General features: G+C 38.6%; 7 protein-coding genes and 1 pseudogene across 7 annotated transcripts; 2 read left to right on the top strand and 6 right to left on the bottom strand.

Annotated features, from left to right (window-relative positions):
• Positions 1-40,624: 40,624 nt before the first annotated feature.
• Positions 40,625-44,271, bottom strand: LOC117305642. The gene is made up of 3 exons (XM_033790519.1): positions 43,645-44,271; positions 41,758-42,316; positions 40,625-40,797 (listed from the first exon to the last, which is right to left on the bottom strand). Exons 1-3 carry the CDS (start codon positions 44,266-44,268, stop codon positions 40,625-40,627), a joined length of 1,356 nt encoding a protein of 451 aa, XP_033646410.1. The 5' UTR covers positions 44,269-44,271.
• Positions 44,272-46,412: 2,141 nt separating this feature from the next.
• On the bottom strand, positions 46,413-50,651 carry LOC117305608. The gene is made up of 3 exons (XM_033790484.1): positions 50,542-50,651; positions 48,403-49,489; positions 46,413-48,066 (listed from the first exon to the last, which is right to left on the bottom strand). Exons 1-3 carry the CDS (start codon positions 50,568-50,570, stop codon positions 47,962-47,964), a joined length of 1,221 nt encoding a protein of 406 aa, XP_033646375.1. The 5' UTR covers positions 50,571-50,651; the 3' UTR covers positions 46,413-47,961.
• An 8,113-nt stretch (positions 50,652-58,764) lies between these two features.
• LOC117305609 lies at positions 58,765-64,402 on the bottom strand. Its single transcript, XM_033790486.1, has 5 exons — positions 64,126-64,402; positions 62,010-63,034; positions 61,596-61,659; positions 60,835-60,997; positions 58,765-59,621 (listed from the first exon to the last, which is right to left on the bottom strand). The coding sequence occupies exons 1-5, from the start codon at positions 64,391-64,393 to the stop codon at positions 59,504-59,506; spliced, it is 1,638 nt and encodes a 545-aa protein (XP_033646377.1). The 5' UTR covers positions 64,394-64,402; the 3' UTR covers positions 58,765-59,503.
• A 7,671-nt stretch (positions 64,403-72,073) lies between these two features.
• On the bottom strand, positions 72,074-80,412 carry LOC117305607. Its single transcript, XM_033790483.1, has 3 exons — positions 80,303-80,412; positions 78,162-79,248; positions 72,074-77,825 (listed from the first exon to the last, which is right to left on the bottom strand). Exons 1-3 carry the CDS (start codon positions 80,329-80,331, stop codon positions 77,721-77,723), a joined length of 1,221 nt encoding a protein of 406 aa, XP_033646374.1. The 5' UTR covers positions 80,332-80,412; the 3' UTR covers positions 72,074-77,720.
• A 2,814-nt stretch (positions 80,413-83,226) lies between these two features.
• Positions 83,227-85,528, bottom strand: LOC117305641 (annotated as a pseudogene).
• A 2,868-nt stretch (positions 85,529-88,396) lies between these two features.
• LOC117305639 lies at positions 88,397-91,628 on the top strand. The gene has a single exon (XM_033790518.1). The coding sequence runs from the start codon at positions 88,701-88,703 to the stop codon at positions 91,626-91,628; it is 2,928 nt and encodes a 975-aa protein (XP_033646409.1). The 5' UTR covers positions 88,397-88,700.
• A 28-nt stretch (positions 91,629-91,656) lies between these two features.
• Positions 91,657-93,891, top strand: LOC117305638. Its single transcript, XM_033790517.1, has one exon. The coding sequence runs from the start codon at positions 91,657-91,659 to the stop codon at positions 93,889-93,891; it is 2,235 nt and encodes a 744-aa protein (XP_033646408.1).
• A 38,773-nt stretch (positions 93,892-132,664) lies between these two features.
• Positions 132,665-139,363, bottom strand: LOC117305637 (EGF-like repeat and discoidin I-like domain-containing protein 3). The gene is made up of 8 exons (XM_033790516.1): positions 139,347-139,363; positions 138,582-138,720; positions 137,189-137,523; positions 136,422-136,560; positions 135,535-135,734; positions 135,157-135,295; positions 134,392-134,625; positions 132,665-132,675 (listed from the first exon to the last, which is right to left on the bottom strand). Exons 2-8 carry the CDS (start codon positions 138,676-138,678, stop codon positions 132,665-132,667), a joined length of 1,155 nt encoding a protein of 384 aa, XP_033646407.1. The 5' UTR covers positions 138,679-138,720; positions 139,347-139,363.
• Positions 139,364-144,179: the final 4,816 nt, after the last annotated feature.

Here is a 144,179-nt window from a genome sequence, read left to right as displayed (position 1 = left end):
TGTTTAATACAGGTCTTACAGATACAGGTGTATATTTCAAAACAGAAGGGTTGCAAATTAATTAATTGAGAGTTGCATTATTGCACACTCAGTATTTTACCTAATTGGATAGATTTTGGTGGACACACACTGCATGTATTTATCATACTAATGATTTCTTTTATTTTCTCTTTTACTTGTTAATTGTTTACTGTTAACTTTGTATGCCATTCTAATGCCTCCGTCGCTGGTCGGTTGCTTTTCCGACTTCCAATTACAGTTACCAAATTAAAGAGTCAATCCGAACCCACTGATGTTTCGAGGTTTCAAATTATTTTAGGCCTCGTTCGTAACCCCCTCCACAAAAGGGTCCGTAGCCCTCCTGTCATAGTTCTTCCTCTGGCACCTCAAATTCGCCCCTAGGCGACCCTGCGCCCTATCATGAGCCTTTTGGATCCGGCTCTGTAACTCTTCTGCATAATCAGTCTTTACTTCATCTGGTTCAATACCCGGATGTTGCACTGTTAAGTCCACGGGGAGTGTCACCTCCCGACCCAGCATCATCATATTGGGGGATTCCCCGATGCTCTCCTGTGCCCGACATCTGTATGCACTTGTCGCAAATGGGAGATACCTGTCCCAATCACGCTGATTCTTGTGGGAGTCAATCATCATTGACACTATGTTAATGAGAGTTTTATTAAATCTCTCTATAAGACCGTCCGACTTAGGATTGTAAGCCGTTGTTCTTGTCTAATCCCCAGTACATGACACATTTCCTGAAAAACCTCTGATTCGAAGTTGGACCCTTGGTCTGAATGGAGCTCGCTTGGTACCCCGTACCGACATACAAACTTGCCAACAAACTTGGCGGCAACTGTCTCGACCCTTGCGTCCAGCAGTGCATATGCCTCCATCCACCGTGTGGAGTAGTCTCCTACCACCAAAATCCACTGGTTCCCATCCTCTGATCTGGGAAGGGGACCAACTAAATCCATTGCTACTCTATCCATTGTACCTCTTATATTGTACTGCTGTAATGGTGCAACCCGCCTCTTCGGAGGGGATTTTCTCTTTGCACATTGGTTACACTGGCGAAGACATGCTCTTACATCAGCCGCCATTCCCGACCAATAGTACCTCTGCCTTACACAAGAAAGGGTCTTCTTCAATCCAAGATGTCCTCCAAGCTTGCCACCATGCAACTCACTAATGAACTCACGCCTATACCTTTCAGGCACTACTAGTCTCCATCGGATGGAACGCCCATCATCCGTTTCCCATCTTTGGTGCAACACACCATCTCTTATTTCCAATTGGTCCCAATAGAGTTCTTTCGTTTAGACGGTTCATTGTACGTGTTAAACCGTTCTACGAGTACCATCCAATCAGAAGACACTTGACGAAACAAGGCCTGCCTTATGTCATTCATCCAATCGTGTGTGAGCACATCGACTACGTCATTGTAATTTCTGCCCAATAATGAATATTTTATGCATTCATTATTCGCGCTTATTTAAATACAGCTTGTGAGAACATACCACTGTAAGCATTCAGTGTAAAGACTCTTTAAAGCACAAAAGAATTCTTTCCCGGGAAATTCAAGGGTCGTTTATTGAGCACATTGCTGCGTTAGTTGGTCTGGTCTGTAGCTCCAATATTCAGTTTCATTGCACACCTGATCATTATTACTGCAGTGAGTGTCTGTTCGCCTCCAACATGAATCCAGTTGTGGTTTTTATGTTCATCGACCTTTGCTACAAGATTTTGTCAGCAATACCACCGACACCACCGTATTTTGCCGACGACGAAATGTCCCTGCTGTGGAATTCATTTGGCAGCATTTTCCGACTTTTCCTTTGCACATTTTTGGTTTTTGGTTTGCCTTTGCCCGTACCGAGATTGTACAATCTTCTTTGCCCTGATTTCCAAGACCAAGATGAAGTAGACCCTCGAGATTTGTTTGCTGACTTGGAGAGAGATCCCCCGAGATTTTTCCGGATGTCGGGAGAGACACCACAGTCCATTATGCAGATCATTGCTGATTTGGAGCCGATGCTCGTCAACCAAGGGTGTGGAAGGCAACATCGACACTCTCCGAGGAACAGGGTTTTGATGGCTATGATTTGGTTGCGCCAGTATCCTACATATGACGTTTTGTCCAGTTTATTTAACATTTCTCAAGCAGCCATTACAAGGGACCTTTATGTTATTATCCCGTTAATTTGGTATTACTTTAATTCTAAAGTTTCCTGGCCTACAACTGAACACTGGTTACAGCTCAGAGGTCGGTGGCCGATGTTTTATGGCGCAGTTGGTGCAATAGACGGAACACTACATGAAATACAGCGACCACTAACGGAAAATCAGCATGAATTCTACAGCGGATATTCCCGATACCATTGCATGAGTACCCAGGTAAATACTAATGATTTTTATAACCTCATTTAAATCCAATTATCATAACCTTTGCTCTAGTCAGAAAATGGCAAACCATAGTGTTATAAACAAATATATTCCGAGCTGTATCAACTAAACAATGGAACCTGGAAAACTGGGCCCAACAACATAAATTGTACCATCTAAAGTGAAAGTATCATTCAGAAGTCTTTGTTCATTTTCCATAAAAAATTGACATCATATTTAAAAAATGATACAAAGGCCTAAATATAAATTTAATATTTTTCGGTTTATAGGCCTAATCTGGGAAAAATATCGCGGATTTTCGCAGGACTGTTTGCTGCAAGAATTTGAGATTTTCAGGGGTTTTTCTGAATATAAACAACTTTTGAACATGATCAGTGATTGTACGATATATTTCACACAGTACATTAATTGTAAACTTGTCATTTCGGTCTCTGTGTCTAATGTGGTAATGTTCTTTGTTTTCTCCTTTTGGATTGTAATCGACAACAATCGTAACATACGGTATGTCCAGAGTGGCTTCCTGGGACGCATGAATGATGCAAGTCAGTACACTTTGATGCCAAGAATAGGACCAGGGCTCGATCTGCCTTTCCCTGAGGAGGCGTCTCTACTTGGAGACAATGGATATGCCAACAGATATCCCATCATGACCAAATTCCGCAGAGATCAGATCCGGCAAGTTGCTGATATAGATGACCAGACAGCCATGCATATATTCAATGAGGAATACGCTCGATGTCGAATCCATGTAGAACATGCCATTTCCTACTTCAAGACATACAGAGCTGTGAAGGAACTGTATCGACATCCCAGATGGATGATGCCCATTGTTGCTGAGTTATGTGCATTCCTGGCCCAAAGACACATTCGTCTTTCTGAAGAAATTCATTAATAAAACCATTCCTCAATCAAACCCTATAATGCCTCTGATCTGTTGTTTATTCTTTCGTATTGTGTTATATGTCAGTTTAAAAACAAAGTTTAAAACTATAATCGATAATAATTAAATAAACCCAAATAGAGCCAGCAACAAATTGTTTGTGAAATAAGTATGCAAATGATATACCTACTCAGTACTCACCCGCCATATGTCAAAAAATAATTTGCATTTGACGTCAACATAATGTTTAACAGTGGTGTAACCGGCGGGGGCGGGGGCACCCGCTCAGACCCTTGCCCCCTCTTTCCCCAACCCGCCAAGTGAGCTCCAACACAAATGAATGCATGTAGTTCGATTAATAAAATAGTCCCCCCACACACCCACACACACGCGCGCACTACGTATTTGCCCCCGCTGTCCCCGTATGAAAATGTCTGGTTACGCCTCTGTCTAAACTAAGACAACAGCCACAAAACTATACTTTAAAAAGGTTGAGCTCGAAACTACAAAGGTTACACATTTCCGGGTGATTTTGTCACGTTCGCATCTTCTTAATTTTAATTTTAAAGCATTTTGTTAAATTTGACATAACAAATTGCAAACGACATGTTGACAATCTGTTAAACATGTACAGGAACATGAGACGGTTTATACGGTCTAGTGCATTGTCATTACTAATGAGGCGAACCGTCAGTGCCTTTTGTATTTGTACATGGAACGGCTCGGACGGATTAGGACTTTGTTACTATTAACTAAATGAACCGTCAGTGCTTTATGTCATTGTACATAGGACGGCTTGGACGGATTAGCGCTTTGTTAGGCCGAACAAAATAATAGTTGTGTTTCCGGTTACCCGACCGTCCCTAGAAAATCTAGCCGACCCTACATCTTTTTATTCGTAAAAACGATATAAAATAAAATCTTATGGTGCCGACACTAAACCTCATTTTTGTGCACATCGTCCTGGATTTCTTCTTCGTTTTTTCCTTTATTTTTTTACTCATTCAAACATGAATGTCGGACACTTCGAACCTTTTCCATTTCGTACCTTGGTCACTTCGATCGTACCACCACGTAATTTCGTGAGCTAGCTCCTACAAAAGTACAAGTCGTTCCAATTCCGTCGGCAAATTCAGTTGTTGTGTTACATGTTCTATCAGTGTGCTTAACTTGCGCAAATTGAAGATATACCTACGCAAATTAAAACATTTACGTGCGCGAATGTGCACAATTTTCAACTTGCGTGATTACTATTTTGCGCGGTTCTGTGACGTGTTTGGGCTCGTCGAAAAAGGAGCGTAGGGGTGTTTCAAAAATTTATAATGCCAATTAATAAGCTAAATCTGCAAATAAAGTTGTAATTTGCAGATGAAGTTGACAATATATTTTCTGAAAGGTTTTTTTTGTGTGCGTATTTTCAATTAATTTAGGCTCCATTAATAATGAGGAAAGTGTTTTGGAAAATGTTTGACTTGACGTCACCTCCAAGTCCAATGACAGGAAACATGAGTGTGTTTTGAAAGCTCACTTGCTATTGGTTGTGAATTTTTTTTGCACACTTACTGGCCAATCGGGATAACGCACATATTATTGTGGGTCAACACAAGCTTGGTGCCCTGCTTCTGGCTGCAAACACGTGTGATACCACGACGCTTTCGATCGTGACTCGACTGACTGCTCGAGGCCGTGTGTTTCCTCGCAGTATAGTTTGCAAGGCCGTTTGCAACATGGCGGCACCGGGGACAGGGGGAGTGTTCGCGTTGATAGATGCTCCCACAAGTTGACCACTACAAACATGATGCGATCGTTACCACTTGAATAAACAATAAACTCTGCATTTACATTAGGACACCCGGACACAGAAGACAAAATACAGGCCTTCGCAAGTACATCAACTACCAACTTTACAAACAAATTTGATGTAGACTTGCTACTTACATTCAGTGACATGAAAGACATGGCAATTAAAGCCATCAAATTTCATTGTCTGACTTCGGCTGAACCACAGACCGCTTCCCCTGTCCCCAACAAGTCAGCTTTTGATGTTTTGATGTCTTCATCTGCACGGAGAAGTTTCCCTGCTGCTAAAACATCAAGGTAAGGCCCTACGTCCTACGACTATTTTCTGTCATGTCTGCTGTTTGTTGATGATAATGGCTCTATCTACGTTAACGTTTACTGTTCTGGGTTAATTTTCACGGCGGAAAGAAAATCCTTCTTTCAATCCTCCATGCTTCAATGAACTTCATGGTTTTAACGTTTGTGATCGTTTGTGAACCCTAACCCTAACCCTAACCCTAACCCCCCCCCCCCCGTCTTTACTTTTCATGTTTAATGTTGTAACTTTGAGCACTCCTGTTTGTCATTCTGATTTTTGATATCACAGTAACACCCACTTTTTTGGCAGAAAGGTATTGTTGGTGAAGTTTAAAATATTAATAATATTAAGGGTGCAGTTTGGGTCATAATTTGGGGGAGGGTCATGATCGATATTAAATAACACATACACAAAATCAATGCGAAAAACATTTCTATAAACCACGATTATTTATTCTGCTTTACAGTTCTGGAATGAAGGATGGCTTGAATAACAAAGACGTGCTATTCAACAAGCTCCTTGACATGTTTGTTTCAAGGAACTTGGATTTCCCAAGTGCTGTGGCTGACACTGACGGAACATATATTATCCAGGTATTATTGTATGGCTTGCATACAGAAAAGTTTAATTGTGTTTTACATGTTTTATGCATAATTTAAACCTATACAAAAACATCATCTTTGCTGGCGTGTAACAATGTTTAATTTGACCGTTTCACCAAAACATGCACAAATGTTTGTATTAAACTGTGTAGTTAACTTTTCAATTGTTGCAAATATTTATTTATTTGTTTGTTTGGTTTAAAACACAACACTGATCGACAGAAGACACTGAAATGGTCAGTTTACAAAGTCACATTTATATAACGATAAAATATAGATATTAAAATTCATGAGTAAAATACAAGAAAATATGATTTAAAAGATAAACATCCATCAAAAGAGATCAGCCAAAACTGCACAAATGGGCAGGTAAGGGGGGAGGGGAAAGGTTAGGAAGGGGAGGGGGAGGAGGTCGGGGAGGGAAAAGGGCGGAGCATGGAAGGTGGGGGTTTAATGTTTCAAAAGTACTGTTTTTTGTGGTGATAGTTCTGATCGGATTCTACATTGGTTCTTTTGTTGTTTTAAAAGGTAACTAAAATGCCACCCACAACAAATCCTTTCAACAGTGAATTTTTAATTGCTTTTTACACAGGTCATGTGTAATGCTCTGTGGTATATATTACAAACCAGCATAGTGTGATAAATAATGCATCTGTGAGAAAGAAGGGCGTAAAACCCATACCACCTACCTTTGACGAAGCATACTCAAACTGCAATGATTTTCGCAAGAAAAAACATCAAAATAGCCAATTGTCTCAAAGCACTCTGAGATCACACGGAGAATCCCTATACAGTCTACTCCTGAAGCCTGTGAGTAGCAGCTCAGCTGCTTGGTCCGAAGCTGGGAATGAAATAAAGGAACTTGCGGACTGTCTCGTTGCTTATGCTGACCATCTGATAAATCAAGCGACTACTCAAATCCACAACCAAAGCCAGATCCATCCAGTTCGCACAATTAACGAACATGCAACAACGGAGCATCGTCACAAATTTGCTTTCGGAGTCAGGATGGTTATTATTATTTGAGTCGCGACTACTGTTTTTCTCTACTCCGTTATAATCGTGTCCACACATCGACTACAAAATTTGTCCCGACTACCTGTTTGGTGAACCAGTTGTGTTGCTTACTACTATTCGCAACATAATTAATATTGCCCTTGCGGCATAGCGGCACAAATCTTGAGAATCTGTACTTTATCTCGACAAGTGTCATAGTTAGGTTTGAAGTGCGACTAGTCGAGTAGTAAATTTCACTAGTCACACCCATTCGCAACATATTTAAAAATTTGTCCCGACTACCTGTTTGGTGAACCAGTTGTGTTGCTTATATTCGCAACATAATTTATATTGCCCTTGCGGCATAGCGGCACAAATCTTGAGAATCCGTACTTTATCTCGACAAGTGTCGTGGTTAGGTTTGAGGTGCGACTAGTCGAGTAGTAAAATTCACTAGTCACCCATTCGCAACATAATTACTATTGCCTTTGCGGCACATAGCGGCACAAATCTTGAGAATCTGTATTTTATCTCGACAAGTGTCGTAGTTAGGTTTGAGGTTCGACTAGTCGAGTCATGATGGGAACTTGCTTAATGAAAAAGATTCAGTGCTCTGCAGAAGCATTGAATTCTGCGCTTACGTCAAGCGAAATAGACTGCTTATGGCAGGGATTTCTTTTGTTTGTGTGCTTCCAAGTTCGCACATTATTTTCCAAGCTTGCACATCACAGTAAAGCGCAAAATGGTGATCGTAAGCGCAGACTTTGGTGGTCATGAGAACCATGTAATTTTGCCCTGTAAGTAGGTTTGGTAAGGCCTACACTTCAAACATGTAAAGTCAAAAAAGATTGTTAGTACATGAGGGGAAATCTTGTGAAACTGGTCCAATTTGACTCTGCTTCACTGTGTACGCAAAGAATTGACACATCAGAAGCGCGGATATTATCGCTTACTTAAAGCATATTTCACAGCTTAGCAGGGATATTTTTGCTTGTGCGCGGGGAAACTTATCACATGTAATCTTTGCTTTGAACTAATTGTACAGATATTCCAGCGCCTGCACAGTAAGCGGAGAATGGTGGTATAATAAATGGGCAGAGTTTGGTTGAAGCAGACAGAGCCATAAAACTGGGCCGTGTTCTATAGGGGAAATTATAGCTTGACATTTTGTGACAGTTTTGGTCTCTGCGATGTACACAAACAAATACAGAGTCAGATACAGACGTTACGGTGCAGAAATCGTGCAATTGAAATGTCTCATAAGAGCGCTCCCTATCGGCAGGAGTAGGAAAATAAAGGAGTATCCTACAAATTAATTATGTGTTTTTAAACACGTAAAATAATATCAAATGGAAGCTTTAGGATGTTTAGCTTAATTCCTATCATAAAACATATTAAAATTATTTATTAATTAACCACCAGTGACCCTCATATGCATATTAATTAGGAAATCTTTGCAGCATCGTATCTCAAGAACTTCACGGCCGACTTTTCAACTGTTTGTTTTTAAAGACTCCTTGGGGGTTGGAGATTAATTTGAAAAAACTGTGACCTCAAGTTGACCTCTACTTCCTCGTCAACCGGAAGTGTCACCATATCTCAAGAACTATACAGCAGATTTTCAAAATATTTTCAGTTATAAACTCCTTAGGCATAAAATATTAACTTAAAAAAAACGTGACCTCAAGTTGACCCCTACTTCCTGGTCAACCGGAAGTGGGACCATATCTCAAGAACTATACAACAGATTCAAGATTAGTTTGAAACAACTTTGACCCCATGTTGACCTTTACTTCCGGGTCAACCGGAAGTGAACCCATATCTAAAAAAGTACAAAGCTAATGTTCAAACTTCAGTTGTAGACTCTTAGGCAATAAATATTAGCTTTGGAAAAGTGTGACCCCAAGTTGACCTCTACTTCTGGGTCAACCGGAAGTCGGACTATATATCAAGATCTACACAACCGATTTTATAGACTCCTTGGCATTGCAGACTAATCTTTGGTAGCTGTGGGCCCATGTTGACCTTTACTTACGGGTCAACCGGGAAGTAAAACCTTATAACAAGAGCTACACAACTTTTTTGAATCCTTTTTTTCAGTTATATATTCCTTGGGCAATGAAGCACATCATCCAAGCAAAACAACAAGGAACAGCTTCGTGTTTGTTCACAAACACTTAATGTCTAGTTTATTTTATTTTATTTTAATTAATTTTTTTTCCAGGTGGGGATGTGAGCACGAAAAACTCGCTAGAAGCAAGTGTGTAGCTCAGCTAAGCTCACACCACAAAGATCTGGTTGTGGAAGACTGCGGATTTATCGTCAATCCCAATCTTCCACACCTTGGAGCCACCCCTGATGGCATCCTCACATGTGAGTGTTGCAAACCCAGGCTGATTGAAGTGAAGTGCCCTTACTGCTACCGTGAAGGGCTTCCAAATGAGGACAAGGATACAAACAATCTTTGTGTAAAGAAGGTCGATGGGCTATGGCAATTAAAAAAAGAACACCCATATTATTATCAGGTGCAGGCCCAGTTGAATGAATGTAATGTAAATGTCTGTGTTTTTGTTCTTTGGACTAATGAGCTGATTTGGGGAATAAAACAATGCTAGCCTAAAAGTTGCCCCCAGGATTTTAAAGAGCCAAAGTTAGAAGTTTTAAAACTGACTTATAACTTTGACTTACAACCAGGCAACATTACAACAGACATGCACAAATTGCAGTCACACTCAGTCGAAAATGAAACTCATGATTGTTTCACCTGTTCCAGATGAGTGAGTTAAAACATCGAGAAACCTTGAATGTCCACAACTCCTTCTTGCAATGATATATCGATTAAACATTTTGCCACTGACAGGTACATTCATGACAATTGATGGTTCCAGTTGAATAAACTAAATCAAAAAAAAAAAAAAATGTCCATAACTCCTTATTGCAACGATACACAGCTTGAAACTTCTATCAAATTTTGTCACTGACATGCAGATTCATGTACAAAATAAAACTCATTAGTTTGACACCTGTTCCAGTCAAACGAGCTAAAACAATAAAAAAAACTTGAGTGGCTATATTTCCTTATTGCAATGATATATCGACTTGAAACTCTTATCAATTTTTTCGTTGACATACAGATTCATATACAAGAATAAATAATAAAAGTATTAAACTATTTCCAGTTGAATGTTTTAAAACAATAAAAGCCTTTTCCAAAACTCCTTATTGCAATGATATATGGATTTTGAAACTTATTTCAAATTTTGCCAATGAGAGGCACATTCATATAAAAGAGTAAAACTTATAAGTTTGACAATTGATAGTTCCAGTTGAGTGAGCTAAATCAATGAAAACCCTGAGTAGCCATGACTCCTTTTTGCAATGAATAATCAACTTAGAACTTGTATCAAATATTGCCACTGAAATTTAGATTCATATCAAAAGAATATAACTAATGATTATAACAAAGGTTCCAATTGAATGAGCTAAAACTACAAAATTATCAAAAGGTTTTAGAATATGGAGGGTTCCAAAAGTGCAAATCTTATAATTTGTTAACTATTAACTTATGTTTTTATCTGTGTAAAATATCTGGCAAATCGACCCCTCTCTGCCCCCTTAAACAACAAGTCCCCTTATACCCATGCCTATTTGTTTCTCTTCCCAGTCAGCTCTCACCTTAAGTAAAAAAAAAAATATAATGTTTTATTTATCTAATTTCTTTTAAATCTCGGCCACAATTTGTGTGAATAGAATTAAATGAAATTTCCCATTTTGCTTTAACAGTTCTTGAGCTGCGTACAGCTGCGTAAGGCAAGTTTTTTTATGAGATAAACTGGCAGTTGATCAAAAGCATTTATAAGCAAGCTCTATTGAGCATACACATCGTAATTGTTTGAAACTTGAAAATATTTGTATGATAAAGTGATTGACTCAATGCATTGGTGTCATCCAGTTGTGAGTTTTGGGTAACCAAAATTTGTTCTTTCTTTCGTAGATGATGACACAGTGTATGTAACGGTGGAATGCCATGGACCCACTGGTACTACTACAAACTGTAAGTTATAGGGAAAAAAAAACAAAGGAATTGTAACGAAACCCCACTGCACAATCCTATCAATGCAACCTACACCTATAACGGGTGGGGTCCAGGGGCGAAGGCCCCGGTGGGGGTACAGGGGGCAAAGCCCCTGTAAGCCCTGAGCTTTTGGCATTTTGGGGTGAAAATTCAAGCCTCCCTAATGCCTATAAACAGAGAAATAGACACACTTTTCAAGCACTTATAATCCAATCCGATCTTTCATTTTACAGGAAATATTTATGAAACATCAACAGGCTCAAACAAAACTTAACCTCAATAGATCTACCAGGCCGAGTGTTAAACAAAAAAACCCAAAACACGGATGTGAAGTTCGCAATTGTCTTTCTACCCTCCTTTGTCCGACCTATACACTTTTCCATTACGTCATCTATCTATCTGTACATTGGTCCAATCTTTCCCCTCCCCATTCCTTTGCCTGACCTATAAACTTTTTCTGAACCCTTTGTCCGACCTATAAACTTTTTCTGAATCCTTTGTTTGATCGATAATCCTTTTCTGAATCCTTTGTTTGATCGATAATCCTTTTCTGAATCCTTTGTTTGACCTATAAACCTTTTCTGACTTCTATTGTTTGACCTATCAACTTTTTCAGAATCCTTTGTTCTCAAACACCTCGAGAGAAATATCCTTTGTTCTCCAAGAGTTAATCCCCTTTAATCCTATTGTTTGACCGCAAGAGACTACTAATTCTACTGTTATGTGAAATAAATTTGTTTTTTAGTGGTTGAATGTATAATACTTTTAACATTTTGCACTTTTATCTTATTTCCTACAGAAAAACCACATGCGAAGTCACGTACAAAATGGACCAAAGAAAGTACGAGGGTAGTGATGACCGAATTTCAAAAATATGTGGAAGGGACTGGTTTGCCACGTAAGTATAGTTATTTTAAAACGTTTTCCAGTTGTTGGTTAAACAAACTCATTTACTCATTTTAAAATAGAACACAATTATTTGTCTGTGTGGCAGCACTATGTTGAGATTCAGCCATCCATTTGAGCACTGTATACATTTTCGTGTACCTCTAAGATCTGGCCATCATGGATTGGGGGTAAAGAAAATAAATGTATTATGGTGGCCCTGAAGGGACATTCCCAGTCGTGAATATTTTCGCGACGTTGTGAATTTATTCACGACTAGTCGCGAATATTTTCGCGACGTCATGAATTTATTCACGACTAGTCGTGAATATTTTCCCGACGTCGTGAATAATTATGCGACTAGTCGTGAAAATATTCACGACTATTCGTGAATAATCGTGACTTGTCGCGAATATTTCTTTAGTAGCTTGAGTGGTGTGAGTGTGTAACCAAATCGGCGATAGAGGGTGGTGACAGGCTGGATCCATCATCTAGAGTATCTTTGACTTAATAATGACTGAATAATGCAGCGTGTGAGCGAGAGAGCATGATACATGTGATATATAACGTTAATGCATGTTCAACTAGCGCGCGGACCCTGTCACCGCCCTCTATCGCCGGTTTGGTAGTTACACACTCACACCACTCAAGCTACTAAAGAAATATTCGCGACAAGTCACGAATATCACGACTAGTCGCGAATATTTTCACGACTAGTCGCATAATTTATTTACGACGTCGGGAAAATATTCGCGACTAGTCGTGAATAAATTCACGACGTCGCGAAAATATTTGCTACTAGTCGTGAGTAAATTCTTGACGTCGCGAAAATATTCACGACTGGGTATGCCCTTCAGGGCCACCATAATATATAACTTACTTTTTAATAGTGCACTGTACCAATGGAGATTTTTTAACTGGACCTGATTGTGATTTCTTAATTTCATGTTTGTTTTTAAGATGTGTATTCAGGGGTTTTGGCCATTTGTTGGGTTGAAACATTGAATGACGTCGCTTTTTTATGTATGTACTAAACCAATGGCTCTAAAAAAAGTGTAAATAATTAAATACAACTCTTCAAAATAAGTTCAAATTTAGTTGCCTACTGCAGACACTACGTGGCCGAGGTATTTTTTTTACGCTATTGTTTTTGTCAAGATTTTCTTTACTGAATCGCTATACGGTTTTTGTCAAGATTTTCTCTAGAGGATGGCCCTATAGCTGAAATGCCTATTATTTTTATCAAGATTTTTACTATTTTTTCTTATTATGAATTTTTCCGGCCTTTTCCCATTTGTTTTGTGTAGGGATTTTTGTTATTAGATAGTCTTACACCTAACAATGTCCTATCAATACAAGTTATGTACCATATCAAAGCTTAGGTCATGAAGTTATCATAAAACATAAAGACCTGAACATAATTAATTAATTGACTTAGTTATCATGGTTTATTAATTGACATTAATCTTGAGACCACCATATCTCAAAAAATATACTTCCGATCATCAAACTTTTTTCAATTATATACTTGTTGAGTACTCTAGAAGTATTTGTTGGGTTGAAACATTGAATGACGTCGCTTTTTTATGTATGTACAAAACCAATGGCTCTAAAAAAAGTGTAAATAATTAAATACAACTCTTCAAAATAAGTTCAAATTTAGTTGCCTACTGCAGACACTATGTGGCCGAGGTATTTAACTTTCTCTTGAAGGAGATTGCACTTGGAAGTTTTTAGCTTAAGACTGTGCTGTTTCAAACAAGTGAAGACTTGACGTTGAATATACTCCTCAAATGTGGAAGAAAATACAATGATGTCGTCTAAGTATGAAAGGCAGGTAAAGAAATTGAGGTCCCTTAAACAGGTTGATATCAGTCTTTGAATGTTGCTTGGACGTTTTGTAAGCCAAATGGCAGCCAAATCCAAACTTTCACTGTCAAACATGCAACAGTAATTTCAAGAATCAGACATGTTTCAGTAACCATAAAACTAGAAAGATAAAAGGTAAAACTGTATGGCAAACTTACTACGTATGCAGTCATTGCGATCAATTCGTAAATAAAAATATGGCGTTTAAATATGGGGTGCATGATTGCAGTAAGAGGTATTGTAATTTATGTAAATACATGGTATCCTTCAATCACGAATGTTTCATGAAAGTGGTAAAAAAAGATTCTAAGGTAGAAAAGAATCTTGATGTAGAATGTAATGATAAAGAACCAATAGATGTTCAAGTGCTCGACGAAACACCACAATCGAAGAAATCTAAAGAAGATGGTGTAAAGTATATCTTTTTCGATTTTGAATGTATTCAAGAGGGGGGCATTCACGAACCTAATTTATGCGTTGTTCAGATGGTCTGTGAACTATGTTGTGACAGAGAAAGTGAAGACAATTGCACTCGTTGTATCAAACAAAAAGAGTTTCGGGGAGAGAAATGTAGTGAAGAGTTCTGTGATTGGTTGTTTACATCTCCGGAAACAGAAGACAGTATTATCATGGCCCATAACATGAAAGCGTATGATGGATTTTTCGTTCTGAATTATTTATACAAACATGCTGTAATTCCCGAGATGATTTATACAGGAGCAAAGATCATGAGCATTAATCTACCTGGGATAAACAGAAAAGTAATAGATTCAATCAATTTCTTATCTATGGCTCTCTCAAAACTACCAGCCACGTTTGGCCTAAATGAACTGAAAAAGGGGTTTTTCCCCCACTTTTTCAATACAAAAGCAAATCAGTCATACCATGGAGATCTTCCAGAAACCTCTATATTACGACCCCGATAGTATGAGTCCAGAAAGAAGGACAGAGTTTTACTCATGGTACGAGAAAGAAAAGACGTTGGGCAAAACATTTAACCTCCAAGACGAATTGTTGGCTTACTGCGTGAGCGATGTAGACATCTTACGTCGCTGTTGTGTTCAATTCAGATACTTGTTTCAGAAGGTAACCTCTACGGGTCTCTCTGACAAAGGAGTAGACCCATTTCAGAACTGTATCACGATTGCCTCAGCCTGTAATCTGGTATTCAGACGGAATTTCCTAACCCCTAAAACCATTGCAGTGCTACCGCCTAACGGCTACAACTGTACTGATAAACAATCGGCTGCGGCTTTACGATGGTTGAAGTATGTGGATTATACAGAAGGTATTCATATTCAACATGCGCAAAATAGCGGGGAAAAAAGAATTGGAAAGTACAAAGTCGATGGGTTTAGTGAAAAGGAAAACACATTGTATGAGTTTCATGGATGTTTTTATCACGGTTGCCCACGCTGTTATCCCAACCGGGGCATTATCAATCCAATCAATAATACACCCATGATTGAGCTTTACGCTCGAACCATTCGGAAGGAGATGTTCCTGAAATCCACCGCTGTTTGCAATGCGTAAAAAGACGACATACAGTTTTACGCATGCGCGAGATTTTAGGCGAGGTCAACCGAAATGAATATGTATGAAGGGTGACCTCTAGTGTATGTTTACGTTGATAAAGCAATCTAAAAAGGCAAAATTGCCGATGAATATTCATAGTTTAGCCCACAATATTGACCAATTACGATTGTGGAAAGTCTCTAGTTTATCATAGTATGTCAAAAATCGTCTGCTGGCTTTTGCGTCGCTGGAAATTTGATGCAAAGTTAGCACAGTGTAACCAATGACGCGAAGCCAAATCTTGATTTTGGGCTGAATTTACAGCTGTATTTATGAGTGAAAGTAAGTTTTTCAATGTTTTTCAAAACGATATTTATTTTATTAAGATAACACTCTACCAATAAATCGTATTTTTAAAGGAGCAAACCCCGCCAATAGTTTTTAAACAGGGGTATTTCCAAGCAGGTTTTTGACGTTTTTCCACGGAATTCCGCGATATAAACAAGAATTGTGTGCGGGGTTGGCCCGGTTTACGCGCTGCATTGAACAGGGGGATTGTCCAACTCGTAAGTCAGTCATGTCGTCAGTCGGTGTAAAAGAGGGGAGGTCTAAATCAACACAGGTTATTAAAAATATGATGCTGTATATTTGTTTTATTATTATACTTTGCTGTTTAATTTCTTGGAACATTTTTAGAACTGACTAACGTCGGATGAACACACACATAGCGAATAGAGCATGATTTTTTTTCATTTATTTATTTATTTATTTATTTATTTTAATGGGGGGGGGGTTTAATTTACAATAATTCGTTTTCAAGTGTGTTTACACATTACATCATATGGGAGTTGGTCTAAGAATATTTTGAGCTGTACAGTAACAAATAATTTATAACACATGATATTATAGAGCAAACATTTTACAACAAGGTAATTCCAAAAAACTTACATTCTATGTTAATTGCCAAACATACCATTAGGAATATTTTATTTGTTTTAATATGAATTATAAATACCTAGTTAATGGGGGGGGGGGGGTAATTTACAACAATTCGTTTTCAAGTGTGTTTACACATTACATCATATGGGAATTGGTCTAAGACTATTTTGAGCTGTACAGTAACAAATAATTTATAACACTCATGATATTATAGAGCAAACATTTTACAACAAGGTAATTCCAAAAACTTGAATTCTATGTTAATTGCCAAACATACCATTAGGAATATTTTATTTGTTTTAATATGAATTATAGGTAGTAGTAGGCCTATTATTTATACTGAAACATGTATTCAAGCCCATCGATAATCTCTTATGTTCAGGTAGGATCCATAATGGAACGTCATGAGAGTAATCTTAGCAAGTTGTGTAGAATTTGTAAGAATAAGGCTCAAAAAAAGAAGCATAGAGCCAAAACCCTCAAAAGATGCATTGACTACCAAATCAAAATCAAGGAGAAATATGGCATTGATATTTCACTGGATGAAAAGCACCGTCACCCTCAGTACTTGTGCCATCTCTGTTACTCCAACTTATATCTGCCCAAGACTCACGCCCTCCAAAATGATTGGCCAGCCCACACAGAAGGTGAAACATGTCTGGTGTGCATGAAGGTGGAGAACAACAAAGGTGGACGACCACCAGAAGCCAAAGCAAAATATGATCGCTTAAACAACCTAGATCAACTCGAAGCAACTGCCAAAGCTGAAGTTGAAGACCTGTTCCAACAACTCATTGGTAGAACAACAGAGTTTTCAAGGGAAGGTTTCTCATCTCAAGATGTTAACTTTTGTTGTAAGAGCTTTCCGCCAAAAATGCACATCCTGGAGGAACATGTTCTGCCATTCATCAAACTCAACAAGCATGGTCTGGGACTTTTGAGAGAGCAGGGTGGCGAATCCATGCACGCAGTGTTCAACAACAGTACTAAGCGCTTTCATGGGGCTCGAAACACCAAAGAAACCAACCCTGATCTCTACAAATTGATGTGTGTAATGCAAGACCACCTTCTCACTGTCCACCCATCGATTTCAAGCAAGTGTCCCCAACCAAGAAGCCGGAAGAGGAAGTGCTGCACAGCTACTCAATCCCCACCCTAGAAATAAAATAGCAATAGGTGCGTAGATCAGTTTCAAAGAATTTTTGAGCAAGTATTTTTTCTTTTTTTAGTTCATTTTTTTTTTAGTCCTACGAATTGTGCAATCAGTATTTTAAACTAAAAAATAAAAATACATCAATTGAAACACGCAGTTGTTTATAACTCTACAGGACACTACGCGTATAAATCCGCAATGACAGTTTTTGTAAAATGGTTTACTAGGGAACAAATAGGCATATAAAACTCAGCATCATTTTATTCATAAATGATTATTGAAAGGGGCTCCCCAATTTTTTTATTTAATATTATTATTTTTATTTTTTTACTTTTTAAAATGGCTGACAGACTAAGTCTCCCCCCCCCCCATCATTAAAATAACAACTATGACTAGGCCTATAGTATTTAGAATAGAAGGACATCGTCAATAATCACCATTTACATTGATAAATAGTCATGTATAAATTATATAATTAAGAAACGTGTATGTCAGAGTATCACATTGCGACGCATCCCGGCCAGCGCGCCAGCATGGTGTGAGCAATGTCACAATGTGAAGTATCAATTACTCCGTTTTGCACATGTTTTGATCGAACATGACTGAGATTTGATAAGGGTTTGCTGACTCACCTTTCGCACCAGTCTCTTCCTTATGAGTCACTCTTCACATGAGGATTTCATTAAATCGTGGATTAACTTCACTACTTCGTTAATTTCGAGCAGAAAATCCAGTAAAAACTCCGTTTCAGTGTTTATACAATGCCAAAAACGTCGGCTTGCACCACGCTCTTTGGGTTAACGTATCTCGTGACACGAGACAGTGTGTCCGTTGGCATGTATTTTAAACGACAGTTCTCATCGTGACCTTTGACATTATGTAGAGAAAAATATTGTTTATTATTCATGAACCTCGCTACGTCGCACTTTGCATATACAACCATTGCCAAAAAAGTTAAATACGCAATGTAAACAACGTTACAGCTGACAACAGCGGGCGCCCTTCAAAGAACGGATTTGCGCGCGTGCGTACAACCGTTTGTCGCCCCACAAACAGCAGTGAATCATACATGAATTATAACTATGTTGAGATGTGGGAATGTCGATTTAATAATATTTGGAATAACCTTCCGTGCACTATGAGAGAGAAGATAAATCAAACTATGCCCAAACCTGTCATTAACTTAAATCCAAGAGATGCATTTTACGGCGGGAGGACAAACGCAACATGTTTGTTTTATGAAGTGGCAGAGGGTGAACAGATACACTATGTAGACTTTTGTTCCCTATACCCCTACACGAACAAATACTATTCATATCCAGTTGGACATCCAAAAGTTTGATTGGTTGTTGCCAAGCAAGTGCGACGTTCAAAATCACTAGTTGGCCCCGCTATAGATTATGGATATATTCGGTCAGTCTTTTGGTAAGTTTTTGTCGTTTTTTCTGCCAAATATTTTCATGATGTTGTTTTAAGGGTTCCAGATGACGTTGTCATACAATAAAGATCAACTCCATGTGTTTAGAATGTCTGTCATGATTTTGGAAAGTGGAAAAAAAGGACGAATTTGATCACGAGTCTGGCAAAAACTGGTCAAAACTGCTAGTTACACCGATAATATCAGTCTTGTGTCGTAACCCTCCGGTCTCCGACCGTCGGGAGGATGGAGGGTTACGATTATCGCAACTAATAAAGTTGGAGCAACAACTTGAACAACAACAACAGTTCCAACTTCAACACCCTCTTGTTTCTGAGCAAGACAGTTTCACCCTAGAGTTTGTAAATGTCGACCTTAGTGAACTTTCTCTTGAAGATAAGGTGAGTACATACATATTTGCATTATAACAAAGGGTTGCTAACTAATGAAATTAAAGCCAACTGAAAGAGACATTATACAATCACATACTGGAAAATTATCAAACATATAATACCGTATAGGCAAAAGTGTTTTAGAAAAAATGGAAGTTAGTATGTAACATCAAATACCAGAAATATTCTGAATTTTTCATTTAGGTGCATAATTCATTTCCCCCTTCGGATTTGATTTAATAAGCTTATGTTTCTTTTTACAAAACGAATTTAAAAGGGAGAATAGTAAAGTCTTTAAACATTGTTTTGAATGACCATTATTCTAATTCATGGCCATTAAAACGACATAAGTTTAATTTTAATATTTCATCAGCAAACACAGACAGAACTTACTTACTGTTGATGATTTAAAGAGTTTGGAGAGAGAACATCAGGAGTACAGAGATAAATATGGCCGGTCAACAAGAACAACCCCTACCCCTTCCCATTAATAATGAGATTTTAGAGCGATTAAAGTCTTCCTCTATGTTTGATGTTGCTAAAGAATTGGCAGAGACTTTTTCGTATAAAAGACATAAAGGAAATTAAGAGGAGACTTAAGGAAAAAGAACAGAAATTAAACAAGAGTAAAGGTAGAGAGGACGGACTGAAGGTATTGGAGAGTTTTTATCTGGACAGATTTGAATGTCCCCCCAAAATGTCTTCAGCATCACATTTAAGAAAAGTTACTGTAAAAGGAGAGCTAAGAAGGTTGCATGAAGATTTGCCGACAAGTACAGGGATTCGGATGACAATAGATGAGGAGATGAAACTGCGAGATGATTTGATCAAAGAACTGGAAACAAAGGTAAAGAAACTGGAGAAACTGGAATTGGATTTCAGGGCAAGATGCTTGGAAAAGCAAACACAAATATACCGACTGAGAGAAAGAGAACAATATTATAGGTCAAAGTGTAAAATGCTGGAGGAGAGATCCGTCGATGTTGACGTTGATGTACCTGAAATGAACAGTAGAGCTAAAGTGGAAAGTACAGCTGAAGTGGAACAGTCACAAAAAGAAATTGTTGAGTTGGAGTATAGAAATGATGTTCTAGAAGAACAAATTCAAACAAGCCATATTGTATACTTATTCAGTGAAGAAAACCAGGAGTATACTCCAGAGACACAAACGTGTGTACATAAAGTATTATCCTCCAATGTTGCGACTCACAAAGTGGGAGGGGTCATCACATATATTCTGCAGTTGGCAGGAAAGGTGCCAAATAGATTACCGAGCAACAGTCCGCAACATGAACATCCAAAGACTGATTGTTGCACAACAGCAAATATCTGACGAGTTGCCTCACCAGCTTAATACAACTATCGAAACAGATGAGACATCAAAGTTTGGCCATAAGTATGGAGCTTATGCAATTAGAGACAACACAGGAAGACCATATGTTGTTGGGTTGAGGGACTTGGTAACCAAATCTAGCAAAGATACCCTAGATGTTTTTAAGCAAATACTGTGGGACATTGACAAGATTTATTACTTGCCAACAAACAACCTTCCATCCAGGATCTGCTTTTTAACTTACGCAACACCATGTCCGACAGAGCTACGACCGAAACCAAGTTTAACGAACTTCTCAAACTGTACAGAACAGAAATATTACCCACAGTTGTGCAAGACTGGAAACATCTGACAGAAGATTTGAAAATTCAGCTGACAAGAATGAATAATTTTGTCTTTGGCCTCCATGGATTGGTTCATATGGCTGAGGCTGTCGAAAAAACAGCTAAAGATATGGAGTCTTTACATTTTGGATCTGCAGCAGAGGTGCCTATCAAGGATCCACGGTTCCGTGAAGCATCAGAATCTGCAATAAGCAGGACCATACGAACAACATGTAAGGTCTTTGCATACGGGGGAGATGCAAAGACAAGTTGTCATGGAAGATTCATAATTGAAGTTGGTGAGCTGCAAAAAGAAAATGGCTACAGGTCCCTTCCACTCACTCCATTTCATGGCAACCGGTTTAACATTTTATCCATAATGCAGCTGCAATATACTGGCTGCAACCACACATTCATGGTGAGATTTCTTGAGAAGGATGGTGGGGCTCCCTGCATGACTTGAGTCAGCCCTTTTTTGTAGCAGGCTGTAAGGCATTGGGCCTCATTTGTAAACTTGTCACCACACCACTGTGGAATTTAATTGAAAACAAACAAATCAACATAATTGACATGAACCAGCGGTATCAGCAATTGGTAACATTCTTTAAGGATGTGAACAATGATCTGGATGGTTTCCTGAAGGGAGAATTAGTACCATTCCCGGATGTTAAAATTAAGAATGATGTCTTGTTCCAGGCCTTAACAAAGGAATCTAAAGAGGATGCAGACTAGCATTGTTATTCTTGGTGGCATGTTACCAGCTTTAGCCATGTTGACCCAGAAGCTGTACGCAGACCAACTCCCTGGAGGTCGCTACCAAGCAGCAAAAGTAACTGAAGACATGAGAAAAGAAACGCAGGGAACTGCAAAACATAATAAATACTGTGAGACAATATTTGCTTATTTCGACCAGCTTTTGCGCACAAGACCACACATATCTACCATTACTGCAGAAGCAAGCCTCATGTTTACCTATAATAAAACCTCGGAGTGGTTAGAGGCAAAAAGTGAAGATGAAGATAGGAGAATTCTGAAAACATCAAGTAGAGAAGTTGAAAGAGTCAAGAGAGACTTCAAGCAACGCAAGGAGAGAATAATAGAAAAGAAGGCAGAGCAGCTACGGTTGAAGTATCAGCAGAAGGAAGAGGCCAAGCAGAGGAAGTTAAAAGCGAAGATCGATCAAGCTAATGAAATAATCTTTCGGGGACTTTTGCAAACTGTACCACAAGTGGAGGCTGCAGTGGAGGGATTGAAACGAGAAGAGAAGTTGAATCTTCTGAAAGCACAGCTTAAATTCTGTGGTGATATAAGGGTAGCTTCGAAGGAGATGGAAAAGATCGAGAACTACCAGGACCTGGCCAGGGAACTTCGTAAGATTTGGCAGGTAAATGTAAAAGTAGTCCCTGTGGTGGTTGGAGCACTTGGCACCATTCCCAAAGCACTGGGGAAACATCTAGATGAAATAGGGACAAATGTGAGGGTAGATCTGTTACAAAAGGCAGCGCTTTTGGGAACAGCGAGGATCCTTAGAAAGACCCTTGAGATCTAAGGCTACGGGACGTAGCCCTACTCGAGGAGTTACCAGCACAAAGGAAAATGTGATCTTTCTTTTGCATGCTGTGATAAAATGAAATAATAATAATAATATATTCTTCCCCAACATACTTTAAACCTGTTGTACAAAACTCTGATTCTCCCTCACTTTGATTATTGTGATGCTGTTTGGGCCAACTCGGCCAATTTTTTTCTTTCAAAACTTGATACAATCCTAAACAGTGCTGGTAAAGCTATACTTTTCCTCCACCGGAGGATTTCCACACACACTTTTGTTTTTACTCTTGGCTGGGAGTCTTTAGATGCCAGGAGAAATTCACTTAAACATTTTAGTATATAAAAGTCTTACTTCTACACTGCCTCCTCAACTTTGTAATGTTTTTAATTATGCCGCCACTGCCCACTCATACAGCACCAGATCTGGCTCACAAGGTACTTTAGTTCCCCAACTACTTAAAACCGACTCAGGTAAACGTAAAATTTCTACTCGTGGCGTCAACTCATTCAACCAACTCCCCGTTACACTGAAAAATTCCTTGCCATGCACTGTAGCACTGTAATCATTTTCTATATTGTATTTTGCTTGTATTGTATTGGCTGTTGGCTGTTTTTCTATTATGAATATTAGTTAACATTTTTATAAACATATTTTTATATTAAAACATTATTAAATTTTAATGAGTATGTAGTTGCTGGGCACCTCTGAGAAAGTGTTTCACTGAGAGGTTTTTCCAGGGTAAAGCAGAAACTAACAAATAAATAGAATGCTATTCCCTCACATACTCTAACAAAACAAGGATTGTTCTCTACTTACAGATCGTTCCAGAGCAACACACGGTTGAAATAATAACTGTGGAAGACACAACCGACAGCAGTATCTATTTCATGTGCCAGTCGGATAACAAACTGTCCACACTGCACATGACTAAGTCACTGGCCAATGACTTGTGGAAATCGACCGAAACAACAGACATACTGAGTACTCTAGAGGAGCAGTCAGTATACACATTTGTTGTGCAGGCAGGCAAGATTCTTCGCCTTGGTGCTCAACAACCCTGAACCAACCACTACTGAGAAAGCTGGACCCTCCACTGCCCCATCCAAACTTACTAAGAGATTGTCCAAATCATAGATTGTATAGATCACTGTTTTAAATGTTATTTACAGTTCATTTTGTTATTTTTCCTAAACGAAATACAAAGTTAAATCTGTTGTGTTGCTAATTAACCAACTTAAATGTTAAACGATGTGATTAAATGAAGTTAAAACATAAGCCCTGTTAAAATACTTGCAAAATTATCTTACAAAATTGGAAGTTCTCTAGAGTTGAGTGCCCTTTTTTAAGGTTTAAAAACAAATGAAAGCAAATGCAACCCATACTTAAAAGCCATAAGTGCTCGAACTGTAAAAAAAAATCCAACGATAAAGCTCACGAGCTAAGTCTGACAGATCACGGGGTGCCATTACTAGAGGAGTAAGCTGCACCATCATGGCCAGCAAAAATGCTCATATTCGCCCCTTCCTGCTCAAGAAGAACAAAAACAGTAGTTAGAATCGACTTAATTACAGATGTGAAAAACCCGCCCAAAACACCTTTTTATTAAACCAAAATCCCACATTGTTCTGTTTGTAGAAACCAAAAGTACTCACATGCAAATATCTTGCCAAAACAAAAATTTATTTGTATAAAAATAACCTGGATGCAAGTGTTTCTTGTAATGATGACATTAAATCATTACACAACTAAGCGCATATTTAATACCCCTTGTACTTTTGAAGCTCCATTGGCTTCTTGTGAAAGATGTATAAAAAGTGTGTGTTGGGTAAAACAAATCATGTTTAAAATGAAATAGCCCCAGACTATTTCACTGAAGTACTGCAGAGTACTTGTTCAAATTCATTTAAAGAACATACAGATGGATGTGTTATACAGAAAAAAAGCATAGTAACATCAGGGGTGCGTTCCGCTTACGCGAGCGTTTGCGCCAACGTTTTCTGAGAGTGGTTTACGCTAACAGCCGGGACCGGAACGCGCTTTTCAAAAATTGTACGCACGTTCGCTACTTGTAAAAAAAAATGGCGACCGACGGGGTTACTTTGCTAAGTATACCTAAAGTTTTTCGAAGAATTTATGGTAGTTGACCATGATTATATTCCTGATCTGTGTGCTGATATATTTGGGAAACTCGCGCAAGTTGAAAGCGAGGATTGTTGGTCTGTTTGTGAGTCGTGCGGGAGAAAATGCGTAGCAGGGTGCAACAATGTACGGATCACTCGTTTTGTGAGCAAAGTGATTCCTCTGTGGACGGACAAAGTGTTTAAACAGCATTTCCGAATGGAAAGATCAACTTTCAAAGTAAGAATTAGTTATGTTTTCTATAGGCTGATAAAATAATTATGTTTCTAAATCATTGACAAGCATTGGTCCAACCTCGGGAGTGGTAACAATTTTGAAAATAAATCTCAAATTCAAAGGTTACAATTGCAATATACATGTAATAATGACATTAATTAGTAACTTCAAAAGCACTATCAATAAACCTGTTTATGTTGGTCCCTTCCAAACAAAATTATATAGGCTCCCATCCGTGTGAACTGATGACATTTTATATGGCAATTACACATTTTAAACACTTTTATTCGAGAAGCGCCCCTTAGCAACTACGATTGATTTGAAGTAACGATCAATTTGAGACCTTTGTGAAATCGGCCCCAGAGTCAGAGTTCGTTATTGAGGTTAAACTAACGGTTCTTTTCAGAAAACAAGAACAAAAGAAAGAAAAGAAATTTAGATAGATTACTAACACCAACGGCGAAGCAAACCGTATGCCCTACAAACTGGACAGTCAGTAACCTTAGCATAGAAATGCTTGCATTCTGATTAAATCAAAAGGTGCATTCATCAGCCGAGGCAACTGACATCAATTGAATTCATATTCGAAACGGACATCCAGCGCCAAGTTGCAGAGTTATTTTTCAAATGTGAAATACATACAAGCAACATTAAAGCTCAACTTAACCTATAGACCCTATTGCTTTTTGTTTCCATCTCAGATTTCCCCTCAAGGACAAAAAGAGGATGTGCATTTTGGTTGCACAGAGTAACCAGGTAACCAGCATCGCTCGCCAGTATCTTCGAGTCAGGGCATATGACTTCGGAGAAACAAATACAGAGAAGCTTCAAGGCCAGAAAGTACGAAGCGTTTATTCTAAGTTGGTTTTGTTTAAAGGGCAATAAAACTGCAAAGGATATAACTGGTTTCAGACGATTGGTGATAGTTTTTACAAAATATTATTAGGGCGCCAGTTGTTTAAATCATGACGGGTCCTCAACTTCTTTTAAGTTTGACCAGAGCGGACCTCATAGAATTGCGTAAAACCCCTTCAGCGAAGCGAAACAGTCATTGTACTATTCCAAGACGTCGTTACAAAGAATATACCAAAATATTTGGTAAAATTCTACCGTGGGGCCGTTTTCACATAGACTTTTGTTTTCGTTCATTTAAAAGAGAGCATGTTTGATCTCTTCTTCGGGGATTTTTTTATCCGAATCTTCAAGGATACTTTCAGGCATTGCTTAAGCTTCAATGTTCGACACAATTTCATCTAAATGGGCTTTGGATAAATTCTCTGAATTGTACAGGTTACTTTGGAACTCAGTATATAGCATCATCGATCATTTTATTCAATCATTTAGTTATTTATTTATTTATTTAATTATGTTTTCATTCTTTAATTTTGTTTATCTTTATTTATTTTTTTAACTGTTCTTTTTTTATCAATATTTTGTTTTTATTTATTGTTAACTATTATTGTTTAAATTGTTTAAGGGGTGCCGTTCTTTATTGAGAACTTCATAATACATGGGGCGTCTTTCGATAATGATGAGCTCGTTGAAGCGGTTCTAACCTATCTTGTTTCAGCTGTCATGTCTTATGTTCGTCTGTTCTTTTGTTTGCGTGTCTGTCTGTCTGTTTGTGCTTTTTGTGCTTGTCTGTCTGTCTTTTTTTTGGGTACAAGTTTCTACTATCAAAACAGTCACATACTCTTATCTAATCATTACATTTATCCTGCTTAGGTCTTCATTGCTTTACTCCATAGCTTCAGCTTGTCGACTCTTTCACAGAAGTATGGAAATAAAATTTGTGTCTGAATGGAACTGAATTAATTGAATTAAAAAACTTTACTGGTTAATTGGTTAGTTTGAACTGCATTGTAGCTAGTCACGAAAATGTTAGGTCATTGTTAAGACTATCGCTTAATATGTACCCTACTTGTTAGTAACAGGAAATTGGCATTGTCAATTATTTTTATTCTGCGCGTTGCCATCAGCACGTGACATTTTACCGCGTCCATGGCGAATCAAAACTGTTTCTACACAGGCAACGGCGCGTATGTACGCGCGGCCGATCTAGTTATTTTAATTCTATATCTATGGGAGCCGAGGACACGCCACGTGCGTCCTGTTTATATCGCGCGCGCGTATTGCTTTGAAATACATGGAAGTTGCTTCGACAAAAGTTGCATCCATGTTGCCTGTGATGAATTGCTAGCAACGCGATTGCCTAAAATCGCCTCGTGTGACAAGGGCTTTAAATTATCAAGGCCACACGATCCCCCCAACTTCGTCAAAACAACTTCCCCCAAGCATATCAAGCAAGAAGCAAGCAGTATTTAATTCACAAGAGGTAGAGTTAAGACAAGCCAGAGTTACTGAGTTTCCAGTTGGAAACCTTACATTTGTAGGACACCATTTTTCCCATGAGACACAAGCCGTCAGAGCAACCATCAGGTAGTAATGTCATGTTGCCAGCAGGGGGCGTCACATGGCAGCGAAGTTCCTGCTTTGGAAAAGACAAGTAAGCCACACTTTGTGGGGAAGACTCAAAATTACTGCCATCATATAATTATTCCAAGAGAACGATGAGTTAGCGGAGCATCATGTGATAACATTTACATAATTAAAAATATTTTTCAATGAATATTGTTGTTGGGCTCAAACTCCAATTCTCGCGCAAATTAAAGCCTCCTCAGAGCGTGCAAACTTGATGGTATAAAAGTGGCCCTGGATGGTTCAAGCCTGCGCAAAGTTCCATGCAAATTTCAAGCCTTGTGCAAACTTGGTGCTATTCAAAAACATTTTTTAACCGTTTTTGCTGAACGCCCATTAAGTGTCGATCCACGTATCAAAAGTAATTAAAAAAGTTGTTTTGGGGTTTTTTTGCGAATTTAAAGGGGTCTTTATTACTTAAAAACCAAAACTGAAGTCCAAATGGCACATTAAGCTGCACCCTATGGGACATTTATTGCCTTGCAGTTCATGTCGTCCTTGACGAAATGAAGCGCAAGCTTCAAACGCATGCGCAAAATCACCGTACAAAAGTTTCACCTCCAAAAGCTTGAACTTTGCTTGGCCCATCTTTTTAAGATCGGGCGCTCAAGCTTCAAGCGGCTAGTTTGCGCCCGACATCAACAAAACTGAGTGAAAATAAAAAAGCAATATTATTATTTTATGTAAACAGCCAAAGAAATCATGGAACCCATGCATGGATACACTATTTGTTTACAAAGAAACATGTCAAACCTTTGAAAGTGTCGAATGAACAACAGAAAAGTTTTGAGTTTAGGAACCTGTTGCAGATCTTTGGTAATTTAATTGTCTTTAGTTAAGAACTGTTTTAAGTTAGTCATCAATGACATATTGTAAAAAACATTATACATCTGACGATGTCGAAGCCAAACTGCTACATCAATGGCAATCGGACTATCCTATAGTATTGTTCATAAAAGTGTGGGGAAATGTGTGCCCATGCTCATGATGGTTGTTGTGGCTGTGTTAACAACTACTACAACACCACTCCTGTCTGAGCTGACATTTGACATTATAAATTGGTTGTTTTATATAGATATTAAAACTTAATTTATTTGTACTTGCCACTGTCAGGACGGTATAATGTACTAAAATTCAGAAACATGGATACAAACTACTTAAAATATGTAAACGGGGAACACGTGTATGTAGGCTTGCACTCATTACGTCTCTGTGTTTTCTTGTTGTGTGAGCAGCCATTTTTTTTCTTTTGTTTTTTGCGTATTAATCCCTACCACTGTACCAGTTTCTTTGGATTTCGAGCCACTAAGCGGCCAGTTTGTTCAGTTTATTTTTTTTTTTAGGAAATAAAGTGCCCTTCTCAGTCTCCTACTTTCACTCGAGAGTCAGACAAGTGTCTCCAGTGTCAGACTCGTGAAGCCATCCGTTTACCATGTACAGGGCCCAATTTCATAGCTTTGCTTAACGGTAAGCAAATTGTTGTGCTTACTATAGCAGAAAAATTTGCTTAAGCGTAAACATATTTCACCAGCGGTTGCTACCTGAAGCACGTAAACAAACTGCGCGCGCAAAATTTTAGATCGTCTGGTTAAGCGCAAATTTGACAATAAAATGGCGGGCGAAATAAATCAGAAAGTAGCGCAGGCCGGGGCAAAACCTAAATCGTCGCCCTTCTCCGCCGAAATGCACCTTGTGCTAGACATCTTATATTGAGGGCCCCCTGAAAGGATCCAACTTGACGTCCCGACACAAACAATCAGCTGGGAACGAGTGAGGGTGTGTGTGAATGCGTAAGTATCACATACATAAAGAACCTATTTTTGTCTGTGGTGAGTATTGCCAATGGGTGGCGCAATTGCATAAACATAACGAACGAAAGTATTACATAAAAAGATTCAAGGTTCCGGTGTTATGTCTTAAAGATTTGGTTTTTGTTCAAGTTCTAGGCCAACATACGATGTTTTAACAGTCTGAATTGGGTTGGTAGTTTATTTGTTCGTTGGTGATGATTTCTGGCGGCATAAACCGTGATATGATGCTGGCAATCATGACCATCATAGTCATCACGGACGTATAAACCTTAGTTGCTGTGCTCGTCCATTCAATGCCGTCAACATTTACTGCGTCAACTAGCTGTCCCCACTTACAGGCCAAGGCTAGCTGTAAGGCAGTCATTCTGACTGAAATTTTTGCTTAAGCCAAAAATACGGTAGTTAAGGCTCCTTTTTCCTTGCTTATCCCGTTAAGCAACAAGTTTTGCTTAAGCAAGGCTATGAAATTAAAATTTGCTTAAGCGCGCCCGTTAAGCAAAAATTCGGCCGTTAAACAGAGCTATGAAATTGGGCCCAGTGACCAAGGTCATGGCTCTGTTTACCGCCAAATTCTGCGCTTACGATCGCGATTCCCCGCTTACGTGCAAGCGCCGAATTTCTACTGCTGTACAGTTTGTTTCAGCTGTGAAAGGTGCAGGGTGATAAGTTAAGACAGCAGGTGATGTAGAGCAGCGTAACAGCGATTTGAACCTTGAACAGGTATTCTCCTCGGCCAATGCAATTAAAGGTTTTGCCGTTTCCCATTTCAAGTCACTGAATAACACAGAGGATGCGACATCCCATAACAAACCAAGTAAACAAAAATACAGTTTGGGGTTTGGTTCGCAGTGTACTGGCAACAGTCTGATTGTTGGAGAAAGATGATAGAACTTCTCGTTATGCTAGGGAGTTTTTTCACCAGACAGCTCAAGAAGATTATTCCTTTGGGGTCACTACTGACATTGACAGCTCAAGAAGATTATTCCTCTAGGGTCACTACTGACATTGACACCGAGTCATCTACATTTGTTCTCTGCAAAGAGGAACCGCCAATGCTTGTCTTTTCAAGATGTGCGTCTACCAAAAGGGATAGATTTTAAAGAGAAGCCTAAAAAGATCGCAAAAGCACAGTCACAATCAAAGGGGATTGCACTTCCCCAAAATCTGCAACAAAGACCAAAAACAATACACATACCCACACAAACCAACAAACATCCCGTACACGACTGGGCAAACCAAAAAAAAACGCAGCCACACAAACCGACAAACTTCCAATACCGCAGCTCAGCCATCATCATTGCTACCAATGAAGAGGGGCATTTCAAATAATAGTGTATCGTGTTGGTAGATAGCTACTATCCAAGCTAAAAAGGCCATTAATATATCAAGCAAAGTTAACCAACTCCAAATATCAAGGCAGCAACGTTTTTCTTTACCGAAATTTAGTGAAACTGTTCCATACTTTAGAATAAGATACATCAACACCGATACCCTTCGACATCGTGCAACCACTTATTAAGGAACGTTCCGTGAAAATGAACATCAACTGTAAAGAGCAGCAGGACAAAGCAGAGTTTTATTCACAGCTGATGGTGCCATTTCTGAGTGAGTCATGTCTCACCACCAAGCTAGAAATTAGTAAGAGTTTGAAGTGCCCCAACTGTAATCAAACTTTTGTTGTTGAAGATTCCACAAGTGGCGTATTACCTGTTGCTGTCAGACAAACATGTCTTGAAGAACGCTTACAACATTACAGAAAAATCAACAGCAATGTTGACTGCAACACCCTTTGTAATTCAAAATGCACAAAAACTGCCATATATGTCAAATAGTGAATTGTCCTTCACTTTTAGGTGTATATTTGCTAATAACAACACACATAACACCAAATGTCTCAATTAATTTATCAAAATTTTGCGTCAACAACACACCTGCAGTATATAACTTACGGTCGGTTAGTGTCCACTAGGGCAATTCGATGCAAAGTGGCCACTACAAAACACATACCATTGATTCACTGGACTCAACTATCATAGAGTTCAACGACGCCTCCGTTCAACAATAAAGTGGTTTGACTTTAAACAACAAAGTGTCTGCGACTGGCTATATATTTTTTTTTTTACGAAAAACAAGATATAAAGATACCTTTGACTGACATCGGTCCAAATAGCAACGAACATCATTTCAAAGTTAATACAGATGAAAAGAAATTTGTTCACATTCTTTGGGCTTTCTGTGATGAAAACAACTTGTACACAGCGTTGCTTTGCGGGCAAAACGAACGAAGGATTTCCAGTCATTTCATCAACTGGCACTCCCCTAAACTACCTGTTCTGAAAAGATTGAAATATATCAACAGAAACTACCACTGTGGTTGGTTAAGTGATTTCCTTAAAAAAGAATATTGTTATGTAGTCTTTTGAGAAGAAGAAGCAACTGTTGTTCTTGTTTCAAAATAAATGTAAAAGAAATTAAACAATAACAATTTTGAACTTTTTAAAATTGAAGCGCAAATACCACAGAATGGATGATATTGTGACATTAATTCCCATATTCGGGTTGTACCAGGTGTATCAGACCACTCGGTTATCTTGCCATATACATTTACCTCAACAAACAACAAACTGTGAGAACATCAGTCGTGACGGACATTAAAGGCAGTGGACACTATTGGTAATTACTCAAAATAATTATTAGCATAAAACCTTTCTTGGTGACGAGTAATGGGTAAACAAAAAAATCCTGTAAATACTGTGCAGTCATCTTGTTTTTTGAGGAGACGAAGTTACCAATATCTTCTTTGGGGGCAACTTACCCTTGACCAGTTCTGGATCACTCAACATCTCACTGCGTCAAATGGTGCCGCACTTACCTACTAATAAGTAAGGTAAAATCATACTACTGCAGTAGAAAGTTTATTTAGTTGATTTTGAGAAACATTACTTCAACAAGTTCTTGTGTATTTTTTTTTTGTGTGTGAGAAAATCAAACTTTGAGGGGTCAATTATCACTTTTGTATTTGCCTTTGCTGTTGTTTTGTTTTTATTGAAGACACTTGCATGACATTCACCAAGTCCATGCCAACACACCTCTGAACTTTCGTGTCCTTGAGAGACAGTTTTATGAATGGGAGTATGGGTTTGCAATAAAGGGCACTCTACTCTAGAATAGATTCAACTTATCCTGAACTGGTCAAACTGGTGACGATACTTTTTTCAAAGCCTATTCAAAAGAACTAATCTTGTTTTGTCAGTGAATACTTGGTGAGTTTTATGTCATGTTTAGGTAAACTTGTTTTGTTTAAGATATCAAAGAGATTGCAATAAAAAACAATGTGAATTCAAAAAGTGATCCAGAACAGGACAAACGACTGTAATAAACAACAGCATATTTGTAATGTCATAGTATTTACCACGACTGTATTCTGCAGTTTTGGTACATTTTCAACGTTGTGACAAAATCTTTTCAATGAGTGTTTACTTGTCCTTGGTACAGGAACATTCACGTCAATCAAGTAACGCTTATAAGCGCCGCATTGCTTAGCTGTCATTATGTTGGAGGATTGTAAAATAGAAATCAATTACAGTTTATGATGCCCACAACGGCAATTAGCCAAGTAAAATCAAAACAAATCCTTGAAAAATAATACTAATAATTAGTTCATTTATTATAAAAGCGCAAGTTTCATAAAAAATATGAAATATCCAGATCCAGAAATCTCTAGGCCTACAGATGCGCATTACAATAGTAAAAACAAATACAGATATGTTAATTTTAATATTAAATTCTATGATAACCACTCTGCAGTTTTATAGGTTTTGGCTGCAAATGAGCAGCCAATTTAATTTTTATGCATTCGAACTGTTTTGCCTCTCCAGTTGAATGAATGAGCCTGGAGTAATGAATGGATGTTAACTGTTTGTTGTAGGTTTTCTCTCCTTGAGACGTGTGTGTCACGAAAAAGAATGACGATACGCTAATGAACAGAGCTAAAGGAATTTGACTCGAACGCATGAAAACTAAATTGGCTGCTCATTTGCCGAAATTGACCGAGAAAACCTATAATTATTATAAGTAAGCCTACATGTACAAGTAGATCCGGCAGAATTCGAATAGTCATACAACTGCCCTTGGTTTGTTTCAGTAGGCTATAACACTGTTATGTTTTGTTTTTAGAAGTTAAATCTTAAACAAAAATAAATACATTAAGATACAAACAAACTTATCAAGTGACCACTTAACTTTAGATGTCTCTACCGAACAGCTAATGATGCAGTAAAACAAAAACAATGCAGCACATTTGCGCATCATGGATAAGTGGTCGTCACACGGTGCGTATCATTGTTCTGACCAATCAAAAGAAGACACAACGAAACGCACCTCGCCAAATTACGCGTTTGCATCAGATTGTACGGGATATGCGCGTTTAGAATGCGTTGTGCGCGCACACAATGGAGTAATTTGAAATTTGAAGGTGCACGTGCCATGAGCGTTGTACGTACGTACCTTCACACCCTCGGGCCAGTACACCTGCTGCAGCTATAATGGATAGGTGTAAGTTTGTACTGGTAGAATTCGTTTCGGAATCGCCACCATGCATCGAAATTGCGGAGACAGCTTGGCTGGACAACATTGGAGACAGCAACTGTGACAACTGGGTTGGGGCAGAGCCGATTTGAAACTGGCGAAGCCGCATATCTAAAACGAACTCTACAACAACGGGAAGCAGGCATGTGCAAGACTGTGCAGCTCACGTTTTGTGCTTTAGTGTTAAGCTGAGCTGAATAGGACTAGCCCGGGTTGGACTCCCAAACGGAGGAGACTAACATTGGCTAGATCTATAATTTATAGCCATAAATTTAATTTGTCAGTCCATGTATGTGTGGTGGGGAGTTCATGAGACAAGAAATCAAATTGGCAGTAAATTGATAGTGAATTTCGTTTGCAATTAACTACGTCACTATTAACAACAAAACTTAACTAATTATCGTATATGCATAGGTCTATACTTATTTGCAATGCAGAATTTAAACAAAATAATGAAACAAAAACAGCAAACCCACCATTTCATACTTCATGTGATGCCAAGCAAATTTTGATGACGCAACATCGGTTCGCACTGCGTTTCAAATTTTTGCAGGAAGCATTCGTAAGAAGTATGAACCAGGCTCCACAAAAATTCTCACCAAAATTCTCAACAAAAATTCTCAACAAAATAAACGGCAAGTTACTAGTCTGTCTGAGATGATGATCGTTATTTTAAAAGCCAAATATTTCTTGAAAAGCGCTGGAACAAAACTTTACACCTCTCTTAAGTTTTATGGCTAGGTATTTATTTAACTTCTTCATGGTCTTGTTGATAACGTGAAAGAGATTGCAATAAAAACAGTGAATTCATAAAGTGATCTGGAACTGGTCAAACGGAGTATTTTTAATATGGACATCCTTAGCCCTAGTCAGTCGCCAGAGTTTCCATTGATCGTCCAAACTTACTCAATAATTCCAGAGTGCCTATACATAGTCCTACCCAAACTAAAGTCTACCACAAGTTCTTCACTAACGCTCCCATGACCGTCAATTCTTGTGGACTTAAAGTTGTGTTAAAAATTTTATGTTTGAATTGTGTCAGGCAATAAGACGCTCTTAGCTAAGAAACGGGATGCTTTCATTCTGACTGACTGACAGACTCCCACCGTCAACAAATCCCCACTGGGCAAAGGAAGCCACAACAAATTGCCAATCAGAAAGTACATTTCTGAGACGGACTCACAAGACTCGGAGGTAGGTATACATAGTATGTATATATATTTGCAAACAACAAGGTTTTTTTCTTCTGATGGTGGTGTTGGGGTGGTTTTTGGTGTTTTATTTCTTGCTTTTATTTGTTTACAGTTGTTGGAAGACGTCGTTCACAGAAAATAAAGTAGACACAACTGAATTTCCTTGATGGTAAATAGGAGAAATAGAATGCTCGGATATTAAAATTTACGGTTAACTTTTCTTGCAGGACAGCTACGAGCCGGTGCCAAAAAAAAAGTGTCCGATTATTTTAGAACCACAAACAAAGAGAGATACGTCGGTAGTTTACTAGGGCTGATTTGTTTTGTTTGTAAGACAAACCTCATTGATTTATAAAGCCGTGGTAGTAGATGCCGATTGTCTTTTTTTGTTGAAATATGTTTTAACAATATATATGCCCTTTGTAAGGGCAATATTGCCATTCTTTCAAAAGAAAAGGTCAGAGCAAGAAATGTGTCAGTGGGTTATTTTCTTTTAGTTAATATCAAAATTAATTGACGATTAATTTAACAATATGGTGCTAACGAGAAAGGTGGACAGACTCACTGACGCTTTGTCTTGTTTGGAAATTATGTTGTATTTGGTTTTGTTGTTTGTTTAGCTTGTTTGTATGTTTGTGTGTACGTGTTTGTTTGTTTGTTTAATTGTATGTTGTTTGTTTATTTGTTTGTTAGCCTGTTTGAATTTGTTCAACGCCCCTTTTCCAGTGAAATATACAATAGCTAGGCCTCTTAGATCAATAATACGAGACCAAGTACTTCCGATGACAAGAGTTGATTTAATCTGAATTAATGTCATTACATCTACAGATTTGCCATCGCTACTTAAAACGATGAGAGATCTTCCGAAAGAAGAAGGAAGCAGTCGCGGTAGAGTCACACAGGCCACCAGTAGAGGAACCGTATACATGTAATATCAAACATAAAGACTCGGCCGCGGCCAGTGCATCAGATGAGGTATGATGTTTCGGTTAATCCCTTCCTTAATTGATTTGCATGTCTAATACGTACAATAAAGATGTTGACTTAAACATGTTATTATTATTATTATTATTTCTTGTGCTTTATTGTTGTCCCCCTTTATCTCTATATGTTGTTTATTTTCAGATCTCATGTACGTTGTTTGGTGAACTAAAGGTACCGAAGAGTGTGAATTTTGCTTTAAAACATCATGGCATTTGCGTGAAATGAAGTATTGCCTTCCAGGTCTCGAGTTGGTGAATTTTTGATCACGTCAACAAGTTACGCGAGAACTCTACGATTTAATGGGGATCAGCCTGATTCACACTCATTCTGCAGACGGGCATGTTTATTTGTAGAATTCGGTTGGTAAGTCTCATGATTGAGAACGTCAACTGAAATTTCATCGACACAAACAAATAGGGCTATTGGTGCCAGTGTAAGCCACTTATGCCACGCTTACTCCATAGAACTGTCCGGACTAAAAAAAAAAAAAAAATCATCAAGGCAATAAAGGGCATATCAAAAAGCACCGACAAAAAATAAACAAGCGAGTATAGACGTCAACGAAAGGGAGCAATTTGCCGTAATCGGCTGGTTACGTCACATCAGGACAGAACACAATTAGGTACATGCTTTTCTATTTCATCTGGAGGACACCTGTCTTAACTTCAACCTTCAAAGGCATCCCTCTCCAAGCTCTGCTTTCAGGGTTTTGCCCCATATCACTTCCTCTTTAAGTTATGAAATATTGTTAAAACTGAAATGAAATCGAAGCCTTTCTGTAGGCAGTATCGATCTAGTCCATGGCAAGTTTTAATTTTGTTTCAGATAGTTGTACAAAGGGGAAGGTTATTAAGATACAAACCTCTAGTGAAACCCGTGTATAAACACGATTTTAACAAATCCTTGCAGCTCTCACAAATTGATATACAATTTTGTTTTTATATAAAGTAACCTATGGAAAAAAACTGTCCGTAGCTAAACTCGCGTACGACATGTGCCAATAATTCCCAGACAAAACTTTTCTGAATGACAATAAACTTTATATTTTGAGTCTGCGTACTCGTATCGTTGAGCATTCAACAAATGTCACGTGCAAGAAGAACACGAACAAAAAAAATCTGCACGGTGTTACAATGTAATACACTGAGCATGGGCGTACAATGTAATACACGGAGGTCAACCAATATTTTCTATACACATGTACTGGAGATGGAGGGTGATTTGCGCAGGTCTTTCCCTGTCGATGCTGTGTGAACGACCCTTATGAAAAAGGGTTGTTTAGTTTTTACGCTAACATAAACTGATTGGATTATATATGAGTAAAGCATTATTTTACTCATGTTATATGCATATTTTATTGGTCAGGTTTTTGGTGTTGAATAAAACGCATATAAAAATAAACACATCAACTAAAATTCCAAGTCTCCCCTCAGCAGTTCGTCATAACATTGTTTAGTAAAACGTTTTACCATTTATGCACCTAATTAAGACATAGTTAATTGAAATGTTTCCTATTTGTTTGAAAATGAAAGTTGTCCATGGATTCATGTCTGATTAAGCTCAAATTTAAGAAAAAATCTGCAGTTCAGTAATGCTTGTATCCACTACGCCTCCCTCATGGTGTTGATCAGTCTGGTGGTGACACGCTGCTGTTAAAATTTGAATTAAAGTACCGATTAAAAACAACTAGACGCTGTGCAATAAATTTAGCGCGATAGAAATGCCTTGGCGCGATAGACTGTTGCGCCGCCTAACGCCTGGGTTTTATCGCGCCAGACAACAAAATGCGTAAACAGCCGTAGGCAATTAGTCGCGCGTAGGCGGTACTCTTTCGCGACAATCTCCACGCGAAAAATGCTGGACCATTCTCCTTGCATGGTTGCGTGAATGCTTGAAATGTGATTCATTGTTGTTCCCAGCTGAAAGCAACCACAGTTTACAGCCTATTACATCTTTATTTGGAAGGAAAAAGCCGGTTTGATTTGAAGAACTATTTACTGAAAAGAAGTTTGAAACTCTAGCGGCATCACAAAGGAATTGTTGCTTATTATAGACAGCCCATTCAAAATGAACCAATGCACGAAAGTTCTATACAGTCACTTTTGTAAACCTACCGCCTAAAACTACCGGTTCTATAAACCTACCGCCTAAAACTAACCCAATAGGCAACGACTACGTCTTTAGTTGGAAGGAGACAGCCGGTTTTTACTGGACGAGCTAGTTTCAGAAACAAGTATAAAAAGCTAGCGGCATCACATAGGAAGTGTAGGTGTCCTCTTTTGCCACTGTCCCCAGTGAATTAAATTCCCATCAAAGGGAAAGTCGGATCCCAAAAAGACCACACTTGTTAAGCAAAGCTTCTTATTGTAAATGTTGTACCAGTGGCATCTCAAAGGAACTGTTGAACAATGGAGCTGTCACTCATCTTATTGAAGGGTGTGCATTTTTTTGGTGGGATAAATTTATAGGGGGGGGGGGGGTTGGCCCTGTGAGTTTTTTCAATTATGTGATATAAAAAGGAAACATAAACTTGCTTTGACATAGTTCTTCAAAAGTAGGATGTCGTCTTGCAAGTTACAGAAATAATTTATGATTACAAAGTCGACAGCCTGAGAGAAGGATATTGCCTCCTTGATACGTTTTATCTCCTTGCAGTCAGTCCGCACTGCACACAATATCCGTTTCTTTTATCTGCAGCGTATGCACGAGTTTCGGGAGCTTGACCTCTCCATGAATATTTAATGAGCGTGGTGTAGTCTCAGGAATTTCATCAATTTCATGTGATCAAAGTAATTTTCTGTCAATATATTTACAGATTTATAAAGATGAATAACCGACCTTTAATCCAGTTGTACAAATTAATGATTTTGCTGGCAATTATTAGTACTAAAATGGACTCGAAAATTGTGTTTCAAAACGAAACAGTTTGCTTCGTAAAACATGGTGGTAACTATTAATTGTCAATGCTACCACAACGTATATTTGGGCTTACCGAATAGATAATGTTATATTCTATCCAAACGCTGAGCTTTTTACATTTGATTTCATTTAGCTGAGTCAGGGCGCTCGTTTTGCCAACACTTCTCATAATTTAACGTTAACGTCTCTTGGTGAATACGCCGCCATGTTTGCTTATGGATTTTCTGATCGCTGATTGGTCAACCGCGAAACGTCACACTCATCCAGTGTACGTACCCGGATGTACATGTAAACAAAGTTCGTGACCACTGTTAGCTATAGTGTTCCCGATTGTTTGGGGTTTGTCTTTTTGGGGAAGGGTGGGGGGGGGGGGGGGGGGGTTGGGTATTTTTGGCGGGTCTTTGGGGAAGGAATGGTGCCTAAGCACATTTTGTATGGACGATTTTAGGGTACTTGTAGAACTAAGGATATAATTTAAAAGGGGTTGATGGTCTGAGTATTATTAATTTAACAAAAGGTTAAATTTTGAAGGACAGAAGAATTTTTTTTAAATTTTGGTCAGGAATGACTTGGTACAAGGTTGAAGCCCTTTTGTTTGAGTCTTTATAAAACTTTATGCTCGATACACAAAAACTCTAGTGAGCAGAATAAGATTTGTTTCGTATCAACTGTTCCTTTATTTTAAGTCACATACACTGCACAAACATGTAACACTATATAATTATCAAAGTTAAGGCACAGTTCAAAAAAAGTTCAGATGTAATAAAAAATATAAATATAAAAGATCTTTGGTAAGTGGTAACTGGTAGGTTGGCAATGTTTAAATGGTCTTGTTACAAAAATGTATTTACATATTTGGTACGTGTAACAGAGCTAGTTCACCTGTTGACATTAATAAAAAATAGCTACCAAAAACAAGTTTTAGTAAACTTTATACCCGCATACTTTTATAAGACAAACTGTTCAATGGCAAGCTAGCTTAACTTAATTTTAAACATGAAAGTAAACAATCACAAATATAATACATGACATCATTGCAAGGTATCTTTGGTAAGTTCTTACCCGTAGGTTGGCAATGTTTAAATGAACCTTTTATGACAAAGTTTATTGCTAAATGAGAAGTTAATAATATTCAGCTGCTCCACTTAAAATTAATAAAATGTACCAACTTCAACATTGTCGGTAGTAACAACTGTACCTCAAAACTTGTTCAACTAATAAAAAAATTATATACCCATTGCAAGTTAATTTAAAATGACACTTTGTATAATGTTTCAAGGTATCAAATTATATAAAATAAGGTTAACACAAAAAATAAACTGTATGGCAAGTTCTTCCCATTACATTGGCAATGTTTACAGTTTCTTTGGCAAAATAAATAGTTGAGAAATGTAATGTAAGTGTTGCACTAAAGATGCATCAACTAAGTTTCAGGGGCTTCCATATTTCTTACTTTTAAATGTTAAGCACCACTTTTCTAAACACTTAAACACATGTTCATATAAGATTCATATAAAAATCATATTACACGATAACTCGTAATTTACAATGATGGAGCTGCTTGTTATCCATACATTTACAATATCTGGCATCCCATCTTGGGATATAACCAAATTATCTAAAACATTTTTAGCACAAACACAACACCTTAACCTTATATCTATTTTGGGCCACACTCATCATAAAACACATATTAAGACAATATACATAAACGATTATACAAGATGTAAGTTTTTGGCACAACAGTTTGGGCAATACACAATGAATATATCTAGATAAAACATACCTTTTTGTCATCACTGAAAGCAACTATGAAAGTATGAAGAAGACAACCAACTGTACACAATTAACTGCTGTAAATACTAAAACTCCTCCCCTGACAAACTATCATCTGAAAATGGGTTGTCAACAACTTGCACTTCTTGACCCTTTCTTGATATAGTAAGAACCTCATCTTCATCTAATTCATGATCATCACCAATTAAGCTGATGGATGAACTCACCGATTCATCATCAGAAAATGTTTGCTCACCATCTTGAACAGAGACAATTGGCGTACTTTGCACAGGAAGGTTTTCACAATTTCTACATGTGCAACCTGGGCCACATGCTTCATTAATTTTTTTGCACTTACATTGGCGACTTGAACATTTGTTCTTAGCACATGAACAACCTCTGGTTAAGTGAAGTACATTTTTACGTATTCTCTCCATATTTGATGTAGAATCCCATTTAATTGTTACCTCTCCAGAATCAAGAATGTGCTCCCATCCATATAAGTTTAAGTCAGGGTAATTAAAAATTGGTTGGAGTGATTTACCCCAAACATGGCTCACCCAACATGACCTCAGCCAGTGAAAAGACAGTGCAGTGTCGGAAGGAAGAAGAGTGTCTTCATAAACACCTTGCCAAGAAGCTTTACGGATAATGGAAAGAAACTTTGAATGATGATCTACAATGGAAGATGACTGAATGCTATCAAATAGTTCTACAGGATTACTAGCATGTTGATTCAAAGATGCACGGTTGGCTTGGAAGTAAACACAACCAACCAATCGATAAAACGAAAGAAGCCCTCGATCATGGTTAAATTGTACATCATCAAAACACAACTGGCCATCAGTTTGAGTAGAACTACTTCCTGAAATAAATTCTGCAAACTGAAGAAACACTTTCAGGAATGTTGTCTTTCCAAGTCTTGCAAAGTAAGATACAAAATCACAGCCAGTGCAAATATATAGCATTTGCATTATTTTGTGAACATCGCAACCATGCTTCACTAGTGGGGCCAGATCTGAATCTCTGCTTAATGCAGTTCTCAGTATGTTTAGGTTTAGATATTTGTCATCAGTTCCAGATGCCTTGTACTGAATTGTTATTATTTTACCCTCAAAAGATAACGGCAAACCTATCATGCCTACATCCCTGTCTACAGAGTAAACATGAACATATGAGCATGATGTATCATTAACATGTAACCATATTTGGGTATCACTTTTTTCATGATTATGAATGATACTGTGTGATGATATGCCAGCCAAGGTAACACATTTGCCTGTCCATTCTGTTCTTTCGGGGGCATTGGACAGAAAACCTCCAGAAGTGACAAACTTTTGATCTGTTGTTTGAAAAGATGCTGAAACAATGTCTATTAACTTATTAGACAGATATTGGCATAACTTTCGTTTATTTGTTCGCACTTTGAGAAATTTTGACCAATTTTGAGGCAGAGGTGTTTGATCAGTTATTGAATCAAACACTTCAATATCGTCATCTTGGCCAGCATCTCGTCGTTCTCTCTCAAAGCCCTTTGGAGAGATTCCTTGCGAGCAAACCTGGTCAAAGAGAATTCGTACTTCCTTATACTTTTTTTTGAAAAAGGGTGTTACCCATCTTGACACAATGAGCGAAGCATATTCTGCAAAACATCTAAAACCAGGCAGTGGATTAATGTATATGATGTTCATTCCTTCTGCAATTAGACAGGTCCCAGGTGGGAAAGTGTGGTTCTCTGTGATAGGTGAAAATGATTGTGAATATCTCTTGCCAAAGAGGTTATCAGGCATGAGAATCTTCCGGTTTAAACCGGAATTCCGGTTTTTTTCCTTTCAAAATTGTGGTCTCCGAGTTCGATGTGAATTTGCTATAAAATTCGGGGGGAGGGGGGGTAGGTTTTTGGGGGTATACATTTGGATTTCTCTAATCCCTCTTCTCTAGTCAGACAATGTAAGTTTACCTTTGTAATTGTTATTATCGCGGATCCCCACACGTCGTTCATGATATACCGGCACCTAAACAATAAATTGCCGTCCAGCAGCTGGCCCAATTTACGGCTTGTTGTCTTCCTGGCATCGCGCATGCATGCAGCAGCAGCGACAGATGTATACACTTGCCTCATTCCTTGCTTCGTTTATAGTGGTACGGTTCAGTAATGTTTGCGTGTAATGCGCTTGCTGGTGCAGCAAAGATAACACGTGTGGAGACTTTTGAAAGTCGTCTGAAAAAACAATGCACGTGTTTGCACCATGTGTACTGTGTACTGTGTACTGTGTACGTGCAGGTTTGCACACGAACCAATGAGCGGCGCGGCACGAATCTGAGATCGCCGGCAGGCCATGGTAAACTGGTACCTGTTATTGCCTCACAACCAGCGAAAGATATATTGGGAACTAGCGAACACACTGTACGTCCGGACGACGTGCTTTCTTCATTGGTTCTATTTCTATGTTGGGGTCTAATCTCAACCTCGTTCCAGTTATACCCTATGCTGAATAACAACCTCTTTCACAAAAACACATCGCTCTCGCCAAATATATAGGCCTATATATATTTTAAAATGTGCGTCGCCGACGGATCGTTAAAATCACAAACATTTAATTGCAAAAGAATTTCTTTTACACAACCGAATTTCAAATCAAGAACCTATAAAAATGGTTTTTGGTGAGAAAAAAAAAGCATTTTCAAGGGCAGAAATAAGGGATAAGATCGTCAAAAAAAAAAAAAAAAATTATTACTATTATTTTTTCCCCCTTTCTTTTTCCGGAATTGTAACAAAATCGCAGGCGAACCCAAAATTGTTAGAGCTTTACATTCCTTATTTTCCTTAAACCTATTATAAAAAAAAAAAAAGGAAAAATCACACAAAAGTAGCTCACTTCTACCTGGAAAAATAGGTGTCAGAAATGCATCAGAGACCACCACAGAGCTTCTAAAGTACCCAGAGCTCCAAGGGCCCTGAAGCGGGCCCTGGACCCCGGCCATAAGGGACTTCGCGCTGCGCGCTCGTATTGTGTGCTTCGCACACAAAAATGATGGAATATTTACATTTCCAATCAACTGAAATTTTTCCTGTTTTTGTATCATCACCCATTCTCATGCCTTGGTTATACATAATATACTTAGCCCCTTTGCTCGGCAAGCCTGAAGGAGTACATAGTGCTCGAGGAGTTTCAATAAATTGGAAAAGCTGATGAATAGGCTGGTTGTGCTGTTCAGAAAATGAGATTGTTCTTTTGTAACAAAGAGTAATCATTTTTTTTTCCTTTTCTAAGTAATTTATCGTTCTCTTCGTTACTTTGTCTTTGGCAAATGTTTTCAGCCTATGCTTTCTAATGACAGGTTTGGCAGTGCTGGTTTCATTCAAAATATTAAATCGCACGTAAGTGTCGTAAGATGAGTTTCCAACCTCTCTGTATGATAGTAGAGCTTTCTGTTGAACTGCAGAGGCAGGTGTGTGTTCAAAAGGGTGGTAAAGAGTATGTGCTTGATCTTCACTGAACATAGAACAACTGGAAACCTTTGAAAAATATGCCTTAACATTTTGTAATTCAGACATTATGACAGATGGAGCAAAATCTCTCTGAAGAGGTTTAAAAATAGAATCAGACAATTGACTTTGAAAGTTGTCAAGGAGTTGAGCCTGAAACTCCAAGGTTCCGGAAATTTTTTCCATGTTTGTTGGTAAGCTTCTAGACAGTGCCATTTTACAGTCTTTGTTAATCAGCATTTCATGAGCTTCATTTATCCCAACAGATGAAAAGTTAAATCCACGTATACTAGAAACAAACGCCCCGTTTCTGAAATGGTCTAATATGTAGGTTGGTAAGCCATGCATTTGACTCAGGTGAATTGGAATCATTTTAGAGTAGTTCTGCCTATCAAAGGCATGGAATAAAGGACCCATTTCTTTTAGGGCACCTAGACGCAAATTCCAATTACCCGTTCGCATGGCTATCCACAACTGAATATAGCAGAAACAATCTTCTTTCAGAAACCTATTCCAAAATTTGAAAGTTTCATACTTCTCAGCCATTTTGATACAAAATTCATTGAATTCATCAAGCAAAGTTGGTAGACACCCATGAAGTGGCATATGTACCTTAGACACAAACTCCTCAATATCAAAATAATCACAGAAATCACCTTGAATATGCACTTGCTCCACAACGTTTGTGACAATTTTATGGAAAGCTTCATTAGAGATGGAACTTTCATCTTTTCCATCTCTACAATCCAGAAAACACTTGAATTGATGAACATAAATTGCCTCATAAACTTGTAATAGAAACCTATGTGTTCTTTTGAAATTACTGCAAGTTTTCAAATTGTTCAAGGTACTATTTTTGTGGGTTAACTTGGCGATGTCCTTTAAGCCGGCATCCCAAAACACTTTCATTACAACTTCTTGAAAGTTCTTCAATACATGCCAATCACCTAAATAGGGTATAACCCAGTCCAATACTTCACCATATTCTTTCTTTACATCCAACAATATCTTAACTGTTGCACCATCACCTGCAATAACGAGGTGGTTAATGGATTTTGAAATTTTGAAAAGGTCATACAGAAGACCAATGACCGATTTTACAGTTTGAGCACAGTCAGCTTTCTCATTGAGTACATAAATGTAAGAAAACTTTGATTTTTCACATCGGGCCTTTGAATGCAGTAACATGTTACACTTCAGTCCAGGGACAGTATGTTTTGTTACATCAACAACAGAAACGTATCTTTCTGAAATGTGCATAAACATGTCATAGTGAAGTTGCTTCTGCTGAAGCTTTTCTTCGCCAGATGGAAAAAAAGTACTCACTGACAACTGTTGACGAATGAAAGTTTTGAAAAATGGGGTAGCAAAATGTCCTTTTTCAGGAACGTTGAGATTTGATGGGCTAAGTTTTCTTCTTACTGAGGGTTTTTGGGTGCGTCCATGATCAATGATGGTGTAAAATAACGTTCAGATGAACTACTCGTTTCCTCACCATCAGCAGAAGCCTGAGGATGCAATTGCCTGTCATCACATGTCCTCTGGATAGCTTCTTGTGGACTACCCGAAACAAAATCTAGTAAATTTGGTTTTATCAAACCTCCAAAACCTTTTACTCCATCATGCCATTTATTGAATGTTGTGTCATTTGTATCAAGTAGAAGTTGGCAGTTTGGTCGACAACTACCATGATACATTAAATCAAAATGACTTGTAATAGCATTTGATCCGGGACGGTACAGTAAACAGATGTGATACATGGACATTGGCTTAGTGGGATATCTTGCAACTAGTGTCAGACCGTGGACAGTTTTCTGATAAACACATATATCTGTACGTAATACACATGCTAGAGAACACATCTCCAAATGACCAGCATAGGTGCCAGAGTTTCTGCCATCAGCAACTTTTTCAGAAAATGAAGAATAAAATTGATCATTTGAAGATTCCAAAAGCACCTGTTTAATTCCCTCTGGAAGTTCTTCTAAAAGTTCGAGATGTTGTTCTAAATGTTGACAAACAGAATATCTGAAGTAATCTGCAAATTGCTGCTCTAAATGGAACATAGTTTGATCAACAGGTATACCAACCTCATTCCGTTTACAAAGTAGTATATTGGAATTGCTGTAAGATGCAATGCATCTGTACAGGCAACGCCCATCTCCATATACTTGTACAGTTTGAAAGTCAGAGGTTATTGGAGAAGATTTTGTCCAATAATGTCAATCAGTTCTCCAGTGGGGGAGAGTTTTTCTGTCAAGGGTTTTGGCTGTTGTGCCATGACCGATGTTCCATGCCAACTTCTTCCTAAACCCTGTGATGTGACTGCAGCACTGCTAGCAAGAACATCAATATTATCAACACTTACTGTGGTAAAAGTATTGGATTCTAGTGTAGAAAGTAAACCCGACTGTTGGCGAAGCTGTTTTATGGTTTCTAAGAATCTATCTAAAGTGTCTTCAGAAGTGCAGAAGCCAGACTGATTCAACAATTTAATTAGTTTTGATGAATGTGAAAGTCGTTTCACACAATTTGCAATGACAATATGAAATGGATAGTTGTTGGATTCATTGTAAGTGAACTGCATAACCATAATGAGAATTATTCTTCTGTTGCGTCGCTGTCTTCCATGTGGTTTTGAGTAGCTTGGGAAAACAAGCTTGCCATTTCCAAACAATGATCCACATTCACTGAAATATTTTAACTCATCGTTGTTTGCAGTCAACAAAGAAACAGTATTCCACACTTCTGGGTCAATCATGTCGAACAGGGAATCAAAGTTAAAAGAGCCAGTTTCCATTAGATTTTGTGTGTAGTGTTTAGTGATCTCTCCAGATTGGTGCTTGAGTTTTCTATTTATATGAGGCAGGAAATAAAGAGCCATCTTATTGATATCTCTTTCAGAATTTAATGTGGGTTTAAAATCTTCAGAGAACATCTCATCCCCACTTCTTTTAGAATGATACCGTAATTTGGCACATGACAAATGCAAGGCCTTTCTGAAATTAAGGTCCTTGTAAAGTAATAAAGTGCTGTATTTACGTGTAGACATCTTGTGCACTTCTATCAAGTCCCCAAATATCTCAAAAATTCCAGACAACAACCATCTAGAACTTCGCTTACATGATTCAAGACAACTTGCCTCACCACATTTGAGTTTTAGTAAAGATACAAATAAATCGTACATGTCTGCAAGAAGAAACGCCTCATGACTGTTGCATAGCTTACAAATTTCCTTACAGGTCATGCAAAGTGCTGTTCTTGTGTGTGACATTTCTTTATGACTCTCTAAACTTAACTCAACATCCTCCAAACGTGTAACAGGTACTACTTTCCTTTTAGCCACAGAATAGCAAGTAAAGCAAAGAGAACTGAAAGTAGTAATTGTTACCTCGTCAATTGAAATATTTAGTTGCAGATATGCATTGTTAATATCCAGATTTGTACATGCATACCTTCTACAATTAACCAGAATGACACCACAAACCACACACTTTGCATTTGACTGAATGTTGTATATGAAAGATTTGTGTAAACTGCACAAAGAAACACAGCTTGGTATAAATAAACAGTCAATGGTTGGAAAACAGGATTGAAAAGTTTCCAAAGAAATAGAGCTATCTGCCACTGAAACTGTTGAACACATGTCATATTTGTTAAGGTAACAAAGAGGTCTTTGCTTAGATCTTGTTTTTTCTGGCGTATAGACTGGATTGTTACTTTTTTTTGTAAATTTGTGCCTGCATGCATTACAAATGCAACCATCCTCACTCAAATGTGGCAAGTAAGTTCTAAAATATTGTTTAACCTTTGAGTTGCTCAAGATGCTAAGATGGGTCCATTTTGTACTGGATCTTGAGCAAATTTGGCACGGACCACACTCAACTTTCTGACAAGGGGGTCGAGCTCGTTTTGAACCCCCTTGAGATTGCTTCACCCCTGCAATGACATATTGTTACCTCCTTGGCTTCCTGTTTTGTTGTTGTCCATTTGCCCATCATTCCTCCAGGAAAACTTGACTGAAGCCTCCCAAGGTACCTGTGTAAAATGAATACGTGTATACACACTTAAATAACAAAACATCACACGAACAAACAATGCAAATTAATGCTATAGTGCAGAAAGACTAAAACAAAAAATATAAATGAACAGAAAAATAGATGAAATATTTGCAACAAAACAATCTTAAATCTTCTTGGCCAGGTGCTTCAAATTTGTTTGTTAAAACCTTTTCATTTCCAGGAAAGGAAAACATCTCAGTGCAGAAAAAAAACTGTATCCATTGAAAATGCAACGTAATAAGGTTCTAAATTGTCAGACCTTACATGGCCAATTGAAAACCTTAATGATTGCTATAAAAATTTATAAACTAACCTTCCATTTTCGCCGCCTCCGTCTTTTCACGATTTGCTTTTTTCTTTTGCGTCGCCTCTTCCCTTGCTTGCGTGATGCAACATAAGGTGTCTCTGCCTTCGGAAGGCGCACTTGTTGGTGTGAAGCACCTCGAGAATGGTGAAAATTGCTGTTGACCTCCTCATACCGTATTGTGGCCATAGCCACATAAGGTTTGATGAAGTACATCACTGGTTTGGTACTAGACAAACTCCTCCCAAGCTGCAAAAAACCTTCTCTGTCCTCGATGACTTGTCTTGACTTCCTCTGTTTTCTTGACATTTTGGGAGGCTTGGTTGTGACAGAAGGAGGAGGCTTAGTGGTGTCCGATGTCTTTGAGGTTGTACTGGAACTTGTGGGAGGCTTTGGGATGTCAATGCACCGCTTGGTCTTTGGGCATTTCGCTGAGATTTTCTTCCTCGGTGTTCGGACCAGTTTCTTCAGCTCATGTGGACAATGGGGTTGGGGTGTACCACGAGGGTCTATGGGTTTTGACATTTTCTCTAATTGCTTCTGTATAAGCCGGCTGAAGAGGTAATTTCCGTCCCAGTTAAGATGAAGTCCATCTTTAGCAAGATGGCATTCATGGAACATGTCACTGAAATCTAAAAACTTGCAATGTGAAAAATTGTGACAAATATTGGCCAGCTTAATATTGTGCATTACCCGAGATAGATTAAGTCGGCTATCATCTGAACGGGGTAAAATACCACTTACCACTATCTCAGTAAGGGGGAAGTTTTCCCTTACAGTGGTAAGTAGTCTCCTGTAGGCTTGGATGTTGCTGTGAAGGAAGCCCTGTTCAAGGTTATTTGTTCCGACATGCAAAAATATAACGTCAGCAGTATGCAACTGATGGGCGTTATTAATAACATACTGACGAAGAATTTGCACAGTTGCCCCTCGACGAGTGTGCACGTCTGGGCTCAACAGGCAACTGTCAAAGTTCTCCCGCAAGTATTTAGTAAGGGAGTCACCCAATATCAGAGCACTAATCTTTCGAGGTGGTCCAAACACAGGCTGTTGGGATGGTAGCTGTGGGTCTGGCCATTTCAGAGGTCGGCCTAACCTGTAATAATCAAACAAATAAAAATAAAAATTGTCAACAAAAGTACATTTTGAAAAAAAAAGGAGTAGTGAAAAAGGTAGAACAAATTTAATCTAGTTTAACCCAACCAGCAATCAATCCATACATTTTAAAAATAGAACCAACTACTCAATCCCCTAACAGCCTCCTCGATTGTCATTACATAGCGAGGCCGAGGCTGAGACCAAGGCCGTCCGAAGTCGCCCTCAAACTGATGGAGGGATCGTGATTAAATTGCAACTAAATTAATGTTCAAGTTGGACTAATCTCATGTAGTAGGGCTAAATAAAATAGGTTCCATAATAAACATGACATGCCGTGTAATTGCACACAATGAAATTTTAATTGAGTTAATTGAGCTTTGACTCAGGGCCTAAAAAAAATTATTATAAATTAATAATAAATATTGAAACCAATGTATTGTCCTTACTCCTTGACCTTGTCATGCTTGTGTAGGCCTAATTAACAGTTAACAAATGGAGAATCCAAATATCCACCACAAACCAATTAAAACATTTTTTTTTTATTAAATACTATTTATAATTAAAGACCTACATAGTACATGTACTTGTAGGCCCTAAAAAATAATAATAATAATAGGCTAGCTCAGTTGGACAGTAGCTGGGCGCTATAAACAAAAATACATTAAATTAATTAGTTCAGAACAGTCATCAGTACTCTCAAAACACGAAGCAGCCGACAACAACAGCCATGCGTGTGAAAACGTGCACGGTAAAATCGGTCACAAAACAAGAAATCTCGCGAAAAGCAAAAGTGCATTACGATCCTACATTGCCTTCGCCACACGTCAAATAATATACCAAACGATAGCTTACACTTTAATCTTTCGATGTCTAGTGGTTTTATTTTCTCTTTTTATTTAGCTGGGTCAGGGCGCTGCAAACCAAAAACTACCCCAAGTCAATCCTGACACTATACAAAATGTTCAGTGGTAAAAAAAAGGGCTATAAAGTCATAGAAACTTAACAAATTTGGTATCATTTGACTCGGAAAAATATTCTACGTGTACTTACCACGCCATCTTGTGTGCCACCTGAAGCATGTGAGCATCGTGCCGTGTGCAAAAAGGGTCGTCGAACTCTCGCAGTTTATCGCGCAAATCGCGCAGTCGCTTCTGCACGTTGGCTGTGCAGATAAAACTCGGGATTTGACCTCATTAACGCACGCACTGCGGACTGATTGCTTGCTCTGATGCTGCAAAACGTTTACGTAAGATAACATGAGATCAATTGTGTCCTGATAAAAAACTCCTTGAAGTTGAATGTCATTTTCCAGATGCTGTTCAAATTAAATTCTTGTTTAGTAACATTGGACTCCAAGGTAGTCAAACTTTTATAACATCAAAATAATTTGAGTTTAAGTAGGATTTTAAACTTGTGCATGGTGGAAAAACGATATAGAAAGGTTTGCGGTAACACCATGTCTAATGAGTTGGGGTGGTTCTGAAAAGAAACGTTGGTTTTCAACTTTGAATTAAATTTAAAGTACAACAAAATCATTAAACAAATGCCAATAAAAAAAATGATGAAAAGTAATTAAACTCGGGAAAAAAACCATTGTTTTAGGGAGGCAGGCAAAAATGTTCAACCACGTGATTTCGGGGATTCAACAATAAGGTAAATAACAACCCGTACACACGTATAGAAATAGGTGGAGTAAAACCTTGGCTGTCAAATTGTTTGCCGCACATTGAAAAGAAAGCCAGTTGACGGTCGGTTACTTACTACTCCTTAAAGTGACCGTGCTCATGCACCATCCTCTGACCATGGCAACACTGTTGGTAAGAAACTTTCCAACGCATATGGGACTTGCCGCGGGAATTATTTCAGCAAGCAAGCGCGTAACCCCAAATGACAGAATTCAGAACCACATAATCAATCAATTACGTCGTTTATCTTTACGGAATGTGCAGATTTATTTGAAGGCTTAACAATCAAGAAATTCCAACTGCAGCGGCATCACATAGGAATCAGTTTTCTTTGAAGACTAAGCTTTTTTAAGACGTTCTTCGAGGATTAATTTTGAGAAAAATTGAAAAGTTAATGGAGAACAACTTCCTAAAAGGCCCTAATTCAAATATCAAAATAATCCCAATTCCCATAGGTCTTAGTATTTAAACGACAAATTATTGAAACGAAAGTTCTATTTAAGTTATGTTATTTGAATACAACACCGAATCAGTGTTCGAAACGCTCAGACTGGTGTAGACTATTAAACTCTCAACTCTTATTATTTGTGGAACAAATTCAATTGCCATGATTAAAGATTAAATTTCAATTAAATAATTAATTTAATTTTCGAACGAGTTTCATTGAAAGTTTCCTGGTTAATCAATAAAAACAATTCTGAAAAATACTTATGTTCGAATGATCATTGTTTTAGAGCTTACGGATACGAAGGAGCATGGAAAAAACCTCGGATTGTTTAATAATTATTTATGCTACACGAAAAACAGTTTTGGGTAAGAGTTGAAGCTGCCAAGAAGAAGAAAAAAAAACACCATCAAATTTGTTCAAGTCTGCAATATTCTTGAAAAATTATGGTAGAATGATCATTTAAAACACAAAGGTAATTTTAACAATACAACCGCATGCGTCACATCAACGGAATCACTAAGGTTATTAGTTTAACAATATCTGAGTTCCACCAAAAACTAAGCTGTCAAATTGTTTTCGATACGCACATACTTGAACAAAACATATGCATTGAAACGAAAGTCAGTCGGTCAGAGACTATTGCAGAATGGCCGTGCTCTTGTAGGCACCGTCCTCTGACCATGGCAACACTGTTGCTAGGCGGCGTAAGAACCTATTCAAAGCTTTTGGGCCTTGCCGCGGCAATTATTTCATAAAGAAAGCGGTAGGACCCAAATGACAGAAGTCCGATCAACAGAGTCAACCAATTACGTCTTTATTTTGACGGAATCGGCAGATTTGTTTGAAGGCTAACAATAAAGAAATTCCGAACTCCAGCTGCATCACAAAGGAATCGTGTTTCTCTGAACATGGGGCTTGTTACCCACCCCCAGGTTTGAACGCGGTGAACATAAAAAAAAAAGTCAATCACTGGGGGAAAATATAGAGGGGACTTTTTTATGACGTACCAACCAGTCTTTGGGGATTAATTTGGAGTGAACCTGACAAGTTAATGGAGAATTATTTCCTGAAAGGCCCTAATTCAATTATCAAAATAATCTCAATTCCTATATAGCTCTTAGCATTTTGGAGAAAAATTATTGAAACGAAAGTTCGATTTAAGTTATGTCAGTTGAAGACACTACCGAAACAATGTTCGAAACGCTCAGACTGGTGTACACTTTTAATCTCTAAACTCTTTTTACTGTTTGTGGAATAAATTATTGTCTCTGCTTTTTTCAATGGCCCTGATTAAAGAAGATATTTTAATGAAAGGGTTAACTTGTTTCTCAATCGAGTTTCATTGAAGGTTCCCTGGTTCATAAATTACTCAAAATAATCCCAATTCAAAAATAGCTCGTAGCATTTAAAATAAACATTATTGAAAGGGAAGTTTGATTTAAGTTATGTCAATTGAAGACAATGAAACAGTGTTCCCAACGCTCAGACTGGCTTAATCTCTCAACCAACTCTCTGGCATAAAACCGCTCTGCTTTTTTCAATGGCCCTGATTAAACATGACATTTTAATTAAATAATTTATTTAACTTTCGAACGAGTTTCATTGGAGGTTTCCTGGAAGTTATCAATAAAAACAATTCGGAGGAACGTCCCCTGTTTGGCGGAAAAATACTAATGTTTGAATTCTTTTTGTTGATCATATGGATAAGGAGGAGCAGGGGAAAAAAGGTTATAGGAAACACTTTGTCTTTATAGGAAATAAGTGAATTGCATTTTTATTGGTCTAAAAGCTTGGTCATCCACTCAAAATGCAATTTTTCAACGACAAATTTACTAATTTTTTGAAAAATAGTACCTAAACTCAAATTTTTCTGTTCAAAAATCTCAAGGTGCCTAAGTTTCGTCAATTATCAGGCATAATAACCAGCTTTGTGGATAGAGTAGGTAAAACGGGTGTAAAAGTTTTACTGTTCAAAATCTCACCGTCAATATTATGTTTGCAGAAAATGTAATTTGCACAGACTAAAAAGGGACAACATAACTTTTACATATATTTTTCTAAAGACTGAAGTTTTTTTAGTTAAAAAAGAGAAAGTGTACAGCTTTAAGGCACGAGGCATTCACAACATGTTGAATAACAAACAAACCCAGATATTTCCTCGGATTATTTTATAATTGTTTATACTGTATCGACAATAACTTTTGGGTTTAAAAGTTGAAACTGCCAAGAGGGGCAAAAACACAATCACAAATTGCAAGCCAGCGCTATTCTTGAAAAGTTATGGTAGATTGATCATACAATACAAAGGTTTTTGTAACAATACAATCGCATGCGTCACAGCAAAATGTTAGCGGCAACTCGCTCCGATCCGTAGCAGCACTGTTGCTGGAATCGGTTAATACAAAAATACCAAACATACGTGTGCAGGGTAAAAACCGTTAGCTGCCAAATTGTTTTCGAGCCGCACATTTGAACAAAATAGTAATGCATTGAAAAAAACAGTCGGTCAGAGACTCTTGCAGAGTGGCCGTGCTCTTGTAGGCACCTTCCTCTGACCATGGCAACACTGTTGCTAGGCGGCGTAAGAACCTTTACAAAGCTTAATGACCTTGCCACGGCAATTATTTCATAGAGAAAGCGGTGTAGGCCCCAAAATGATAGAAGTCCGATCCACAGCATCAACAAACTACGTCTTTATCTTGACGGAATCGGCAATTTATGAAAGTAAATCCAATGGAGGAGACAAATAAATTTAACAATAAATTATGTATATTCTTTATCCCTGATGCCAATTTTAACATCTATTAAATAAACTATGTATTATAACTTATCACATGCACACAAGTGCGAGTGATATATGGAAAAATAAAGCGCTTCTGCATCCCATATCCAACGAGGCGGAAGGATATGGGATGCAGACTCACCATTTTTTGTTGTATGTTAAAAGAATGTATCTTCCAGTCTCACGTTCAATGCGCAAAGTTTAAAATTTCAAAACGTTATTTTGTGACGAACAGCATGCATGCGCATGAAGTTTAGAACACAATTAACGCGTAATGAAAGATAAATACGAATAGATTTAGATTTTAAATATCAAGCATTCAGGCTTATTTGTTAAATTCAAAGGGACACATTGCCAACTTGTGGAGTCACAATCCAAGGCACTGTGTCCCTTTAAAGATTACCAAGAACCAAGTAGATTTTTTTTTTGACCCAATTTGTTTGAGTTTTTTTTTTTGTCTAGTAAAATGCAAAAGGATGTGGTACACAAGAGTGATATTGTCAAGAGGTGAGGAAGTTAACTTACATTTATATATTTAATAATTATTCAGCATGTACAAAGTTATACCAGAACTGGTAATTTCTTTGTACTTGCCAAAATAATTTTCATACAACTGAGACTATTTAAGTACTATTATCATCCAAAACCATGTTATTTTAAAGGTTCTCGACACAATTGGCAATTACTGAAAATAATCTTTAGGGCAAATTTTTACTTGGTAATGAGCAATGGAGAGCTGTTTGAAGTATAACACATTGTCAGAAACGGTTACCTTTGAAGTAACATAGTTTTTAAGAAAGAATTTATGTTTCACTATAAAACAATTCACTAATAAACAATCGACATGGTGGAATTGGCTAGTGTCCTTGTACCTACAAAAAAAAAACCCTGATAATTTGAATTTAATTTGCGTTAAGTTGTTTACGAACAAGTTCGCGGCCAGCAGCGTCAATGCGTTTGCAGCAAACTTTCCACTCGTCATTCTTGAGCAGATCCGGTGTTTGGACTATCTTAAAATAGTCCAACCGGATCTGCTCAAGCCTGACGAGGTCGAGCTGGCCACGAACCTGCCAAAAAATGGATTTTTTTTTATTTTTTATTATTGGTATACGTGTCGACGGGGATTCATGGGTTGCCCAACCGTCAGTGTATTGCTATCGTCGAGCGTCGAAGAAATTAATCAACTCAGTTTACTCCATAGTCACTCTTATATACCAATTTCTTTATATAAGCCCTTAGGGCTACCTCAAATTGAGGCATTGGCGTATGCCACCATGGTTTGCACCAACGGCGACCCCTAAGAATTTATATTCCTGTACACTTGATCTAGGATTAGATACGTATGTATCTGTGTCCATAATTATGTGTGTGTATTTGATCAAATGTTGGAAACCCATCTAACCAACCTACTTCTACTAATGGATCTGGTCTCCATCTTAATCCTAATGATCCCCATGGTTGAGATGCTGGCCCTCTTGGTGCTATTTTACCATTTAACATAGGACAACGTCTTTGTGTGTTGTGTACTTGTGATGCATTAATCCATCTTTCTAATTGTGCTAAGCTTGTGTTATCTTGGTTTTTGCTACATGCTTTTGTTCTTTGGTATGCTTGTATTCCAATGTTTGTTGCGGTTTTTTCTGTTAGTCTTTCTAGTCTGTCTTTAAATGTTACGTCATGTGCCGTCAAGAATCTGTTTTTTCTTAGTAAATTATTCATTTGGAATCTTGTGCGTTTTGTATTCTGTAGAGTTCTATCTGCTGCAACTTCTCCTGCTGTTGTTCCCTCTACTTGAGTCACATATGGATATCTGTCTGCTGCTAATGCTGCTACATCCATCATTAGTAATGAGCAGTCTGCAGCCATTGCACCTGTTACTCTTGGTGCTATTTGTGGTGGTCGTCTTACAAAGTTGTCTAGAAACATTTTATATTCTATAATGAAGTCTGTCGTTATGTTATATTGTTCTGGATGTCTTGGTTTACATTGTGTTCTTATTAAAATCAATGGTAACGGTTTATGTGAGAACGTTGGTGACTGTGTTGCATCAAATTGTGTATAACCATGTCTTTCTCTAAAGTTTAACAATGCTTCATCTATTGATACATAATAATGGTCGTGTTCTTGTTTTGTTGTGAATACTTGATGTTCTTGACGTGTTTTATTCGACGCCGTTGGATTTGCTGCATTTCTATAATTAAATGGTTTAGATCTGTCATCTACTTGTGTTAGTCTTTCTCTTGCACAGTGATCGAAGTTTACGGATGAACCATTTTTCCAGTAATTTCCTGATTGTCCTTGTAATCCGAAACAGCTTAGTGGGTCTGTTTTGTCTGCTTGTAGTACAGTTTCCATTCTTAGGTATGATTCACTTGCTATTGGAATTGCTGATACTCCGTGGTTTGCTATTGTGTTGTCTACTCCAAGTGTTGTCTACTCCAATTGTTGCATTTGTGTATTGATATTTTGCATTGTCAATATCTCTACAGTTATCTCCTCCGAATATGATCTTCTGTCCGATTGAAACTGTGTGTTCCCAAGTTTCCCCACTTGCTTTTCTTTCAAATGATCCATAATCTCTGTAATTTAGTTCGTCTCCTACACCCATGAATTGAACGCTGTCTGTTTGTTCCAGTCCATCATGATCTATATTGTCTCTCATTAGTTGTTCCATTTCTGGTGTTACTGGGAAACGTATTGTTGATATTGTTGGTAACGTCTTAACGTCGTCTTCTAATGGATAATGTACAGTGTATCCTCTATTTGGTGATATTGTCATTGGTTTTATTTTAAATGCCCCACTTTGGTCTATAAATAGCTCTATTCTTGTGTCTGTACTTGTTGCTATTTCTAATGTATTTACATCTCTACCTGGTTTATGAATATATTGTCTTAAATTTTTTTTTTTTACCCCTTTTAATTCACAGCAATCATATAATGTTGCCATACACATGGATCCATATATTGTTGAAATTGATCAATTCCTATAATATGCCAACCTCCGTCATAATAATATTGTGGAATTGATGACGGTTTTGCTGTACCAGATTCTGTTCCAGGATCTATTCTACGTAAACCGGGAAGTTTATTTTCATCAATAGAATGACTAAATTCTTTCTTAAATACTTGGGGTCCACAATTAACTTTTAGCTGCTGTGGTCTATTTTTAAAACTTTCTTGATAACTGTCTGGAAAATTGAAATTTCCTAATGCACCCCCTCCTCCCCCTCCTGCATCCGCCCCACCGGAGCTTCTTGGTTCTCTACACTGTAAAAAAAAAAATCGTATTTTTACAGGAAATTCCTGGCAGTCGGGACGCCAGTACCATCCTGTAAAAAAACGGTGGCATGGAAATTACGGGACTCACTGTTATTAAACAAGTTTAATACATTGTCATTCAACGTTGTATTCCTTTAAAATAACGGTATTTACCCTGTCAATTTGCGACCAAGTCCCGTTTTACAAGTGCCCAAAACTGTTATCTCACATTATGTATATTGTAATTTAACGGTTTGTTCCTTTAAAGTAACGGTATTTACCCTGTCAATTTGCAACCAAGTCCCGTTTTACAAGTGCCCAAAACTGTTATCTCACATTATGTATATTGTAATTTAACGGTTTGTTCCTTTAAAGTAACGGTATTTACCCTGTCAATTTGCAACCAAGTCCCGTTTTACAAGTGCCCAAAACTGTTATCTCACATTATGTATATTGTAATTTAACGGTTTGTTCCTTTAAAGTAACGGTATTTACCCTGTCAATTTGCAACCAAGTCCCGTTTTACAAGTGCCCAAAACTGTTATCTCACATTATGTATATTGTAATTTAAGTTTGTTCCTTTATAATAACGTTAATATTCCAGTAAATAATCAGGATTTACCGTCATTTTGGAACCGATTCCCGTTTTATAACAGACAAAAACTGTTATCTCACGGGGACAGTTCGTTATAACACGTCAGTGATTGTAATTCAACAGACAACAGTTGTTTCTCACAGTCCCTGTATGGTTTATTTATGCCACAACAATGTAATTTAACAGGATGATTTTGTTTCAATAAAACTTAGGATATAAAACCTTGATTTTAATTTTAATGTGATTGTAATATCACAAAACCGGGTGGCTGAGAGGAAGCTGTTTTATGAAAACATTTAAGTACTGACATAACATGGAAAGTTTTTTTTAAAGCTTAACTTTGTGATATTATTGATCTCTTTGTGCATTATTTTGAAAAGCAATGTTTTATGTAAAAGTTTTAACTATATAATTGCTTTACTTTAAACCGGCTTAACTAACCAAACTATGACTTTTCATAATACCACAAATAAAGAAACTTTTTTTTTTAAACACTTGGAAAACTTGTTTTGTGGAGGTAATTTATCAAGAAAAGAACTCTAAGAAATATACTTTTCATGAAAATTCACCATAATATAGCACTAACACAAACTTATAAAGGTTCAACATATTACCACCAAAAGTCTTCAAAAGCTTTCGATTTTCATCTTGACCATCTAATCAGGGTCTAACATCATTGAATAGTAATTTACAAAACAAACATTTGCAAATCCTGTAACAAATTTGTTTACTGGCAGATTAATTTTGAAAGGTTCAACATGAGTAAGTCTCAAGAATATATAAGGGAAAAGGACGTTGAACTTACTTCCTTTGTTCAACTTCCTTTTTCCTTCTGTATTCTTGAGATTTACTTTCCTCATTGTTTCAATCTTGTAACTTTCTTTCGATTAGAAATTGCTGTGTTTAAAACCTGATTTTATTCTTCAGAGCATAATTCCACCTTTTTGGCAATGTCAATAACAAACACCTCATTTACACAGAAGTGCAAGAACAGGAAAAAGGTTTTCTATACCGCAGTTAATCAGTGCAAAATGTCAGTCGGTTCCCAACCGGATAATCCCTCGAGAACAGACAATTTGCTTTCAAAATTATGGATTATTCCAGTTTTCGTTCCAACAATGTGCACCATTCATAATTTCTTTTTAGCGATTTTTGAATATTTATCATTAAGTGTTAGCCCCTAATCCACGGCATCTTGATTTGTGGCATCTTGATTTGTGGCGTGTCTCTATCATTGTAGGAGTTTACACATTCCACTCAAAGGACTTCAGTGCATTAGTGAGCTTCAAGAGACCTGCATGTACCGCTGTCTTCTTCTGTCCTCCCTTAGTTCCTTCCTGTGGATTGATTCCCACCAAGCATCTTTAAAGGAAACAAGAATGAGTTATTGCTCAGACAACATTTATTTTGTTTTAGCCATAATGACCTTTACATTTGACCTAGGTGGTCCAAAAGCAATAGGCTTCTGGGGGATCCCTAGACTAATCCACAAACCAAGTTTGGAGTTGATATGCCATGTCCTCTTGGAGTTATTGCTCAGAAAACATTTCTTTTGTTTTAACCATAATGACCTTAATATTTAAATAAGGGGGGCCAAAAACAATAGGCTTCTTTTTGTGCATGTTCATATGTTGGGTTTGTCTCCAGAACAAGCATTATTGGTTTTACTCGTTTGTCAAAAACTATAGCACTTCTGGCAAAAATATTTCAAGGGATTTTTTCTAAAATAACCATCTTCATACCATGTGTAAATCTGTGAACCTTAAGATTTTTCAATCTTACCAATCATTTGGTTGTGCAGCTATTCCTAAGCATTGGCCTCAATCCCTATGAGTTTCATTAAATTTCAGTCACACATCACTGCACAGTTGTCAATTAATTTGGAATGTGTGACCAAGTTCCTTGCAACATAAATGTCAGTGTTGTGTTGAGCATAAAACTGAAGTCTTGCCATGATAGCCAGGCAAATGATTCCAATCCCAACTGCAACCCTATTCACAACATGAGGGCTTTTACACAGCTTAACACAGTATTGAAATTGAATAAGGCAAGGAACTTGGTCAGTGTTCAAAAATGTTTACTCAATGGATAATTGTGCAGTGATGTTTGACTGAATTTAAATGTAACACATAGGGGTTGGGGCCAAGGCTTAGGAGTAGCTGCACAACCAAATATTTTCTAAATTGACCTCATGGGTTTTGTGGTTATTTCCAAAACAGTCAGTCGGAACAATTTGGGGAACATACTGTAATTTGAAGTATTCTAATGCACTGTAGTCAGGTGCTCGGCCTTCTTACTTGACCACTAAAAAATTAGCGTTTAAAATGTGCACTTGGAAGATATCCCTTTGGGTAACTATAGGGGTGCGACCGATGTCCCCCAGTCCCTATCTTCCCCGAATCCCTTTGTTCAACCCTAACTGAAACCCTTACCATTACCCTAATCCTAACCGTAACTGTTTTTTTTTTTTTTTTTTTTTTTTTTTGGGGGGGGGGGAACACAGGGTTTGGGAACATAGGGACATTGGGTGTACCCCAACTACAGTACTGTATTTGTTTACTTTTGTTTTACCAACCTTTGAATAAACTCCATTACTCCCGCTGAGGTAGCCGGATACTGTAGGTTGAAGATGTAGTAACTGCCGAAAAGCATGCAGAGTGCGGTAATGGGGTTGTCCACATCAGCGACTGTCAGCTGTCCAATAGCAAGTGACCATTTGTTGGCCTCTAGTAGCTTCCCTGAAAATCAAAATGCAATTTTTATCTTGGGGATGGGGTGGAGTATGATAAGATTTGAAGGTAGCATGGTGGAGATAGCAATAATTCTAAAGATTTACGGTAGCACCATGTGACAAATCTCTTTGGGAGGGAACTCCAGGGAACTGGAGGGAATTAAACTTGATGTTCCAGACAGTATGCTCTGCTCGTCATCAGGAGACTGTGGGGGGTATGCTTAGTGAATTTATTTGAATGAATGGACTTAGTGAATTTATTTGAATGAATGGACTTAGTGAATTTATTTGAATGAATGGACTTAGTGAATTTATTTGAATGAATGGACTGAATATTGTTGTAGCACCAGGTAGTTTAACAAGTAAATTTACATGTACTGAAGCCATCCAATGTCACCAAGGATGTTTAAATTTGAATAGATAAATATAGCCCCTTTACTTTCTGGGGATGGTAACATAAGTGTGCTGTGATAAACAAATGAAGCAGTGGCGGATCCAGGAGCCCTAGTTACCTTTCCCATTTTTGCGGGAGCCAAGAACTATTCCAAAGGGATATATTTTTTTACTCACCCTGTATACTTGGATAATCAAATACATGTACTTACCATTGACAAGCAGACAGGGATTTCCGGGTAGGTCCTCTTTGTTGAAAACAGGTTTCTCAAGTTCCTGTAAAGCAAATATTTGATCAACATTTACTAAAACAACTGGATTTGGTAAAAAAAAAAAATTAAAAAAAGTCTGAACAAATGAAGGACAAAATTAAGGGGTCAACGATTGAGGATGTTTACACATATGACACAATGGGTGATCAAAGATTACAAACATGAATGTGTGTTAACTCCTCCTCTTTTACATGAATGCCTTGGATAGACTCACAGTGCGAAGTACAAACTGTTAAGTGCTGATTTTTCTGTCCACATACATAAATGCAGACACGCAGTCAAAACTTTCAGGAGAAGGTTTTTAAAAAAAAACATTATGAGGAAAGTATATAGATATATTTCTAAGTTGCTTACCTCCGTAGAAAGGATGTGGCATCCCCTGTCCTCACCAAAGTAGGCACACAAAACAGTGATTAAGCCAATCACTTGTGGTGACTTGTTGCCCACTACATCAACAGCTGCCTCTAGTTGCTGGAGTGTATCCTGGAGTTGTTTGTTTCGCAGACATGAAGAGTGCTGCTTAAGGAAGCGCAGAATCTTGGGAATTTTGTCCTTGAAGCTTTCTTGCACCTTGTGCATGATGTCAGTACCAACTAGCTCCTTGAAGTGCATTAGCATAAACTTCTCATCAAAGAGATATGGCCAGTCCTCAATTACATCAAGAAGAGCACAGTTGGCTTTGTTCAGCATTGCTCTCTGTGTTGCATATGTTGTTGACATCTTTTCCATGATTTGGGTCTTATCCGTGTGAGGCTCAGATGCGTGGAGAGCCTTCAGCTCGTCTTTAAGCAATACTTGACTTGCCACTGTTTCTCCCTTTGGAAGTGATATAGGCTGCCAATTTATGCAACCATAGGAATCCCGCTTTTTCTTTGCCGGGCCACTAGATATTTCATCCCCAGAAGAGAATCTTCCCCGTTTCATTGAAGGACGACTTATGTTGTCGACTCTGTTAACCAACTGTGAGAGCAGGCTGTCATAACCAGATCCAACTTTCTCCCCACCAAGTTCATCAATGAAAGAATCCGGAAACCTCTGAACAATTTCGGAACTTAATGCGCGCAGCACCTTTGTGCGGGGAAGTGATGTAGATGGTTTATCCAGATCATCTACAATGATGCGTATCATCTCTTTGCGAAGACTTGGCGCTGGTCTTCTCTTTGCCTCTAATGCTGCCATCAGCAGTCTGGGCATCTTCTGCCATGGAACACGGGTGCTACCTGTTTCAGCAGATGACCTTGATGGGAATGGGTTTCCCACAGCAATTTCCACACTGGATTGGCTACTCTCATCAGTTGCTGATGATGATGAACTTCTTGAGGATGATGAATCATCAAGTTCGAGTGTTGCTTTGACGGGACGATTTTGGGAGCCACTTTCTAGGAAATGCCAAAAGGGCAAAAGTAAAACAATCTTTTTCAGTTTTGAAACAAATAACAGGAAAAAGACAGTGGAGCAAAAAAGGACTCAAATACCGCCACTAGCTGCACGACAAATGGAGTACCTTAGCCAATTGTTTTAATTGTTTCGTGAACGTGAGTGAAAAATGGCATAATGTAGTGCATCTGTGCCCCACATATTCGGCCAAGTGGTATAGTGGGACACAGATGCACTACGCTTTTGGTGTTCCACAAGTGTGAACGGGATAACAAATTTATCTTCAAGCAAACTTATTTGACATGCAATAAAGTCGTAACTAGCAAGTTTTACATATGAACCTTTCAGCGGTTTACTGCATGTAGCTGGAATGTTGCTTGCAGCTTTGAATAGCGCAGGACACAGGGTGCAATATGGACCATGCAATACAGTATATCACTGTTGTTGCCATTGATTGAACAATCAGAATTGAGGATACAAGTTTGCTTGACGATAAATACTCATGTCTTATCTTTAATGTTATTACTTTTTTTAAAACAGTCCAGGTGACAATCTTATTTTGGTTTAAAATTAATTTTTTCAATTTTGTTTAAAAATGATAGCAATATGCTCTCTCGTGCCTTACTTCAAAGATTGTCATTTTAATAATATAGAACTGAAACCCCCAAAAACTAAAAAAAAGAAAGAAAGAAAACAAAAAAAACTATCCCCCTTCCCCCATGTATTAAAAGAGACAGGTATATTGCCCAATGTTAAATGGACCCATACATGTACACATTGTAAAAACACTAGTTGCACATTTGTTTTTTATTGTCTTTCATTCAAAAATACAACTGTGCAGTGATGCGTGACTGAAATTAAATAAGACTCATAGGGGTTGAGGCCAAGCCTTAGGATCTGACCTCATTCTTATTTATATTTAAAACAGTTAGATGGACACTTCCTGGGACGTACTGTATATGGCCAAAACAATTTAGTGTAACAGAATATGAATGGAAGTATTTAAAATGAGAGTAGATATTTGTTACAAAGTGCTAAGCCATTGACATGCTCTTGGGTTAAAAAACCATGTAAGTATTTACAGTGAACTTACCAACAGGGGGCCTACAATTCAAATGGTCTAGCAGCCTTCTTGCTTCAATCGGTGTGAGGGTCTGAGAAATATCCCTCTCATTAATGTAGACTAGGTCATTTACAGACTCGACACCCATTTTCTGAAGATACTCAAGGAATGATGCAAGACGACGGCGCTTGATGTTTGGCAATATGTCTCTTATCTTTTCTTCTACATCATGCAGATCGAGCTCTGACTCACTGGAACTGCTTTCCAGTTGCCGACTGTCCATGTTGAATCCTGACATTTAATAAGAAATTTGCTAACTTTATTTGCATGTGTCCCATGCGTCACCCATTGAAGGCCTTTACAGGAAGTGTTGTGCTACTGATCAAATTATCAATCTACTTTCACGATTCGTACAGTTACTTATTAAACTGAGCACATGGTTTATTCTTTAGTGTAATCATTTTACAACCGCCAACTTTATAAGAAGCCAAGGGACAATAGTCTACGAGATCACAATATGACACGCAAACAACGCTGGAGTCACCACTTTGTCTTTCATCATGGATTTTGTACAGACCCAACTTACACAGAAATGTAGACTGACATGGTCTAACAAGGAAATAAACTTTCCTGTGTGACTGTGATACAATAACAAGTAGTAAACAAGAAAATGTCCAGTTACCAGCGGCATCTTTCAACAAGACATACATGCCTTTTTTATAAGATGTGCCAAACACTGATGCTTCATCTGAAACTTCACAGTTTTGCATATGTAAATCCATGGCTTGTACAGCTTTCTGGATATTGTCTGCATACATATTTGAGTCAAATGCTGTTCCACACTTAACCTTTACATCATCAGGGAAAATATTCCCGTGAAAAGAATATGCATGCATTAATTGATGCCTCTCTGACAGCATTGCAGTGACATTCTTAAAATTCTGACTGATGCGTGCACACTTTTTGAAGAAAGCATGTTTGCTTTCGAAACGCAAGGTCCATACTCTGATCAGTGGGCCAAACATCAGTATGAGCCATGGGTAGTGGCAGAGAAAGTGGTGTTTAGGTCTAAGTTTTTTCTGGGGAAACAAGTCCTTCCTTTGCTCGAGATACTCATCAACAAGGACCTTGAGATAGGCTACTTGGGATGAATCAATGCTTGGTGAAACTATGATCTCCACAATCTCCTTCAATTTCAAAACTAACTCCCAAGTGGGATTCTCAGTGTCAAGAATGTAGTTATACATAACAATAGGAAAAAATCGTAAAAACCACCAATTTTGGACAGCATGCCCTCCGATCTTTTCTCCTTTCCTGACAAAAAACAACATATTCCTTGAATCACACCCACTGAATGAAATTCTTGCCAGCTGTTTATTTAGGAGTTCATATGTGAACCAGTGCTTGTCAACAACAAAATGCTTGATGTACAATGCCAAGTCATAGTCTACTACACCTTCAAAGAGGTCATGACCAAGGCAAGGAGGCAACCCAGGATTAACTACATGATAGAAGGACAAAGCATTGAAAATTGAATCAAATTTGATCCCTTCTACATGATCAGTATCACCTTCCTGCAAAACTTGTAAGGAATTGGTGTACGTCTCTTTTGTTCTATACAATCCTTCAATGTAAGGTGGGCCTTCGGCAATCTCACTCTTACTTCGGAGACAGTAACGGCAATAGTAATTCGCACAGAAACTCTCACAAAAGCCTCCAATATAATGAGAACCCAAATTGTCACCTATTATAGCCAATATAGTGCCCTTGACAACTTCCCCACCATGTACAGAGATTCCTTGACTTTCTAATTGTTGTAAATCTTTAACAAGAGTAGATAAAACTGCTTCTGGCCCAAATTCCTTGATTGATTTTTCTTTGCACAGCATTATCAACTGCATAGCGTCTACTTGTGACCTGCATCTGGGATCAATGTTACCAAGAGTATAATAAATGCCTAGCACCTTATGTTTACATCTTGCTGACCCAAGTGGGTTCACTATCTCAAAACTATCCTGAAACAGAAGTATTTGCAAAGCATTGGGATTGCTCTGGAAAAATGCATTCTGTTTAAACACTTTACCATCCTGAATATCATGCAGTTGGTTTACTTGGTTACTTCCTCCATCATTGCAAACTGGCACCCAATGTCTTTGCACTGATTTGTCTTCACACATAACCTTCAACGTTTCCTGAATTGGAACATAGTGGCAGACATGTGATTTGCCTGAAGAATCTACCCCAAGATTGATTTCTACTGGACTCACAAAGTTGAATGCATTTTTGTAGTAATTTTTTCTGAGATAAGTCGAGCGAAGTGTACCACACAGTTGGGACTGAAACTGGTGTGATTCTTCCGAAGGAGCTAAACTACATCCCAATTCAGCTATTCCATCCAAAATGTCATCTGCCACTTTGCATACTACATCACCAGAAACCCCTGCTTTCAGGAGTTTAGACTTGACATTTGTCTTTGCACTCTCACGAGTCAATTGATGCAGAATGTTCATTTCATCTACTATTGTTTGAATAGTTGTTTCAGGAACAAGGGACTTTGAGTACAACTTCAAAAAAAACAATGCAATTGCCTTAGTATATTCAGCTACACTAGCTCCGGTTTCAACTCCATCTTTATTATCAATATCATCATCTCCACTGTCTTCATAAGTATTACTGCCATCAAAACAAATTGCAGGTTCAGTGACACTGTGTGGATTAGAAGTTTCAATGTCCACGCCTGAGCAAAGTATTCTTGGTGTTAGTGAATGAACTGTATAGTGTCTGTGGTATCTAGATATGTGTGAAGAGAAGGAAGTCTTTTTATTGAATTGTTTTGTACATTTTCCAAATGGGCATGGTACATTCAATCCTTCCTTAATGTGATTTTTCAAGTGTGCCAAGAACTCTTGAATATCAGAACACTGCTGTTGACAAAACTGCAGCATGCATTCAACAACAACACCTGCACTCTGGTATGTGGCATTATTTGCATCCTCATCACGAACGCCACCATGATGTCTTGATACATGTGACACTAATCCCTTGTAAGTAAAACATGTTTTCATACATCCTGAGACACAACAGGGAAAGTGTACATTTCTCTCATGCCTATGAATTTGATAATGTTGTGTGTATGCCTTTATAGTCTTACAATGTACATTACAAATGTGGCAAAAAGGCTTGTCCTTTGGCATTGCATTTTCCATTTTGTGAGAATATTAAAAGGAAACAAAGCGAACTTAACCAGACCATAGATGACCAGACATGCCAGATGTCCATGTAGACCCAGCCATCAATTCAGTCACACAATGTCATGAATGCCGCCTCACCACCCATTCAGTTCACCATTGACAATGACACAACTGACATGACTGACGTTAAAATGGTAATTATAGTGTAGTTAGTAGTTAGTACATGTATTATATTAATAATAAATAGGCTACTCAACCCGACCATGGAGCAAGGAAAACTTCAGTCAATCACTGACAAAAAGCAAACATTACGTGGGCCCTAAATGTGCTCAGTTTAAAAGTAACAATACTTGGCCAAGTTCTTTTAATTCAAACAATTACAAAACGCATGAAAAAGTGCCAAAAAGCAGTCAAACCTTGTCAACGAATCTCCGAAAGTAACGTCAGTAATTTCGCCACGGCCCAGTCTAAAATTCCGCGTTTTTGAATAGTCTGGTAAGCGCTATTGTCATGCGCATAACAATGCGTATGTTTTGCTTTGCTTGTCGGCTGAAACCAGTCGGAAACGTGATAAAACTTGCATGATCTTCCAACTTCAAAATAAACTTTAAATTATTATTTCATTAGATAAAACTTAAGTTAAAATTTGAACACATGAACATTTTAAAAATCATTTCGAAAAGGATGGATTACAGTGTAAAGGACCAAACATGAAACAAATCTTAAAATGGTATTGTCGACAGAGACCGTTCATTACAAAAAGTTTGCGCGGGCGTGGTGACAAACTTGGATGAGCTATACGACGTTCATGCATGTCATTTACATGAACCAATTACAGCACGCAGCAGCTTAGAAAGTAATGAATATTCTCAGTGATCACGCCGTGCGCGCGTGTGTTTACGTGTGTGTGTGGTGGATGGCGTGACCTTGCAGCGCCATGAAAACTTGCACGCGGCGCGGCAACTAGACCGTCCACTGGAGCAAAGTGGGTGGAGTGTATCGGCCACCGCGCGCGAAACATGTATTTTGTTAATGTCGTTTCATACAGCTCTTGCAGCACAGATGTGCAAAAGTTGTCGTTTTGAATTTGACTGGTACGTGTGTAAAACATTTCTAAAAACAACCTTTTTTGGTTTGTACAGCAAGTACACAACCTGAATATTTATGTGAAACAGTTACTATTGCTCAATACGAGTTTCTTTTGGGAGTTTTTGTTTCATACAAAGTAGGGTATGTGCATTTTCGCTATACTTTTCTGTGTGCGTACTGCAGCGTGTTTTTCAACGCACATGATTTGTATGAGAGATGTCCGTTTACTTATTGTAATGTGTAGAAACGGACAAACCTGTAAAAAGACGAGGGTTTCTCATTCTTGGCTTCGGCTCCTTCTTCGGCTTCGGCTCCAACTTCCTGTTTTTTATGTGGGACACTTTTTGCTGCAGAAATGTTATACCGCATAATTCCTAACATTTAAGGCCTCAGCAGATGTTTCCAGGTCCAGAGACGAAGGAATTGAGAAATCCCCAGTTGTTGATTGAAAGGGAGGTCCTGTGAATTCACATCATTTTGATGCAACTCACGTTAAATATAAGAATTACGGTTGAGTAACGGTATAAATACCTTGCACCTCTGTGATTTTACAGGAGGAGCTTATAAAGTACGGACTAACGGGAGAAAATGTAGTTTTAGGGACAACTCCCTGTTATTTTACGAGCGTAGACAGAAACAGTTGTAGAAAAACGGACAAACTTGTGAAAAGACGACAAAGTAGTGTATTGAAAGGAAGATCCTGTAAATTCACATCATTTTGATGCAACTCACGTTAAATATAAGAATTACGGTTGAGTAGCGGTATAAATACCTCGCACCTCTGTGATTTTACAGGAGGAGCTTATAAAGTACGGACTAACGGGAGAAAATGTAGTTTTAGGGACAACTCCCTGTTATTTTACGAGCGTAGACAGAAACAGTTGTAGAAAAACGGACAAACTTGTGAAAAGACGACAAAGTAGTGTATTGAAAGGAAGATCCTGTAAATTCACATCATTTTGATGCAACTCACGTTAAATATAAGAATTACGGTTGAGTAACGGTATAAATACCTCGCACCTCTGTGATTTTACAGGAGGAACTGCTAAAATACGGACAAACGGGAGCAAATGTATTTTAACAGGAAAAAAGTCCCTGTTTTTTTACGATTTTTTTTACAGTGTACCCGCATCTGTTTCGTCTCCATCTATTTCCATTGCTTCTTCTTGTTCCCCCTATTATTATTTTGGTTTAATGCGTCTTCAAAAGTTCAGTCAGTCCGCACTGCACACAATATCCGTTTCTTTTATCTGCAGCGTATGCACGAGTTTCGGGAGCTTGACCTCTCCATGAATATTTAATGAGCGTGGTGTAGTCTCAGGAATTTCATCAATTTCATGTGATCAAAGTAATTTTCTGTCAATATATTTACAGATTTATAAAGATGAATAACCGACCTTTAATCCAGTTGTACAAATTAATGATTTTGCTGGCAATTATTAGTACTAAAATGGACTCGAAAATTGTGTTTCAAAACGAAACAGTTTGCTTCGTAAAACATGGTGGTAACTATTAATTGTCAATGCTACCACAACGTATATTTGGGCTTACCGAATAGATAATGTTATATTCTATCCAAACGCTGAGCTTTTTACATTTGATTTCATTTAGCTGAGTCAGGGCGCTCGTTTTGCCAACACTTCTCATAATTTAACGTTAACGTCTCTTGGTGAATACGCCGCCATGTTTGCTTATGGATTTTCTGATCGCTGATTGGTCAACCGCGAAACGTCACACTCATCCAGTGTACGTACCCGGATGTACATGTAAACAAAGTTCGTGACCACTGTTAGCTATAGTGTTCCCGATTGTTTGGGGTTTGTCTTTTTGGGGAAGGGTGGGGGGGGGGGGGTTGGGTATTTTTGGCGGGTCTTTGGGGAAGGAATGGTGCCTAGGCACATTTTGTATGGACGATTTTAGGGTACTTGTAGAACTAAGGATATAATTTAAAAGGGGTTGATGGTCTGAGTATTATTAATTTAACAAAAGGTTAAATTTTGAAGGACAGAAGAATTTTTTTTAAATTTTGGTCAGGAATGACTTGGTACAAGGTTGAAGCCCTTTTGTTTGAGTCTTTATAAAACTTTATGCTCGATACACAAAAACTCTAGTGAGCAGAATAAGATTTGTTTCGTATCAACTGTTCCTTTATTTTAAGTCACATACACTGCACAAACATGTAACACTATATAATTATCAAAGTTAAGGCACAGTTCAAAAAAAGTTCAGATGTAATAAAAAATATAAATATAAAAGATCTTTGGTAAGTGGTAACTGGTAGGTTGGCAATGTTTAAATGGTCTTGTTACAAAAATGTATTTACATATTTGGTACGTGTAACAGAGCTAGTTCACCTGTTGACATTAATAAAAAATAGCTACCAAAAACAAGTTTTAGTAAACTTTATACCCGCATACTTTTATAAGACAAACTGTTCAATGGCAAGCTAGCTTAACTTAATTTTAAACATGAAAGTAAACAATCACAAATATAATACATGACATCATTGCAAGGTATCTTTGGTAAGTTCTTACCCGTAGGTTGGCAATGTTTAAATGAACCTTTTATGACAAAGTTTATTGCTAAATGAGAAGTTAATAATATTCAGCTGCTCCACTTAAAATTAATAAAATGTACCAACTTCAACATTGTCGGTAGTAACAACTGTACCTCAAAACTTGTTCAACTAAAAAAAAAATTATATACCCATTGCAAGTTAATTTAAAATGACACTTTGTATAATGTTTCAAGGTATCAAATTATATAAAATAAGGTTAACACAAAAAATAAACTGTATGGCAAGTTCTTCCCATTACATTGGCAATGTTTACAGTTTCTTTGGCAAAATAAATAGTTGAGAAATGTAATGTAAGTGTTGCACTAAAGATGCATCAACTAAGTTTCAGGGGCTTCCATATTTCTTACTTTTAAATGTTAAGCACCACTTTTCTAAACACTTAAACACATGTTCATATAAGATTACTATAAAAATCATATTACACGATAACTCGTAATTTACAATGATGGAGCTGCTTGTTATCCATACATTTACAATATCTGGCATCCCATCTTGGGATATAACCAAATTATCTAAAACATTTTTAGCACAAACACAACACCTTAACCTTATATCTATTTTGGGCCACACTCATCATAAAACACATATTAAGACAATATACATAAACGATTATACAAGATGTAAGTTTTTGGCACAACAGTTTGGGCAATACACAATGAATATATCTAGATAAAACATACCTTTTTGTCATCACTGAAAGCAACTATGAAAGTATGAAGAAGACAACCAACTGTACACAATTAACTGCTGTAAATACTAAAACTCCTCCCCTGACAAACTATCATCTGAAAATGGGTTGTCAACAACTTGCACTTCTTGACCCTTTCTTGATATAGTAAGAACCTCATCTTCATCTAATTCATGATCATCACCAATTAAGCTGATGGATGAACTCACCGATTCATCATCAGAAAATGTTTGCTCACCATCTTGAACAGAGACAATTGGCGTACTTTGCACAGGAAGGTTTTCACAATTTCTACATGTGCAACCTGGGCCACATGCTTCATTAATTTTTTTGCACTTACATTGGCGACTTGAACATTTGTTCTTAGCACATGAACAACCTCTGGTTAAGTGAAGTACATTTTTACGTATTCTCTCCATATTTGATGTAGAATCCCATTTAATTGTTACCTCTCCAGAATCAAGAATGTGCTCCCATCCATATAAGTTTAAGTCAGGGTAATTAAAAATTGGTTGGAGTGATTTACCCCAAACATGGCTCACCCAACATGACCTCAGCCAGTGAAAAGACAGTGCAGTGTCGGAAGGAAGAAGAGTGTCTTCATAAACACCTTGCCAAGAAGCTTTACGGATAATGGAAAGAAACTTTGAATGATGATCTACAATGGAAGATGACTGAATGCTATCAAATAGTTCTACAGGATTACTAGCATGTTGATTCAAAGATGCACGGTTGGCTTGGAAGTAAACACAACCAACCAATCGATAAAACGAAAGAAGCCCTCGATCATGGTTAAATTGTACATCATCAAAACACAACTGGCCATCAGTTTGAGTAGAACTACTTCCTGAAATAAATTCTGCAAACTGAAGAAACACTTTCAGGAATGTTGTCTTTCCAAGTCTTGCAAAGTAAGATACAAAATCACAGCCAGTGCAAATATATAGCATTTGCATTATTTTGTGAACATCGCAACCATGCTTCACTAGTGGGGCCAGATCTGAATCTCTGCTTAATGCAGTTCTCAGTATGTTTAGGTTTAGATATTTGTCATCAGTTCCAGATGCCTTGTACTGAATTGTTATTATTTTACCCTCAAAAGATAACGGCAAACCTATCATGCCTACATCCCTGTCTACAGAGTAAACATGAACATATGAGCATGATGTATCATTAACATGTAACCATATTTGGGTATCACTTTCTTCATGATTATGAATGATACTGTGTGATGATATGCCAGCCAAGGTAACACATTTGCCTGTCCATTCTGTTCTTTCGGGGGCATTGGACAGAAAACCTCCAGAAGTGACAAACTTTTGATCTGTTGTTTGAAAAGATGCTGAAACAATGTCTATTAACTTATTAGACAGATATTGGCATAACTTTCGTTTATTTGTTCGCACTTTGAGAAATTTTGACCAATTTTGAGGCAGAGGTGTTTGATCAGTTATTGAATCAAACACTTCAATATCGTCATCTTGGCCAGCATCTCGTCGTTCTCTCTCAAAGCCCTTTGGAGAGATTCCTTGCGAGCAAACCTGGTCAAAGAGAATTCGTACTTCCTTATACTTTTTTTTGAAAAAGGGTGTTACCCATCTTGACACAATGAGCGAAGCATATTCTGCAAAACATCTAAAACCAGGCAGTGGATTAATGTATATGATGTTCATTCCTTCTGCAATTAGACAGGTCCCAGGTGGGAAAGTGTGGTTCTCTGTGATAGGTGAAAATGATTGTGAATATCTCTTGCCAAAGAGGTTATACATAATATACTTAGCCCCTTTGCTCGGCAAGCCTGAAGGAGTACATAGTGCTCGAGGAGTTTCAATAAATTGGAAAAGCTGATGAATAGGCTGGTTGTGCTGTTCAGAAAATGAGATTGTTCTTTTGTAACAAAGAGTAATCATTTTTTTTTCCTTTTCTAAGTAATTTATCGTTCTCTTCGTTACTTTGTCTTTGGCAAATGTTTTCAGCCTATGCTTTCTAATGACAGGTTTGGCAGTGCTGGTTTCATTCAAAATATTAAATCGCACGTAAGTGTCGTAAGATGAGTTTCCAACCTCTCTGTATGATAGTAGAGCTTTCTGTTGAACTGCAGAGGCAGGTGTGTGTTCAAAAGGGTGGTAAAGAGTATGTGCTTGATCTTCACTGAACATAGAACAACTGGAAACCTTTGAAAAATATGCCTTAACATTTTGTAATTCAGACATTATGACAGATGGAGCAAAATCTCTCTGAAGAGGTTTAAAAATAGAATCAGACAATTGACTTTGAAAGTTGTCAAGGAGTTGAGCCTGAAACTCCAAGGTTCCGGAAATTTTTTCCATGTTTGTTGGTAAGCTTCTAGACAGTGCCATTTTACAGTCTTTGTTAATCAGCATTTCATGAGCTTCATCTATCCCAACAGATGAAAAGTTAAATCCACGTATACTAGAAACAAACGCCCCGTTTCTGAAATGGTCTAATATGTAGGTTGGTAAGCCATGCATTTGACTCAGGTGAATTGGAATCATTTTAGAGTAGTTCTGCCTATCAAAGGCATGGAATAAAGGACCCATTTCTTTTAGGGCACCTAGACGCAAATTCCAATTACCCGTTCGCATGGCTATCCACAACTGAATATAGCAGAAACAATCTTCTTTCAGAAACCTATTCCAAAATTTGAAAGTTTCATACTTCTCAGCCATTTTGATACAAAATTCATTGAATTCATCAAGCAAAGTTGGTAGACACCCATGAAGTGGCATATGTACCTTAGACACAAACTCCTCAATATCAAAATAATCACAGAAATCACCTTGAATATGCACTTGCTCCACAACGTTTGTGACAATTTTATGGAAAGCTTCATTAGAGATGGAACTTTCATCTTTTCCATCTCTACAATCCAGAAAACACTTGAATTGATGAACATAAATTGCCTCATAAACTTGTAATAGAAACCTATGTGTTCTTTTGAAATTACTGCAAGTTTTCAAATTGTTCAAGGTACTATTTTTGTGGGTTAACTTGGCGATGTCCTTTAAGCCGGCATCCCAAAACACTTTCATTACAACTTCTTGAAAGTTCTTCAATACATGCCAATCACCTAAATAGGGTATAACCCAGTCCAATACTTCACCATATTCTTTCTTTACATCCAACAATATCTTAACTGTTGCACCATCACCTGCAATAACGAGGTGGTTAATGGATTTTGAAATTTTGAAAAGGTCATACAGAAGACCAATGACCGATTTTACAGTTTGAGCACAGTCAGCTTTCTCATTGAGTACATAAATGTAAGAAAACTTTGATTTTTCACATCGGGCCTTTGAATGCAGTAACATGTTACACTTCAGTCCAGGGACAGTATGTTTTGTTACATCAACAACAGAAACGTATCTTTCTGAAATGTGCATAAACATGTCATAGTGAAGTTGCTTCTGCTGAAGCTTTTCTTCGCCAGATGGAAAAAAAGTACTCACTGACAACTGTTGACGAATGAAAGTTTTGAAAAATGGGGTAGCAAAATGTCCTTTTTCAGGAACGTTGAGATTTGATGGGCTAAGTTTTCTTCTTACTGAAGGTTTTTTGGGTGCGTCCATGATCAATGATGGTGTAAAATAACGTTCAGATGAACTACTCGTTTCCTCACCATCAGCAGAAGCCTGAGGATGCAATTGCCTGTCATCACATGTCCTCTGGATAGCTTCTTGTGGACTACCCGAAACAAAATCTAGTAAATTTGGTTTTATCAAACCTCCAAAACCTTTTACTCCATCATGCCATTTATTGAATGTTGTGTCATTTGTATCAAGTAGAAGTTGGCAGTTTGGTCGACAACTACCATGATACATTAAATCAAAATGACTTGTAATAGCATTTGATCCGGGACGGTACAGTAAACAGATGTGATACATGGACATTGGCTTAGTGGGATATCTTGCAACTAGTGTCAGACCGTGGACAGTTTTCTGATAAACACATATATCTGTACGTAATACACATGCTAGAGAACACATCTCCAAATGACCAGCATAGGTGCCAGAGTTTCTGCCATCAGCAACTTTTTCAGAAAATGAAGAATAAAATTGATCATTTGAAGATTCCAAAAGCACCTGTTTAATTCCCTCTGGAAGTTCTTCTAAAAGTTCGAGATGTTGTTCTAAATGTTGACAAACAGAATATCTGAAGTAATCTGCAAATTGCTGCTCTAAATGGAACATAGTTTGATCAACAGGTATACCAACCTCATTCCGTTTACAAAGTAGTATATTGGAATTGCTGTAAGATGCAATGCATCTGTACAGGCAACGCCCATCTCCATATACTTGTACAGTTTGAAAGTCAGAGGTTATTGGAGAAGATTTTTGTCCAATAATGTCAATCAGTTCTCCAGTGGGGGAGAGTTTTTCTGTCAAGGGTTTTGGCTGTTGTGCCATGACCGATGTTCCATGCCAACTTCTTCCTAAACCCTGTGATGTGACTGCAGCACTGCTAGCAAGAACATCAATATTATCAACACTTACTATGGTAAAAGTATTGGATTCTAGTGTAGAAAGTAAACCCGACTGTTGGCGAAGCTGTTTTATGGTTTCTAAGAATCTATCTAAAGTGTCTTCAGAAGTGCAGAAGCCAGACTGATTCAACAATTTAATTAGTTTTGATGAATGTGAAAGTCGTTTCACACAATTTGCAATGACAATATGAAATGGATAGTTGTTGGATTCATTGTAAGTGAACTGCATAACCATAATGAGAATTATTCTTCTGTTGCGTCGCTGTCTTCCATGTGGTTTTGAGTAGCTTGGGAAAACAAGCTTGCCATTTCCAAACAATGATCCACATTCACTGAAATATTTTAACTCATCGTTGTTTGCAGTCAACAAAGAAACAGTATTCCACACTTCTGGGTCAATCATGTCGAACAGGGAATCAAAGTTAAAAGAGCCAGTTTCCATTAGATTTTGTGTGTAGTGTTTAGTGATCTCTCCAGATTGGTGCTTGAGTTTTCTATTTATATGAGGCAGGAAATAAAGAGCCATCTTATTGATATCTCTTTCAGAATTTAATGTGGGTTTAAAATCTTCAGAGAACATCTCATCCCCACTTCTTTTAGAATGATACCGTAATTTGGCACATGACAAATGCAAGGCCTTTCTGAAATTAAGGTCCTTGTAAAGTAATAAAGTGCTGTATTTACGTGTAGACATCTTGTGCACTTCTATCAAGTCCCCAAATATCTCAAAAATTCCAGACAACAACCATCTAGAACTTCGCTTACATGATTCAAGACAACTTGCCTCACCACATTTGAGTTTTAGTAAAGATACAAATAAATCGTACATGTCTGCAAGAAGAAACGCCTCATGACTGTTGCATAGCTTACAAATTTCCTTACAGGTCATGCAAAGTGCTGTTCTTGTGTGTGACATTTCTTTATGACTCTCTAAACTTAACTCAACATCCTCCAAACGTGTAACAGGTACTACTTTCCTTTTAGCCACAGAATAGCAAGTAAAGCAAAGAGAACTGAAAGTAGTAATTGTTACCTCGTCAATTGAAATATTTAGTTGCAGATATGCATTGTTAATATCCAGATTTGTACATGCATACCTTCTACAATTAACCAGAATGACACCACAAACCACACACTTTGCATTTGACTGAATGTTGTATATGAAAGATTTGTGTAAACTGCACAAAGAAACACAGCTTGGTATAAATAAACAGTCAATGGTTGGAAAACAGGATTGAAAAGTTTCCAAAGAAATAGAGCTATCTGCCACTGAAACTGTTGAACACATGTCATATTTGTTAAGGTAACAAAGAGGTCTTTGCTTAGATCTTGTTTTTTCTGGCGTATAGACTGGATTGTTACTTTTTTTTGTAAATTTGTGCCTGCATGCATTACAAATGCAACCATCCTCACTCAAATGTGGCAAGTAAGTTCTAAAATATTGTTTAACCTTTGAGTTGCTCAAGATGCTAAGATGGGTCCATTTTGTACTGGATCTTGAGCAAATTTGGCACGGACCACACTCAACTTTCTGACAAGGGGGTCGAGCTCGTTTTGAACCCCCTTGAGATTGCTTCACCCCTGCAATGACATATTGTTACCTCCTTGGCTTCCTGTTTTGTTGTTGTCCATTTGCCCATCATTCCTCCAGGAAAACTTGACTGAAGCCTCCCAAGGTACCTGTGTAAAATGAATACGTGTATACACACTTAAATAACAAAACATCACACGAACAAACAATGCAAATTAATGCTATAGTGCAGAAAGACTAAAACAAAAAATATAAATGAACAGAAAAATAGATGAAATATTTGCAACAAAACAATCTTAAATCTTCTTGGCCAGGTGCTTCAAATTTGTTTGTTAAAACCTTTTCATTTCCAGGAAAGGAAAACATCTCAGTGCAGAAAAAAAACTGTATCCATTGAAAATGCAACGTAATAAGGTTCTAAATTGTCAGACCTTACATGGCCAATTGAAAACCTTAATGATTGCTATAAAAATTTATAAACTAACCTTCCATTTTCGCCGCCTCCGTCTTTTCACGATTTGCTTTTTTCTTTTGCGTCGCCTCTTCCCTTGCTTGCGTGATGCAACATAAGGTGTCTCTGCCTTCGGAAGGCGCACTTGTTGGTGTGAAGCACCTCGAGAATGGTGAAAATTGCTGTTGACCTCCTCATACCGTATTGTGGCCATAGCCACATAAGGTTTGATGAAGTACATCACTGGTTTGGTACTAGACAAACTCCTCCCAAGCTGCAAAAAACCTTCTCTGTCCTCGATGACTTGTCTTGACTTCCTCTGTTTTCTTGACATTTTGGGAGGCTTGGTTGTGACAGAAGGAGGAGGCTTAGTGGTGTCCGATGTCTTTGAGGTTGTACTGGAACTTGTGGGAGGCTTTGGGATGTCAATGCACCGCTTGGTCTTTGGGCATTTCGCTGAGATTTTCTTCCTCGGTGTTCGGACCAGTTTCTTCAGCTCATGTGGACAATGGGGTTGGGGTGTACCACGAGGGTCTATGGGTTTTGACATTTTCTCTAATTGCTTCTGTATAAGCCGGCTGAAGAGGTAATTTCCGTCCCAGTTAAGATGAAGTCCATCTTTAGCAAGATGGCATTCATGGAACATGTCACTGAAATCTAAAAACTTGCAATGTGAAAAATTGTGACAAATATTGGCCAGCTTAATATTGTGCATTACCCGAGATAGATTAAGTCGGCTATCATCTGAACGGGGTAAAATACCACTTACCACTATCTCAGTAAGGGGGAAGTTTTCCCTTACAGTGGTAAGTAGTCTCCTGTAGGCTTGGATGTTGCTGTGAAGGAAGCCCTGTTCAAGGTTATTTGTTCCGACATGCAAAAATATAACGTCAGCAGTATGCAACTGATGGGCGTTATTAATAACATACTGACGAAGAATTTGCACAGTTGCCCCTCGACGAGTGTGCACGTCTGGGCTCAACAGGCAACTGTCAAAGTTCTCCCGCAAGTATTTAGTAAGGGAGTCACCCAATATCAGAGCACTAATCTTTCGAGGTGGTCCAAACACAGGCTGTTGGGATGGTAGCTGTGGGTCTGGCCATTTCAGAGGTCGGCCTAACCTGTAATAATCAAACAAATAAAAATAAAAATTGTCAACAAAAGTACATTTTGAAAAAAAAAGGAGTAGTGAAAAAGGTAGAACAAATTTAATCTAGTTTAACCCAACCAGCAATCAATCCATACATTTTAAAAATAGAACCAACTACTCAATCCCCTAACACTAACAGCCTCCTCGATTGTCATTACATAGCGAGGCCGAGGCTGAGACCAAGGCCGTCCGAAGTCGCCCTCAAACTGATGGAGGGATCATGATTAAATTGCAACTAAATGTTCAAGTTGGACTAATCTCATGTAGTAGGGCTAAATAAAATAGGTTCCATAATAAACATGACATGCCGTGTAATTGCACACAATGAAATTTTAATTGAGTTAATTGAGCTTTGACTCAGGGCCTAAAAAAAATTATTATAAATTAATAATAAATATTGAAACCAATGTATTGTCCTTACTCCTTGACCTTGTCATGCTTGTGTAGGCCTAATTAACAGTTAACAAATGGAGAATCCAAATATCCACCACAAACCAATTAAAACATTTTTTTTTTATTAAATACTATTTATAATTAAAGACCTACATAGTACATGTACTTGTAGGCCCTAAAAAATAATAATAATAATAGGCTAGCTCAGTTGGACAGTAGCTGGGCGCTATAAACAAAAATACATTAAATTAATTAGTTCAGAACAGTCATCAGTACTCTCAAAACACGAAGCAGCCGACAACAACAGCCATGCGTGTGAAAACGTGCACGGTAAAATCGGTCACAAAACAAGAAATCTCGCGAAAAGCAAAAGTGCATTACGATCCTACATTGCCTTCGCCACACGTCAAATAATATACCAAACGATAGCTTACACTTTAATCTTTCGATGTCTAGTGGTTTTATTTTCTCTTTTTATTTAGCTGGGTCAGGGCGCTGCAAACCAAAAACTACCCCAAGTCAATCCTGACACTATACAAAATGTTCAGTGGTAAAAAAAAGGGCTATAAAGTCATAGAAACTTAACAAATTTGGTATCATTTGACTCGGAAAAATATTCTACGTGTACTTACCACGCCATCTTGTGTGCCACCTGAAGCATGTGAGCATCGTGCCGTGTGCAAAAAGGGTCGTCGAACTCTCGCAGTTTATCGCGCAAATCGCGCAGTCGCTTCTGCACGTTGGCTGTGCAGATAAAACTCGGGATTTGACCTCATTAACGCACGCACTGCGGACTGATTGAGTTTCTTCGTTATTATCTTCTGAATTATTTTGTTCTGACGGTTCAAAATTTTCTTCGTCACTGTCTAAATCTAAATCGTCGTCACCGTCTGTATCTGTGAATGATGAGTTGGGGGGAATACGAGGGTGAGTCATTATTAACTGAGTCGGAATCATTTTGTTCAGGTTCTAATGTTTCTTTATCTGTTTGTTCAACATCTTCTTCTTTTCATCCTGAATTTCTTTTCCAATTCTTTCTAAATTATTTACACTAAAATGTTCGATAGGAATATTATTAACAGGTACATTATTTAAAGCTTCTACATTTCTGACAGTTTTGCCTTCTCTTTGGGCTTGTAAAGCTTGAATCCCTATTAATATTTGTTTTATGTATATAATCATTAACTCTTCGCATCACCAGATATCCTGCTCGACTTTTCTCGTCATTTTGTTGTTTTGTTTTACTCAAATAAATTTTATATGCTGCTTTTTGCCCCCATGTGTAAATTCCTTTTTGCTTTTTGTTGCTACTTCTGATAAATCTATTCCAAATTGTCTTCCCAATTGTACAGCTGCTATCCCCATTATACCCAATGTTCCCGACCTTGGATTTGTTCCCGACCTAAATTGTTCCCCAATAAATTCGTGATCTGCCTCAATTCTATCCCCCCTTCTGCGTAATGCCTATCATGATCTCTGGCGATGCGATCAGTTTCATCTACGGGGTCATTGGTATCTAAATTAATATTACTAGTTCTAGGACCTACAAAATTACTGGTTGGCACATGCAATTTATCATTTAAAAAATCTCCAAAACTTATTTCTTCGTCTACTTTAGTAAATTTGGTGTTGATATTAGATTTAGGCGGTGCATCTGCTTTTCTTTTCCCCATCTTTCAATTGCCTGTATATACATGAGATACATATTACATGTTATTATTTCTTATTTGTTGTTGACTTTTATTGTCCCGAATTCCCCTTCTCTGATCCAAATGCATAGCCTTTAATTGTAATATCACACTCACCAAATCTCTGAAGTGTTCATTATCTACAAAATCAATAAACCAGTCTGCCTTTCTTTTATTATAAGCATTTAACCCAAATTTAAAGAAATCTTCCCAATAATCTTTTTCTGTCTTATTTGGGTCTACTCTTGGTTCGTATTGCACATCTAGTGTATATAAGTCAAATTCCAACATTTGCCCCGTCTCCCCATTGTGGATTTTCTGATGGCTTCTTGTTCTCATCTTTATGCTTCTTGAGGATTTTCTTCCTTTACCAATTTAATGTCTTGTAAGATCGCCTCTTGGGTTTCTGGGTCCAGTGAAGATATCAATGATTCTAGTTCTGGATCGATGTCCTTCTGAAATATATCCACAGAGTCTATAAATTCTTGAAAGTCTTTTTCAACTTCAGTTGCTTCAGACTTTGATTTTGGTTTGTACCGAAAATCTTCATCAATTATGTCATCAGGGACATATTCCCCAAGATCTGGGATACCCGGTGTGTGTCTCAGATCTTCTACAGTTTGTGATCTTTTCAGCTTGAAGAAGGGGACGTTATCCCCATCATCTTCAAGCGGCTCAACGCCACTGATTTGACTGCTGTCGCTTTCATATGTTGTTTGTGGTACATCTAATGTGTACCTCATCCGTTTTGGGGATGGCGAGTCTAGTATTTCGATTTCCTCAGGTTTTTCGTCCTGAGTCAACCTCATTCTTTTGCACGTGTCATTTTCGCATGTGCTTTTGTCATGAGCATCAGTTTCTAGGATGTGCTCCCAGTGAGATGATGCTTCTTCCCTTGTGAATTTTTGGTTGCCCATGTTTGTCTTTTCCATGACGTCTTTGATCAATGCTCCCATCAAGATCTTGCCCCTACCAGTATAGTCGAAATCACTGATCCCAACTGTACGAACAACGAGATTCGCCATATTATTGATATGTTGGTGCATAGCTTGTTCTTGATACTTGTCATCAATCTTTGCTACCCCACTCAGTACTTTAAGGTAACACCCTGGGTGGAACTCGGCCGACTTGTCGTCCCAGGGTAGACAATCCCAGTTAAGCTTGTTCCACTTATGCAATATACAGCGATTCATGAGGGCCTCTTTGTTCATGGAATTAATTACATGCTTGAAAGGGTGTTGATTTGTGGTTAATAAACAAGGGATCCGACCAATTCTTGCTGCCCCGGCGAATTTCACCTCTATTTCGGCGTTTTACCCCCCTAGCAATTCTTTCATCTTCTCGGACATTTGATCAGTGATCACCAGTTCATTAAAGAGGGTCCACCTCTTGCCCTTCATGGACATGAACTGAAAAAACACTTGCATCGGTCTGTCCCCCACCTCCAATGATTGCGTGGTTTTGGCACGCTCTCTGTATGGGTCGAACAATCCAGGATTTACCTGCATTACTCGGCCCATATATGCATAGTGAGTTTTTTTTCTTGTTACTTGTTGCCTTATTGAACACGTTATGAATTTCATTTAACCACGTGTCTTTCTTTTCGCCATGTATCTTGAGGAACTCGTTCATCGCAATGACCGAGTCCTCTTTACTCATAATCGTGGTGCTGCTAGTTTCGTCATACCGTGAATTGGTACCATACCTCCGTTCGTATGTCTCAATGTATTCGTTGAGAGACTTCGCATGTTGTATTCCCCGGTAGTGTCTGGCCGCATTTTCCCATACATTCTTAATTATCATAGGATTAAAAGTTGCCCTGTGCAGCAAGACATGGTCGGAATCTTCCATATATTGCATATGTTTCTTCAGCGGACATCACGCCGGAGGGTGTTGAGATGGGCGTGGACCGACTCCCCTCCTTGCTCGCCGTGGAAGCCAAGACCAAAGTGCCACTGCCGCAGCCAGGAGATGACATGGTCCTCTAGTAGATGCATCTTCGGCGGCACACTCTCAGATGGAAAAGTGGCTCGAAAGTAAGCCAGGTAGTTCTTAATGTCCTGGCTTAATGCATCTACGGCTGGGCCATCCAGGACCGATGAAGTGTTATACGTCCGGTGACAAGTGCCAAACAGCTGGAAGAGTTTGGCATACTTTGCAGCGACTGTTCTTGCTTCACCCACCAGGGAAGGACAAAGATCTCAGGTTTTGTTGACTACTGCGTCGGTTAGGAGTTTGATGTTTTCTTCCTGCATTATATATAAGATAGGTAAAATATTTTAGCTCTAAAATACTTATCAGTTATAATTGTTATTAGTCATACTTGTTATTTGTCACAATGTCTTACAAAAATTTGTATACCTTGCAACATTTGTGGACATGATTGCCAACAAAACTCTTCCCATGGTAGGCTTGTCGCTGCACCCGGAAATCCTGGAGAACGATGTCAAGTTGCCCAGTGGGAGGACCTTGACCCGGCTTGAGCGCTGCCTTTTCTCGAAGAGCCTTTGCCTCCGCCAACTGAACAAAATTAATAACATGGGCAATATAGTGAATAGAAATGATTGGGTTTTGGGTACTTTTTGTAGTGACACAAAACAATACCACAGGTTTACATTAAACAACACGGTTTGAAGGTAGAAACCGTTAAAATATTACTTCTTAGGCAATGATAATTATGATGTAAATGCAAAGATAACCTTAGTCTCCCAAGAAATAAATTTGTGTGACATCGGGAGATGAAATTTTTTTTTAAGGAATATTGCAAGTAATATTTTAAGGAAAGATTTCTACAAGCAAACCCTCAAACAGTTTTACATTTTATGTTATGAAAACTTACCAGATGTTGTTGTAGCTTTCGCAGTGCAGTTGTTTCAGCGATGTAAGCATGAAGATCTGCACTTCCCTCCACAGATGACATGATGGTGTCCGCAAGGTCTTCTTCTTTCTGACGGATATCCTCATCCAAGGCCTCTGCCTGCAGATCTAGTTGCCGGGCCCTCTTCAACACGGAGACGACACTCTTGAAGCAGGAGCCAAGTGCTGGATTGTCTTCCTCGGTGTGATGTTCATCTTGCAACGCTAACAAAGCCGCTACTTGCATGTCAAGGTCATGACATGCCCCTTCAAAGCTATTAAAATGCTTGAGTTATAACCCCAGACTGATGTGAAGTCCGGGGGGGGGGGGCAAACCTGTAATAAGTAAGAAACAAACTAACTTGTAACTTCATTTGCATTGACGTGCATTGAATTTAAAAAAAAAACATTTATAAGCGCTAAATACAATTCGCAAATTGTTTACCTGTGTCAGCGGGATCCTAAACATTGGCTCTCTGATCAAGTTGTTGAAGAGTTTGGCCTTGGAGAGATTATTGCCGTCATCGTTGAATCTGCGGAGGTCGTCGTCCAGGGTATGTAGAGTCCTCTGCCTGGATGGTGTCCGTTCCTCCCGGGGCTGGCGCATGTCCTCTTTTGTGATGTCACAATAAAGACAGCAGTGTCGCCCTATTCAATACAAGAAAAAAATAAAATAAACATACGTCTACATTTTGCTTTTTTGAACTTTGAAAAACAAAACTGAATTTACCTGAAGCCCCGGTGATCCCATACACTCGGCAGAGATACTCATAGTCCCCGAACATGAAGAGTCTGATGTTGTGACTCTTCCAAGTGCAGGACTGCAGCTCAGCAACTTGTTGACAGAAGCGCAGGAGACCAATCTTGAGGTTGTTGCTGGTATCACCTGCTGCGAAAGCACAAGCAACTACGGTGTCTCTAAGGGCATTGGGACGTCCAACGTTGGCGATCTGGAACATCTGTTTGAACGTCCCGCCTCCCTTGTCGCCTCCGATCTTGACCCAAACCTCGGTCTGTGGGATATTGCCCTCGTGCCAAATTAGCTCGTTGTTCCTGTTGAGGAGAGGAGCAAATTTTAAGCATTCTATTCAATTATGTTCTTAAAAATTAATAAATGAACTGTTTCAACTTTCCTTTTTTTTCTTACTTCTGGTAGGCATCTAGTTGCTGTCTTACTTTAGCGACAAGGGACTTCACAGCTACGCAGGGGGCTGGCTTGATGGTAACTCCTCCATTGACGTCGTCAGGGAATGAAAAGGGGAGGTTTTCAGCAATGATGTTGTCCGCCACGACGTCTTGTTGTTGATGACGCATGGCGTTTTCTCCTTCGGTGAGAATGTTGTACTCCCTCAACCAATTTCCTGGTGCGCTTCCAAGATACTCCCAGGTGAGCCTTCGCAGCAAGGAGCTGCATGTTGGGGATCCTGATGGTGTTGATCTTTAAGTCCCGCAACATGCCCTGCAGATCTTTTCGCAGGTGGCATAGCTTGAGTTCGTCCTTGTGCTGCTCCTTTGTTGCACCCTTGCTGAGAAGGTTACGGGTCTTGTCTAAAATCTCTGAGCGCCGTCGGATGGTTTTGGAGGAGGCAACCTCGCTGCTTTTCCGAGGAGTGGGGACACAAAGTGTCATCAGAGGCTTATTACGAGAAAAAAAAAGATACAAAATAATCAGCATCTCAAATCATTTTAAGAAATTCCTTGCATGGAGGTAAATGGAAAAAAACACAAAGAAAACAATTTTAATGCAACACTTAAGTTGGGAAATAATTCAACTCACCAGACCACCGGTGCTGTACTGTGTGGGTAACCCGTCTGCAGATTGGGCGAGCTTGGTCTTCAAGATGTGGGCTCCAAGAGCCTCCATCTGAGGGGTTAACGGCGCAGTCAGGGGACGCAGCAACATCTAGGTGACTTCACTTGGAGTTGTGGATGGCTGAACGATTTTATCTGCAATTCAAACTGTAGGTGGGTTAACTGAACAAACATGGGTTGAAATTTCACCCACAGTTACATGGACCTTGCATGCTGTGCACTTCATAGCTGTACTAAAAAATAAATCAGCAAAATATCCTCGGGGGCAGTGATGCTCTCGAAGTGCACTGGTACTTGACAGACTGGACATGGGGCGCAAGGTTCTCTGAAAGATTTATAGTGTGCTGTCAAGCACCCAGAACAAAATAGATGCATGCAAGGTGTCACCAGGGCATTGTCAAGTAACTGGGTGCAAATTTTACATTCTATCAAGGCTGTACTTGACAATGGCTCAAAATTGGAAATCTTATCCCTGGAGACTGTGGGTGAGGGGGGGGGGGGGGGGGAGACTGCTAAAGTTCTCTACATATGCGGGGGTACACCTAGGCCTGCCAACCCCTGTGCGTTTCTGCTTCTTTTTTCGACCAGCTGTAAGATGTTGGTGGACAGAATTTGTGCAAACAGTGCAGACACCTGTTCTTGGGTGGGGTGGCCAGGCGGGGGCAGCTTTCCTAGGCAAAAGAAACAGACAAGTATAACAAGAATGGCACATGTGAGGGGGGTGAGTGCTTTCTTCATCATGGGAGACGTCAACCTGAAATGTGCTAAGAATTTTGTCTCTGTATTTGGCACAACTCTTACCACATTTCCCAGCCTTCGTGTCCAATGATGACAAGCACCGCCCCCCACACAGTCTACATAACCTTTTCAGAAAACTCTTATGTTCATCCATTTTGAATCTGTATTTCAGAAAAGAGAAAAGAAAAACAGGAAAAAAAAATTAATGTTAAAGTTTGAATTATATTAACAATAATTTAAAGTTAAAACTTAGATTTTGTTTATTGAACAAATTGTTTCTTTAAAAGTTGACAATGTGATTTAATTTTTAATGTTAAAAAAGAATAATAATAATAATAATAATACAGATGAGGTTTTCCCTGACAGACCATTTTTTAAAAGTCGTTTAGGCCTATTAATTACACAAAAATAATTACACAATAAAAATAGACAAAGATGCGGTTTTTTTAAAAATGAATTACTGTTTTCCAAATTTGCACTGTCACAAAATTTTATTGTAGGCCTATGGATTGCATTTATTAATTAAACTCTTGCCTAGTTTACTTAGTTACTTGGTTATTATTAATATTATTATGAAAAGACGGATGCTTTCAATAAAAAACAAACTTGGTTTGGCCAAGCCTGTTTGAATTATTTTCCTGATGTCTGCTAGAAGAGGAGTGTTTATATTGAGCTGTGAAAAAGAATCTGGGTCTTAACATTTAAGTTCATTCATAAAAAACCCACATTTTCTAACTAATAACTGGTTACACTAGACCTGATACATGGCAGAAATATTTCCATAAGATTGCCGAACTAAGTTATTTTTAATAAGCATAAAAAGCAGCTACGTGTACAGGCCCCTTTTGTTCAAAAGCATCGTTGCCTAATTAGGCAGAATTTACTTTTACTACGAGTAAAGCGACCCCAACGCCCACAATCAAAACACCCGTCAAACGCATCGTTTAACGGCACTCCAGTCAAGGCGCAGCGGTCTGAATAGGGCTTTATTTCATTTGTTACGTGTTTCGTCGAGTTTTGTTTATTACGAACTGTCGCTTGAGGGCGCGATACTTGGCGACCGTTTTCCGATAAACGCATCAGAAACTGTATTTCTCGATAGCTTTACTGATGTAAAAGGTTATCTAAACTGCTTGAATTTGTACTGATACTGCTTAGATTTACTGATCGGCGTTTAGGGTGAGTGTTATAGAATTGTATTGTTGGCTAAGACTTTCAGTAGTTTCGTAGTATTAAAGATATTTCTAACGGTTTTTCTGCTCTTGAGAAGTTGTAATATGTTACATGTACATGCATTTGATGCACGTCAAAGTTCAAAGGTTAAAGTTCAAAGGTTAAAGTTCGGATGTTTATAAATCCGTTTTATAAGGTTCCAAGTTACAAGTTCTGCTTATGTAAGAATTTATGAATATTCTAGAGCAAGTATCATCGAGGCCAGGATTTGTTTACTGTAAATCAGTTGGGCATGTTCTTATTGATTTTAAAGGTGATTTGTTCAGGGTAAATTTAGTATACATGGCAGGTTCCTGTATTTAAAATGTTTTCCTTTTGTTTAGGGGATTACCGTTTGATTAACTGAACTGTATGCTGTTTAACTGGACTTAACTATTGTTGCTGAACTGTAACTGCTAGTTGTATCCGGTCACAGTAGTAAGTTAATGTTTCCGTTTAAAAAATCATTATGTTTCATTAATTACTTTCACTTGTTTCAGATGTTTGGACTGTAATAATCTTTCTGTTTACACGTGTTAAGACTGTTTAGCAGTATTCTGAGTTATGGTATGTGCACTCATTCATGTACTTGGATTTTGTTTGGTTTATTGCAGAATTGAATGCTGATTTATTAAAATCTTCATACATTAAAACCGGGTGCGACTCCATTCTTTAAATCCTCTGGCCTTCCATAATTCAATTTACTGATCCAGTCGAGGCCAAGATGGATGAAAAGAAAGTGAAACGACGAACCAGCAAGACGAGATTTACTCGACAAAGAAAAGTGTTTGAACAACACGTAAAGCAAGATTCTTCCATAGAAGAACTCACAGAAGAATTCCAGAAACTTGAAGTTTTCTTCATGGAATTGCAGAACAGACACGATGAGTATTGTGAGACAATAGAAGATGGCGATGAATATGAGCAGGAGGAAGAATACATTCAAATCTGTATGGATGACTTCCAGCAGATAAAGCTGAAACTGAACCAGTTAAGAAAATCTCAACCAATCAAGTTGGCTGAAAATCCGCCTGAAAAAAGTGTTGCTGTACCAACGGACCATGATGCATCCCAAAGTACCGACTCCAACACTCAGCCAGAAAACAGCACTGCTGAACCGCAAGCTGAGCAGTCCTCTTCCCCACCGAAACCAGCGTTGGCTGAAGTAGAACAGCAGCAGACACCAAAAACCAGTACTGCTTCATGCAAATTGAGACCGAGGTTGGAGAGACCCAAGATGCCAACATTCAATGGCGATGTCAGGGATTATCACACATTCAAAGATGACTTCAAGCACATGATAGATCCGATGTACAGTCCGAGAGACGCTGTCTCTATTCTGCGGAACAGTTTAACTGGCAAGCCACTGGAGTTGCTGAAGGGTATCGGAACTGATTATAGTGCATGTTGGGAGTACTTGGACATGTACTATGGTGATCCAAGGGTCATTTCAGACACAGTGGCCCAGGATCTGACCAAGTTTAAAGCGCTTAGCAACGGAGAAGATGGGCGCTTTTGTGAGTTTGCTCAACTTGTTAGGCGCAGCTTCAACGTCCTGAAACAAGTAGGGAAGGAATCAGACATGAATAATAATCACATGTTGGCCATGATCGAGAAGAAACTGACGCCAGAGGACAGGAAAGTATATGCCCGCATTGAACAGCAGAGCAGTGAACAGGCTAATCTCGAGGGACTTCTCAAATTCCTTGAGAACGAGACGAAAACCAGAAGACGGGTATCTGCCTCCATTAGGAGTATGAATACAACACCTCAGCAAGCCCGAGTGTATCTGACCGAAGGGCGACCAACCACATCAGTAAGGTGGAAAAGGTGCTGGGGGTGTGAAACTGATAGTCACTGGCCTGATCAGTGTCCTGCCATACTGAAATTGACTCCTGAAGAGAGGTGGCGAAAGGTGAAAGATATTCGTGCATGTTTTTCCTGCATGAAGCGGGCCGGCAAAGGGCACAATATAAGTACCTGTAACAGAAAAATGAAGTGCACAAAGTGTGATTCCCAGCATCACCATCTCCTACACAAAGTGAAAGCCGAATCTTCAGCGGCACCCAGTGCTCACGTGATGGCGTGCAACACCAAGTCAGAATTTACTGATGTTGCACTACCCTTGCTGACGACTGAAATTGGGGCACTTCACAAGAAAATAACTGGAAACATTGTGTTTGACTGTTGTGCAAGTGTAACCCTGGTCCGAGGGGCAACTGTACAAAGACTTGGGTTACAAGGTAAAAGCAAACCAATCAGCATCGACATCACCACTTTGGGTGGAAGGACCGAAACTCATGTAACCAGGCTGCATGAGATCAACGTCTACCGTGGAGAAAAGATATATAAAGTGTCAGCAGTAGAAGTTCCCGAAATAACTACAGTGCCTCCACTACCTGAGCAGTGCAGAGAAAAGGTCGAAAGCCATTTGGGAACGACAATTAGACGTGGTTTTGGACAAGTTGATATACTTCTAGGTGTTGATCATCCTGCTATGCATGGCGGTAAGACAAAGAAAATAGATGACTATGTCTTGAGAGATTCTCCACTTGGCTGGGTAATTCTCGGATCATCTAATGAGGCGACAGCAAGAACGTCCACTGTGCTACACATAAAGGTCACCGACAAGACTGACCTCAGTGAGTTTTGGTCTACTGAGGCGATGGGGGTGAGGTTCAAGAACTGTAACTGTAAGCCTTCAACTGACAAGCTGTTGACTCCAAATGACCAACGCCAGTTTGACAAGATTTGGGAGTCCTGCGAGAAAGAGGACAACCGATGGCTAGTTCCCTACCAATGGAAAAGGGACCCAAAAGAGCTCCCCGACAACAAGAGGCAGGCAATGGCTAAGCTATTGTCCATAGAGAAGAAGCTACAGAAAGAAGGGAACAACGCTCAACTGTATGATGATCAGATGAAAGAAATGGAGAAAAAGAGATTTTCGAGAAAGCTATCCACCGAAGAAATGAAGAAGTATGACGGTCCGGTCCATTACATCTCCCACCACCCAGTAATTCGTCCTGAGAAAAAGAGCACACCTGTTCGCATCGTCTTCAATGCCTCTGCTAGCTTCAATGGCCATCGACTGAATGACTACTGGGAAAAAGGACCTGATCTCCTCAATGATCTCTTTGGGGTCTTATTCCGGTTCAGACAGTTTCCGATTGCTGTGTCAGGCGACATAGCAAAGATGTATCACCAAGTCAGAATCCCCGAGCGTGATAAACACGTCCATAGGTTCCTTTGGAGGAGCTATGAAGACCGAGAACCTGATGTATATGTCAAGGAGGTGGTAACCTTTGGCGACATGCCAGCACCAGCTATGGCATTGACTGCATTGAAGAGAACAGCTGCCGAAGGAGCCAGAGACTACCCTGAGGCATCTAGAGTTTTGGACTGTGACACATACATGGACGACATATGTACCTCTACAAGATCCGTTGAGAAAGCTACACGTCTAACTAGCCAAATTGATGCAGTCCTGAATGCAGGTGGTTTCAAAGTAAAAGAGTGGGTGTCAAACGCAAATTTGGCAGAAGAGAAGCCTGAAGAGAGACCAATCGCCGGACACACATCTACAGAAGAGCAGAAAGTTTTAAGCGTTGTATGGAACCCAGAGACAGACAGACAGACTGAAATATCAAGTTAAAGCAGTTGCCCTGAAAGAAAGAGATGTCATGACCAAGCGAATGATTCTGAGTGAACTGGCCAAGGTATTTGACCCCATTGGGTTTACTGGTGCCTTCCTGATCCGAGGTAAGATCCTGATGCAGAAGCTGTGGCAAATGGGTGTCGATTGGGATGACGACTTGCCTCCAGAACCAAAGGCTAAATGGAGGAACTTCTTCACAGAACTGCAGAGCTTGAATGGAGTATCATTTGATCGATGCCTGATGCCAGAGCCAGACTTTCCTGTGGAGTTAATAGTGTTTTGCGATGCATCCGAAGATGCATTTGGCGCAGTTGCCTACACGAGATCAAAGAATGAGAACGGTTCGTTTGATGTGAGATTTGTGGCTGCAAAATCGAGGGTAGCTCCACTCAAGGCCCTGACGATTCCGAGATTGGAGCTACAGGCAGCACTGTTGGCTACTAGACTCTATGCATCAGTAGTCAGGGAGACATCAAATGAGTTTGAGAGAGCCATATTCCTGTCAGACAGTGTGATTGTCCTATCATGGATACGTGGCCAATCACGACAGTACAAGTCCTTTGTTGCAAACAGAGTGGCGGAAATTCAGAGCCAAACCGATCCTTCTGACTGGAGGCATGTCCCAGGAGAGCACAATGTTGCAGACAAGATTTCAAGAGGGGTCAAAGTCGAACAATTACAAGGCACCTGGAAGGACGGGCCAGGATTCTTAAGAGAACCAGAAGAAAATTGGCCAAAGTCGCTCCCCAAGGCTGAAGAAAGGGAAGTAAACAGAGAAAAGAAGGAGAAAACTGTGCTAATGGTGAAGGAAGCGGCAGATGCAATAGACTGCAACAAGTTCTCCAGTTGGAGAAAGTTGATCCGTGTGACTGCATATGTCTTCCGTTTCATCTCGCATCTGAAATCGAAGCAGAGAGACCATGACGGTTCGTTAACAGTTGAAGAATTGACCTCTGCTGAGAACCACTGGCTGGTTGAGGCCCAGAAATCACTTCATGGGCGACTTGAGAAAGGAGAGTTTAAGTCACTTAGTCCATTTGTGAAAGACGGGATGACCTATGTTGGAGGAAGGGGTCATCTTGGAAAACTTTCTTATGACAGACAGCACCCTGTGCTACTCCCCAGAAGCCACCACATATCATACCTGATCACGAAGAATGTCCATGAGCGAGGGCACTACGGAGTGGCGACGACAGCAACCAAGGTCAGAAGCAAGTACTGGGTAACCGGCGGAACAAGCTTGGCAAAGAGTGTAAAATTCAGGTGTGTCATGTGCCGGGTTTTTGAGCGCAAAACAGAAATACAGTACATGGCCAATCTGCCTATTGAGAGAATGGCACCGTTTACACCACCTTTCTACTACACGTCTTGTGACTATTTTGGACCGTTTGGTGTGAAAGTAGGCCGAAACAAAGCAACAAAGCACTACGGGGTAATTTTTACCTGCCTAAATACGCGAGCCGTGCATCTTGAAGTTGCCGTTGATTGTTCGACGATGGAATTTCTTCAAGTCCTTAGAAGATTTCTTGCTGTACGAGGTCACCCGAAGCTGATTCAGAGTGACAATGGAACCCAGTTTGTAGGGGCAGAAAGACAGTTGAGAGAGATGGTTAATGGGTGGAATGTGACCAAGTTGAAGGACTTTTGTGCTGAGAGACAAATATGCTGGAAATTCACAACACCTCTTGCACCACATCAGAATGGATGTGCGGAAGCCTTAGTGAAGAGCTGTAAGCGAGCTCTTAAGAAGGCTATTGGAGAACAACGGTTGACCCCATTTGAGCTTCAGACGTGTCTGCAAGAAGTGGCGAATCTTGTCAATGAAAGGCCCATTGGCAGGCATCCAACTGATCCTGATGATGGCAGCTACATCTGTCCGAATGATATTCTGCTTGGTCGAGCATCAAACAGGGTACCCCAGGGGCCATTCCGAACTAGCAGGAATCCCAGAGAGAGAGTTGAGTTTGTTCAACAAATTGTGACGTCCTTCTGGAAAACCTGGATAAGGGATGTTCATCCAGCTCTTGTTACAAGGAAGAAGTGGTGTGTCCACAGACGGAATGTTTGTGTTGATGACGTGGTTATTCTTGCCGAGCCGAATCTTATCCGAGGGAAGTGGAACATTGGAAGAGTAACTGAGGTCTACCCAGGAGAAGACGGACATGTGCGCAATGTCAAGGTAACCACAGCTCATGGAGATTATCGCCGACCAATAACCAAGATCGCAGTTATTTACCCGGTTGAAGGATATGAGAACTGATGAATTGGTCTGTGACAGCAACCTGTTTTGTTATGCGACTTCCTCGCATAGGTGGGGAGGATGTTTCGTCGAGTTTTGTTTATTACGAACTGTCGCTTGAGGGCGCGATACTTGGCGACCGTTTTCCGATAAACGCATCAGAAACTGTATTTCTCGATAGCTTTACTGATGTAAAAGGTTATCTAAACTGCTTGAATTTGTACTGATACTGCTTAGATTTACTGATCGGCGTTTAGGGTGAGTGTTATAGAATTGTATTGTTGGCTAAGACTTTCAGTAGTTTCGTAGTATTAAAGATATTTCTAACGGTTTTTCTGCTCTTGAGAAGTTGTAATATGTTACATGTACATGCATTTGATGCACGTCAAAGTTCAAAGGTTAAAGTTCAAAGGTTAAAGTTCGGATGTTTATAAATCCGTTTTATAAGGTTCCAAGTTACAAGTTCTGCTTATGTAAGAATTTATGAATATTCTAGAGCAAGTATCATCGAGGCCAGGATTTGTTTACTGTAAATCAGTTGGGCATGTTCTTATTGATTTTAAAGGTGATTTGTTCAGGGTAAATTTAGTATACATGGCAGGTTCCTGTATTTAAAATGTTTTCCTTTTGTTTAGGGGATTACCGTTTGATTAACTGAACTGTATGCTGTTTAACTGGACTTAACTATTGTTGCTGAACTGTAACTGCTAGTTGTATCCGGTCACAGTAGTAAGTTAATGTTTCCGTTTAAAAAATCATTATGTTTCATTAATTACTTTCACTTGTTTCAGATGTTTGGACTGTAATAATCTTTCTGTTTACACGTGTTAAGACTGTTTAGCAGTATTCTGAGTTATGGTATGTGCACTCATTCATGTACTTGGATTTTGTTTGGTTTATTGCAGAATTGAATGCTGATTTATTAAAATCTTCATACATTAAAACCGGGTGCGACTCCATTCTTTAAATCCTCTGGCCTTCCATTACGTATTCATGACCGTCGCTGCTATGAATACATAATGAGCTCGAAGGACACATTTTCAAAAATCCATTTCTGGATTAGTAAATACTGTATCGAAAAAATACTATCACATACCGAAGCAAAAGCGTTTTATTGTACCTATACAAAATATAACACAATTTTTGGGGATCAAAATAAGGAAATATGGGACCAAAAACATTGCGATCTTTGTGCAAAAATAACGGTCTTCAAAAAAGTAATTTTTTAAATACATATGGAGAAGTTGTCTCATTTTCCTATTTTGTGCTGTCTGCGCGAGGGCGCTATAATATGTAAAATACAATGCGCGAAGTACGTCCGAGTGGCTTCTGAGCATGTTTCCTGCATAATTATTGCGGCTACAGCATGCACCATACTATTGCTGTATGACCGGATGCGCTGCATGCACATCCCACACACACCGTACGCGTTCGGGGACGGCGCCGTGACCGACCGGGAGTGCACCGGAGAATGAAGTAGAAATGAATGCCATCGATAAGGTAAGGTATGTATTAAAGAAAAGCATCCTTTGTTCGTTGGATTTGCATCAGTTGTTACTAATGCCAAAGTTGTGTTTGGTGTGCCGTCAGGCCGGCCGGATAGCTATTTTTTTCTGCAGTTGATTTCAGTCCGGGAGTTTGTTGGACCATACCATTTTAACATAGGGTGACGCGTTGTACGTTATAGGAAGTGCATGCATGGTATGGGTATTTTTTTGGTTGGTTCGGTGTAAACGTGGAGGATCGATCCAGTGACCGGTTTCGGACACGGACACACAAACAAAGGGTCTTTTTCTCAAAATAACGAAAATGAACAAATGCAGTAGGCCTAACTCAGGAGGTGTCCGAGTTATCTTGCTTACTATATTGGCAGTATGGGAACGACCTATTGAGTATTAATACTTAGATTTGTTTTAATAATATTTTAATACTTTTAGTTTTAGGCCTACAAATAAGTCGTAGCTAGTACTGCAGTGCTAGGGCTACATGTACATGTATTTTGTCTCACCATCATCACCATCTCACCACCAATGTACAAAAAAATTGACCAAGCAATCAGGTTCTTTAGACATTTTTGGGGCTCAAGAAAATCACATTTTAGAGTTGAAAAGGAAGCATTCTGACAACTGGTTGTGTTGCTTTTAATTATGTTGATGTTGTGAATTAAATTTTAATAAAAAAAAATCCTCTTATTTTTAAAAACGGCTTTTAAAAAGAAATGGCATGGCAGTGGCTTTTCGGAGAATTGTTCTGAGGTCTAAACAGAATTGTACAGAAAATGTTGTGTTCTGGCATTGTGTCTGAAAATCCTGACCTTTAACAGCGTTGATGAGGTGAAATGGGTGAGCAATGCAAATGAGTAACAACACTCAATTTCCTTCTTTTCAGCCATGCTCAACTGCCCATCCATGCCACCAGTGCTCATCATGGCAGAGTTAAACGGAAATGTGCGGAGAAACAACCTGGATTTTACAAGAAGTTACAAGAAGTCAATTTGAAGATTTCTCCAGGCTCTAACATCAAGTCGTCAATTGGAAGGCAGGCCAGTTATTTGATATAGAGGTAATGATTTTGTAAACTTCTCGGTCCCTGTGAAATAATCTTATTTTTTACTTTTTACTGCACACAAGCCTTCATGAAGTTTTGAGTCTGACAGCCAAAATACTCAGAGTTCATCAAATTAAAAATAAATACAAATAATGTTATGCCTGCCTCGCCTTTCCTCTTGGCTGCGCCACTGCCCTTCAGCCAAAGACTCCCTAATCACCATGCCAATGGAGATGATGACAATCAAAATTGTAGATTGGCCATTCAGTCCCTTGTGGTATGGTACCATTGGGGTACCATTTGCGTGTTGGAACATAGCATAGGGGTGTTTGAACATAGGGTTGTTAAATATAGGGTGTCAAAAGATAGTTCAATTTGTCTGAAGATAGGGGTGTTGGACGATTTGGGTACAACAAAGTAAAATAACATGTCATAAACAATTTTTTTTAATAGTACACATATGAACCGTGTAGTAAATACTTTTGTTATTTTTCTTTTCTTTTCAGATTTTAAAGGAGTCGGATGACAGTGTATTTGTAACTTACCCTGGATGGGACTCAAAGTACAATGCGTGGATACCCAAAACTAATTGTGCAGATGTCATAAACGTCCCGTATACATCCACCTCTCTACCAGATAGGCAACATCTATTCTGTGCGAATTTAAGGCTTGATATAAAGCGACAACTACGTTGCAGACGGAAGGAGGACCCTCAAGTTATCATTGTACAAGATATTCAATTAGATGTATACAACAAATTATTTGGGACCCGCCATAGGAAAATCAAATACTCAAAAAACAGTGAACTTAACAACATTCTAGGAAAGAGTTGGATGGAGAGATTTAATAACAGTCATGAATGCTGCTATGTCATTCAAGGAACTGCCACAATTTCTCTCCACAAACATCGGCCCATCTGTGAGTTTGATAGTACCGGCAAAGAAATCATCAACTGTTTAGGCCACTTTGTAAAATTTCAGTTTGTCCGTGGAGATGCAACAGAACAAAATGTTAAAGATCAAGGCCCAGATAACTTTTCATGGCGTGATTAGTGACATTCATTAATAGATTTGATTATGATTCTCAGTGAAACTTGGGTGAAGAGACAATATTCATTTTTATTTCAAATCCACGTTTGAAAAACTATGAGCCTAAAAAACAAGTGCATTCTGTCTAGCAACCGGTGTATGAATCGTCCACATGTATATCTCAGGGTTCCAACGAGAATAGTGTACAATACTCTGAAAGAAAGAGAGTTGAATTCACCAGACAAAATAGAACAGGTAGTTTTTAATCGCATATGTGATCACCTCAAGATTCAAATAAAATATTCACCGAGAGTGCACAAGCAGATCCAGACAAAAGTGAACAGAACCAGGAATCAAATAAAGAAATCGTGGAAGGGCGGTAAGCAGAAAAAGCGGTTTGAGTCATGGCTTGAAAAGAATGATATTTGGGAATTTAAGATTTATAATCATGAATTCTGTAATCTCAGCTTAGTTTCAAGAGTGGCAGAACTTGAAAAACAAGCCTTAGATTTGAACGGGGTTGTGTTACAGAAGACATTCGAAATGAAAAAATTGCAAGTCCATTGTAACAAACTGTCACGAAACATACTTGGTAAATACAGAAAGTCGCATGTACACAGATTCAAGCCATATAGTAGAGCACAGGCATTTCGTCACAAAAAACAGTTGAAGGAAGATTGCATAACTGCCCTTGGATTTTTAGATCTGCAAGGATTGGAAGTTTCTAGTATCGCCCTGCGTAATGCCCACTCGAAAAAAGATGAGCTCATTTGTTTGGTGAATGAACCAACTCCACCAGTTTCTGGTTTTTCAAATGCTGTTGATAAAGTTAATGTCTTGCTTTACATTAAGGACAAATTTTGTATCTCAGACAAAGCATACCAAGCTCTGTGTACAGCAAGTAATTTACCAAGCATTAACCAGATCAAACAGAAAAAGGCACAAATAAAACAACTTACTGTCAAACCCACACCTACTCCATCACAGGCAATCGGGTTTCAGCGAGATTTTGAACATGTTTTGAAAGAAAAAGTTGGTGTGCTTTACAGAGATGGAAAGATCAAAAGAATGATGAGGTCAAGGTTAAATTGTCAGGAGACGGCACATGGGTTGGAAAAAATCTACATGTTGTAAATGTTACGTTTACCATCCTTAATGAGGAGTGTGCAATGTCAAATAGTGGAAACTATCTTATTGCTATATTTGAAGATAAAGAAGGATATGATGCTCTTGAAAGTCATCTCTTGGATATTAGACATGCTGTTTCAAACAATACAGAAATAATTGTGGGAGACTGTTTGTTCAAAGTGTCCTATTATCTTGGTGGAGATTATAAATTCCTTTTGTGTATATTAGGGATTGATTGTGCTTCTTGTAAGTATTCATGTTTTTATTGTAAGTGTCCCTCAAACTTGTATTTTATGTCAAACCAAACTTACACTATGCCTGATCAGAGTTGCAAAGACAGATCTGTAGATGAAATACAAAGATGTGCTTCACTACCCAAGAATTCTAAGCTCAAGTTCAACTGTTCAAGGCCACCGCTCTTTCCAACAATTCCTATCTCTCATGTAGTTATAGATAACTTGCATTTATTTCTGAGAATTACCGACACACTAATGAATTTGCTGATTTTAGAAGCACGAAGGCTTGATGCAATTGAAAAAGAAAAATTGAAAGAATTCAATCGAGACAAGTTTACTCATTGTGCTAGACTTGAAAATTCCCTTGCAGATGCAGGAATATCTGGATTTCATTTTTACATCGGACGGGAGTCAAAATCTCTAAAGTGGCCAACTCTTAGTGGCCCCCAGAAACACAAGTTGTACCCTAACATCAACATTTCACACATCTTAGAAGAAATGCAAGATGCAAAAGCACAGAAAGTTCAGTATCTGTGGGATGAGTTTTATGTCTTGGTATGCAAACTCTCATCCAAAGAAGGACAATTCAGTACATCAGAAGTGCAAACATATCGAGAGAAGGTTAACAAATGGTTTACTACATTCTGTGAAGTATATCAGAAGCAACATGTAACGCCTTACATACATGTGTTTGTGGCCCATGTGCCTGATTTACTTGCACGATTCGGGTCCATTTCTCAATTTACCCAGCAGGGTCTGGAAAAACTCAATGATATGACTACAAAATCATACTTCAGAAGTACGAATCACAGAAAAGTGTACGCCCTCGCTCAGTTGATGCACAAACAAAACCGTGTAGAATATCTGGAGAACCTCAACACACCTAATCTAATCAAACACAATAAATTAAGATGTAGTACTTGTAGAGAGCATGGTCATAATGCAAGAACCTGCTCCCATCAACTCCATGAACCGTAAATGCTACTCAATGTAACAAGATTTCTGAGTTTTAATTGAATATGCATAGCTGTGTCAATAATGGGTGATGTCATAATTATAGCTCTGTGTCATACACTGGAGCTACATGACTGCATGTGACAACTACTTTTTTGAAGTTACAAGAGATTTGTGGGTAATTTGTTGTACACATGTATCTTGTGTGAAATATGGATGAGTCCATAGCCTTTGATGTATATGTGACTTAAAACAATTTGTTTTACCAACAGAAATTGGTTACTTGATTTTCTAACCAGTTAAACAAAAAACTTGTGTTGCGAATTTGGCTGGAATAGAATTTGGCTCTAAAAAAATAGCTTAGTTGTAATACATACAGGCTATACAAATTACATAATATAAATTGATTTGATTTTGCCATGATGGTTGTAATATTACTTACAGTGGGTCATTATAAATGATTTTGTCATTATGGTTTTGATATTGGTTAGAGGGGATCTCATAAGCAGTGATTGAGCTTTGATAGTAATTACATGGGCTTATATGTCGGTTAATGATATTCATGTCCTGTAGTGGGGCTAAAATTGTTGGATGGGAGGTCCGTAATGTTTGTTCAGTTCAATGTTGCAGATTAATGCAATCTTACAATTAAAAATAATGTTTTTCCATTATTTGTTGAAATAAAAAAGGGATATTGTTGCTGTTAAGGTCTGTTGTTGCTTGTGTTTCATTATTTTGGAATTTAGTTGTTACTAAATAGTTTGCCTTAGGAGAAGGGAATGCTCAAGTTATGTGATATGAAGAATTTAGGGATTTTATTTAAAAACAGCAGCATGTACATCAGTTCATGACAGTTGACGCCCCCCCCCCCATGATTGCCTTTTCACCTACAAAGACTGCTGCCAATGATAATAATGTAAGGAATTGAGCAATATTGGGTCACTAGCTCTATCAATTTACCAGAATTACTGTTGTTCATTTGATGTAGGCCTAGTTTTTAATGTAGAAAATAACACTAGTACTACTGTACACCAATGACAATGTTTATGTGTACTTTATGCAAATCATCATGTACCAGCACATGTACAGTACACAACGAAGTTAGTATGAGTATGTATCAACGACCGGCAATGGCATGAAACACACGCACATAGCATGGAGGTGCACATAGCAACAGCCGGCATAGCACCAAACCGCAGTAGCCAGGCAAGGAGCAGCACAGCATTAGCTGCTATATGCATGAGTCTGGGTATACAACGGCAGCATTACGAAACAAAAAGCGAAACAAATTCTTCATTATTTGGGGGTTTCAATAAAAAAATGTAATGTACAATTACACTTGAGTTAATTATAATCACAAATTTGGTTTGTAAAAACGTATATAATTATCTGCCTTTATGTTATAACGTGTGTTTGTAGATTATGAAACAATGCGACCCCTACTCTAAATAATGGTTTCGTCCGCACTAGCTCATCATTATTCAAGACCTTTTTTCCCGATTAGCGATTTTACAGCATTTTTGATTGGATGGGTACTGTGGGTAATTTTCTGAAATTAGACAATCTAACCAATGGGAATGATTCTACGATAACTAAATACTTGTTTTGTGTCTGTTCTTCTGCTGATGTCAACGAATGGGCTAAATATAGATTTCCAAACGTGAATGGGTCTCCAGTGCAATCTCTATGTGCAGTTAATGTTGACGACTTACTTTGGTCTAAGTACGGTGGGTAAAGTTTCAAGTACCATATAAAAAGTTGTATCAAATGAAAAAGAAACGTTTCACCTTTCAAACATTGGCTGTGGTCATGCATAAAATGTTTACTCATTTTTTTACAAGGTTTTAAAAAAATCCGCTATTGTTTAATCATTGCAGCGGAGATCTCGTCTATAGAGGGCGCTCGCATATGAGACAAAACTTCCCCATATGGTTAACAAAACTGTGCAGAAGAATTTTACCGTATGGATGGTAGATACACTATTGATGTAGGCATTCGCTGTATTCCTCATTTCTGAGGATACTCGAAACAGTCAAGTTCACCAAAAGAATCCGCCTTCGTCAGAAAAACCGTTAAGAATCGAAAGGCCCACCATGACTCGCTTGCAAAATGAAACCTCGAACGTGATTGGTCACAGCATGCATTCGACTAGGGCTCCCGTCCTGCGTGTGTAACCAATCAGCTATTGCGTATAAAAACGCCAGACACGTTGATCGTGTATTGCTCCCTGCTGACTGCGTACAATAGAAAGCTGTGTTTTGTAAACATTGAGGTACCCGACTATTTCAGGATGGCAATGAATCGTGTATTGCTCCCTGCTCCCTCCGTTAAATCGAGAGCTGTGTTTTGTAAACATTGAGGTACCCGACTATTTAAGGATGGGAATTATTCTGTGTTTTTTTTTTTTGGGGGGGGGGAAACCAAGACGTTTTATTTAATATTATGTCGTTCTACAATCTTTCTACTTTGGTTCCCTATGTTTTGTTTTGCTGAGTATGTGCTGTTGCATTTGTCTTGTACAGGCCAAGATGAAACATTTTCGAGCATTATTCCAACCTTCTGGTGCTTAACAAATGTTGTGTTTTTCTTGAAGTGATGCACCACCGTCTTGAGTCATATCTGGTCATGTCCCAAATATGATGTATATTATTCTTCTTCTTCTACTTATTTAATTAAGGATTTCCTCTTTAGAAATTTAGACTTCACTTCTTCTGAGAGATCAGTTATTAATTTAATAATTTTTTAACACCACAATAAAAGCACTTCCACACTTTTGTTCTTGTTTTATGGAAACTTTTTATTTATTTATTATTTTCAGTTTCTTCTTTCACTTTCAGCTGCATGAATATCTTACACAACTACCAACATTTTCAAAAACACAGTAGTCCTACATATAAAATATACATAAAATAACAAAATAAATATCAAATCGTTATATGATTCACACAAAGTTTTGAGTAAGTACGTAAAATCATTAAAGGTACACCCAAATAATAGGGAGACATTGAAACATAAATGTCCACATAAATTACTTTTCCCTGCTTAATCTCTGTAGTACCACAACCCATTTGTAATACAACTTTTGGCACACTTTGGCATTTTGAGTATTGCTTAAATACGTGTAAAAAATAAATAACATACACGCTGTAAACCAATGCTTTTCACAGGTAGTATACTGACAACTTTCATTTTTTGCTTTGATGAAACATTTCCCTCTGAAATGAAGTCATGTTCAGAAAGCTGTATTAACCTGAAAAAACAGAAAATTTACAAACAGCTGATTAAATACAACTTGAACAAAAAATGCCTTAAGATTCAAAGAAAGGCGGTCTTTGTCCATGTAATGTTTGTTATTTTAAACACAAAATATTCATTATCAAGTCACAATTGTTACTTTTAGCTGAATAACGTGACTATAGTTGTGTTTAATTGCTGAAAAAACCCATCTTACTTTGAAAAGAGTTCTCAGAACAGTTTATATTAGCAACAGCTGTAGTGTTTATAGTAATTAGTGTGGATAAATAATCTACCAGTTTAAAAGGAAAAATGTTTCCACTGTTTGCACTACTAATATGTAGTTTTAAGTATTGCGTTACAATTACATACATGTATAAAATTAATCTTATCTTTTAAACTTAATGTACATTTAACTTATCACAAATAAATAACAAAATACTTAGAAAACTGTACAAAACATTGGCAAATAAATGAGTTGAAAGTGGCAAACTAGTGTTCAACTACAAGTTTCAAATGGAATGGTAATGATAAACAAATAAATATTTTTTTTTTAACATAGCACCAACAAAGAAAAACCTTTCTTTGACTTCTCATTCAACTAGCTTGCCCCAGCAAACATATTGATTGAACGGCAAGAAACATTTATGCAACTTATTGGGCGGGGTAGACGCCTCTCTGTGCGTCAATATCATTATCGCTGCAATGGCACCGAGCCTTTAGCCCTTTGTAAAAATCAGCATCAGTAACCCAAATACTTTTGCACATCAAGGCTTACATCTGTATTGCAGTAGTAAAATTAATTAAATTACCCTGAGCAAACAATACACTTTAACAAAAAGAACCTTTTAAACAGTAATGCAATAAAAAGCATCTGTCAACAAGTTTAACAACCAAACATTTAAAAAAGCAGGTACATTTCAGTACAGAAACAACTGGTATATACTCAATCAAACTTCAAAATCACTGTCTTCTTCAACGTTACTGCATGCAACATTCGGCACTATATCACATTCATTACAAAAATCCACTTCGACATCAAAACCTTCACTTAGTGGCACATCAAGATGGATGCTAATATCACTTGAAACAGAACTGGAGTCAAAATATGACTCTCTATCATCATCTCCAAGTTCACTTACAGGTAAATGAATATTTTCAACACCACGTGCAGTAGTTACTACCACGTTTTCACAGTCTTTACAAGAACAGCCTGGACCACATAGGCGATCTGCTTTTTTGCATTTACATACCCTAGTCTGACAATGACTCTTCGAACATGAGCAACCCCTGGTCAGAAACTTTACATTTGTTCTGATATCCTGCATAGTTTCTTCAGTCTCCCACTGAACCTCAAGAGACAAAAAATCATCATCTCCTTGTAAAAGATTCCCACCATATACAGACACATTTGGATATGAAAACACATGTTGGAGAGCGAAACCCCAAACTGTGCTTACCCAGCATGATCTAAGCCAGTGGAAACGAAGAGCTGTGTTAGAAGGAAGTAGCTCATCTTCGTAAGTCCCCTTCCAAGTAGCCTTACGTATTATATCAAGGAATTTAATATGACACTCATACTTAGTTGGGTAATCTAGAGTCTGAAACAGTTCCACAGGAGATGTATATTTGTTTAGACAGCTACGGTGAGCTGTGAAATAAACACAACCAATGAAACGGTAAAATGCTAACAACCCAAGATCATCATCCTCATTAAGGTTCGTGTTTGAAAGCAGACCTTCAGTGTTTTCCGTAAACAATCCACAAATGAATGCAGCATATTGAAAAAATGTATTAAAAAATGATCGCTTTCCTAAACGAACAAAGTACGACACAAAATCACAGCCACTACAAATACATATGACTTGAATAATCTTACACACATCCAAGCCTTTGTCAACAAGACCAGCTAGATCAGGATCTCTATGTAAACAATCTTTGAACTTTTGCAGATGTAAAAACTTAACATCACCAGGCTTGGCTCTGTACTGAATTATTACATTTTTGTTGCTTATCTGCAATGGCAGACCAATCATTGCAATGTCACGGTCAATAGAATAAACTTGAACAACTGAACACAAACACTCTTGTACATGGAGCCAAATTTGTGTATCAGACTCTTCATGATTGTGAACAAAATGACTGGACTGACTATCTTTAGTGACTTCAATTCCAGAGGAACCTGAACCAGGTTTAAATCCTCCAGAAGTAATGAATTTCTGCACTTCATTTGACATAAAAGAAGGCACAAGATAAACAAATCTCTCAGACAAGTAGTTGCACAAAAGTTGTTTGTTTTTCCTATTCTTAAGAAAATCAATCCACTTGCATTTAGGAAGCATTGTACTATTTGTTATGTCTTCATACTGCTCATGATCGCTTTGTGGCACGCCATCCCTTCGACTTCTTTCAAGAAGCTTTGGAGACAAACCTTGTGTGTTCACCTGGTCAAACAAAATCCTGACCTCCTGATAGCCTTTGTGAAAATATTTCTTTATCCATCGAGAGGCCAGCATGTCAGCATACTCAGAAAAGGTTTTCTGATAGCTTAATGGTGAAGTGTAGATTATGTTCATGCCTTCAGCTATTAATGCCACTGTATCACTTGGTGAATAAGACAAACAATTAGTGACAATTTCTTCATTGTAGCGCTTATTGAACAAGTCATATATAACTGACTTAGCACCTTTATATGGCATTCCATTCGGAGTACAAATTGCCCTTGGTGTTTCAAGAAATTGACACAATTTCCCTACAGGTGTCTGTGTTTCTTCAGAGTATGCAATTGTTCTCTTGTAACACATTGTAATGAGGCGTTTTTCCTTTTCAATGTAATTAATTGCTCGCTTTGTAATTTTTTTTTAGTGAAAGTTTGCAAATTGTGCCTTCTAATTTTTGGTTTCTCCACACTTGCATCATTCAGTATATTTGACTTGATGTAAAGATTGAGACACTCACGCCCAATATCTCTGTATGTAAGTAGATTGTTCTGCTGTATTTTTGAGGCACCTTTCCTTGTGAAGGCTTGAAATAGACTAGGTGATTGGTCAGAATCAAAAACTCCACTCTCAAGCCATTTCACATAATAAGTTTGTGAATTTGCTAGTTCATTAGCAATTACAGACTCTGAGAGATCACGCTGTACTGTGCTCTTAGTTCCACCGAGCTGACTCTGAAAATTGTTTATTAACTGTGACTGGAATTCCAGAGTTTGTGAGACTTTGTGCATATCAGTTGGAAGGCTATGCGACAAAGCACTTTTACACTCTTTATTGATGAGCATTTCATGTGCTTCATCAACAGCAACACTTGAAAAGGAAAAAGAATATTTTTCAGTGCAGCAAGCCTGTTGTACCAATTACCATTACGAATTGCAAGAAACAGTTGTACATACCCAAAACAATCCTCTCTAAGAAATTTGTGCCAAAATCTGAAAGTTTCAAACTGTTTACTCATGTCGGAACAAAACAATTCAAACTCCTCTAGCACAGGTAAAAACAAAGAATGTTCAGCCTGTTTCTCAGCTTCGACAAAACTGTGAAAACCACTGCTTCTTGATGACACAGATAACAGTTCGCACAAAGAAGATAAAGTTGTGTCATTTGTATGAGAAAACAAATCTTGGTTTGGATGATTAGTTCTGTAATCAATGAAAAATTTAAACTGGCAAGCATACATTGACTCATAAACCTGCATTAAAAATCTATGTGTCATTTTGAAGCTGCTACAAGTTTGGAGACGTAATAGAGTACCCTGCTTGTGCGTTTCCTTAGCTACTTCCTTCAATCCAGCATCCCAATAAATTTTCATTAATACCTCTCGAAAATTTTTCAAAATATGCCAGTCTCCTAAATATGGTATAACCCAACCGAAAGAACTGCCATACTCGTATTTGATGTCATTTAGAATTTTAACAGTTGCACCGTCACCAGCAATGACCAAATGATTACTCTTTTCACCAACCTCAAACGTCTTGTAAAGCAAACCAAGCTTTTTTTTCAAGGTATCCGCAGAGTCTGCCTTCTTATCTAACACATATAGGTAGCTGAATTTTGACTGTTCACACTCTGGATTTGTGTGCAAAGATAGTTTACATTTAAGGCCTGGAATACTTTGATCAGACATGTTAATAATGCTTGGATAACGCTCCAAGACATACTTGAAAAGATCCCTTTCTAAACATGAAGTTTCGTCCACTTCATTGCTTGAAGGGGAAAATGCATCAAAGGATAACTGTTGAAAAATGTAGGTTTTATAAAAAGGAGAATCAAGATCAGATGATTAAGGAACAACCATTTCTGAGAATTCTTCATTGATTTTTCTTCGAGCACTTGGTTTGGAAGTTTTTACTACTTGCTTTGGCTTGTTACATGTAACTGCTGCACCATCAAAATTTACCTGAGTGCCATGTAATTGAGTCTCTTCGTTCATGTCACTGGTATCGCTGATATCATCAAACAATTCTGAAAGAATGTCAGTGCTACTGTTGAAATAATGAAGAAGACTCAACTGAAAGCCAATGTTTGTATGCTTTGGCAGTTGCCAATCATCAAAAATACTACCAGATGCAATTGCCTCATCAGTGACAAGTGATCCAATACCGACAGGTCTGCAACAATCTTTGAACAGAAGATTGAAATGACCACACAACGTAACTGAACTAGGTGTGTACAAGATACATATATGATAATCGTTATGCAAAACAGATTTATCAACAGGGTACCTTGCAACTTCATTCAACTCTGTGCCGATTTTTTGGTATACTCTAATTGCAGTGTGGGTAGCATAAGACGCAGCACAAATCTGAAGGTGACCTGCATAAGTACCAGCATTTATGTCATCCTTAATTCGAGAAATGAAATCTGGATACGACTTATTTGAATCTACTTCTAAAAGGTGCCGCCTCTCCGCATCTGGTAATAATTCAAAAATACCTACATGGTTTTCTAAAACAGTACACACTCCTTGCCTAATTAATAAAGAAATGTGATCCTCTCGCTCACGTAACAAATCTGCAATTGGTAGTCCAACCGAGTTTCCTGGACATTTCAGTAAATTTGAATCTCCAAAAACTGCAAGACACCGATAGAAACAAGCTCCATCACCAAAGATATTAATTGTACTGTCCTCCTTGAGGTGTTTGAAACCAAAATTAGACAGCCAGCCAAACTCCATTAATAATCGACATGAGAGTCAGGAAATAGCCTCCAAGCTCCTGTAGTGATTTATTCAAGCTGGGGGTATATGACGTCAGTGATGAACAAGGAGTAAAACTGTAATACAAGAATAGAAAAACTATAATGACTACATGTTGTAACGAATGGCTAAAAGAATGCTGAAGCTAAAATGCAATAATACACAGAACTAGACCTCACACAAATGGAAAATTGGGCGTGACCCGTGCAGTAAAAACCCACATGCATATCCCCTTAACCAGAAACGATATGTAAGCTAAATGTATACACAAATCCCATGAATTAACGAGGCCTAAATACCCACAAAAACACCCTTTTAAGTCCAAAAACAAGGCAAGGAAAGCTATAAACTTACAGGCAATGCTTCTCGTTGGCGTTATCTGAGAAGGCAGTAGATTGGGATGGATTAAACTAGTCACAAAGTGTGAAAATGTCGGAACAAACTTTTGACGGAAAATTGATAAAACGTGATTCGTTGAATGAAAGAACTTGTTGCCAATAGAGGGCGCAATTTAAAAAAACGGATAGATGGATCCAGAATACTCCCCGTCTGGCATCTTTAGTATGGCATAATACAAAATAAACGTAATGTTCAGTCCTCTTTTGGTAGTAGAAGTACGACTTCTGAGATGGGCCTCGTGAACTTCTTGACGGTGTCGTTGGACGAGACCTTGACTTCTATCTTGCGGACCTTTCCGTCATCGCTCACAAAAGCAGAAGTAACTCGAGCCAGTGGCCACTCATTGCGGACGACTTGCTTGTCTTTCAAGAGCACAAGATCTCCCTCTTGCAGGTTACGATGGGTTTCCGTCCACTTCGTACGGCTCTGTAGGGTAGGCAGGTATTCGCGTTTCCATCGGGTCCAGAACTTACTGGCGAGACTCTGAACCTGCCTCCACTGGCTCTTGAACAGGTCCTTGTCGGTGAATTCTCCCAAGGGAGCAGGAGCACCAACCTTCTGGGTAAGCAGCGTAGCAGGTGTCAAGATGAATGGCAATTCAGGATCGTTGGAGACTGGGATAAGAGGTCGAGCATTGACGATCGCTGTAACTTCGGCCAAGAAGGTGCACAGTACTTCATGCGAGAGGTGAGAGGATTTGCTCTGTAATAGAATGGAGTCGAGGACTCTCCGAGCTACTCCAATCATGCGCTCCCAAACACCTCCCATGTGTGACGAGTGAGGTGGGTTGAACTCCCATGTGCAGCCTTGTTCACTCAGGTAGCGCTGCATTCTTGTCTCCTGTTGTTGTTCCTTTCCAAGTTTCAGCTCATTGCAGGCTCCAACGAAGTTGGTTCCGCAGTCGGATCTAAGCTGTTTCGCTGGTCCGCGGAGAGCAAAAAACCGTCTGAGTGCGTTGATGCAGCATGACGTGTCCATGGACTCTAGGACTTCAATGTGAATGGCTCTCGTGCTCATGCAAGTGAACAACATTGCCCAGCGTTTGCTTTCAGCGTGACCTCCTCTTGTGCGTCGTGCGATGACTGCCCATGGACCAAAAACGTCTAAACCAACGTATGTGAATGGTGGAGATGTATTGAGTCGCTCAGGTGGCAGGTCCGCCATCTTCTGTTCTTCCAACTTCCCACGGAGCTTCTTGCATATGACGCACTTATGTAGGACTGAGTTTATGAGTCTCTTACCACCGACAATCCATAGGCCGGATGCTCTGATGGTCCCTTCCGTAAAATGGCGACCTTGGTGTTTCACCTGCTCGTGGTAGTGGCGTACTAGCAGTGTGCAAACGTGGTGGTTACCTGGCAAATAATTGGGTTCTTCTCGTCACGGTCTAGCTGTGCATGTTTGAGACGACCTCCCACTCTGATGAAGCCCTCTTCCAAAACAGGATTCAGCTTTGTGAGAGAACTGTTCTTGGGAACATCTTTCTTCTGGTCAAGGTTTGTAAACTCCCCTGAGTAGAACTCTCTCTGGACTGACTTGATGATAACATCTTTTGCTTGAGCCAGCTCGTCTGGAGTATATGGCTTGTGCTGTCCACTGCATTTAGTTGACTGACTTGCTGGGTCCATCTTGCGGGAACGAACGACATGGATGAGGAAAGTAACTGCTCTCAGGAGTGAGTTCCACGTCGAGAAACGTTGAAAGCGTTTGGGTGTAAGTGTTGTCATTTTCGTCTGGGTAGCGAAACTTGTCACCTGGGGACGGATTTCTACATCTAGCTCTGGATCAACTAGCTCGAAGGGGTTCGATTTCTCTGAAGGAGATTGGTTCAGCTTGAAGAGAAATGGCGGTCCCGTGAACCATGATGTACTTGCGAGCTGGGAAGCTGGAATTCCCCGTGAAGCGTGGTCTGCTGGATTGTGCTCTGTAGGCACGTAGTGCCACTGATCTGGCTTTGTTGACTGACGTATACGCTCGACTCTGTTGTGTACGTATACGTAAAATCGCTTGGATTCGTTGTTAATGTAACCTAGTACAACTTTACTGTCACAGTAGAATTTCACCGCATAAATTTTGAGGTCTATTTCGTCTAGGATGAGCTCTGCCATCTCTACTGCTAGCACTGCAGCACATAGTTCCAGTCGAGGTATGGTAGGTTCGGACAGAGGGGCTAGCTTAGCTTTTCCGAGGACGAATCCCACTGCGGTCTGTCCGTTTTCGTCAAGGGTTCGGAGATAAGCTACTGCACCAATGGCTCTGGTGGACGCATCTGAGAACACACACAACTCGGTTTGCCGTACCTTGGTGAGAGACTTCATGGCGTATGTGCGAGGGATATGAAGCTCCTTCAGATCCTGAAGCGAATCTCTCCACATCTCCCATTCTTTCAGGCTGTCTTTGGGGAGAGGTGTGTCCCAGTGGCAAGCATTGGTTGTGAGTTCACGAAGTAGGGCTCTGCCTTGTATGGTTACCGGGGCTACCAGGCCGAGAGGGTCGTAAAGGCTATTTACCATTGACAGTACTCCACGGCGAGTAAATGGCTTGTCGTCGGTCGTCACCCTGAATGTGAATGTGTCCATAGTGATTTCCCAGCATAAACCTAGGCTGCGTTGTACGACTCCGCTTTCGCCACCGAGGCCCAAATCTTTCATACCTTTGGCGTGGTCCTCTGGTGGAAAGGCTGCCATCACTGCGGCGTTGTTTGAAGCGATCTTGTGCAATCGTAGGTTTGATTCTGCAAGTGATGCTCGGGTCCTCTGCAATAGATCGATTGCCTCAATGGGAGTGGGAAGAGACGTAAGTCCATCGTCGACATAGAAATGTCTTTCTACGAATTCTCGTGTGTCTGCACCGTGGTCGCTTTCTCCTTCTTGGGCAGCTCGTCTGAGACCGTATATGGCGACAGCAGGAGATGGGCTGTTACCAAAAACATGAACTGTCATCCTGTAGTCGATGATGTCTTTCGTCAAGTCGTTGTCTCTGTACCAGAGGAATCGCAAATGGTCTCTATGGTCCTCTCTCACACCAAAGCAGTAGAACATCTGCTGAATGTCTGCGACGATTGCTACAGGTTCCTTCCTGAAGCGTATCAAAACTCCAAGGAGGCTGTTATTCAGGTCTGGACCGGTGAGCATCACGTTGTTAAGTGAGATGCCGTCCTGTTGTGCACTGGAGTCAAAGACGACCCTGATTTGGTCTGGCTTCTGAGGGTGATAAACTCCAAAGGTCGGCAGGTACCATCGCTCCTCTGTGCTCTTCAGTTGGGGTGCAACCTCAGCGTGATGGTTCCGGAACATCTTGTCCATGAATGCGATGAATTGATCTTTCATCTCTGGTTTCTTGTCCAAGCTCCGTCGCAAGGAGTGCAGACGTGTGATTGCATGTTCCCGGTTGTTAGGGAGAGGACGTCTGGGTGTTTTGAAGGGGAGAGGAGCCACCCAGCTGTTAGTGTCGTCTTTGTAAACTTCATCATCCATGATCTTGAGAAACTTTGTATCTTCGATGGAGAGAGCGGTTTTGTTGTCATCAGGGGTCCTCTGGAACACCTCGTTACCGAGCTTGTCAAAGGCTGTTCTCTTGGCCGGGCTTCCATCGATGGACAAACCATAGCGTTGCCCTCCGTCATAACTCATCTTTTCTTTGATGTTGAAGTGGCTTGTGCATGGAGTGAGAAGTGATGGACGTCCGCTGTCCAGCAGGTGGGTTTTGAAGCTGTTTATGTGGGGCTTGTGTGCGTCTCCAAGGCAAACTTCACCGATAAGAACCCAGCCTAGATCGAGTTGTTGGGCGAAGGGGGCGTTGTGTGGTCCATTGATCTGCTGTCTTACTTTATGTACTCTGAGGATGTCTCTCCCAAGCAATAGCAGAATTTTAGCATTCGGGTCAAGTTCTGGGATTTGGGCTGCTACAGACTTCAGATGAGGGTGATGAAGGGCTGCCTCGGGCGTTGGGATCTCAGCCCTGTTGTTTAGGATTTCGTTGCACTCGATGAGTGGAGGGAGATTCAGACTAACTCTTCCATTTGCTGCTTGGATCTGGAAACCGTCAGTCTTCCTCCCTCGCATTTCTGCGACTCCTGCACAGGTTCTTAGAGAGTATGGCGATTGGCTTCCTTGAATGTTGAAGATATCAAAGAATTCTGACCTTGCCAGTGACCGGTTGCTCTGATCGTCGAGCATAGCGTACATTGTGACTGCATCTTTGGGGCGGTTGTGTGGACATACTTTCACCAGGCATATTTTAGAGCAGGATCGTGATGTCAGACCTTTGCCACAAACTTCAGTGCATTGAGAGTTGACTGCAGGTGGGATGGTAGGCTTGATGACTTCCTCCCCGCCGTGCTGTGGTGTAGGGTAGGAAGTCTTCAACAACCAGGGGGCAGGCCCCGGGTGCATAGCTGTGGTATGGTGGTCACTCTCACATTCAAAGCATTTGATTGTGAACTTGCAGTCTCTTGAGGGATGGGATGAGGATGCACAGCAATTGAAACAGATTCCTTTCTCTCTTAGAAAGGCCTTTCGCTCATCCAATGATTTGGCTCTGAAACCTCTGCACTTCCTGAGGGGGTGTGGTTTTTGATGTAGAGGGCAGTACCTATTTGGATCACCTTCCTTCTCTGCGGTGATATCTGTGCTGGTTACCATGGAAACATCAGTCTTATTAACGGTTACTGGAGGTCTGTTGTTTCGGAATGGAGGTCGGTCACTTCTATTTGGGCCAGTAGTGTTAATGGTGAAGGAAAAACTAGGGTCGTTTCTGGCCTTCGCTTCGTAGCAGATGAACTCCATGAAGATAGAGAATGGGGGAAAGGACATATTGTGATCGTTCTTGTATTTAGATCCCCTCGAAATCCACCTTTCCTGAAGGTTGTGTGGCAACTTCTCCACAATGGGATTGACACCACGGGCGGTGTCCAAATAGGCAAGGCCGGGAAAATAGCCATCTTCTTTTGCAGATTGGACTTCCATTAGGAGGTCTCCGAGTTCCCTCAGCTTTATGTAATCTCTGCTGTAGATTCTGGGGAAGTTGTCCAGTTTCTTGAACAGCGCACTTTCGATGACTTCTGATGAAGCGTAACACTGTCTTAGCCTTTCCCAAACCTTTTTCAATGCTGCCGTTGGATCGTTGATGTGTACAGCACGGAGTCGTTTGGCATGCTGTGATGACTCCTTTCCAAGCCACTTCATCAGGAGATCCAATTCTTCACTGGCTGTGAGGCCTAGACCGTTTGTAGCGTTAGTGAATGACGACTTCCATGCTCGGAAGCTCTCAGGCCGGTCGTCGTACTGTGTGAGCCCTGTGTTGACCAGCTCACGTCGTGCCAAGTACTTAGCAAAGTCATTCACAGCTGGAGTTTGACCTTGCTCTTCTGAAGATACGATTTGTGGTTTGGTGTCTTGAACGGGTTCGTCACACGATGACTTGGGGGTATCGTTGTTGTGTCTGTGCTGGGGAAGTGGTGACGGTGGTTTTGGGCTCCGTTCAGGGAATTTTGATGGATCGGTGTTGGGTAGGGTTGGATGATTAGCGAGAGTTTGACTTGGACAGGCAGATGTAGCGTGCATCATGTCGTAAGCTGGTTCCAAGTTGGGCATGGATGAGTAACTGGCATGGAACTCAGCTTGTTGCAACACATAATTGCTAGTGCGTTCAGCGACGTCTTGCCGTTTAAACGATACGCTGTTTTTGCTACTAGGGGCTCTTCTGTATTCTTCGGCTGTCTCAAAAGCTTCAGCCTCTGCCATAGCTGCCGCCGCCTCTCTATGAAGACTCATAGCTCCCAACTCTGCATCCAATTTTGCTTTTTCTATTCTTATTTTTGCATCTCTTTCAGCACTCTCAACTTTTAACCTTGCTTCTCTTTCGGCAAACGATGCACGGATGTGTGCTGCCTCTGCCCTTGCGCGGGCCTTGGTCGCTTCACTTGTAACTGATGAAGATGAATGTGTGGTCTTCGAACTGGTCTGGGACGCACGTTCATCATGTTCTGTTTCGTTCATGATGATTCACAGTAGAGCTGCGACTTGATCCACTGCCGTAGTTGTGGTAACATCAACAGTTATCTGCCTTTTTACTGTACTGTCCTCCTTGAGGTGTTTGAAACCAAAATTAGACAGCCAGCCAAACTCCATTAATAATCGACATGAGAGTCAGGAAATAGCCTCCAAGCTCCTGTAGTGATTTATTCAAGCTGGGGGTATATGACGTCAGTGATGAACAAGGAGTAAAACTGTAATACAAGAATAGAAAAACTATAATGACTACATGTTGTAACGAATGGCTAAAAGAATGCTGAAGCTTAAATGCAATAATACACAGAACTAGACCTCACACAAATGGAAAATTGGGCGTGACCCGTGCAGTAAAAACCCACATGCATATCCCCTTAACCAGAAACGATATGTAAGCTAAATGTATACACAAATCCCATGAATTAACGAGGCCTAAATACCCACAAAAACACCCTTTTAAGTCCAAAAACAAGGCAAGGAAAGCTATAAACTTACAGGCAATGCTTCTCGTAGGCGTTATCTGAGAAGGCAGTAGATTGGGATGGATTAAACTAGTCACAAAGTGTGAAAATGTCGGAACAAACTTTTGACGGAAAATTGATAAAACGTGATTCGTTGAATGAAAGAACTTGTTGCCAATAGAGGGCGCAATTTAAAAAAACGGATAGATGGATCCAGAATATTAATGCTTGAGAAGTCAGAAGTGTTATTACCTGATAATAGTTCCACATCAGACAATAATTCTGAAGGCTTTGTTTGCTGAGCCATAATGGATGTTCCATGCCAGCTTCTAGCAAAACCTTTAGAAGTAACTGCTGCATATGATGCAAGTACATCTACATTATCTACTGAGAGGATAGTAAAGGAAGATTTATGCAAAGTAGAAAGTTGATTATTTGCAGATCTACTTTCCTTAACCTCTTCAAGAAATCTATCCAATGTATCTTTGGAGACACAAAGTGCAGCCTTGTTAAACATCTGCATAAGTTTTTTTGAATTTGATAAGCGACGTACGCAGTTTGCAGTCACAATGTGAAAAGGGTAATTATTGCACTCATTCAAAATGAAGTGCAAGATCAAAATAACATTCAAGCGCCTGTACCGCTGAAGTTTTGCTTGGTCACTTACAGCAGAGGGAAGTGCATATGTTTGGAAATCAGAAAAATGTGCATGACTCTGCTCTTTGTCACTCATGGTAATGAAAGATATAAAGTTGAATATGACAGGGTCTATCATTTCAAGCAATTTTTCGTAATTAAAATCAACAACTGCCAAAGGATTTTGCTTATAGTATTCAGTCACTGTTCTTGACTGAAGTTTCAATCTCCTTGCTATCTCTGGGATGGTGTGCTCCAGTGACAAATTAAAATTGGTGCTTGCATCAGTTGCAAGTGGTGGAGAGGAATCACTTGAATCTTTTTGCTTTAACCTCAGCAAACGAATTTTTGCATGAGCTTGATGCAAAGCCTTCTTTAAATCTATATGGGTGTGCATTAGGAGTGTGCTTTTGCGCCGGGCATCCATACGATGAACTGTCAGCAATGTACCAAATTTACTCATGACTGATGCCAAAAGCCACCGTGCTGTACGCAAACAATAATTCACATCAAAGTTACATTCTTTATGCTTTTCAAGAGACATGTGTACATTTTGTGAAAATAAGTCATACATGTCAATTAAAAGCACCACATTGTTATCAAGACATGCATCAATAATGGCATTATACACTTTCAATAGGCTTTGTTCAATAATTTGGTCTGCTGTTGTTACAAGTAAATTTACTGACAAACTTTCAAGAATGCATTTTTTCATGTCCTCTAAGGATAATAGTGATGACACTTGCCCAGAAACTAGAATGTAACATGCAAAACATAGGTAACCATCGAGCGCTACAATTTGTTCTCCAAATATTTTTTGGAAAGTATCAGCTGCAAGGGGTCCTACATCTAGAGAATTACACAAATATTTTTTTGCTGACTGTTGTATTGTAACTTGACAAACAGCGCATTTAAATTGCGAGCACAGGTTGTTCGTGCCCACATGCAGAACCACCACATGTGGTTGCCCAAGGGGCAGATGACCTACCGTTTCTTTAATGCGAGAAATTGTCGCTCCTGGCCAGGTTACAACATCAGGGAGAAACCAGTCACTGTCAAAGTTCTCCGCCAAGTATCTTGTGATGGAATCACCCAATACTTTCACTTGAAAGAACGGTAGGTCATCAAGAGTGCTAGGCCTAAAGCAGAGGTAAAACAAAAAGCAATCAACACAAAAATTGTTATTTTATTTATAAAAATTTAAATAATTTTTACCCAGCCCCATCAGTTGTTTAATATTAGAATTGCGGTTAAAATGGAAGTAACAAGCAGTGTGCGTTTACTGCACAAGCGCCAAATATCTGCCAAGCCCATTCCCCCCCCCCCCTGCACAATTTAAAAGAAGAAAAAAAAAAGGCCTAGACCTATATATATTTTTGGGTCTACATATATTTGTTGTTTTTTTCCTAACCAACATTATCAATAAGACTTGTTGTTATTATGAATGGAATGGGTATTCATATAATAATCAGCTAGAATTAGATATTCAAGAAGTGAAATCGTTCATTCAATTTCAATTGTGCAGGCCTATTAAATGTACGTACATGTATGATCGATCGATGATGTCGATAAAAATTAAAACAAACATCACAAAATAAGAAGCCACATTATAATTTAAAAAATAAATTTAACTATACCTGTCATGTTGAATTGAAATTAAATTGAATTTTGATGCATCAATTTATAATAATAAAAAAAAATAAAAAATTATATATATGTGACCGGCTTAAATAAAGGATCCTGCGGGACACAATCTGTGCTGTTCCATACTTTTATTTATATCTGAATTGAAGACGGAGAAAATAATGTGATGTTAAGTCTCCGACGTCAAAGGAAAGAGTGCAATTAAATAAACATACTTTAAATAGAACATTTAGAATAAAACTTACAGTCACAAATACTATTTACAATTAATTAGGAAATCCTTAAAGGACGCGAGAGTGTTGCTGTTTTCCAGCCTAGAAATTATGTATTTTAGAATAAACAAATCAATGAAATAATCCGTGAACTTGGATAAAGACTATCTATAATAAACGATTTGCCAAAGATTGGAAATGGATGGCAAACAGAAAAGCATAAATAACGGCAAACTAAATAATATAATTAAAGTTCCCGCCAAAAGTTTAATGGCGTCCGCCATCTTGGAATTGTACCAAAATTAGAGGATAACTCCGCAAAATCAGCAATATTTACATCATTAAATCGGAAAACAAGTACGGCATTACTTTAGATCTCTAGTAATGCAGAACTAGAAACAAAATCTAAGAGAGGAGACTTGAGGAAATTCAAATCAAAAATAAATATATCTATAACGGGAGTTTCCTTTCCCGACTAAACACTAAGTAAATTAACTCTAGAAAACCGTTCTCTTGTCAAAAAGAAACATGTCATAAAATAGGCTAAACTCTACGACTAATTTACACAAGAGGAATTTATATGAAATCTAGGGGAGAATGGATGGAAAATAGAATGCTAATTACCTGAATTGAAGACGGAGAAAACAATGTGATGTTAAGTCTCCGACGTCAAAGGAAAGAGTGGCCCTCTGTTGTCTTGCGGCCGATGAGGGCGCGCGCTAACCGCTGTATTTAAAAAGGTGAGTTTGAATAAATGAAAAGTTCCCGGATGTGAATTATTCTACTTGTCACATCCTCCCCTGCTTTTCGAAGATAATACAAATACACTATATAAACAACCAACATTTCTCTAGAAACAATTTAAAATTGCCGCTGTTATTCTTCAATTTTGGTAAACAATACTTGCGACACTTTCCACATGTCCGATCTTAACCTTGGAAACATCAACAATGCACACTCTCACGGGGACGCGGCGCTGTAGTCTCCATTTTGCAAAACCACTGCGCAGCATACAATAGTCTGGTTTCGGCCCAATGACGTCACCCCGTAAACAGCTTTGCCGTGTGCTGCATGCGTTACTCTTTACAAGAGGTGGAAACCAGACAACTAGCTGTATACACAACCTCTGTACCGGATAGGTGCATCCACTTGAGCAACCCCTCGTGTAGATTGCGCTTTCATCGGAAACTGCCTCGTTCTTGAACTTTGACACTGCTGTCATTCGTTATATCATGAATGGGGCTTTCCAATGGTATGCAACTGTATCGCGGGCTGACAGGGTCTCATTGCGTTTAATCAAACACTACATTTGTTCGGTGTTTTATTAATTCAAGATCATGTTTATCGCCCTGACCCGGGTTATAGATGAAAAGATTTTAAGGGGAAGTATGACAATATTGGGACATATTTCGTGAGACTACAACCACAACGAAAACTTCATCACGCTCGGAAACAAAAAATTAATAAATCGACGGGACGCAGAGAAAGCGATGTTTTCAGCGCAAAGTACGGATTTAAATTGCCCTATTCTAGACAAGTAAAATTATAGTAAGTGTCAAATTCAATCAAGTACTACATCAAAGTGGTCTTAATACATTCATGTTGTTTAATTTTTTTTATTCTCCTCCATTTTGTTAAAATAATTTTTGGAAGATAAAACATTGACACTGGACGTGAAAAAGTTCGCCGTTTTTACGCGTGTCACGTGACCGTATTGACATCCCTACCAGAAGATCATGCAAATCAGCCCGATCTCAAAAGATTATCAAGTCGGGGTATGATTGCCGTCAAAATCAAGCAATTTGGAAAGTTTAGGACTCCGCCCAACGTTACTGTTTCTACGCTACTGTTTCTGACTCGCTGCCAAGACACATCATTTTATTTTCTCCGGTTAAAATATTTATTCATGGTGGTTTCATTGTATTGTTAACTTTTCAGGAACATCCGTTGGCATCTCAAACGTGATAACAAAGCAACTGATTGGAAGCTATTTCAGTAAACATATCACAACAGCTTACAGCTTGTCGAACCTGGGCGACACAATCACCATCCTTGCTGTTGTGCCCTTGATACAGCTTTTCCTAGACATCTACGGCTGGAGGGGAACAATGCTACTACTTGGATGTTTATTATTACATCTCGCTGTCGTTGGAGCTCTGGTGAAACCACCTGCAGCTTGTGAGGGTCAAGATGGTTATGAGGCAGCTCTCATCACAGACGACAAGCAAGAGACAAGGGAATACAAAGTGGCACCAAGCAACCGCTTTGGCTGTTCTTGTTTGACCACAGTCTGCTCATTTACTAGAGATACATTCCAGCTGGGTTTATTCTCATCCATACCATTCTGGCTGGTTGTATTTACATACACAAGCTGGCAAATTATCTCCTGTGCATGGGTTATATTATACTATGTGCAGTACACTACTATGGTCATCGCATTTCATTGTTGCTTATGGATTTGGACGATTGATTGCCTGCATTGTAACTGGTCCACTGGTTAGTTATGTGCAGGTTGTCAGCACAAACACATGGATTGCTGGTGCCTCACTTGTAGTTGCCATTTATTATGCTGTCGATCCGTGGTTGACGTCTTATTGGCCGATCATTGCGAATTCTATCATGGTTGGGTCGCTTTTTCAATGACTACAATACTAATGGATGCTTTCGTCAATGATATATTCGGTAAAGAGCAGATGGGCCATGTACTGGGATGGATGGGACTTTCGTCTGGTTCGTCATTGCTCCTTCTGTTGTATGTCCCAGGTGAGTTATTACGGAGCTTTCGATTCGGGATGGTAGTGCGTACGGGACAGAGAGTAACTTAACGAGGCTATCCGGGCGCTTACCGCTCCCGACCTGGGTTCAATTTCATAGAGAGCTGCTTAGCACAAAAAAATTGCTTAGCATGACATTTATTCCTTGATGGAAACAAGGTTACCAACTAACTTTCCATTGGTTGGTAATCCTGTTTTACGAAGGATTACCAAGGACTACTGACCAAACCAGCAATATGCAACAAATGAAAATTGTGTTGATTATCCTGTTTCCATCAAGGAAGACATTTCGTACTAAGCAAATGTTTGTGCCTAGCAGCTCTATGGAATTGGGCCCAGATTTGTCAGCTGTTTTGGTTCATAGTTGTGGACGGTGTCTCGGCCCACATGATCAGGGTTTAGTGCAAGTGCATCACAACCAAAACAACATGTTTACGCAATACATTTGTCGGTCTAGCTTGTATAGACCGGACGTCGTTCCACCCCAAAACCGTTCTCAAACTCTGTAGGAGAGAGACATGTTCACTTTCGCGCAGACCGATTGTTACGCTTCCGCACCGTCCCCTCCCTTCTCCCGTCCCAAATAGAAAGCTCCCTATTGCGCATTGTCCACAGCAACAACACTGATAGGAATTATCGAATATGGCATTATTTATGCACATCTTTTGATTTTGGATGAAAATTTCAAACATTTTTATTGTTATTATTTTTCTTTTTGAAATTGTACTCAATTGGTATAATTGTCATCGACCCGTCTGTTCACTTGGTTTATGTCCACGTATGCATGAAATAACAAACCTGTGCAAATTTGAGCGCAAATGGTTGTCGAAGTTGCGAAATAATATTGAGAGAAACAAACACCCTTGTCACATTGAGTAGTGTGTTTTTAGATTCTTTATGTCGAGACCTAAAAATCTAACAATTAGGTCTCGATATCAAAATCGTTGAAAATTACTACTTTCTCAAAAATTACGTTACTTCAGAGGGACCTGTTTCTCACAATATATTATGCTATCAACAGCTCCCCATTACTCATAACCAAGTAAGGTTGTTCTTAATGATGTTTGTTTTTGTTAAATACAGCTATATTTGTTTTCAGTCAGTCATCTTTTGTTCTTCCTTTTAAGTCAACTTTATTTTTCTACTGAGTACACATTTGTTTTGACACAGGGATTTCCTTCATAAGTTATAAAATGCACAGTTTAGTAACGAGTTTTGGTGACCAAAGGCTGAGTCACACTGCAGCGATAACGAAAACGAGAACGACGCAGAGAGAACGCATTCTAGCGGTTGAATTGCTCCCACAGATTATTTTAATTCTATATCTATGATTGCTCCACGCAGAATACGCACACGCTCATTCAACCAATGGAATGCGTTCTCTTTGCATCGTTATCAATGTCGTTATCGATATCGTTATCGTTATCGCTGCAGTAGGGATGTACCAGAACGTAAACGAAAGGACGTACGGAAACCTAACAAATTTCGTCCACTAGTGTACAGTAGGCTGCATCTGATAAGCCTGTACGTGTCACATGGGTACCTAATTATTCCATTTGGCGTACGCCAAGTTCAGGAGATATGCCCATCCTTTGTGTGCCACAACCGGACAATATCGCTACAGGTTAATCTGGGCATAATATGGTCGTGGTGCGTCTTCAGACCGCCTCTTGGACAATAAAGATTTGCATACGTTCCAGTAATGAGGGGACAGGCAGTGCTGCTGGTGCAAGAGTATCGAGTGACCAATCAAAATTCTGGTTACACGCCCGAGCATGTACCATAGTCCTGTTTAGGTTTCCGTACGTCCTTTCGTTTACGTTCTGGTACATCGCTACTGGGACCGGGCCTTTAGGGGAAAATTAACAAAACATGTATACAAATGTGTGATTAACCCCGGCAAATGTGCATGGACAATAGCTGAATTTAAATTTGAACACTATACTAGGCACGCCAAGACATACTGTACGTACATTTCCACAAAAAAAATCAATAGACTGTGTAAGTAGACCTCGATACAATCTGGACTTCCTGAAACTTTTAAAAGCAGCTATACAGCGTGTATTATTAACGTTTTTTGCACTTGTATGGTGATGTAATACTAAATTTCATCCAATGAATCGCGTAAAAAAAAAACAAAAAAAAAAACATGATAGTCAAAAAAAAAAAATTGGGGTTCTAAGTTTTAAAGTAATAAGTCCACAGCATATTTTAGGGGCTTTAAAATCAGTCAAACCAACGCGGTGCAACGGTTCTTTTCAGAACCACCACAACTCATTTAACGATTATCGTTACATGTTGTTACCGCAAACCTTTTAATGAAAAAAAAAAAAATGAGAAATTGGTCATCGTTGGATTTACACGGTCATTAGTTACTACCAACAAGTTTACTTTACGTTGCAAATCACAATCGAGGAACAAAATGTAAGATTTTAAAAGTGGCAAGGATAATGCTTTGTTTTTGATAATTCAACAACGTAGCAGTTTGACCCCCTTTTTGATTGGTAAGTGGTACCATTATTCATAATCATTTTACAGCCCTACTTATCGAGGCATTATGTTTTGGCCTGATACCTTTTTGAATCGACAAAGATTCGAACCCACAAACCGATTATCTTTGCCACTTTACTTTGATTCCGGTGCAATAAAAACATTCAATTAAAACATGCAATTGAAGTAAAATCTAGGTATAATTGTTTTGTTAGCTTAATAAAGTTACGTTTAAATAAGACATTAAATCAGAAACCATTCTTAAAGCTCGAACTCTTGAGTATCAATATCAATAAACGTTCCTTGCTTTTTGCAAAATGTTAATTTAATTTTTTTTATTGTTGTATTTTATTATTTTCAATACATTATTTGTTTACTCAGAAAATAGTAAAATTGTAAGTCGTCCAACTCCTTTTCCTGGTCGTTAGCATTTGATGTTTGTTTAATTCAACAAAAGAGAATTCTAGCATTTAACATTGATTTCAACTTTTACCATTAATACATACATCGATATAATAATTAATAATAACTCAACAAATGTTGAAAGGTTTAAATCTTCTAATCACTGATTATATAATAAGGTTACCTAGATAACGATTATTGATTTCTCATTTGATTGTGATTTGTTCAGAATTCAAAACTTTAGCAAACCGTCTGTGATAGTGTAAAATACATGCTTGGTCACCAGATATTATGAACTCCGTTGCTTACCATAGTGAACTATAAAACAAGTACCAGTTGATGCTCGTTACCATCGTTTGCCTTTAACTTTTAAAGGTCATTGTTCAGAAATAAATGTCAATTACAATAATATTCTTGTTGTTCAACATATATCTTTATGGTACCAATTTAGTCTAGTTTATCATGTTTTGTTCTACTAAAACCAAGAGACTTTGTATATCTTTGAAAACTGGCAGTAGGAGAGCTCAATAATGATATACTTCTTACTTAAAATTTAGTTGAATGATTTTTAACAAGTAGCTGTGACCTATTTTAACCGTTTAACTATCAAATGTGTTCATGTGTTTGTCTCGTCTTGAGTTTGCTTGCTTGTAATTTTTATTTGATTACATGACACATACCATCAACATTGGTTGTTCTGTTTACAATTTCCATCAGTTTTGTGGGTCATTTGTTTTATCTCATGTTTTGCTCCAGCTCTCTATAGACATACATCATATTCTGTCACTTATAATTAACTAACTAAAGTCAAACACTCACAACGGTTTTCTCTCATTTGTGACCATACATACCAAGCGTTTGAAATTTGAACCAACACCACATTGCCCTAGCTACTAACTTCGTTAACTAATTTACGCCAAGTAATACTTATATTTTTATTTTACATTTAGGAGCTTTTAAAAACACAATTAAATTACAACACTTTCAATCAGAAACCGTTCTTAAAACATGTTTTTTTTCCCCCAGCAGTTTGGTAACAAGTAATTGTTCTTTTAAGGCTTTTTGTCACGTTTTATCTCTTGAAAAATATGAAACCGTGTTTATTCTTCTGCTCAATCGCAGCTTACATGTATTTATTTTTAAAAACATTTTATTTAAACCTAGTCATAAAAATGGTTCCTGATAATACAATTTTACCAATAATTTATCATAACAATTAACATCAATATAAAACTACCTTAACACACAAACATTGATATGTGCAGATATTAATTAAATAATTACAGTTGAGTGAACATTGAATGTGACAGAAGTTTTTTAATCAAGCTGGAATGTAATACTGGAGATTGGAAAGGTTTTGATAAAAGTATTCCCACCTATGTCAAAGCACTTCTCTGTTCATTTATCATTTAGCAGTTTTTTTACTCCATATGTTTTTGAAGGTTTCTGTTCACATTGCCAGAACTAATCTTTCCCTGACCAGGCTAACTTGTTTGTCCAGTGACTTAGCATTAGTGTTACGCACGGGCCATCTTAGCATTAGTGTTACGCACGGGCCATCTTAGCATTAGTGTAACGCACGGGCCATCTTAGCATTAGTGTTACGCACGGGCCATCTTAGCATTAGTGTTACGCATGGGCCATGTCACACAAAGCAATACAGTTACAATTAAATACAATACTTTAAATCAGATACCATTCTTAAAACATAGTGTTTTTTTCCACAGTTTAGTAAAACAGACCAAACCCTTCAGAAACATACTGCCCAAGTCCTTCAATATCCTTCAGTTTGAAGTTGTCGTAAACAGTCGTCGGACACACTCCCATATTGGCTCCAGTGGGTAGAGGGGGTGTCTTTTCTTGTATCTGTACTGGTGGGCCTTGTCGAAGTAGGATGGATCCTTGTCTGGGTCATTGCAGGCCAGAAAGGTGTTGAGTACGTTGAACCGGTTCCTTGCCATGGTTGCAAAAATCAGGTTATTCCTCAGAGCTGGGTGGGTTGACTAGTAGTTCCTATAGTTGGCCTGCTTGATCAGTCCCATGAGGATGTGTAGCCCAAACCAAGCCCGAATCTCTGCTACGTTGGTTACCTTTTTTCCCGCTGCTCTTATCTTCATGTTTGTCCACTTGACTATAAGGAGGAACAAACTCAGCGGGAAAAACTCGAAGAAATACTTCAAGGCCGATGAGGAACGCTTGAAGCAAGCACCGAGTGGCTTTTTACCCTTGAAGGGCCGCACCAATACACTTTGGAGTGATCTTGTCCAGCCATGGTCATCTGAGGGGTAGTCCCGTGCTTGTGCGACGGGAGACTCTGGCTCTGCCACTCTTCTTCTTCTTTTGACATTTTCCTTTGGTGTCTGTTGTTTCTTTCTTGCCTTTGGGGCAGGCTCAGGGATGTCACTGTCTTCCTCTTCATCCTCTTCGTCCTCACCTTCATCGGCCTTGTACTGCTCTTCATCGTCTTCATCATCATCCCAATCAGAGACGTCGGGATCATTCTCATCTTCATCACCCCAATAATCCTGGCCAGGATCATCACCGTCATCACCATCACTTTCTTCTTCATCCTCATCATGACTTCCAAACCAGTCGGTTACAACACTGCTATCGGTCTGCCTAGATGACTCTGCACACTGGTCGTCCGCCATCATCGCTCCCACCGCCTGGTCCAGGTATTCGTCCTCACTCTCAGAGGAGCTTACAACTGCCCGGTATCTTTTCCCCAAACGGACACCAGCAGCTTTGGCACTGGTGTAGACGACACTTCTTAACTCCTGTCTTTTTGCCTCAGCCTGACGACGCAAAAAACCTCCATCTTTTGCCTTTGGTAGGGGTTCTTTCCCTCTTCCTTTCTCTCTGCTTTCACCTCTATACACTCTCCCTTTATTCTTCCCCATAGCAGCTCTCGTAAACACTTCGGACTCCTCTTGAGTCATAGACTGCTGTAGTGCTCTTGCTTCTCTTGACGACATGCTAACTCAATGGTTGTCTGAAGTAGACAGGGGAGGAGTAGCAATCTGCACTGACTTTTATAGGGAATCAGCACTTAGTTATTACATAATTCTTCATTGATATTAAAATCACATAAACTTTCATATTGTTGATACCCATTGACCTATGTACCTCACTGAATTTGGCTTATTGTTATTGAAATCAATTTATAATTTTACATAATATTACCCTCAACCAAATGGAAGTGCCCAGCTGTATTATGGCCAGGACAATGCCCTTGAGAAATTCCAAAGATTCCAATGGCATGAATGGTGTGTTTACAAAGCCTGTGTGGTATACAATGAACACCCTATGCATGTGAACCCTAAAACAATGACCAAGCTAACAAAGAAAATTTCAGTTGCCAAACAAAATAATATGTCTCCACCGGTAAGAGCCCAAAACCTTCACAATCCTGTTTTGGCCAAGCTACATGAGACCTAATACCTTCAAAATCCTCCTTTGTAAAAATAGCCTAATAGCCCAAGTCCTTCTTAATCTCATCCTCATACAAACTCATAGTGTCCCAAAGCCTTCAAAATCCTCCTGTGCTGCAGAACACTAAAAACCCAAATCCTTCTTTGGCATACACTTCAGCAATGAGGATATTGAAGGAGTTGGGCCCTATAGGGTTAAGGCTTTTTTGCCACGTTTTCTCTGTTGAAAAATATGTTACTTTAATCATTCTGCTCAATCGCAGCTTACAAGTATTTACTTTTAAAAACTATTTGTTTTAAAACCTAGCTTTAACAAAGGTTTCCGAGATGAAATATTTAGGTGTTCGGGCAACAGCCCGAACAACTCATTGATTTTGTTCGGTTTTTAGGTGTTCGGGCAACAGCCCGAACAACTCATTGATTTTGTTCGTTTTTTTTTTTTAGGTGTTCGGGCAACAGCCCGAACAACTCATTGATTTTGTTCGTTTTTTTTTTTTTTTAGGTGTTCGGGCAACAGCCCGAACAACTCATTGATTTTGTTCGGTTTTTTTTGTTGTTTTTTTTTGGTTTTTCTTATTCTTCTCGCTGTCGATTGTCCGCAAGAAAAAGCATAGATGCGAAGCTTGCATTAAGTTGAAACTTTGCACACAGGTAGACAATAACCAGTAGATGATACAAAAGTTCTTACGTCACGATGACATCATCAGTTGACGAGATACACTCATTCAAAGTTTATTATTTCAAAAAATCATAACTTTTGATCTGTATGAAGGATTTTTACAATCAACACATCATCGGAAAGGGCATTCAAAACTCCGTAAACACCTCACAGACATGACCCCATTTTGATCTTGTCTTCCGGTTCAAAATCGAGGTTGAAAATTTCAAAATTCATGTACACTGTATAAAGACTACAAAATTTCCCCATTGATTGCGCGTAAAGATTTTACAATTACATGTACATGTACTTTGTCACCACGTGTAAGCATGCGGTGCATTGCGGTCACCACGTGTAAGTATGCGGTATTATTTCAAAAAATCATAACTTTTGATCTGCATGACGGATTTTGACAATCAATACATCATCGGAAAGGGCATTAAAAACTCCGTAAACACCTCACAGACATGACCCCATTTTGATCTTGTCTTCTGGTTCAAAATCGATGTTGAAAAATCTAAAATTCACGTATAAAGCACTACAAAATTCCCCCATTGATTGCGAGTAAAGATTTGACAATTACATGTACATGTACTTTGTCACCACGTGTAAGCATGCGGTGCATTGCGGTCACCACGTGTAAGTATGCGGTGCATTGATGAGCATAGTCACGCTCTGCACCACGTGTTGATCGTTTTAGTCTGCGTACCATACTGCGTTGATAACACCTGTCACTAAAGTTAAGCAAAATCGAGCCCAGTCAGTATTTGGATGGGAGACCACTTGGCGACCAAAATTTGTACGATTTATTTTTGTATTTAATTTTTTTTTCTCCTATAAATAGCTTCGCTTTAGTCTGTTTTCAAAGCGTTTTCAACAAAGATTTTCCTCCTAGTTAGTCTCTTCTCCAGTCGTAATTATGCATAAGCTCCCATATCCTCAACCACACAAGCTATTTTGACAATCTATACATCATATGAAAGGGCTTTACGTACGTAGTCTGTTTTCAAGGTGTTTTCAACAAACATTTCCTTTTCGGTTAGTTAGTCTCTTCTCCAGTCGTCATTATGCATAAGTTCCTATGTCCTCAACCACACAAGCTATTTTGACAATCTATACATCATATGAAAGGGCTTTACGTACGTAGTCTGTTTTCAGATGTTTTCAACAAACATTTCCTATTCGGTTAGTTAGTCTCTTCTCCAGTCGTCATTATGCACAAGTTCCTATGTCCTCAACCACAAAAGCTATTTTGACAATCTATACATCATATGACGGGCTTTACGTACGTAGTCTGTTTTCAAGGCGTTTTCAACAAAGATTTTCCTCTTAGTTAGGCTCTTCTCCAGTCGTCATTATGCATAAGCTCCCATATCCTCAACCACACAAGCTATTTTGACAATCTATACATCATATGAAAGGGCTTTACGTACGTAGTCTGTTTTCAAGGTGTTTTCAACAAACATTTCCCTTTCGGTTAGTTAGTCTCTTCTCCAGTCGTCATTATGCATAAGTTCCTATGTCCTCAACCACACAAGCTATTTTGACAATCTATACATCATATGAAAGGGCTTTACGTACGTAGTCTGTTTTCAGATGTTTTCAACAAACATTTCCTATTCGGTTAGTTAGTCTCTTCTCCAGTCGTCATTATGCATAAGTCCCTATGTCCTCAACCACAAAAGCTATTTTGCCAATCTATACATCATATGAAAGGGCTTTACGTACGTAGTCTGTTTTCAAGGCGTTTTCAACAAACATTTCCCTTCTGGTTAGTTAGGCTCTTCTCCAGTCGCCATTATTCATCAGTTCACGTTTCCTCAACCTCAAAAGCTATTTTGACAATCTATACATCATATGAAAGGGCCTCACGTATTCCACAAAAATGGGTGTGTTGGTGACCTTTTCTTGACTTTTTGACCTTTTTAAACTGGAAGAGCCTGTAAAATGCTTTGAAAAGGCAGTATTTAAAGGCTTTTAGGTTGAAATGTACACTTTTGGTGCTTTTTCTATAAATTATTACACATCGAGAAAACTGTTTGGTTTTGATTTCTTTGTAATTTGACGAGCTATTAACAATACTTGTTTCATTTATTCAAACACTGACCCAACAATAGCCGAACACCTAGTGTTTGTTTGTACAAACACTATATCTAGTTTTTTTTTTTTGGGGTTTTTCTTATTCTTCTCGCTGTCGATTGTCCGCAAGAAAAAACATAGATGCGAAGCTTGCATTAAGTTGAAACTTTGCACACAGGTAGACAATAACCAGTAGATGATGCAAAAGTTGTTACGTCACGATGACGTCATCAGTTGACGAGATACACTTATTCAAAGTTTATTGTTTCAAAAAATCATAACTTTTGATCTGCATGAAGGATTTTTACAATCAATACATCATCGGAAAGGGCATTAAAAACTCCGTAAACACCTCACAGACATGACCCCATTTTGATCTTGTCTTCCGGTTCCAAATCGAGGTTGAAAATTTCAAAATTCATGTATAAAGACTACAAAATTCCCTCATTGATTGCGCGTAAAGATTTTACAATTACATGTACATGTACTTTGTCACCACGTGTAAGCATGCGGTGCATTGCGGTCACCACGTGTAAGTATGCGGTATTATTTCAAAAAATCATAACTTTTGATCTGCATGACGGATTTTTACAATCAATACATCATCGGAAAGGGCATTAAAACTCCGTAAACGCCTCACAGACATGACCCCATTTTGATTTTGTCTTCCGGCTCAAAAGAGAGGTTGAAAATTTCAAAATTCACGTCTAAAGAACAACGTAAATCCCCGTTGGTATGTGCATAAACAATACACTTGGGCATACACACAACGTGTAGTGTATTAGCTGTGCGGGAGAGTCACGCTCCAGTGATCATCCATAGAGCGCGAAAAAGCTTCATGTAGAATAATAGTCTTCGTTCAAGGCGTTTAACCTTTTGATCTTGTCTTCTGGTTCAAATCGAATTTATTGTACATTATCTACGACCGTACTGCGTTGATAACACCGGTTCCCGTCCGATCACTGAAGTTATGCTAAATCGGGCTTGGTCAGTACTTGGATGGGAGACCAATTGGCGACCAAATTTTGTATTATTTAAAAAAAAAAAATGTTTTCTTCTCCTGTAAATAGCTTCGTTTTTAGTCTATTTTTAAGGCGTTTTCAACTAACATTTATTTTCCGGTTAGTTAGTCTCTTCTTCAGTCGTCATTATGCATAAGGCTCCAACCACAAAAGCTATTTTGACAATCTATACATCATATGAAAGGGCTTTAATTACGTAGTCTGTTTTCAAGGCGTTTTCAACAAACATTTCCCATCCGGTTAGTTAGTCTCTTCTCCAGTCGTCATTATGCATAAGTTCCTATGTCCTCAACCACAAAAGCTATTTTGACAATCTACATCATATGAAAGGGCTTCACGTACTTCACAAAAATGGGCATGTTGTGACCTTCTCTTGACCTTTGAACTTTTTAAACCGGAAGTGCCTGTAAAATGCTTTGAAAGGGCATTATTTATAGGCTTTTAGGTTGAAATGTACACTTTTTGATGCTTTACCAGAAAATTATTACACATCGAGAAAACTGTTTGGTTTTCATTTCTTTGCAATTTGACGAGCTATCAACAACACTTTTTTCATTGATTCAAACACTGATCCAACAATAGCCGAACACCTAGTGTTTGTTTCTACAAACACTATATCTAGTTTCAATTTTTATCGTAACAATTAACACCAATAATCTTAAAACACAGATATTGATACGACTGGTGCAGATATTAATTAAATAAGTTACAATTGAGTGAAAATCGAATGTGACAGAAGTCCTTGAATCAAGCTGGAATGTGATACTGGACAGTTTTGGTAAAGGTGTTCCCAGTATGTCAAAGCACAAGTACCACTTCTCTGCTCGTTTATTATGTTAGCAGTCGTTTTTGAAGGTTTCTGTTCACATTGCAAAAACAATGTCTTTCCCTGTCCGGCTAAACTTGTTTGTCTAGTGTCTAAGCATATAGAGTAACGCACGGGCCATGTCATACAAGGCAATACAGTCAACCAGTTTCAAGCAAATTCCACGAAGAAAAGCCATACACAATTCATTGTTCACATATTTTTCTTGTTTTAAAAATTACTCATGCGCCACCAAAGTAGTCCTGTTACATTCACAGCAGTTGGTTTGCCTCTCTGTAAAAGTTGCCTCGTGTGACAAGGCCCGTACACTATTTCTAACGGAATAACACGAGAATTAGGCATGGGGACACAATGTCGTGATATCCCTTCAATGTTATTATGGTTTGTTGGGGAGATGTTGATCACCACAAAGCGCATGACTTGTTTTAGGACAGGTTTAGTTTTACTGTACAAACAAAGTATTAAAAAAAGTGAACAAACCGAAAAGGTTCATGTGTTACCATGGCAACTCTTTCATTGTTTTACCATGGTACCCACGGTTTGACATTGTTGTTTGACAAGCTAGATTAAAAAGTAATTTAAAGGAACACGTTGCCTTGGATCGGTCGAGTTGGTCTTTGAAAAGCGTTTGTAATCGTTTGTTATAAAATGCATATGGTTAGAAAGATGTTTTAAAAGTAGAATACAATGATCCACACAAATTTGCCTCGAAATTACACGGTATTCCGTTTAATTTGCAAACTAACACGGTCGGCCATTTATGGGAGTCAAAAATTTGACTCCCATAAATGACCGGCCGTGTTAGTCGACGAGGAAAAAGTAAAGCCACGCAATTTAGAGGCGTGTTTGTGTGGATCATTGTATTCTACTTTTAAAATATCTTTCTAATCATATGCATTTTTTTAACAAACGGTTACAAACGCTTTTCAAAGACCAACTCGACCGATCCAGGCAACGTGTTCCGTTTAGCTTGGAAAAAAAAAGGGAAACAATGATTTGCCGTTTTGTTTGTAGGAAATAACAGTCAAAGTATTGCGTTATTTTGATGAAGTCACTTGACAGTTATCTAAAGTAATAACTATAAAAGCGGCAATGCTAATATTACTTGTTACTTCTATTTTGCAAATTGTACTGAAGAAGTAAATCGTGCGTCGCTAGATTCTTAAACACTTTTAAATATGTTGTTTACATCAAATTCTACAAGAAACCATTCTTAAAATTGGAACTCTGTAAATACTAAATTCAAATCCATTAAAAAGGTTTTGTTTTCTTTAAGTTGAACCCCACTCATTGCTGATAAATTCATTTCTAGACATGTGTTTCACCTAAACTGTAACTTGTTTTACCAGTTTGTTTTTTCCCTTGTGTACGAAAGTATACTTTACTTTAGACTTGTGATAACTTCTTCTGAATTTAAAAAATGGTTTCAGCAGCTATCTACAAATTACAATTCAAACTTACTACGATTAAAACAATGCTTAATATGTGCAACATATGAATTATTTAAGACTTTAGGGCAAACCCGGCAAAATTAGTTTACGATATATCTAAATATATTTTCATCCGAAAGCCGTTTTTTTTACCACACTGAGAGCATGATTTCAATACGCCGTATAATTCCCAACCGCCCATTGGTTCTTACTCAATGTGCATGTCAAATTAACTTCAGGCTTCGGTTGATACACTATACAAATGCAATAAAGCTTTGCATCTCATAAAATAATCACTAAGTCATAGAGTAACTAGTCCGCTCTCATTGCTGTGTGATCTTGCTTCTGTTTAAATGAAGGGACTTGAAGGTGAGTGAACGTTTAGAACAAAATAGTGCTTAGTATTTTTGAGTCAAGTAAAATAGACCAGGTTACCAGTCACATGATGCATGCGATTGTCTGTTAATACAGGTGATGAATAATGCACAAACACACGAGTCTGCGTTTCTTAATCTGTTTTTTTAACACATGTTTACGACTTGGCTGAACAGCTTTTCAAATTTGACGAATAAATGCAGCAACTTGCGATTTTCCGTTTTCTATTCATTTGACTGTCAAGGGGCTGAAACATTTTTAGCCACGAGGCGGAGATTGACGGCGTATTTTGATTTCAGTCTTTGCAATACGAGACCCATTCCATTCACTAGCTCTAATGCACAGTGGTTTAAAACCCTATGTGACCCCGACATCGACAAGTTTCTGTACAATAATCGGTCAAAATACCTTCATAATCGGTCAAAAATACCTTTATAATATCTCAAGCATGTCTCAATGTCATCTTTAGGTAGATAAAACGTGGTTGTCCATTAAAATAATCCACAATTTATCGATCCGTGTCGTGATTCACGAATATTGTGACAATTTTTATGATGTGGTTTTGAAGTCAACAGAGGGCGCTATATCTTCCGTGTGTAATGTTAATGTACACGATGTTTTTGGTTAAAAACAGCGTTCTGAAAACTTAGTTTTTGGGAGTGAAGGCGATCTTGCGGGATTTCGGCGCTATTTTATTTTCAAAGCTAAGTAGTCACTCTATCATTTTATGGAAACAAATACAAAAAATATGTTGGCCGTTGGTGCCCGATTGGGAAAATATCCAACGATTTGATTTTTGTTTATTTTCCTTAATTTTGCGATGTAAACAATTTCTTTTTTGAAAATTCTCATTTTCAGGAATAAAAACTCATTTTCGCTAATTTACCGTGAATTTCTAGCCACAACGAATGGTTACTTTACTAATCTATTACATATTTTTAGCATTACGTCCAGGCCCTTAATGGCTTATTTTAAAGATGTGTGGCGGTATTTTTTTTTATAAGTAGCATTTTTTGACATTTTAGTCGAAGATTTCAAAGCATTTTTGCCGTATCATCAAAACTTCGGTCCGTATTTAATTTTCTACAGTGCGAAAGGTCACTTATACAGGTAATTTAAAAACAATATTTGTTTTCTCAAACAATTTGTATATGCCTACCCTGGTATTTTTTTTAACATAAGGGTTTGTGATTTTTGCTGAATATAAGTGTATGTCACAATATACGAACTACAAATCCTTAAAAAACCAGGGTCATAAATTTCAAAAAAATAAAAATTCTTCAACAAATTAGTTCTTCTTGTTCAAGTCACCAAAGATATGTAGTTATCTCAGAAAAAAAAATCGGACCTGATGTCTGGGTCTTAAACCACTGTGTAATGACTCGTTTGTATGGACCCATAGTATCACCAGGTTGGATATATTCAGCATTAAGGTTATTATCTACGCCAGGTATACCAGAGCATCTATTAAACCACCATCCTCCTTCACTATTCAGACCTGGGCAGTTTGTTGAGCCTTGGTTAATATCTGTGTGATGGTGAAAGCTGAAGGCTTGATTGTTGGCAGTCTCAAGAATATTATCTGAAAAACACAATAAAGTACAAATAATCAAAACCAATATTTGATGCTCTTTTAGTTAGACAATTTAAAGTTTTTGGTAACCATTTTTTAAAGGAATTTCACCCCTATACGCGTTTTCTAGAATATAAGCAGTCTAGGCAGTTTATGGCACCACCATAATAATAATAATAATTAACCATTCGTATATAGCGCATAACACATAGAAATCAAACATGTCCCTAAGCGCTTCTGAGAAAAACACAACAGAATACAAAGACAAGATGTACTGGGTAACAAACAAAATGGATGAACTAAATGATAAATAAGTGCGTCTTTAATCTTAAACCTAATAATGAAATCAATGTTTTTTATGTGTTCCAGGAGATTGTTCCATAAGGTTGAGCGATTAATTACGTAATCACTTTACAGGTTTTGCACATGTTCGAGATCGTTTGTGTTGATTTATGTGTGAAGATTAAAGCGGAACGAACAAGTACAACATCAGCGGTTGGACTCATGATTCAGTATTTTAACTAACATTGGGGAACTTACTTCTGCATCCAATGAGTTCAATGCTTACAGCTGGATATCCACCGTTTTCGATTTGTGTGATGCGGATGAAGTGTGCTCTGATTGGCTGCTCAAACAATATGTTTGTAACCGGTGATTGTTCTGTGCTGCCAATGAATGTCTGTAGCACACGAGATAGATAAACTTTATTGAAGCCAATTTTGTTTATTGAAGCAATTGCCTGTATATTAGGTCTCAAAGTAAAATAAAAAATGAATTGTTCAAAATGTTGCAATGTTCCTTGTGCGTACGAGTTTCTGGGATTACCAATTGTCTTTGTTTAAAGCTAGTTGAGTCCACCAGAATAAAAATAGTCAATTTGATGAACCATTTTGTTAATGTAATGACAAAACCATTTACCTGAGGTTCTCCCTGGTGGCTTACGTTGACCCAGGTAACGTTGTCGAGACTGTATTCCACTTGAAATGACGTTTCATTTTTCCCTTGTGCTATGACTCCCTCAACTAGTGTTACTAACAGCAGGTCAATCTGAAGCCGTGGTGATTCGTCGGAAATGATATGGGCTTTATTAAGAAGGCGTTGTCTACATACCCAGCGTACTGTAAAATACAAACATTTGATTGATTGAATATTTGAATTTAATGCGTTGTGCTCCAGTTCTGTAAAGTGACAGTAAACCTGGATTGTCTTTATAAAAAAGGCTTCTCCATAACACGATAGGCTCAAACTGGGCTCTGGTTTGTGAGTTAAATAAACAAATTTTGTTTTGGTTGATCAATTGAGTTCAGAAATACTTACTTCATAAACAAAAAAACAAATTTGTGAACATTATAATTTAAAAGGTCACCAAGCTTTTGATAAATTTCTGATCATCAAGAGCAATTAAAACACTTGTCCATTTAATAAGAGAACAAAACGGAGAGACATTATCGTAAGAACCAATTCTCAGATCGAAAGTTTGTGGGGGAAAACAGTTCCGTTTATCAATCAAATAAGTGGTTATTGCCATTACTTTAAAGAAAGATTACAAAACATGAAATTACCTTAACTATTTGAGAACAATCTTGGTTTTAGAGTTGTCAGTTGCTTCAAAAAGCTGAGCAAAACTCATTCAAATATGTACACTTTAAAATTATAAATTGTAACTTTGTCAATCACTCATTTAATGTTTAAAATATTGCTGTGTTTGATTTTTTTGTTTATGTATATACACAGTTTTCACGATATTTAGACGAATATAACTTGGTTTAAAGACAATGTGTCTCAGACATCTCGTTAGAACTAACCTTTGCACCCTAGTAGTTCAACACGTATCCACAGAGAGCCATCAGTCTGGTTTTGTGATATGCGGATATAACGAGCAGTGATTGGTGGATTGAACATGCTGGTAGCTACCGAGTCTGCTGCGGTGTTTCTTCGGATAATCTGTTAAGAAACAAAAACTACAAATTATGTTCATGCTATCTCCATCAAATAGCATGTCACTCACTAGTAAAACAAAAACCATTTAACTTAGCAAAGCAGAATTATCAATACACATTTTGTATTTTGTTCAAATCAGACTTATGGTCTCGAAATCAATTCAACTGTGCATATCACAACAGTTGAATTGATTTCGAGACCATATGTCTGATTTAAACAAAATACAAAATGGGTAGTTAAAAAGTAGCCATAGCAGCTTAAACTAAACTATCTTTGGCACAGCGACATTGTGGTTGTCCACAAACAAGTTGAACAAGATCAATCAAATCCGTTTGAATAGGTTTGCTTGTCAGTTCTTAGAGTCGGACTTAATGGATTTGTGAAACCATTATAAAGCGCCAATTCATCAAGAACACAGCGTGTTATAGTGGGTAAAAATAATGTTTGATACACTTCTCGAATTTGCACGGAAGTCTGACTCCCTTTCTAATTGAGATGGTGAGTTGCATTCCGGGTGTGAGGAGCAAAATGCGAGAAGGTGCGAATGGAAGCAGACTTTAGAAGCTTGACAGGTTGACATAATTAGGTTCCAATAACCTAATCAGTTTACATTAAACATGTATGTTCTTACCTGTGCTGAACCCATAGTATGCCAAGTGCTCTGGTCATCACTGTACTCCAGCCGGTACCCATGACTCACATCTTCATTGATTACCTGATCAGATCCCTGCAACATCATAATTCCCTCTACTATGACATTACTTTCGAGATCAATCTGTAACCATGGGTTGATGTCATTAGGATCAGGGCACCAGCCAATAGTCTGACTGTTTGCTGATTGAGTGAGTCGTACATTGCTTGGTTGACAGTTACCATCTTCCCTCTGCTGTGGACTTGATGCTGTGATTCTGTAGTCTGGAATGCTGCCATCTCCCATTCCGAGACGATCCAAACAAAAGAAGCGTTCTGTATCAGTTAAAATAAAAGGCAACGCAATAATAGGTTAATCGAAGTGCATTTTTTTTAATAATGTATTGTTCGAATTCCGGTCACAGTGTGGTCTTGTTCGGAAAAAAACAAGCAAGTGACTTTACCGCCACTGACAAAACAATGTTTTCTCAAATTTAAATTGAAAATGAATCGTTGTAGGGTGTTATGGCCGAGCAGATAGAGCACCGAACTCAAGCTCTGGTACTTCTGTTCAGCAGAGTGTGGGTTCGAATCTCGGTCATTACACTTGTGTCCCTGACCAAGACACTTAACTGTAGTTGCCACTCTCCAACCAGGGGTAAATGGGTACATGTGGATGAGGGCAGAGATGGTTCTTGTGATTGGTTTTAGTAGCCGAGTAGCGCATATTACTGTTGAACAGGCTGCATACTCCCCACTAGGGAGCTGAAATAGTTTAAGGAGTAAATTAAGGCCTATTAACCAGGGGTAATAATGTGAAGCGCTTTGGGACGGCCTCCGGGTGTGAAAAGCGCTATAAAAAACGGGTTGTTATTTATTATTATTAGTAAGGTTTAAGGTTAAAGGTTTATTGTTTCCACAGTAACGTTGTAAAACAGGCAATAATATATACATATTCCAATAAATACAGTTAAGCCAGGAGGAAATAAACACACTTTTATAAAACTGCAAGGGGGCTCACTAAGAGGTACACCCCTAAAACGGTTGTATTTAGCCCTTGAATTTCGCTCATGATTGTTATTTGCTTAATCAAAATAAAGTATAAATTAGAACTATCGTTTGACTGTAATGCATGTTCAGATCACACGTTTGGATAAAAGGCAAAAGTTTTTGCAGCGATTGTCTATAATATTGTAAAAATTCTGTCGAGTGAGATCAATTTGAATTCAGTAAGTGTTTGCCTAAAATACGAGACGTAGCCCATTAAAATTGAAAATCAAAGTTTCAACAAACCCAATTAAAGAAGAATTGATGATTATGTTGTTGTCAGTTTTTGTTATACAAATCAACGGGATTGATAAATAAATAAATAATTGTTTTTTTTATGACTTTACCATTACATCCAAGGAGTTCAATACGCATCCCAGGATGCCGATGATACCCAGTTGGTGTGATGCGGATGTAGCGTGCTCTGATTTTCTCAATGAACATGTTGGTTACTCTGGTACGTCGATTTGTATTTCCAGAGAATCTCTGTGGAAAACAAATGTGATGGTCAATAACAGCATCTATCTTAGACAAACAAAACATCTTGATTCCGCCCAGGTCTCAAGACTCGCTGCTTCCGTACACGATATAGGCCGTATGTGTTTTGTTTTACAGTTTAGATTAGTAGGATTTGAAATTGTGCATGGTGAATAACGGTATGGAAAAGTTTGCGGTAACACCATATAATAAATATCTATAAATGAGTTGGGGTGGTTCTGAAAAGAACCGTTAGTTTCAACTCGACATTTCGATCAGTATGCTCTGATCGTCTTCTGGAGAGTTGGGATTCCTAAATAAATGCAGACGCTTATTACTGCAGTTTATTTATGTAAAACGTGCTGCCGCTCGTTGTTCTGAGGAACACTCTGTTATCAAAAATAACATGCATAATCTGGTTTAAACGTTCCTTTTGTTCATATTTGTAAAATGCTGTAGACATCTGGAAACACTGTACAAAAGAATGATTGACTTTGAAGGGAATAGTGAACTTGCCAGTTTCAGTGAATTCATCAAGAAACAAATAATCTGCCTAATACATTACAGGTGGTGTTGTTGATTTATACCATTTTTAATATTTAATATTTTTCTGTCATTTAGGTATGAAGTCCTACCTGTGCGTTGTCCTCATCTGTCCCTCCTACGAAGCGCAGGTCTTGCTCATTGTCACCGTAAGATACGATGAACTCTGTAACCAAGTACCATTTGTCGTTGTTACCCTGTGTAACAACACCTTGGATCAATACCGGGTGCTTTAGATCCACTTGGAACCATGCACTGTCTCTGCCATCCAATGTGGGACACCAGCCACCATTCAAATCTAGCCGTCCATAGGGCTTCCCGCTGCATTCCTGGTCATCAGTAGACGATGTCGTTATGCTTCCATCAGGGATGGTACCATCTCCCATTCCAAGCTTCTGCTGACAAACTTTAAGAGCTGAGAAAATAAATAAATTCATAGTGTTTTAATCAAGCCAGCCTTTAGTGAATACATTCAGTTTTTGCGAATTTTGAAGTTGGTATTGTTAACTTCAGAAGTGTTTCATTTTAATTAATTCTTATTGAGATCTTGGTTTACCTTAGAAACACGTTTTAATTTGGCTTTATAGTACATTTTCATAATAGTAGCTAATGTGTAGTCTAATAATTGTTATAGTAGCTAATGTGTAGTCTAATAATTGTTTACAATAACTTTGAAGGGGAGTGAGGTTGAGTGCAAACATATTCTGACTTTACGATTCCCATTTCTATATTTTGCAGTGACTTTATTTGTACTGTGCTCAACTCACAGTCGAGTACAGTTTGGAATGTCTCAATGTTATGACTTCGTGTTCTTGGAGAACATGGTGAGTGGTCAACAGCATATATCATTAAATTATATCCTTTATACGGTGGCTGATCTCCGCCAACAAATAAACACCTTTTCAGTAGGGCGTTATAACGCCCTAATTTACGGCGTTATAACGCCCTACATTAAGTAATAGGGCGTTATAACGCCCTACTGAAGAAGTGTTTATTTGTTGGCGGAGATCAGCCACCGTACGTACCTTTACCTTTGCAGCCACTGAGCTCAATACCTTAAGTATTCCAGTTTGTTGGTTTGCAGCTGATGCACTGAATTTGTTATGTGCAGTGTTCTGTGCAAGTCTGACAACAAATTGTTTTCTAGATACTTTGTAGATGAGATTTATAGACTTACGTTCGAAATCAGAATAGGCGTGTCTCGTTTTAAGGGTCTGTTTACTTTTTTAAGGACACCACAAAATGTCATCAGATTTGCACAGTTTGAAAATAAAAATTGTAGAAAGCTTCCCTTGGTGTTGTTTTAGCATGTACAACGTATTTTAATGACATTGTTTTTAAAAATTACAGCACATCAGCAAGCAATATTTGTTATATAAGCTTTCTACTGACATTATCATCAATCTGTGTAAGTTAAATGTAAAGGTAAATATGTAAACTTTGTGTTTTGTGTTACAAAAAGTACCCCAATCCTTTTAGTGAGATTATGTACAATAAGCCTGACGTTTGAAAAAGTGGTGATTGAATATAACAATACCTCTGCATCCAATGAGCTCAATACGTAGGCCTGGGTGCCGATTCCATGATGTTGGTCTGATGCGGGTGTACCGTAGTTGAATAGGCTGCTGGAATATATTGGTAACTGCGGTGTTCCCATCAGTGTTGCCAATGAAAGTCTGTAAAAAAAAATGTAAACCAGAGGTGGAGACAATAATCAATACAAATGATAATTAACACTTTGGTTATAAATAATGGCTGTACTATTATTGGAGTGTCTATGTTTTTAATGAATATTGGTAAACTAGGGTGTTTCTATCAGTAGGCAGATCACACTATTTTTCAAAGTTCTGCCAATGCCTTCAAAGTTTGTCTCATATGTTTTAGCTTGATAAAAGAAACAAAGAACTGAAAAGCAAATTGAAATCCGACATTCGATTCTCTTTTTATGCAAATTTTTGTTTATTGTTTAAAGCACCTGTTTTAACAATTTACGGGCAAAAAGTGGACAATGCTTTCTTTTCAGTTTTTCCTTTAAGTTTTCATTGTTTTTTCTCAATTTTAAACCCTGTTAGTGTTTCTTTTCTTATAGTACACAGGTCAAACCTACTTGCAAAAGAGAAATGGAGGTTCTATTACATTGAATTTTTTTACGGTCACCAAAAATGGCACATTATCCAAAATTCCATAACGGGAAACCCCAAAATGTTCCAAAAATGACTAAGTCCAGCTAATTAAATATGCGTGAGGCTCTCCTGGGGTAACTAAAGTAGTTACAGCTATGAAACTTGGCACAATTCTTGTTTGTGTATAGACATTTTTTTTTAAAGTGTATATTTCAAAGTTTTACACGCCATTATGCAAATTAGCCTAATTAATTATTCATTTTGTACGCAAAATTACCTAATTAAATATGCGTGAGACTCTCCTGGGTTAACGCAAGCACCTACAACCATGAAACTTGGCACAATGAAAGTTTGTTATTTTACAGTACATTGTAGTTATTTACATGGTTTCATACATCATTCTGAGAATTCCACACAACTGCAAACCAGACCATTATACTGGTGCATCTCATACAGAGAATGAGAAACGTCAACAATTTGCAAATAATTATGTCAATTAGCATCTTATATGGTTTTGCAGTAGCACCACGTGTTTATGTGTCTAATAATAAATTGTATGAGTTGTGATGGTTCTAAATTGAGAGGTTGGTGTTACAACTCGAGCTGATCGTCTTTCTCCTGAAGACAATCAGAGCATATTGATCAAAATGTTGAGTTGCAAACACCAAGGATCCACCACAACTGCAAACCAGATCAACAAAAATATATCTTTCCTTTTCATGAGATTAGATTTATAGTGAGATCATATTACCTAAAGTTCATGTACATTTTATACCATTATGTACAACCTCCATATCAAGAAAGTATGTAGATACATAATTTCTTTTCTGAGTGTAGATAATGTTCACAACTGACTAATTATTGTGAAATTTTTAAAGAAGAAAAATAAAGAAAAAATTGTAAACATGGAGTAAAGTGTACACTATGTTACTTTAAATGCATCATGATCACCTTTTATACTGTTGTGTGTGAACTTCATGTGCCTTACAGGGAGCTGTTGTGTTATAAGATGATTTACATTAAATCTAGTGTGCCCTCATCCCATTCCTTTTCCAGTGGATAACATAGCATTTCCTGATATGGAGGGTCGTACATAATGGTATAAAATGTGTGCACCCCAACGTATTTTCTATCACCCGGTTCGACCAATTCATCAATGTCTTCTTCTGTTGCTTTCCTTAGGACAATGGCCTTATACTCGACTAAATCTCCCCCTTTAGACTCTAGGAACATATGGCGTATTCTTTTTTGGATTATCCGATCCCCTGGAAATGGACCTTTACGTCTCTTTTTGGTGGGAGACAACTTGGATAGAAGTTTCTTTTTCAGTTCACTTTTCTGCTGCTCTTTGTCTATGTGTTCATGTGATGAAGAACTCTGTGAGGTGCCTGCGTCTTCATCTGGGATATCTTGTGTTATTATCTGTTTAATAATATTTCTCAAGTTACTTTCCAGCTGATCTACACTTAGTTTCTTTCCTTTGTTGGTGAGATAGAAGAGGTCTTTTTGAACTCCTCCTTTGCTGGCACTCTTCCAATGCTTTATTTGGGTTGTCAAGGCCTGTTCAAGATCGTTTCCCTTATGTTTGTCTTTCAAATGGTCTACATCTTTTGGGGAGTTGCACAGGATGCCGCAGACCTTCAAAGCATTTCCAGTGTTTTCAACTGCTTGTTTCGTAAGGAAGCGCCGTCTGGCTTGCTTTTTTTCTTGATTCATTTTCAATGTATCAGCAACAGTTTTTTTTATTGCAGCACTCTTGCGCTGATATAATTTCAAAAATGAGCTTCGATGCTTGCGCGCATCACCTAGGAATTTATTTCTTGTGTCCTCATCCATATCATCTAGGTATTCTCTCGTCTTATTCAAGCTCCAGAGGAGAATGCCTTCAAAGGCCACTGTATTGGCATTAGGCATCTTACGCCTAAGATAATCGAGACCTGCAAACATACGCTCAGGAGCAAGATTGTCCTTAGGGCAGGTAAATGTTTCTTCTGTAAAACCTTCCCCCTGGAAGATGATCAGCGACCTGACGACTGATGCACACATGAAGATTGTGCATTATCACAGAGAGTGCTTGCTTGGTCAGGTTTTCAATGTTACCTGTTGTTCGTTCATATAGGGACGTGTGGATTTCATTCTTTACTGGTGGGAATTCTGGAAACAGGATAGTACTGTCATTGACGAGTGGGGAGGGGTCTATCATCCACTCTTGGACTTTCTGGTGCAGCCTGGTATAGAATTTGTCTGTGTCGAGTACATGGAGATTACTTTCAACCATCTGCATTAGTGGAGTCGTTATATGCTGGGATATAATCCCCATTGCTCTCATCCCTGCCAGTATTATTTCATCCTGCAGGTCTAGTTTGAGACATTTAACAAACATGTTTTCCTCGCGCTTGGAGTCGAGAGATGAGCACAGCGTGTTGAAATGTTCTCTATGGTGGAACACCGCAGCAGAATTCTGGAATGGGATGTTGAAACGATTCCCTCGGTATGATTGAAGATGTGATTTGCATTGATGATGTGTTTTCAATACAGATTTGAAATCTTCAACCATGCCGGATTGTTCATCACATTCTGGTCCTAATAAATTACAGAATGAACGGACAGTAAGTAATGTTGTACTCTCCTTTCCCCTACTCCACAGCAGTTTGTTTTCCCTCCCCAGTTTTCCATCATCTGCCTCGATACGTTCCCACTCGTACAGTGCAGAGGCAGCATACTCTTGAAGATTAAGAACTAAGTGCTTTCCGCAGAAAAGATCATTGATGGTGCTAAGTTGATGTTTGACATCATCATCAA

This window comes from Asterias rubens, unplaced genomic scaffold (assembly GCF_902459465.1).
Source record: "Asterias rubens unplaced genomic scaffold, eAstRub1.3, whole genome shotgun sequence".
Classification (NCBI taxonomy): Eukaryota; Metazoa; Echinodermata; class Asteroidea; order Forcipulatida; family Asteriidae; genus Asterias; species Asterias rubens.
The sequence above is the reverse complement of the archived record's forward strand: the minus strand, read 5'-3'. Positions and strand labels throughout refer to the sequence as shown.

What these genes read in the sequence shown, in the direction of transcription:
- LOC117305609 (XM_033790486.1), bottom strand. Translation starts at nt 64,393, where the DNA reads ATGTCAGGATTCAACATGGACAGTCGGCAACTGGAAAGCAGTTCCAGT. An exon ending in GAATTGTAGGCCCCCTGTTG is followed by an intron (nt 63,035 to 64,125) that starts GTAAGTTCACTG and finishes GGCATTTCCTAG; the next exon opens with AAAGTGGCTCCCAAAATCGT. An exon ending in GTAATGGAGTTTATTCAAAG is followed by an intron (nt 59,622 to 60,834) that starts GTTGGTAAAACA and finishes TTTCCTTTAAAG; the next exon opens with ATGCTTGGTGGGAATCAATC.
- LOC117305607 (XM_033790483.1), bottom strand. Translation starts at nt 80,331, where the DNA reads ATGCTTCAGGTGGCACACAAGATGGCGTG. An exon ending in GTGGCACACAAGATGGCGTG is followed by an intron (nt 79,249 to 80,302) that starts GTAAGTACACGT and finishes TGATTATTACAG; the next exon opens with GTTAGGCCGACCTCTGAAAT. An exon ending in GGAGGCGGCGAAAATGGAAG is followed by an intron (nt 77,826 to 78,161) that starts GTTAGTTTATAA and finishes CATTTTACACAG; the next exon opens with GTACCTTGGGAGGCTTCAGT.
- LOC117305637 (XM_033790516.1), bottom strand. Translation starts at nt 138,678, where the DNA reads ATGTTCATTGAGAAAATCAGAGCACGCTACATCCGCATCACACCAACT. An exon ending in TGAACTCCTTGGATGTAATG is followed by an intron (nt 137,524 to 138,581) that starts GTAAAGTCATAA and finishes TAACTGATACAG; the next exon opens with AACGCTTCTTTTGTTTGGAT. An exon ending in TGAACTACTAGGGTGCAAAG is followed by an intron (nt 135,735 to 136,421) that starts GTTAGTTCTAAC and finishes TGTATTTTACAG; the next exon opens with TACGCTGGGTATGTAGACAA.
- LOC117305638 (XM_033790517.1), top strand. Translation starts at nt 91,657, where the DNA reads ATGACCAAGCGAATGATTCTGAGTGAACTGGCCAAGGTATTTGACCCC.
- LOC117305639 (XM_033790518.1), top strand. Translation starts at nt 88,701, where the DNA reads ATGGATGAAAAGAAAGTGAAACGACGAACCAGCAAGACGAGATTTACT.
- LOC117305642 (XM_033790519.1), bottom strand. Translation starts at nt 44,268, where the DNA reads ATGCTGATTAACAAAGACTGTAAAATGGCACTGTCTAGAAGCTTACCA. An exon ending in CTAAGTATATTATGTATAAC is followed by an intron (nt 42,317 to 43,644) that starts CAAGGCATGAGA and finishes ATGCCTGATAAC; the next exon opens with CTCTTTGGCAAGAGATATTC. An exon ending in CATTCATAATCATGAAAAAA is followed by an intron (nt 40,798 to 41,757) that starts GTGATACCCAAA and finishes TCTCTGTTCAAG; the next exon opens with ATGGTGAGCAAACATTTTCT.
- LOC117305608 (XM_033790484.1), bottom strand. Translation starts at nt 50,570, where the DNA reads ATGCTTCAGGTGGCACACAAGATGGCGTG. An exon ending in GTGGCACACAAGATGGCGTG is followed by an intron (nt 49,490 to 50,541) that starts GTAAGTACACGT and finishes TGATTATTACAG; the next exon opens with GTTAGGCCGACCTCTGAAAT. An exon ending in GGAGGCGGCGAAAATGGAAG is followed by an intron (nt 48,067 to 48,402) that starts GTTAGTTTATAA and finishes CATTTTACACAG; the next exon opens with GTACCTTGGGAGGCTTCAGT.